We start from the raw sequence: 144,179 nt of genomic DNA on the forward strand, positions 1-144,179 counted from the left end.
TAGACCACATCATGGCATAATTATAAACTGTGTGGTTCGAGCCCTGAATGCTGATTGGCTGAAAACCGTGTTCCACGGGTATGACAACATTTATTTTTACTGTTCTAACTGTGTTGATAACCATTTTATAATGGCAATAAGACACCTCAGGAATGTGTAGTATATGGCCAATATACCACGGCTAAGGGCTGTTCTTAAGCACGACGCAACGCAGTTGTTTTTCAATGTTAGTTTGAGTTTGCTGCAACCGTCTGCTGCTAAGACATTGTAATCAGAGATTATTTTCATCACAGACAAGCGAGTTCCCAAGCAACCATGGTAATGGCCCGTCCCACGGTAATGGCCGGCACCACTGCGTCAATTTAAGTAACAAAAAATAATCCCCATCAAAATCCGTAAATTTGCTAGGGATACTTTTGGTGATGTAGTGTATGTGGACACCCTTTTAAATTAGTGGATTTGTCTGTCCCAGGTTGCAACACTCACTACCGAGTTCCAGACTGCCTCTGAAATAGCTCTAGCTCTGCTACCTTCCACTGCAGATGCAGAAGGCCGATATCGGGGGATGTGGTGAATTGAGACACAGCCCACATGCAAAAACAAGCATATCTCTAGCTTAAACTGACGGATTTTGATGGGGATATTTTTATTGTGTTACTTAGATTGACGCACGGGTGAATCAATAGACTCTTAAGGATTAATAGCCTACTGATTCTGTGAGCTCCAAGCCTCACACAACCACGGTATGTTGGATAAAGCAATTTAACAAAATAAATACTGTCATTTGTGTCTTAATAATTTCATAAAACAGTGCGCTTAAAGCATCAGCTCAGTGCAAATAGTTGATTTTATTAAAACACATAGGTTGTGTCTTTATATGGGAAAAAATACAATCAAGAATTTAATTCCCACGAGTGTAGAGAGTTAAGGTCAGCGGCATCATGAACTCTACCAAGTATCAGGTCATGTTAGCCAAAAACCTGGTTGCCTCTCCCAAGAGGCTGAAATTAGTGTAAGGGGTGAACAATAGTTATTATGTAATGTGATTCACAAAAAAAACATTTTGAAAAGTTCCATTAAATAAGTAAAACTATACAGGATTTCAATCTGAGCCTGAATATATTACTTTATTTGATGTCTTCTACAGCTCATTTACTTTCAGAGAGAGAAGAGACATGGTTCGGTGAGTATGTCTTGATTACTTTATGGTCAGAAAGATTCTGAGAATTCACAGGGAAAGCCAACAAATGCACAGAAATCCAGATCATATTTCATTATTCTGTCATAATTAATAAACATGTCAAAGTGTACCATGTAACAAACAGATTATTGTTGGATAAGTTAGTCAAAGCAGACCCCAACTTGGTACATGGCGATGGAAACAGATCATGCTACAAAATGGGAATTAGAAAAATATGTATACGGAACAAAAATATAAAGAAGTGTTGATCCCGTGTTTCATGATCTGAAAAAAAAGATCCAGACATGTATTTCTCTCAGTTTGTGCACAAATTTGTTAACATTCTTGTTAGTGAGCATTTCACCTTTGCCAAGACAATCCATCCACCTGACAGGTGTGGCATATCAAGAAGCTGATTAAACAGCATGATCATTACACAGGAGCACCTTGTGCTGGGGACAATAAAAGGCCACTCTATAATGTGCAGTTTTGTCACACAACACAACGTCACAGATGTCACAAGTGGAGGGAGTGTGCAATTGGCATGCTGACTTCAGAAATGTCCACCAGAGCTGTTGCCAGAGAATTAAATGTTAATGTCTCTACAATAAGCCCCCTCTGTTGTTCTAGAGAATTTGGTAGTACGTCCAATCGGCCTCTCAACCGCAGACCACGTGTATGGCATTGTGTGGGAAAGTGGTTTGCTGATGTCCATTGTTGTGACATTCATCCGCCTCCATCACCTCATATGACCTCATCACCTCACAACTGACAATTGCTGTTGTCTTTACCGCTACCTGGGTTCAGACCCAGGCCAGAGTTTAATGATAAGCTTGGAGGGTACTATGGTGTTGAAGGATGCACTATAGTCAATGAACAGCATTCTTACATAGTGGCAATAAAAAGTATGTGAACCCTTTTGTCTGTTGTTGTGACTTAGATGAAGATCAGATCTAATTTTCTGACCAATTAATGCAGAAATCAAGGTAATTCCAAAGGGTTCACATACCTTTTCTTGCCACTATGTAAGAATGCTGTTCATTGACTATAGCTCATCCTTCAACACCATAGTACCCTCCAAGCTTATCATTAAACTCTGGCCTGGGTCTGAACCCCGCCCTGTGCAACTGGGTCCCGGACTTCCTGACGGGCCGCCCCCCCCAAGTGGTGAAGGTAGGAAACAACACCTCCAATACGCTGATCCTCAATATTGGGGTCCCACAAGGGTGCGTGCTCAGCCCCCTCCTGTACTGCCCGTTCAACCATAAATGCGTGGCCACGCACGCCTCCAACTCAATGATCAAGTTTGCAGACGACAAAACAGTAGTAGGCCTGAATACCAACAATGACGAGACAGCCTAGGGAGGAGGTGAGGGCCCTGACGGAGTGGTGCCAGGAAAATAGCCTCTCCCTCAATGTAAAAAAAATGAAGGCGCTGATCCTGGACTTCAGGAGACAGCAGAGGGAGCACCCCCCCATCCACATCGACGGGACCGCAGTGGAGAAAGTCAAAAGCTTCAAGTTCCTCTGCGTACACATCACTGACAATTTGAAATGGTCCACCCACACAGACAACAGCGCCTCTTCAACTTCAGGAGGCTGAAGAAATTCGGCTTGGCCCCTAAGGACACCTATGGCAACTGTACCATCCGCATCTACAGGGCTCTCCAGTAGGTAGTGCGGTCTGCCCAAAGCATCACCAGGGGCACACTGCCTGCCCTCCAGGACACCTACAGCACCCGATGTCAAAATTAAGGACATCAACCACATGAGCCACTGCCTGTTCACCCCGCTATCATACAGAAGGTGAGGTCAGTACAGGTGCATCAAAGCAGGGACCGAGAGACTGAAAAACTGCTTCTATCTCAAAGCCATCAGACTGTTAAATGACCTTCTACCGACTCAGAAACCCGGATCCGGGAGCACCCCCACCTCCCCCACCAGTAAAAAAGCTGAATAGCATAGCTAGCATAGCGTCACAATTAAATAGTAGCATCTAAATATCATTCAATCACAAGTTCAAGACACCAAATGAAAGATACAGATCTTGTGATTCAAGCCATCATCTCTGATTTATAAAATGTTTTACAAGGAAGACACAATATGTAAATCTATTAGCTAACCACGTTAGCAAAAGTCACAATTTTTCTTTGTCCACCATTTTTTCTCAACACCAGTAGCTATCACCAATTCGGCCAAATAAAGATATTGATAGCCACTAACCAAGAAAAAACCTCATCAGATGACAGTCTGATAACATATTCATGGTATAGGATAGGTTTTGTTAGAAAAATGTGCATATTTCAGGTATAAATCATAGTTTACAATTGCACCCACCATCACAACTCGACTAGAAAAAATACAGAGAGCAACGTGTATTACCTAATTACTAATCATAAAACATTTCTTAAAAATACACAGCGTACACTAATTGAAAGACACAGATCCTGTGAATCCAGACAATATTTCAGATTTTCTAAGTGTCTTACAGCGAAAACACAATAAATCGTTATATTACCATAGCACATGTGCAAACATTACCCCAGCATTGATTCACGGCAAAAAGAGCGATAGCATTATCACCACCAAAATGTATTAATTTTTTCACTAACCTTCTCAGAATTCTTCAGATGACACTCCTGTAACATCATATTACAACATACATATAGAGTTTGTTCGAAAATGTGCATATTTAGCCACCAAAATCGTGGTTAGACAATGAGAAAAGTAGCCAAGCTGGTCAGAAAATGTCGGGCGCCATATTGGACAGTGATCTAGTCTTATACATAAATACTCATAAACTTGACTAAAAAATACAGGGTGGACAGCGATTGATAGACAATTTAATTCTTAATACAATCGCTGAATTACATTTTTTAAATTATCCTTACTTTTCAATACAGGTTGCGCCAAGCGAAGCTATACCAAACAAAATGGCGGCATAAGCGTTTAACATTTTTCGACAGAAACACGATTTATCATCATAAATTGTTCTTACTATGAGCTGTTCTTCCATCAGAATCTTGGGCAATGAATCCTTTCTCCGGTCTAATCGTCTTTTGGTCGAAAGATCTCCTCTTGTCCGGTCGAAATGGTCACTAACGTTCACCATGCACTCGAAAAGTGCCCAGCGCTTCAAAGTGCATTACACAGAAATGCCATAAAATCGCCCTAAACGGATATAAATTGCTATAAAACGGTTCAAATTAACTACCTTATGATGTTTTTAACACCTATAACGAGTAAAAACATGACCGGAGAAATATTACTGGCTAAACAACAGCTTGGAAGGAGGCAAGTCCGATGTCCATCGTGCGTCAGGCGCAGAGACGAAAATAAATGTACTTCCGGTCTTTGGTGTTTTATACAGGCCCTGATTGCGCAATCGACTCCATTCAAAGCGTCACCACGTACTGACATCCAGAGGAAGACGTAGGCAGTGTTTGTTTCTCCATAGCATTTACAGGGACATTACAACTGACCTGGGAACAGGGGCCAAGATTTCTGAAATCTCACTCCCTGTCATGAAAAGTGCTGTAGTAGGAGTTCTGTTTCACTCAGAGACAAAATTCCAACGGCAATAGAAACAAGAGAGTGTTTTCTATCCAATAATAATAATAATATGCATATTGTACGAGCAAGAATTTAGTAGGAAGCCGTTTAATCTGGAGACCGATTTATGCTAAGTCGAAACAGCACCCCCTATATTCGCAAGAAGTTAAATGGCCATCCCTAGCCGGCAACCACTTGGTAACTTAACCATGCATCTTAGAGGCTGCTGCACTATATACATAGACATGGAAACACTGGCCACTTTAATAATAGCACACTAGTCACTTTAATCATGTTTACGTACTGCTTTACTCATTTCATATGTATATACTGGATTTTAGTCAATGCCGCTCCAACATTGCTCGTCCTTGCTACGCTACTCCCTTTCCCCCTCTCCTGTACTCAACGTCGCCGGTCTACTAACCACTGATCCTGGCAACCATCATTACACACACCTGCTCCTTATCATTACACACCTACTCCTCTTCATTACACACCTGCTCCCCATCATTACACACCTGCTCCTTATCATTACACACCTGCTCCTTATCATTACACACCTGCTCCTCATCATTACACACCTGCTCCTTATCATTACACACCTGCTCCTCATCATTACACACCTGCTCCTCATCATTACACACCTGCTCCTCATCATTACACACCTGCTCCTCATCATTACACACCTGCACCCCATCATTACACACCTGCTCCTCATTACACACCTGCTCCCCATCATTACACACCTGCTCCCCATCATTACACACCTTCTCCCCATCATTACACACCTTCTCCCCATCATTACACACCTGCTCCTCATCATTACACACCTGCACCCCATCATTACACACCTGCTCCTCATTACACACCTGCTCCCCATCATTACACACCTGCTCCCCATCATTACACACCTTCTCCCCATCATTACACACCTTCTCCCCATCATTACACACCTTCTTCACATCATTACACACCTGCTCCCCATAATTACACACCTTCTCCCCATCATCACACACCTTCTCCCCATCATTAAACACAACTGCTCCCCATCATTACACACCTACTCCCCGTCATTAAACACATCTGCTCCCAATCATTAAACACACCTACTCCCCATCATTACACACCTACTCCCCATCATTACACACCTACTCCCCATCATTACACACCTTCTCCCCATCATTACACATCTGCTCCCCACCATTACACACACCTGCTCCCCATCATTACACATCTGCTCCCCATCATTACACACCTGCTCCCCATCATTACACATCTGCTCCCCATCATTACACACCTTCTCCCCATCATTGCACACCTTCTCCCCATCATTACACACCTTCTCCACATCATTACACACCTGCTCCCCATCATTACACACCTTCTCCCCATCATCACACACCTTCTCCCCATCATTAAACACAACTGCTCCCCATCATTACACACCTACTCCCCGTCATTAAACACATCTGCTCCCAATCATTAAACACACCTACTCCCCATCATTACACACCTACTCCCCATCATTGCACACCTACTCCCCATCATTACACACCTTCTCCCCATCATTACACATCTGCTCCCCACCATTACACACACCTGCTCCCCATCATTACACATCTGCTCCCCATCATTACACACCTGCTCCCCATCATTACACACCTTCTCCCCATCATTACACACCTTCTCCCCATCATTACACACCTTCTCCACATCATTACAAACCTGCTCCCCATCATTACACACCTTCTCCCCATCATTACACACCTTCACCCCATCATTAAACACAACTGCTCCCCATCATTACACACCTTCTCCCCACCATTACACACACCTGCTCCCCATCATTACACACCTTCTCCCCATCATTACACACCTGCTCCCCATCATTACACACCTTCTCCCCATCATTACACACCTGCTCCCCATCATTACACATCTGCTCCCTATCATTACACACCTGCTCCCCATCATTACCCACCTACTCCCCATCATTAAACACACCTGCTCCCCGTCATTACACACCTTCTCCCCATCATTACACACCTGCTCCCCATCATTACACACCTGCTCCCTATCATTACATACCTACTCCCCATCATTACACACCTGCTCCCCATCATTACACACCCCTGCACCCCATCATTACACACCTGCCCCCCATCGTTACACACCTACTCCCCATCATTACACACATTATCTCCATCATTACACACCTTCTCCCCATCATTACACTTCTGCTCCCCATCATGACACACCTACTCCCCATCATTAAACACATCTGCTCCCAATCATTAAACACACCTACTCCCCATCATTACACACCTGCTCCCCATCATTAAACACACCTGCTCCCCATCATTAAAAAGACCTGCTCCCCATCATTACACATCTGCTCCCCATCATTAAACAAACCCGCTCCCCATCATTAAACACACCTGCTCCCCATCAATACACACCTGTTCCCCATCATTAAACACACCTGCTCCCCATCATTAAATACACCTGCTCCCCACCATTACACCCCTGCTCCCCATCAATGCACACCTCCTTCCCATCATTACACACCTGCTCCCCATCATTACACAACTTCTCCCCATCATTAAACACAACTGCTCCCCATCATTACACACCTACTCCCCGTCATTAAACACATCTGCTCCCAATCATTAAACACACCTACTCCCCATCATTACACACCTACTCCCCATCATTACACACCTTCTCCCCATCATTACACATCTGCTCCCCACCATTACACACATCTGCTCCCCATCATTACACATCTGCTCCCCATCATTACACACCTGCTCCCCATCATTACACATCTGCTCCCCATCATTACACACCTTCTCCCCATCATTACACACCTTCTCCCCATCATTACACACCTTCTCCACATCATTACACACCTGCTCCCCATCATTACACACCTTCTCCCCATCATCACACACCTTCTCCCCATCATTCAACACAACTGCTCCCCATCATTACACACCTACTCCCCGTCATTAAACACATCTGCTCCCAATCATTAAACACACCTACTCCCCATCATTACACACCTACTCCCCATCATTGCACACCTACTCCCCATCATTACACACCTTCTCCCCATCATTACACATCTGCTCCCCACCATTACACACACCTGCTCCCCATCATTACACATCTGCTCCCCATCATTACACACCTGCTCCCCATCATTACACATCTGCTCCCCATCATTACACACCTTCTCCCCATCATTACACACCTTCTCCCCATCATTACACACCTTCTCCACATCATTACAAACCTCCTCCCCATCATTACACACCTTCTCCCCATCATTACACACCTTCACCCCATCATTAAACACAACTGCTCCCCATCATTACACACCTTCTCCCCACCATTACACACACCTGCTCCCCATCATTACACACCTTCTCCCCATCATTACACACCTGCTCCCCATCATTACACACCTTCTCCCCATCATTACACACCTGCTCCCCATCATTACACATCTGCTCCCTATCATTACACACCTGCTCCCCATCATTACCCACCTGCTCCCCATCATTAAACACACCTACTCCCCATCATTACACACCTTCTCCCCATCATTACACACCTGCTCCCCATCATTACGCACCTGCTCCCTATCATTACATACCTACTCCCCATCATTACACACCTGCTCCCCATCATTACACACCCCTGCACCCCATCATTACACACCTGCCCCCCATCGTTACACACCTACTCCCCATCATTACACACCTGCCCCCGATCACTACACACCTGCTCCCTATCATTACACACACCTGCTCCCCATCAGTACACACCTGCTCCCCATCATTACACATCTGCTCCCTATCATTACACACCTGCTCCCCATCATTACACACCTGCTCCCCGTCATTACGCACACCTGCACCCCATCATTACACACCTGCCCCCGATCATAACACACCTACTCCCCATCATTTAACACCTACTCCCCATCATTACACACACCTGTTCCCCATCATTACACACCTGCTCCCCATCATTACACACCTGCTCCCCATCATTACACACCTTCTCCCCATCATTTAACACCTTCTCCCCATCATTAAACACTTCTGCTCCTCATCATTACACACCTGCTCCCCATCATTAAACAAACCTGCTCCCCATCATTAAACACACAACACATCTGCTCCCCATCAATACACACCTCCTTCCCATCATTACACACCTGTTCCCCATCATTACACACCTGCTCCCCATCATTAAACACCTGCTCCCCATCATTACACACCAGCTCCCCATCATTAAACACACCTACTCCCAATCATTAAACACACCTACTCCCAATCATTAAAAACACCTTCTCCCCATCATTAAACACACCTGCTCCCCATCATTACACACCTGCTCCCCATCATTAAACAAACCTACTCCCCATCATTAAACACACAACACACCTGCTCCCCATCAATACACACCTCCTTCCCATCATTACACACCTACTCCCCATCATTACACAACCGCTCCCCATCATTACACACCTGCTCCCCATCATTAAACACAACTGCTCCCAATCATTAAACACACCTGCTCCCCATCATTAAACACACCTGCTCCTCATCATTACACACCTGCTCCCCATCATTACACACCTTCTCCCCATCATTACACACCTTCTCCACATCATTACACACCTGCTCCCCATCATTACACACCTTCTCCCCATCATTACACACCTTCTCCCCATCATTAAACACACCTGCTCCCCATCATTACACACCTACTCCCCGTCATTAAACACATCTGCTCCCAATCATTAAACACACCTGCTCCCCATCATTAAATACACCTGCTCCCCACCATTACACCCCTGCTCCCCATCAATGCACACCTCCTTCCCATCATTACACACCTGCTCCCCATCATTACACAACTTCTCCCCATCATTAAACACAACTGCTCCCCATCATTACACACCTACTCCCCGTCATTAAACACATCTGCTCCCAATCATTAAACACACCTACTCCCCATCATTACACACCTACTCCCCATCATTACACACCTTCTCCCCATCATTACACATCTGCTCCCCACCATTACACACACCTGCTCCCCATCATTACACATCTGCTCCCCATCATTACACACCTGCTCCCCATCATTACACATCTGCTCCCCATCATTACACACCTTCTCCCCATCATTACACACCTTCTCCCCATCATTACACACCTTCTCCACATCATTACACACCTGCTCCCCATCATTACACACCTTCTCCCCATCATCACACACCTTCTCCCCATCATTCAACACAACTGCTCCCCATCATTACACACCTACTCCCCGTCATTAAACACATCTGCTCCCAATCATTAAACACACCTACTCCCCATCATTACACACCTACTCCCCATCATTGCACACCTACTCCCCATCATTACACACCTTCTCCCCATCATTACACATCTGCTCCCCACCATTACACACACCTGCTCCCCATCATTACACATCTGCTCCCCATCATTACACACCTGCTCCCCATCATTACACATCTGCTCCCCATCATTACACACCTTCTCCCCATCATTACACACCTTCTCCCCATCATTACACACCTTCTCCACATCATTACAAACCTCCTCCCCATCATTACACACCTTCTCCCCATCATTACACACCTTCACCCCATCATTAAACACAACTGCTCCCATTCATTACACACCTTCTCCCCACCATTACACACACCTGCTCCCCATCATTACACACCTTCTCCCCATCATTACACACCTGCTCCCCATCATTACACACCTTCTCCCCATCATTACACACCTGCTCCCCATCATTACACATCTGCTCCCTATCATTACACACCTGCTCCCCATCATTACCCACCTGCTCCCCATCATTAAACACACCTACTCCCCATCATTACACACCTTCTCCCCATCATTACACACCTGCTCCCCATCATTACGCACCTGCTCCCTATCATTACATACCTGCTCCCCATCATTACACACCTGCTCCCCATCATTACACACCCCTGCACCCCATCATTACACACCTGCCCCCCATCGTTACACACCTACTCCCCATCATTACACACCTGCCCCCGATCACTACACACCTGCTCCCTATCATTACACACACCTGCTCCCCATCAGTACACACCTGCTCCCCATCATTACACATCTGCTCCCTATCATTACACACCTGCTCCCCATCATTACACACCTGCTCCCCGTCATTACGCACACCTGCACCCCATCATTACACACCTGCCCCCGATCATAACACACCTACTCCCCATCATTTAACACCTGCTCCCCATCATTACACACACCTGTTCCCCATCATTACACACCTGCTCCCCATCATTACACACCTGCTCCCCATCATTACACACCTTCTCCCCATCATTTAACACCTTCTCCCCATCATTAAACACTTCTGCTCCTCATCATTACACACCTGCTCCCCATCATTAAACAAACCTGCTCCCCATCATTAAACACACAACACATCTGCTCCCCATCAATACACACCTCCTTCCCATCATTACACACCTGTTCCCCATCATTACACACCTGCTCCCCATCATTAAACACCTGCTCCCCATCATTACACACCAGCTCCCCATCATTAAACACACCTACTCCCAATCATTAAACACACCTACTCCCAATCATTAAAAACACCTTCTCCCCATCATTAAACACACCTGCTCCCCATCATTACACACCTGCTCCCCATCATTAAACAAACCTACTCCCCATCATTAAACACACAACACACCTGCTCCCCATCAATACACACCTCCTTCCCATCATTACACACCTACTCCCCATCATTACACAACCGCTCCCCATCATTACACACCTGCTCCCCATCATTAAACACAACTGCTCCCAATCATTAAACACACCTGCTCCCCATCATTAAACACACCTGCTCCTCATCATTACACACCTGCTCCCCATCATTACACACCTTCTCCCCATCATTACACACCTTCTCCACATCATTACACACCTGCTCCCCATCATTACACACCTTCTCCCCATCATTACACACCTTCTCCCCATCATTAAACACACCTGCTCCCCATCATTACACACCTACTCCCCGTCATTAAACACATCTGCTCCCAATCATTAAACACACCTACTCCCCATCATTACACACCTACTCCCCATCATTAAACACCTACTCCCCATCATTACACACCTTCTCCCAATCATTACACACCTTCTCCCCACCATTACACAAACCTGCTCCCCATCATTACACACCTGCTCCCCATCATTACACACCTTCTCCCCATCATTACACACCTTCTCCCCATCATTACACAACTTCTCCCCATCATTACACACCTGCTCCCCATCATTAAACACCTTCTCCCCATCATTACACACCTTCTCCCCATCATTAAACACACCTGCTCCCCATCATTACACACCTTCTCCCCACCATTACACACACCTGCTCCCCATCATTACACACCTTCTCCCCATCATTACACACCTGCTCCCCATCATTACACACCTTCTCCCCATCATTACACACCTGCTCCCCATCATTACACAACTGCTCCCCATCATTACACACCTGCTCCCCATCATTACACACACCTGCTCCCCATCAGTACACACCTGCTCCCCATCATTACACACCTGCTCCCTATCATTACACACCTGCTCCCCATCATTACACACCTGCTCCCCATCATTACGCACACCTGCACCCCATCATTACACACCTTCTCCCCATCATTACACAACTGCTCCCCATCATTACACACCTGCTCCCCATCATTACACACCTTCTCCCCATCATTACACACCTTCTCCCCATCATTAAACACTTCTGCTCCTCATCATTACACACCTGCTCCCCATCATTAAACAAACCTGCTCCCCATCATTAAACACACAACATATCTGCTCCCCATCATTACACAACTTCTCCCCATCATTACACACCAGCTCCCCATCATTAAACACACCTACTCCCAATCATTAAACACACCTACTCCCAATCATTAAACACACCTTCTCCCCATCATTAAACACACCTGCTCCCCATCATTACACACCTGCTCCCCATCATTAAACAAACCTGCTCCCCATCATTAAACACACAACACACCTGCTCCCCATCATTAAACACCTCCTTTCCATCATTACACACCTACTCCCCATCATTACACAACTTCTCCCCATCATTACACACCTGCTCCCCATCATTAAACACATCTGCTCCCAATCATTAAACACACCTGCTCCCCATCATTAAACACACCTGCTCCTCATCATTACACACCTGCTCCCCATCATTACACACCTGCTTCCCATCATTACAAACCTGCACCCCATCATTACACACCCGCTCCCCATCATTACACTTCTGCTCCCCATCATTACACACCTGCTCCTTATCATTAAAAACACCTTCTCCCCATCATTAAACACACCTGCTCCCCATCATTACACACCTGCTCCCCATCATTAAACAAACCTACTCCCCATCATTAAACACACAACACACCTGCTCCCCATCAATACACACCTCCTTCCCATCATTACACACCTACTCCCCATCATTACACAACCGCTCCCCATCATTACACACCTGCTCCCCATCATTAAACACAACTGCTCCCAATCATTAAACACACCTGCTCCCCATCATTAAACACACCTGCTCCTCATCATTACACACCTGCTCCGCATCATTACACACCTTCTCCCCATCATTACACACCTTCTCCACATCATTACACACCTGCTCCCCATCATTACACACCTTCTCCCCATCATTACACACCTTCTCCCCATCATTACACACCTACTCCTCGTCATTAAACACATCTGCTCCCAATCATTAAACACACCTACTCCCCATCATTACACACCTACTCCCCGTCATTAAACACCTACTCCCCATCATTACACACCTTCTCCCAATCATTACACACCTTCTCCCCACCATTACACAAACGTGCTCCCCATCATTACACACCTGCTCCCCATCATTACACATCTGCTCCCCATCATTACACACCTTCTCCCCATCATTACACACCTTCTCCCCATCATTACACAACTTCTCCCCATCATTACACATCTGCTCCCCATCATTACACACCTTCTCCCCATCATTACACACCTTCTCCCCATCATTAAACACACCTGCTCCCCATCATTACACACCTTCTCCCCATCATTACACACCTGCTCCCCATCATTACACATCTGCTCCCTATCATTACACACCTGCTCCCCATCATTACCCACCTACTCCCCATCATTAAACACACCTACTCCCCGTCATTACACACCTTCTCCCCATCATTACACACCTGCTCCCCATCATTAAACAAACCTGCTCCCCATCATTAAACACACAACACACCTGCTCCCCATCATTAAACACCTCCTTTCCATCATTACACACCTACTCCCCATCATTACACAACTTCTCCCCATCATTACACACCTGCTCCCCATCATTAAACACATCTGCTCCCAATCATTAAACACACCTGCTCCCCATCATTAAACACACCTGCTCCTCATCATTACACACCTGCTCCCCATCATTACACACCTGCTTCCCATCATTACAAACCTGCACCCCATCATTACACACCCGCTCCCCATCATTACACTTCTGCTCCCCATCATTACACACCTGCTCCTTATCATTAAAAACACCTTCTCCCCATCATTAAACACACCTGCTCCCCATCATTACACACCTGCTCCCCATCATTAAACAAACCTACTCCCCATCATTAAACACACAACACACCTGCTCCCCATCAATACACACCTCCTTCCCATCATTACACACCTACTCCCCATCATTACACAACCGCTCCCCATCATTACACACCTGCTCCCCATCATTAAACACAACTGCTCCCAATCATTAAACACACCTGCTCCCCATCATTAAACACACCTGCTCCTCATCATTACACACCTGCTCCGCATCATTACACACCTTCTCCCCATCATTACACACCTTCTCCACATCATTACACACCTGCTCCCCATCATTACACACCTTCTCCCCATCATTACACACCTTCTCCCCATCATTACACACCTACTCCTCGTCATTAAACACATCTGCTCCCAATCATTAAACACACCTACTCCCCATCATTACACACCTACTCCCCGTCATTAAACACCTACTCCCCATCATTACACACCTTCTCCCAATCATTACACACCTTCTCCCCACCATTACACAAACGTGCTCCCCATCATTACACACCTGCTCCCCATCATTACACATCTGCTCCCCATCATTACACACCTTCTCCCCATCATTACACACCTTCTCCCCATCATTACACAACTTCTCCCCATCATTACACATCTGCTCCCCATCATTACACACCTTCTCCCCATCATTACACACCTTCTCCCCATCATTAAACACACCTGCTCCCCATCATTACACACCTTCTCCCCATCATTACACACCTGCTCCCCATCATTACACATCTGCTCCCTATCATTACACACCTGCTCCCCATCATTACCCACCTACTCCCCATCATTAAACACACCTACTCCCCGTCATTACACACCTTCTCCCCATCATTACACACCTGCTCCCCATCATTACACACCTGCTCCCTATCATTACATACCTACTCCCCATCATTACACACCTGCTCCCCATCATTACACACCCCTGCACCCCATCATTACACACCTGCCCCCCATCGTTACACACCTACTCCCCATCATTACACACATTATCTCCATCATTACACACCTTCTCCCCATCATTACACTTCTGCTCCCCATCATGACACACCTACTCCCCATCATTAAACACATCTGCTCCCAATCATTAAACACACCTACTCCCCATCATTACACACCTGCTCCCCATCATTAAACACACCTGCTCCCCATCATTAAAAAGACCTGCTCCCCATCATTACACATCTGCTCCCCATCATTAAACAAACCCGCTCCCCATCATTAAACACACCTGCTCCCCATCAATACACACCTGTTCCCCATCATTAAACACAACTGCTCCCCATCATTAAATACACCTGCTCCCCACCATTACACCCCTGCTCCCCATCAATGCACACCTCCTTCCCATCATTACACACCTGCTCCCCATCATTACACAACTTCTCCCCATCATTACACACCTACTCCCCATCATTACACACCTGCTCCCCATCATTACACACCAGCTCCCCATCATTAAACACACCTACTCCACATCATTAAACACACCTACTCCCAATCATTAAACACACCTTCTCCCCATCATTAAACACACCTGCTCCCCATCATTACACACCTGCTCCCCATCATTAAACAAACCTGCTCCCCATCATTAAACACACAACACACCTGCTCCCCATCATTAAACACCTCCTTCCCATCATTACACACCTACTCCCCATCATTACACACCTTCTCCACATCATTACACACTTGCTCCCCATCATTAAACACCTTCTCCCCATCATTACACACCTACTCCCCATCATTACACAACCGCTCCCCATCATTACACACCTGCTCCCCATCATTAAACACATCTGCTCCCAATCATTAAACACACCTGCTCCCCATCATTAAACACACAACACACCTGCTCCCCATCATTAAACACCTCCTTCCCATCCTTACACACCTACTCCCCATCATTACACACCTTCTCCACATCATTACACACTTGCTCCCCATCATTAAACACCTTCTCCCCATCATTACACACCTACTCCCCATCATTACACAACCGCTCCCCATCATTAGACACCTGCTCCCCATCATTAAACACATCTGCTCCCAATCATTAAACACACCTGCTCCCCATCATTAAACACACCTGCTCCTCATCATTACACACCTGATCCCCATCATTACACACCTGCTCCCCATCATTACACACCTGCTTCCCATCATTACAAACCTGCACCCCATCATTACACACCTGCTCCCCATCATTACACTTCTGCTCCCCATCATTACACACCTACTCCCCATCATTACACACCTTATCTCCATCATTACACACCTTCTCCCCATCATTACACTTCTGCTCCCCATCATGACACACCTACTCCCCATCATTAAACACATCTGCTCCCAATCATTAAACACACCTACTCCCCATCATTACACACCTGCTCCCCATCATTAAACACACCTGCTCCCCATCATTAAAAACACATGCTCCCCATCATTACACATCTGCTCCCCATCATTAAACAAACCCACTCCCCATCATTAAACACACCTGCTCGCCATCAATACACACCTGTTCCCCATCATTAAACACACCTACTCCCCATCATTAAATACACCTGCTCCCCACCATTACACCCTGCTCCCCATCAATGCACACCTCCTTCCCATCATTACACACCTGCTCCCCATCATTACACAACTTCTCCCCATCATTACACACCTACTCCCCATCATTACACACCTGCTCCCCATCATTACACACCAGCTCCCCATCATTAAACACACCTACTCCACATCATTAAACACACCTACTCCCAATCATTAAACACACCTTCTCCCCATCATTAAACACACCTGCTCCCCATCATTACACACCTGCTCCCCATCATTAAACAAACCTGCTCCCCATCATTAAACACACAACACACCTGCTCCCCATCATTAAACACCTCCTTCCCATCATTACACACCTACTCCCCATCATTACACACCTTCTCCACATCATTACACACTTGCTCCCCATCATTAAACACCTTCTCCCCATCATTACACACCTTCTCCACCTCATTAAACACACCTGCTCCCCATCATTACACACCTACTCCCCGTCATTAAACACATCTGCTCCCAATCATTAAACACACCTTCTCCCAATCATTACACACCTTCTCCCCACCATTACACAAACCTGCTCCCCATCATTACACACCTGCTCCCCATCATTACACATCTGCTCCCCATCATTACACACCTTCTCCCCATCATTACACACCTTCTCCCCATCATTACACAACTTCTCCACATCATTACACACCTGCTCCCCATCATTACACACCTTCTCCCCATCATTACACACCTTCTCCCCATCATTAAACACACCTGCTCCCCATCATTACACACCTTCTCCCCACCATTACACACAACTGCTCCCCATCATTTCACACCTGCTCCCCATCATTACACACCTGCTCCCCATCATTACACACCTGCTCCCCATCATTACACACATGCACCCCATCATTACACACCTGCTCCTCATCATTACACAACTGCTCCCCATCATTACACATCTGCTCCCTATCATTACACACCTACTCCCCATCATTACACACCCCTGCACCCCATCATTACACACCTGCCCCCCATCGTTACACACCTACTCCCCATCATTAAACAAACCTACTCACCATCATTAAATGCACAACACACCTGCTCCCCATCAATACACACCTCCTTCCCATCATTACACACCTGCTCCCCATCATTACACAACTTCTCCCCATCATTACACACCTGCTCCCCGTCATTACACACCTGCTCCCCATCATTACACACACCTGCTCCCCATCAGTACACACCTGCTCCCCATCATTACACACCTGCTCCCTATCATTACACACCTGCTCCCCATCATTACACACCTGCTCCCCATCTTTACACACCTGCTCCCCATCATTACACACCAGCTCCCAATCATTAAACACACCTGCTCCCCATCATTACACACCTGCTCCCCATCATTACACACCTTCTCCCCATCATTACACACCTTCTCCCCATCATTAAACACTTCTGCTCCTCATCATTACACACCTGCTCCCCATCATTAAACAAACCTGCTCCCCATCATTAAACACACAACACACCTGCTCCCCATCAATACACACCTCCTTCCCATCATTACACACCTGCTCCCCATCATTACACAACTTCTCCCCATCATTACACACCTGCTCCCCATCATTACACACCTGCTCCCCATCATTACACACCAGCTCCCCATCATTAAACACACCTACTCCCAATCATTAAACACACCTACTCCCAATCATTAAACACACCTTCTCCCCATCATTAAACACACCTGCTCCCCATCATTACACACTTGCTCCCCATCATTAAACAAACCTGCTCCCCATCATTAAACACACAACACACCTGCTCCCCATCATTAAACACCTCCTTTCCATCATTACACACCTGCTCCCCATCATTACACACCTGCTCCCCATCATTACACACCAATTCCCCATCATTAAACACACCTACTCCCAATCATTAAACACACCTACTCCCAATCATTAAACACACCTTCTCCCCATCATTACACACCTGCTCCCCACCATTACACCCCTGCTCCCCATCAATGCACACCTCCTTCCCATCATTACACACCTGCTCCCCATCATTACACAACTTCTCCCCATCATTACACACCTACTCCCCATCATTACACACCTGCTCCCCATCATTACACACCAGCTCCCCATCATTAAACACACCTACTCCAAATCATTAAACACACCTACTCCCAATCATTAAACACACCTTCTCCCCATCATTAAACACACCTGCTCCCCATCATTACACACCTGCTCCCCATCATTAAACAAACCTGCTCCCCATCATTAAACACACAACACACCTGCTCCCCATCATTAAACACCTCCTTCCCATCATTACACACCTTCTCCACATCATTACACACTTGCTCCCCATCATTAAACACCTTCTCCCCATCATTACACACCTTCTCCCCATCATTAAACACACCTGCTCCCCATCATTACACACCTACTCCCCGTCATTAAACACATCTGCTCCCAATCATTAAACACACCTACTCCCCATCATTACACACCTACTCCCCATCATTAAACACCTACTCCCCATCATTACACACCTTCTCCCAATCATTACACACCTTCTCCCCACCATTACACAAACCTGCTCCCCATCATTACACACCTACTCCCCATCATTACACATCTGCTCCCCATCATTACACACCTTCTCCCCATCATTACACACCTTCTCCCCATCATTACACAACTTCTCCACATCATTACACACCTGCTCCCCATCATTACACACCTTCTCCCCATCATTACACACCTTCTCCCCATCATTAAACACACCTGCTCCCCATCATTACACACCTTCTCCCCACCATTACACACACCTGCTCCCCATCATTACACACCTTCTCCCCATCATTACACACCTGCTCCCCATCATTACACTCCTTCTCCCCATCATTACACACCTTCTCCCCATCATTACACAACTGCTCCCCATCATTTCACACCTGCTCCCCATCATTACACACCTGCTCCCCATCATTACACACCTGCTCCCCATCATTACACACATGCACCCCATCATTACACACCTGCTCCTCATCATTACACACCTGCTCCCAATCATTACACATCTGCTCCCTATCATTACACACCTGCTCCCCATCATTACACACCCCTGCACCCCATCATTACACACCTGCCCCCCATCGTTACACACCTACTCCCCATCATTACACACCTGCCCCCGATCATTACAAACCTGCTCCCCATCATTACACACACCTGCTCCCCATCAGTACACACCTGCTCCCCATCATTACACACCTGCTCCCTATCATTACACACCTGCTCCCCATCATTACACACCTGCTCCCCATCATTACGCACACCTGCACCCCATCATTACACACCTGCTCCCCATCATTACGCACACCTGCACCCCATCGTTACACACCTACTCCCCATCATTACACACCTACTCCGCATCATTACACACCTGTTCCCCATCATTACACACCTGCTACCCATCATTACACACCTGCTCCCCATCATTACACACCTGCTCCCCATCATTACACACCTTCTCCCCATCATTACACACCTTCTCCCCATCATTAAAACTTCTTGCAACTATAGGGGGTGCTGTTCCGCATTAGCATATTTGGGTCTCCAAATTAAACTGCCTCGTGCTAAATTCTTGATCGTACAATATGCATATTATTGTTATTATTGGATAGAAAACAGTCTATAGTTTCTATAGGAGTTGAAATTTTGTCTCTGAGTGGTACAGAACAATTTTTACAGCACTTTTCATGACAGGGTTCAGATTTCAGAAATTTTTACCTCTGATCTGGGGTCTGTTTATAAGGCCACAGTGAATGCTATGAAGAAACCGACACTACCTACGTCTTCCTCTGGGTGTCTGTACGTCATCACGTTTTCAATGAACTCGATGGGATATTCCCAGCCATTATAAAAGCCCAAAATGTACAGAGACCCCCCTTTCTCAACGTGCGCCTCAAGCGTGAAGGCCATCGGACCTGCCTCGTTCCAAATCGTTTTCTAACCAGCTATATTTCTCCGGTCATGTTTTCAGTCGTTATAGTTGTTAAAAACATCATAATGTAGTTAATTTTAATCGTTTTATAGCAATTTATATCCGTTTAGTGCGATTCTGAGGAATTTATTTGTCGTGCACTTTCTAGCTTTGGGAACGTTTCGCGGTCTCGGTCGTTGTTAGTGGACATTTCGAAGGACAGAGGACATCTATCGACCAAAAGACGTTTATAACATAGAAAGGATACATTGCCCAAGAATATGATGGAAGATCAGCTCAAAGTAAGCAATATTTAATATGATAAACCGTGTTTCTGTCGAAATATTTTAAACGCATACATCGCCATTTTGTTTGGTGTAGCTTCACTTGGCCAACCCTGTATTGAAAAGTAAGGATAATTTTAAAAATGTAAATCAGCGGTTGCATTAAGAACTAATTTGTCTTTCGATTCCTGTCAACCCTGTATTTTTTAGTCAAGTATATGATTAGCTTTTAATTAAACTAGATCACTCTGATAGATGACGTCAGACATATTGAGGCTTGATTTCCTAGTATTTTTATTGTGTAACCACGGTTTTGTATGGCTAAATATGCACCTTTTCGAACAAACTGTATATGTATGTTGTAAAATGATGTTACAGGAGTGTCATCGGAAGAATTCTGAGAAGGTTAGTGAAAAAATTAATATCTTTTGGCGGTGATTACGTTATAGCGCTCTTTGGCTGGAATCGATGCTCTGGTAACGTTTTCACATGTAGTATGCTAACTTATCGATTTATTGTGTTTTCGCTGTAAAACGCTTAGAAAATCTGAAATATTGTCTGGAATCACAAGATCTGGGTCTTTCCATTGCTATGCTTTGTCTATTCTTATGAAATGTTTTATGATGAGTAAATTGGTCATACACGTTGCTCTATCTAGTAATTCTAGTGGATTTGTGATGGTCGGTGCAATTGTAAACTGTGATTTCTACCTGAAATATGCACTTTTTTCTAACAAAAACTATCCTATACCATGAATATGTTATCAGACTGTCATCTGATGGTTTTTTTTATAGGTTATTGGCTATCAATATCTTAGTTGAGCCGAATTGGTGATAGCACCTGAAGGAGTAAGAAACTGATGGAGTTAGAATAGTGGTGTATTTTGCTAACGTGTTTAGCTAATAGATTTACATATTTTGTCTTCCCTGTAAAACATTTTAAAAATCTGAAATGGTGGCTTTATTCACAAGATCTGTATCTTTCATCTGGTGTCTTGGACTTGTGATTTAATGATATTTAGATGCTACTATCTACTTCTGAAGCTATGCTATCTATGCTAATCAGTGTGTGGGGGGTGGGGGGTGCTCCCGGATCCGGGGTTGAGGTTCGGTAAAGGTTAAACACTTCTGCTCCTCATCATTACACACCTGCTCCCCATCATTAAACAAACCTGCTCCCCATCATTAAACACACAACACACCTGCTCCCCATCAATACACACCTCCTTCCCATCATTACACACCTGCTCCCCATCATTACACAACTTCTCCCCATCATTACACACCTGCTCCCCATCATTACACACCTGCTCCCCATCATTACACACCAGCTCCCCATCATTAAACACACCTACTCCCACTCATTAAACACACCTACTCCCAATCATTAAACACACCTTCTCCCCATCATTAAACACACCTGCTCCCCATCATTACACACCTGCTCCCCATCATTAAACAAACCTGCTCCCCATCATTAAACACACAACACACCTACTCCCCATCATTAAACACCTCCTTTCCATCATTACACACCTACTCCCCATCATTACACAACCGCTCCCCATCATTACACACCTGCTCCCCATCATTAAACACATCTGCTCCCAATCATTAAACACACCTGCTCCCCATCATTAAACACACCTGCTCCTCATCATTACACACCTGCTCCCCATCATTACACACCTGCTCCCCATCATTACACACCTGCTCCCCATCATTACAAACCTGCACCCCATCATTACACACCTGCTCCCCATCATTACACTTCTGCTCCCCATCATTACACACCTACTCCCCATCATTACACGCCTGCTCCCCATCATTACACACCTTCTCCCCATCATTACACACCTTATCTCCATCATTACACACCTTCTCCCCATCATTACACACCTACTCCCCATCAGTACACACCTTCTCCCCATCATTACACACCTTCTCCCCATCATTAAACACACCTGCTCCCCATCATTACACACCTACTCCCCATCATTAAACACATCTGCTCCCAATCATTAAACACACCTACTCCCCATCATTACACACCTGCTCCCCATCATTAAACACACCTGCTCCCCATCATTAAACACACCTGCTCCCCATCATTACACATCTGCTCCCCATCATTAAACAAACCCGCTCCCCATCATTAAACACACCTGCTCCTCATCAATACACACCTGTTCCCCATCATTAAACACACCTACTCCCCATCATTAAATACACCTGCTCCCCATCATTACACACCTGCTCCCCATCATTACACACCTTTTCCCCATCATTACACACCTGCTCCCCATCATTACACACCTGCTCCCCATCATTACACACCTGCTCCCCATCATTAAACACTTCTGCTCCTCATCATTACACACCTGCTCCCCATCATTAAACAAATCTGCTCCCCATCATTAAACACACAACACACCTGCTCCCCATCAATACACACCTCCTTCCCATCATTACACACCTGCTCCCCATCATTACACAACTTCTCCCCATCATTACACACCTGCTCCCCATCATTACACACCTGCTCCCCATCATTACACACCAGCTCCCCATCATTAAACACACCTGCTCCCAATCATTAAACACACCTACTCCCAATCATTAAACACACCTTCTCCCCATCATTAAACACACCTTCTCCCCATCATTAAACACACCTGCTCCCCATCATTACACACCTGCTCCCCATCATTAAACAAACCTGCTCCCCATCATTAAACACACAACACACCTACTCCCCATCATTAAACACCTCCTTTCCATCATTACACACCTACTCCCCATCATTACACAACCGCTCCCCATCATTACACACCTGCTCCCCATCATTAAACACATCTGCTCCCAATCATTAAACACACCTGCTCCCCATCATTACACACCTTCTCCCCATCATTACACACCTTATCTCCATCATTACACACCTTCTCCCCATCATGACACACCTGCTCCCCATCATTACACACCTACTCCCCATCATTAAACACATCTGCTCCCAATCATTAAACACACCTACTCCCCATCATTACACACCTGCTCCCCATCATTAAACACATCTGCTCCCAATCATTAAACACACCTACTCCCCATCATTACACACCTGCTCCCCATCATTAAACACACCTGCTCCCCATCATTAAACACACCTGCTCCCCATCATTACACATCTGCTCCCCATCATTAAACAAACCCGCTCCCCATCATTAAACACACCTGCTCCCCATCAATACACACCTGTTCCCCATCATTAAACACACCTACTCCCCATCATTAAATACACCTGCTCCCCATCATTACACACCTGCTCCCCATCATTACAAACCTTCTCCCCATCATTACACACCTTCTCCCCATCATTACACACCTTCTCCCCATCATTACACACCTTCTCCCCATCATTACACACCTTCTCCCCATCATTAAACACTTCTGCTCCTCATCATTACACACCTGCTCCCCATCATTAAACAAACCTGCTCCCCATCATTAAACACACAACACACCTGCTCCCCATCAATACACACCTCCTTCCCATCATTACACACCTGCTCCCCATCATTACACAACTTCTCCCCATCATTACACACCTGCTCCCCATCATTACACATCTGCTCCCCATCATTACACACCAGCTCCCCATCATTAAACACACCTGCTCCCAATCATTAAACACACCTACTCCCAATCATTAAACACACCTTCTCCCCATCATTAAACACACCTTCTCCCCATCATTAAACACACCCGCTCCCCATCATTACACACCTGCTCCCCATCATTAAACAAACCTGCTCCCCATCATTAAACACACAACACACCTACTCCCCATCATTAAACACCTCCTTTCCATCATTACACACCTACTCCCCATCATTACACAACCGCTCCCCATCATTACACACCTGCTCCCCATCATTAAACACATCTGCTCCCAATCATTAAACACACCTGCTCCCCATCATTACACACCTTCTCCCCATCATTACACACCTTATCTCCATCATTACACACCTTCTCCCCATCATGACACACCTACTCCCCATCAGTACACACCTTCTCCCCATCATTACACACCTTCTCCCCATCATTAAACACACCTGCTCCCCATCATTACACACCTACTCCCCATCATTAAACACATCTGCTCCCAATCATTAAACACACCTACTCCCCATCATTACACACCTGCTCCCCATCATTAAACACACCTGCTCCCCATCATTACACATCTGCTCCCCATCATTAAACAAACCCACTCCCCATCATTAAACACACCTGCTCCCCACCATTAAATACACCTGCTCCCCACCATTACACACCTGCTCCCCATCAATACACACCTCCTTCCCATCATTACACACCTGCTCCCCATCATTACACAACTTCTCCCCATCATTACACACGTGCTCCCCACCATTACACACCTGCTCCCCATCATTACACACCAGCTCCCCATCATTAAACACACCTACTCCAAATCATTAAACACACCTACTCCCAATCATTAAACACACCTTCTCCCCATCATTAAACACACCTGCTCCCCATCATTACACACCTGCTCCCCATCATTAAACAAACCTGCTCCCCATCATTAAACACACAACACACCTGCTCCCCATCATTAAACACCTCCTTCCCATCATTACACACCTGCTCCCCATCATTAAACACATCTGCTCCCAATGATTAAACACACCTGCTCCCCATCATTAAACACACCTGCTCCCCATCATTAAACACACCTGCTCCTCATCATTACACACCTGCTCCCCATCATTACACACCTGCTCCCCATCATTACACACCTGCTCCCCATCATTACAAACCTGCACCCCATCATTACACACCTGCTCCCCATCATTACACTTCTGCTCCCCATCATTACACACCTTCTCCCCATTATTACACACCTTATCTCCATCATTACACACCTTCTCCCCATCATGACACACCTACTCCCCATCAGTACACACCTTCTCCCCATCATTACACACCTTCTCCCCATGATTAAACACACCTGCTCCCCATCATTACACACCTACTCCCCATCATTAAACACATCTGCTCCCAATCATTAAACACACCTACTCCCCATCATTACACACCTGCTCCCCATCATTAAACACACCTGCTCCCCATCATTAAACACACCTGCTCCCCATCATTACACACCTGCTCCCCATCATTAAACAAACCCGCTCCCCATCATTAAACACACCTGCTCCCCATCATTAAACCCACCTGCTCCACATCACTAAACACACCTGCTTCCCATCATTACACACCTGCTCCCCATCATTAAACAAACCTGGATTTCATCATCACCTTGATTACCTTCCCTTTATGTATCCCTCAGTAGCCTCAGTCATCAGGCAATATTGGTTTGTTTTCATGTTCAGTACGCGACTCCGGTTTTGTTCATCTGCCTTGTATGATTTGTGGCATACAGCAGGTCAGCCACCTGGGGGAGACTCGTCGAGGCCTGGTAACAGATGGAGTATACATCACGAGATGATGGCTCCATCTGCTGGACGTGCCAGGTCTCCATGGGCTCTCCGCCCAGGACTAATTGGGGCTGATTGGGAGCTGGTGAGTAATCAAGGGCGGATTTCTCACCAGCTGTGCGAGGCCCATAAATCTGCCAAAAGGGCAGCACACAGGGAGAGGACTAGGGGAAGTGAGGTGACTTCCATGTGGTTGGATACGGTTACCCGAGGGAGTTGAGTTTGTGTGCAGGAAGACCCGGAGCCCAGGAGAAGGTATCCCGGAGAGAGACCTGTTCTTTTATTTTTGATTTATTTTTTAATAAACACCCTAGAAACCGAGCTAATCGTACTCTGTCCGTGTCTGATCTATGTAAACGTCTTGACCAAACCACCTGGTCTGCTACAGATTATTAAACTCTATTTCTGCACCTGCTTCCTGACTCACTGCGTATACGTCACAGTCCTAACATTCATACATTTCTTACTTCCATTATTTTGTTAGATACAACTGAATTGTTAGATACTACTGCACTGTTGGAGCTAAGAACAAAAGCATTTCACTACACCCGCGAAAACATCTGATAAATATGTGCCTGTGACCAATAACGTTTGATTTGATTTGATTTGACATTATTAGTAAATTATAATTTTATGAATTTAGTAACTGATAATGATGAAACTGCTTTACATTTTGTTTTTCCACAGGTTTAGTGCAGCCAGCTGATCTGAGGATAGTTCTGGTGGGGAAGACTGGAGCAGGGAAGAGTGCAACAGGAAACACCATCCTGGGGAAAACGGTGTTTAATTCTAAGTCAAGTTCAAATCCAGTGACTAAACAGTGTGAGAAACAAAGTGAAGTGGTGGATGGGAAGAAGATTGATGTCATTGACACTCCTGGGATCGATGACATATCATTGACAGAAACACATTTGATTGACAAAATATGTGAACCGTTTCAGAGACCAGATAAAGTAGAAATAGAGAGATGCATCAAGATGTCAGTCCCAGGACCCCATGTGTTCCTGCTGGTGATCAGACTGGATAGATACACACAGGAGCAAAGAAAAGCTGTGGAGTACATCCAGGACAACTATGGAAAAGGGGCCTCAGACTACACTATAGTATTATTCACTGGTGCAGATCAGCTGGATAACACAACAGTAGAGGAGTTTCTGAGGGAGAGCGAGAGTCTTCAGACACTGGTCAGAGTCTGTGGAGGCAGATATCATGTCTTTAACAACAGAGAGCGGAGAGACCGTACCCAGGTCAGAGAGCTGCTGAGGAAGATAGAGGAGATGGTGATGTTCAACGGACACTACACCAATGAGATGTATGAGAAGGCTCAGAAAGAGATCAGGAACAGACAGTTGTTGAAGTTGGGTGTAGGAGTTGGCTGCACAACTACAGCAGTAGGACTAGGTCTTATTGCAACCCCAGTAGAAGCTGAAGTTGTAGGGAAAGTGATAGCAGGAGGAGCAGTAACAGCTTAAGCAGGAGGGATAACTCAACTTGTAACCAAGAAGAAAATCAATAAATAACTGCAGGGTTAGTGTCTGTAAATAAGGCCTGAAGGACCAAAATTATTATTGCTTTCCCTTTGATTTATTATTTCTTTGATATGGTTTAACCTTGACCCTCACGTGGTTATGTCACTGCATACTGCATTTAACCAAATGACTAAATCATTCATTAAAGTTATTAAGCTAATTATTGTTTTACTTCACATAAATGAAGTGTGACACAGTACATTTGTACAACATGGCTTCCATACCTGATGTGTTGAAGCTGTAATCATGGTTGTAATCTAGTTTAATGTGCTGCTCACTAATCACATTTATTTATAGTCTTTTGTTAAGTACCTTTAACATGCTGTTAGGTAATGATGGGCACTGATATGGAACATCTATATCGACGTCAGTTGTATTGTTTCTAACCTACCCAACCAGTTGTATTGTTTCTAACCTACCCAACCAGTTGTATTGTTTCTAACCTACCCAACCAGTTGTATTGTTTCTAACCTTCCCAACCAGTTGTATTGTTTCTAACCTTCCCAACCAGTTGTATTGTTTCTAACCTACCCAACCAGTTGTATTGTTTCTAACCTACCCAACCAGTTGTATTGTTTCTAACCTACCCAACCAGTTGTATTGTTTCTAACCTACCCAACCAGTTGTATTGTTTCTAACCTACCCAACCAGTTGTATTGTTTCTAACCTTCCCAACCAGTTGTATTGTTTCTAACCTACCCAACCAGTTGTATTGTTTCTAACCTACCCAACCAGTTATATTGTTTCTAACCTACCCAACCAGTTGTATTGTTTCTAACCTACCCAACCAGTTGTATTGTTTCTAACCTACCCAACCAGTTGTATTGTTTCTAACCTACCCAACCAGTTGTATTGTTTCTAACCTACCCAACCAGTTGTATTGTTTCTAACCTTCCCAACCAGTTGTATTGTTTCTAACCTACCCAACCAGTTGTATTGTTTCTAACCTACCCAACCAGTTGTATTGTTTCTAACCTACCCAACCAGTTGTATTGTTTCTAACCTACCCAACCAGTTGTATTGTTTCTAACCTACCCAACCAGTTGTATTGTTTCTAACCTACCCAACCAGTTGTATTGTTTCTAACCTACCCAACCAGTTGTATTGTTTCTAACCTACCCAACCAGTTGTATTGTTTCTAACCTTCCCAACCAGTTGTATTGTTTCTAACCTACCCAACCAGTTATATTGTTTCTAACCTACCCAACCAGTTGTATTGTTTCTAACCTTCCCAACCAGTTGTATTGTTTCTAACCTTCCCAACCAGTTGTATTGTTTCTAACCTACCCAACCAGTTATATTGTTTCTAACCTACCCAACCAGTTGTATTGTTTCTAACCAACCCAACCAGTTGTATTGTTTCGAACCTTCCCAACCAGTTGTATTGTTTCTAACCTACCCAACCAGTTATATTGTTTCTAACCTACCCAACCAGTTGTATTGTTTCTAACCTACCCAACCAGTTGTATTGTTTCTAACCTACCCAACCAGTTGTATTGTTTCTAACCTACCCAACCAGTTGTATTGTTTCTAACCTACCCAACCAGTTGTATTGTTTCTAACCTTCCCAACCAGTTGTATTGTTTCTAACCTACCCAACCAGTTATATTGTTTCTAACCTACCCAACCAGTTGTATTGTTTCTAACCTTCCCAACCAGTTGTATTGTTTCTAACCTACCCAACCAGTTGTATTGTTTCTAACCTACCCAACCAGTTGTATTGTTTCTAACCTACCCAACCAGTTATATTGTTTCTAACCTTCCCAACCAGTTGTATTGTTTCTAACCTACCCAACCAGTTGTATTGTTTCTAACCTACCCAACCAGTTGTATTGTTTCTAACCTACCCAACCAGTTGTATTGTTTCTAACCTACCCAACCAGTTATATTGTTTCTAACCTACCCAACCAGTTGTATTGTTTCTAACCTACCCAACCAGTTGTATTGTTTCTAACCTTCCCAACCAGTTGTATTGTTTCTAACCTACCCAACCAGTTGTATTGTTTCTAACCTACCCAACCAGTTGTATTGTTTCTAACCTACCCAACCAGTTGTATTGTTTCTAACCTACCCAACCAGTTGTATTGTTTCTAACCTACCCAACCAGTTGTATTGTTTCTAACCTACCCAACCAGTTGTATTGTTTCTAACCTACCCAACCAGTTGTATTGTTTCTAACCTTCCCAACCAGTTGTATTGTTTCTAACCTTCCCAACCAGTTGTATTGTTTCTAACCTACCCAACCAGTTGTATTGTTTCTAACCTTCCCAACCAGTTGTATTGTTTCTAACCTACCCAACCAGTTGTATTGTTTCTAACCTACCCAACCAGTTGTATTGTTTCTAACCTACCCAACCAGTTGTATTGTTTCTAACCTTCCCAACCAGTTGTATTGTTTCTAACCTACCCAACCAGTTGTATTGTTTCTAACCTTCCCAACCAGTTGTATTGTTTCTAACCTACCCAACCAGTTGTATTGTTTCTAACCTTCCCAACCAGTTGTATTGTTTCTAACCTACCCAACCAGTTGTATTGTTTCTAACCTACCCAACCAGTTGTATTGTTTCTAACCTTCCCAACCAGTTGTATTGTTTCTAACCTACCCAACCAGTTGTATTGTTTCTAACCTACCCAACCAGTTGTATTGTTTCTAACCTACCCAACCAGTTGTATTGTTTCTAACCTACCCAACCAGTTGTATTGTTTCTAACCTTCCCAACCAGTTGTATTGTTTCTAACCTACCCAACCAGTTGTATTGTTTCTAACCTACCCAACCAGTTGTATTGTTTCTAACCTTCCCAACCAGTTGTATTGTTTCTAACCTACCCAACCAGTTGTATTGTTTCTAACCTACCCAACCAGTTGTATTGTTTCTAACCTTCCCAACCAGTTGTATTGTTTCTAACCTACCCAACCAGTTGTATTGTTTCTAACCTACCCAACCAGTTGTATTGTTTCTAACCTACCCAACCAGTTGTATTGTTTCTAACCTACCCAACCAGTTGTATTGTTTCTAACCTACCCAACCAGTTGTATTGTTTCTAACCTTCCCAACCAGTTGTATTGTTTCTAACCTTCCCAACCAGTTGTATTGTTTCTAACCTACCCAACCAGTTGTATTGTTTCTAACCTTCCCAACCAGTTGTATTGTTTCTAACCTACCCAACCAGTTGTATTGTTTCTAACCTACCCAACCAGTTGTATTGTTTCTAACCTACCCAACCAGTTGTATTGTTTCTAACCTTCCCAACCAGTTGTATTGTTTCTAACCTACCCAACCAGTTGTATTGTTTCTAACCTACCCAACCAGTTGTATTGTTTCTAACCTACCCAACCAGTTGTATTGTTTCTAACCTACCCAACCAGTTGTATTGTTTCTAACCTTCCCAACCAGTTGTATTGTTTCTAACCTTCCCAACCAGTTGTATTGTTTCTAACCTACCCAACCAGTTGTATTGTTTCTAACCTTCCCAACCAGTTGTATTGTTTCTAACCTACCCAACCAGTTGTATTGTTTCTAACCTACCCAACCAGTTGTATTGTTTCTAACCTACCCAACCAGTTGTATTGTTTCTAACCTACCCAACCAGTTGTATTGTTTCTAACCTACCCAACCAGTTGTATTGTTTCTAACCTACCCAACCAGTTGTATTGTTTCTAACCTACCCAACCAGTTGTATTGTTTCTAACCTTCCCAACCAGTTGTATTGTTTCTAACCTACCCAACCAGTTGTATTGTTTCTAACCTACCCAACCAGTTGTATTGTTTCTAACCTTCCCAACCAGTTGTATTGTTTCTAACCTACCCAACCAGTTGTATTGTTTCTAACCTACCCAACCAGTTGTATTGTTTCTAACCTACCCAACCAGTTGTATTGTTTCTAACCTACCCAACCAGTTGTATTGTTTCTAACCTTCCCAACCAGTTGTATTGTTTCTAACCTTCCCAACCAGTTGTATTGTTTCTAACCTACCCAACCAGTTGTATTGTTTCTAACCTTCCCAACCAGTTGTATTGTTTCTAACCTACCCAACCAGTTGTATTGTTTCTAACCTACCCAACCAGTTGTATTGTTTCTAACCTACCCAACCAGTTGTATTGTTTCTAACCTTCCCAACCAGTTGTATTGTTTCTAACCTACCCAACCAGTTGTATTGTTTCTAACCTACCCAACCAGTTGTATTGTTTCTAACCTACCCAACCAGTTGTATTGTTTCTAACCTACCCAACCAGTTGTATTGTTTCTAACCTTCCCAACCAGTTGTATTGTTTCTAACCTTCCCAACCAGTTGTATTGTTTCTAACCTACCCAACCAGTTGTATTGTTTCTAACCTTCCCAACCAGTTGTATTGTTTCTAACCTACCCAACCAGTTGTATTGTTTCTAACCTACCCAACCAGTTGTATTGTTTCTAACCTACCCAACCAGTTGTATTGTTTCTAACCTACCCAACCAGTTGTATTGTTTCTAACCTACCCAACCAGTTATATTGTTTCTAACCTACCCAACCAGTTGTATTGTTTCTAACCTACCCAACCAGTTGTATTGTTTCTAACCTACCCAACCAGTTGTATTGTTTCTAACCTACCCAACCAGTTGTATTGTTTCTAACCTACCCAACCAGTTGTATTGTTTCTAACCTACCCAACCAGTTGTATTGTTTCTAACCTACCCAACCAGTTGTATTGTTTCTAACCTACCCAACCAGTTGTATTGTTTCTAACCTTCCCAACCAGTTGTATTGTTTCTAACCTTCCCAACCAGTTGTATTGTTTCTAACCTACCCAACCAGTTGTATTGTTTCTAACCTACCCAACCAGTTGTATTGTTTCTAACCTACCCAACCAGTTGTATTGTTTCTAACCTACCCAACCAGTTGTATTGTTTCTAACCTACCCAACCAGTTGTATTGTTTCTAACCTACCCAACCAGTTGTATTGTTTCTAACCTACCCAACCAGTTGTATTGTTTCTAACCTACCCAACCAGTTGTATTGTTTCTAACCTACCCAACCAGTTGTATTGTTTCTAACCTACCCAACCAGTTGTATTGTTTCTAACCTTCCCAACCAGTTGTATTGTTTCTAACCTTCCCAACCAGTTGTATTGTTTCTAACCTTCCCAACCAGTTGCATTGTTTCTAACCTACCCAACCAGTTGTATTGTTTCTAACCTACCCAACCAGTTGTATTGTTTCTAACCTTCCCAACCAGTTGTATTGTTTCTAACCTTCCCAACCAGTTGTATTGTTTCTAACCTACCCAACCAGTTGTATTGTTTCTAACCTACCCAACCAGTTGTATTGTTTCTAACCTTCCCAACCAGTTGTATTGTTTCTAACCTACCCAACCAGTTGTATTGTTTCTAACCTACCCAACCAGTTGTATTGTTTCTAACCTACCCAACCAGTTGTATTGTTTCTAACCTACCCAACCAGTTGTATTGTTTCTAACCTTCCCAACCAGTTGTATTGTTTCTAACCTTCCCAACCAGTTGTATTGTTTCTAACCTACCCAACCAGTTGTATTGTTTCTAACCTTCCCAACCAGTTGTATTGTTTCTAACCTACCCAACCAGTTGTATTGTTTCTAACCTACCCAACCAGTTGTATTGTTTCTAACCTACCCAACCAGTTGTATTGTTTCTAACCTTCCCAACCAGTTGTATTGTTTCTAACCTACCCAACCAGTTGTATTGTTTCTAACCTACCCAACCAGTTGTATTGTTTCTAACCTACCCAACCAGTTGTATTGTTTCTAACCTACCCAACCAGTTGTATTGTTTCTAACCTTCCCAACCAGTTGTATTGTTTCTAACCTTCCCAACCAGTTGTATTGTTTCTAACCTACCCAACCAGTTGTATTGTTTCTAACCTTCCCAACCAGTTGTATTGTTTCTAACCTACCCAACCAGTTGTATTGTTTCTAACCTACCCAACCAGTTGTATTGTTTCTAACCTACCCAACCAGTTGTATTGTTTCTAACCTACCCAACCAGTTGTATTGTTTCTAACCTACCCAACCAGTTATATTGTTTCTAACCTACCCAACCAGTTGTATTGTTTCTAACCTACCCAACCAGTTGTATTGTTTCTAACCTACCCAACCAGTTGTATTGTTTCTAACCTACCCAACCAGTTGTATTGTTTCTAACCTACCCAACCAGTTGTATTGTTTCTAACCTACCCAACCAGTTGTATTGTTTCTAACCTACCCAACCAGTTGTATTGTTTCTAACCTACCCAACCAGTTGTATTGTTTCTAACCTTCCCAACCAGTTGTATTGTTTCTAACCTTCCCAACCAGTTGTATTGTTTCTAACCTACCCAACCAGTTGTATTGTTTCTAACCTACCCAACCAGTTGTATTGTTTCTAACCTACCCAACCAGTTGTATTGTTTCTAACCTACCCAACCAGTTGTATTGTTTCTAACCTACCCAACCAGTTGTATTGTTTCTAACCTACCCAACCAGTTGTATTGTTTCTAACCTACCCAACCAGTTGTATTGTTTCTAACCTACCCAACCAGTTGTATTGTTTCTAACCTACCCAACCAGTTGTATTGTTTCTAACCTACCCAACCAGTTGTATTGTTTCTAACCTACCCAACCAGTTGTATTGTTTCTAACCTTCCCAACCAGTTGTATTGTTTCTAACCTTCCCAACCAGTTGTATTGTTTCTAACCTTCCCAACCAGTTGCATTGTTTCTAACCTACCCAACCAGTTGTATTGTTTCTAACCTACCCAACCAGTTGTATTGTTTCTAACCTTCCCAACCAGTTGTATTGTTTCTAACCTTCCCAACCAGTTGTATTGTTTCTAACCTACCCAACCAGTTGTATTGTTTCTAACCTACCCAACCAGTTGTATTGTTTCTAACCTTCCCAACCAGTTGTATTGTTTCTAACCTACCCAACCAGTTGTATTGTTTCTAACCTACCCAACCAGTTATATTGTTTCTAACCTTCCCAACCAGTTGTATCACAATATGAAGCTTGTTGATGGCCATCAGCAGGCAGCAGTAAGCTAAGTTGAGAGCCTGTGAGAAGGTATTGTGCCTGTAGGAACAGTCATGTATGATATGTTGAGAGCCTGTGAGAAGGTATTGTGCCTGTAGGTACAGTCATGTACGATATGTTGAGAGCCTGTGAGAAGGTATTGTGCCTGTAGGAACAGTCATGTATGATATGTTGAGAGCCTGTGAGACGGTATTGTGCCTGTAGGAACAGTCATGTATGCTCTTTAACATACAGGAAGGTTAACAGCAAGGATAAGGCTATATCAAGATATGCCTTGCTCATATTGATATCAAATGATATCATATTGAATTATCAATATTGATGCCCATCTTTACTGTCTTTCATTACATAATAATATATTTATTTAAACTTTGTAATACTTTTAGATTATTTACAAAATAGAGAAATGTAAGATTTTGTTGATTGATTGAAACCTTGATGTTGACTTGTATTTAATGATAAAACATGCCCAGGTTAAAGGGGAAATGTGTTGACCTGTATTTAATGATAAAACATGCCCAGGTTAAAGGGGAAGTGTGTTGACCTGTATTTAATGATAAAACATGCCCAGGTTAAAGGGGAAATGTGTTGACCTGTATTTAATGATAAAACATGCCCAGGTTAAAAGGGGAAGTGTGTTGACCTGTATTTAATGATAAAACATGCCCAGGTTAAAGGGGAAGTGTGTTGACCTGTATTTAATGGTAAAACATGCCCAGGTTAAAGGGGAAATGTGCAGCTGCCTCATCCATTTTAAGACTTAGAAATTAATTAAACGTACCCATTTGTTCTTGAAGAATTGAACTTACAAATGTCTCAGGAGCTTAGTTCAACTGTCATACCCCATCAAATAACCAAAAATATAATCTTGTTTTAATCTAATGTTTGTGATCAAAGTAAATGTAAACACACACTAGCCCTTAAAACATCAAAACTATAATGTTGATATCATGGATGGTCAGTACTTGTATCCAGAGCTCTGTCTATGAATGGGATAGTGGTTACATTTCTCCAGCTCCATCCCTCAGGTTTTTACTGAAACAGAGGCGGGGAGCCAACTTTATTGTTTTAACTGCTGATTGCCGCTTTAAGATACATCGATTATTATATATTTGTTTGTTTCATGCTTGTGCTGCATATGATGTTTCATGATTTGCCAACTTTTTGGATGTTTAAAGGAGATTTAATCATTGCAAGTGTGTGCTTAGATGCCAACCTTGGATGCTTAAAGGATATTTAGTCATTGTTAGAGTATAATTTACCCAGATTTCAACAATATATAATAAAGTGAAATCAAGAAAATTATCATTTCATATTTTGTTCAAAAAACATTATGCATACAACAGCCCAGGTGGTTTATTTAAAAAATTTTAAGTATCTTCTCCCGCTCTCGCTCTCTCTCACACATTGGGGTTGTCGTGGTAATGTATTTCCTATGCACACCTTTCCTATGCACGACTTTCCTACGCACTTCTCAGTAGTTGGTATTCAGACATTCCTTAATAACGTGCATAACGAGTTTCAGGACTCACTGAATAGATTTAATTAAACTGCTGAAAACTTTCCCACTTGCTGGCCAACATATTTTGTCATGGAGTTTCATTTTATAGGGTTTTTAATACATTTATCTTAAGCCATCCCTTTAAATACAGTGTACCTTTAATAATAATATTGTCAACATACTCAATAGAATACATAAAGAGAACGTGTTCAGAATACAGGGATCAATGAAAGAAGTATATGCATATTGTCTCAGTTTCAGCAACAATTGGCTGAAAAAAATACTCTAATCCTGTAGATTATTTAGGTACATTTTTGGATAAGAAAGTATATACACTACCGGTCCAAAGTTTTAGAACGTCTACTCATTCAAGGGTTTTTCTATATTTTTACTATTTTCTACATTGTAGAATAATAGTCAAAACATCAAAACTATGAAATAACACATATGGAATTATGTAGCAACCAAAAAAAGTGTTTAACAAATCAAAATATATTTTACAGATTAGATTCTTCAAATAGCCTACCTTTGCCTAGATGACAGCTTTACACACTCTTGGCATTCTCTCAACCAGTTTCACCTGGAATGCTTTTCCAACAGTCTTTAAGCAGTGCCCACATATGCTGAGCACTTGTTGTCTGCTTTTCCTTCACACTGCAGTCCAAATCATCCCAAACCATCTCAATTTGGTTGAGGTCGGTGATTGTGAAGGCCAGGTCATCTGATGCAGCACTCCATCATTCTCCTTCTTGGTCAAATAGCCCTGGAGGTGTGTTGGGTCATTGTCCTGTTGAAAAACAAATGATAGTCCCACTAAACATAAACCTGATGGGAAGGCGTATCGCTGTAGAATGCTGTTGAAGCCATGCTGGTTAAGTGTGCCTCGAATTCTAAATAAATCACTGACAGTGTCACCAGTAAAGCACCCCCACACCATCACACCTCCTCCTCCATGCTTCACGGTGGGAACCACACATGCAGAAATCCACCATTCACATAATCTACATCTCAAAAAGACACAGCGGTTGGAACCAAAATACTCAAATTTTGACTCATCAGACCAAAGGACTGATTTCCACCGGTCTAATGTCCATTGCTCGTGTTTCTTGACCCAAGCAAGTCTCTTCTTGTTATTGGTGTCCTTTAGTAGGGGTTTCTTTGCAGCAATTCGACCATGAAGGCCTGATCCACGCAGTCTCCTCTGAACAGTTGATGTGTCTGTTACTTGAACTCTGTGAAGCATTTATTTGGGCTGCAATTTCTGAGGCTGGTGACTCTACTGAACTTATCCTCTGCAGCAGAGGTAACTCTGGGTCTTCCATTCCTGTAGTGGTCTTCATGAGAGACAGTTTCACCACAGCACTTGATGTTTTTTGTGACTGCACATGAAGTAACTTTCAAAGTTCTTGAAATGTTCCGTGTTGACTGACCTTCATGTCTTAAAGTAATGATGGATTGTCATTTCTCGTTGCTTATTTGAGCTGTTCTTTCCATAATATGGACTTTTACCAAATAGGGCTATATTCTGTGTATCACCCCTACCATGTCACAACACAACTGATTGGTTCAAACGCATTAAGAAGCAAATAAATTCCACTAATTAACTTTTAACAAGGCATACCTGTTAATTGAAATGCATTCCAGGCAAGTACCTCATGAAGCTGGTTGAGAGAATGCCAAGAATGTGCAAAGCTGTCATCAAGGCAAAGGGTAGCTACTTTGTTTAACACTTTTCTGGTTACTACATGATTGTCCTTTCATAGTTTTGATGTCTTCACTTTTATTCTACAATGTAGAAAATAGTAAAGAATTACTAGGTGTGTTCAAACTTTTGACTGGTACTGTAAATGATGTAAGACTTTTGACTTTAGGATTTCCAAAAGCCTGTTATCAGTAGAGATGAAGCTTGCTGAGTTATAAGAGTTGACTGGTGCCCCCTGCTGTATGTTGATGGGATTACATGATCTTTGAACCAGTCCCCAACCTTCCTTTAATTCAACTATTATCATCTTCAAATCAAATTCAAGTCTTCAAAAGCCAAATGTGTTTTACCCGATCACGTAGTTCTTGTCCTCAAACCTATTGTGTTTATATTAATGTATATGAAATGTCATTTACTATCTACATGATCTTAAGGCAAACAAAACTTTGATTGAAATCATTATGAGTTATTAACTCATGATATTAAAGGCATTCGCAAGGTGTAATCTTGGATTCAAATGATAAAAAAAGCTCTTACTCTGCCACGTTTTTGTTGAACAGCTGAGGAATGGGTCTGGAGATATCTGTCACACATTCATAAACAGGGCTATGGGTGTAAGGACTGACCATGACATGACAATTATAGTTTTAACCATGTTATGCTATTTTTAAACAAACAAGCTATAGTGTTTGTTCACAATTATTATTTTAACTAAGCTCATGAGGGAAAATTTAGACCAGAGTTGTGCGTGTGTAAATTGAACTTCATTCCCTTGTTATGCACGTTTCTCTCTATGCACATTCTGTCACGATCGTTGCTTAAATAACTGGACCAAGGTGCAGCGTGAGTAGAGTTCCACATTTTATTTCTCGTGAAACTTAAAAACAACAACAAAGATATAACGATCATGCAAAACGTAGCACACAAAGGCACTCACACAAAACAATATACCACATCGCAGCTGGGAAATAGAACACACTAAGTATGATCCCCAATTAGAGGTAACGATTATCAGCTGCCTCTAATTGGGAACCACACACATACACCAACATAGAAATAAACTAACATGAAATCCCCCTATTCACGCCCTGACCTCTTACACCATAGAAAACCCTGAGTGCTCTTTATGGTCAGAACGTGACACATTCTGACCTTAAACTTGAGTATGGGTTAGGGTTAGTGTGTATATAAATTGATAAGAACTATTGATAAGACCTAGCAAGAAGTAAGAGAATGTATGCACTCACTGCTGTAAATCATTCTGGATAAGAGTGTCTGCTAAATGACTAAAATGTTAAAAAATATATAAATAGATGTAAAATGTCAGCTAGGTAAATGAGTAGGTTCTAATCTGTTTGGAGAAGGGGATTAAATACAAACAGATTGTTTTAGATGAATGTGAAAACATCAATGGAAGAAAACTGAACATTCAAGGCTACCAACAAGTGCCCCTTTTCCACTGTAAAGTATGGAATGCTGTGACCTTATGAAATGGTGTGACCTTAATGTCCAATGGGACATTAAAAACTGTAATATATTACGTTTCACCGAGTTGTGGCTTAACGATGACATTAAGAACATACAGCTGGCGTGTTATATACTCTATCGGCAGGACAGAACAGCATCCTCTGGTAAGACATGGTGTGTGCCTATGTACTTATTGTGGAAGGACCACCAGAGGGCAGGCTTGGATCATGGATAGTAGTCCAACCAGGCATGTGAGTCAACGTGACCAGAGGCAATTAAGCACAGCTGGCGGTACTAATGACTTACTCTCTTTTCCCTACAAGAGGGAGGAGGGAACCAGCGAAAAGGAGAGAAGAAGAAGATAAACTATATCTGGAGGATGGCCACCAAGAGACGGGAGCTATCCACGAAATCCCTCAGTAGAGAACTGTGTTCAATCAAAAAAAACTACTCCTGACTCGTTTATTCCACATTTCCGCTTTAGAGTGACACCAAATTACTTGGTCCGCTCACATTATGTAAAAAACAGCTATGGCACGATATCTAAGGAAGTCTCAAGTTTTTGCCCGCCTGAGGTAGAGTATCTCATGATAAGCTGTAGACCACACTATCTACTTAGACTCTTTTCATCTGTACTTTTCGTAGCTGTCTATAAACCACCACAGACCGATGCTGGCACTAAAAAAGCACTCAGTGAAATGTATACCGCCATAAGCAAACAGGAAAATGCTCATCCAGAGGCGGTGCTCCTAGTGGTTGGGGACGTTAATGCAGGAACACTTAAATCAGTTTTACCTCATTTCTATCAGCATGTTAAATGTGCAACCAGAGGGAAAAAAACTCTAGACCAACTCTACTCCACACACAGAGACGCGTACAAAGCTCTCCCTCCCCCTCCATTTGTCAAAGCTCACCATAATTCTATCCTCCTGATTCCTGCTTACAAGCAGAAATTAAAGCAGGAAGCACCAGTGACTCGGTCTACAAAAAAGTGGTCAGATGAAGCAGATGCAAAACTACAGGACTGTTTTGCTAGCACTGAGTGGAATATGTTCCGAGATTCTTCTGATGGCATTGAGGAGTACACCACATCAGTCACTGCCTTTATCAATAAGTGCATCAAAAACGTTGTCCCCACAGTGACAGAGTGATCATGCTCTCCGCAGCCGATGTGAGTAAGACCTTTAAAACCTGTCTAGGACTGGGGTGCCGCTAGCGGCAAATATTTTTTTTTTAAATATTTAACTTTCACACATTAAAGTCCAATACAGCTAATGAAAGACACAGATCGTGTGAATCCAGCCAACATGTCCGATTTTTAAAATGTTTTACAGGGAAGACACTATGTAAATATGTAAATCTATTAGCTAAACACATTAGCATAAGACACCATCTTTTCTTTGTCCACTTTCTCTCCACCAGTAGCTATCACCAATTCGGCTAAACTAAGATATTGATAGCCACTAACCAAGAAAAAAACTCATCAGATGACAGTCTGATAACATATTTATGGTATAGGATAGGTTTTGTTAGAAAAATGTGCATATTTCAGGTACATATCATAGTTTACAATTGCACCCACCATCACAAATGGACTAGAATAAATACATCGAGCAACGTGTTTACCTAATTACTAATCATCAAACATTTCGTAAAAATACACAGCATACACTAATCGAAAGACACAGATCCTGTGAATACAGACAATATTTCAGGTTTTCTAAGTGTCTTACAGCGAAAACACAATAAATCGTTATATTAGCATACCACATATGCAAACGTTACCAGAGCATTGATTCTAGCCAAAGAGAGCGATAACGTAAACATCGCCAAAATATATTAATTTTTTCACTAACCTTCTCAGAATTCTTCAGATGACACTCCTGTAACATCACATTACAACATACATATACAGTTTGTTCGAAAATGTGCATATTTAGCCACCAAAATCATGGTTAGACAATGACAAAAGTTGCCCAGCTGGTCAGACAATGTCGTGCGCCATATTAGACAGTGATCTAGTCGTATACATAAATACTCATAAACGTGACTAAAAAATATAGGGTGGACAGCGATTGATAGACAATTTAATTCTTAATACAATCGCTGATTTATATTTTTTTAATTATCCTTACTTTTCAATACAGTTTGCGCCAAGCGAAGCTACGTCTAACAAGATGGCGTCCTAAGCGATTAACATTTTTCGACAGAAACACGATTTATCATAATAAATTGTTCCTACTTTGAGCTGTTCTTCCATCAGAATCTTGGGCAAAGAATCCTTTCTTGGGTCTAATCGTCTTTTGGTCGAAAGCTGTCCTCTTGCCATGTAGAAATGCCCATTGCGTTCGGCATGAACTGGAACCGTGCCCAGAGATTCACAGTGTCTCAGAAATAAATGTCCCAAAATCGCACTAAACGGATATAAATTGCTATAAAACGGTTTAAATTAACAACCTTATGATGTTTTTAACTCCTATAACGAGTAGAAACATGACCGGAGAAATATAACTGGCTACACTAATGCTTGGAAAAAGTGCAGGTCGGTGGCCACCGTGCGCCCGACGCATCTGGAAAAGAGTTCCTACCTACACGTGTTTTTGTTTTATAGTGGCTGTGATTGCGCAATCGAAGCCATTCAAAGCGTCATCACGTAAAGACATCCAGGGGAAGACGTAAGCAGTGTCCGTATACTCATAGCAATAACAGTGGCCTTTAAACTGACTCCAGATCAGGGGCCAAAATGTGTGAAATCTGACTCCATGTCAGGGAAATTGCTGTTGAATGAGTTCTGTTCCACTCAGAGACAAAATTTCAACGGCTATAGAAACTAGAGACTGTTTTCTATCCAATAATAATAATAATATGCATATTGTACGATAAAGAATTTAGTAGGAAGCCGTTTAAAAATTACACGATTTCCAGAAATAGTGACAACAGCACCCCCTAGCCTTAACAGGTTTTAATAAACAGGTCTACATTCACAAGGCCGCAGGGCCAGACGGATTACCAAGACGTATACTGCCAGCATGCGCTGACCAACTGGCAAGTGTCTTCACTGACATGTTCAACCTCTTCCTGTCTGACTCTGTAATACCAACATGTTTCAAGCAGACCACCATAGTCCCTGTGCCCAAGAACACTAAGGTAACCTGCCTAAATGACTACCGACCTGTAGCACTCATGTCTGTAGCAGTGAAGTGCTTTGAAAGGCGGGTCATGGCTCACATCAACACCATTATCCCAGAAACCCTAGACCCACTCCAATTTGCATACCTCACAAACAGATCCACAGATCTCTATTGCACTCCACACTGCCCTTTCACACCTGGACAAAAGGAACACCTATGTGAGAATTCTATTCATTGACTACAACTCAGCTTTCACACCATAGTGCCCTCAAGCTCATCACTAAGCTAAGGACCCTGGGACTAAACACCTCCCTCTGCAACTGGATCCTGGACTTCCTGACGGCCTGCCGCCAGGTGGTAAGGGTAGGCAACAACACATCCGCCACGCTGGTCCTCAAAACGTGGGCCCTCAGTCCCCTCCTGTACTCCCTGTTCACTCATGACTGCATGGCCAAGCATGACACCAACACCATCATTAAGTTTGCTGATGACACAACAGCGGTAGGCTTGATCACCGACAACGATGAGACAGCCTATAGGGAGGAGGTCAGAGACCTGACCGTGTGGTGCAAGGACAACAACCTCTCCCTCAACGTGACCAAGACAAAGGAGATGATTGTGGACTACAGGAAAAGGAGGACCGAGCACGCCCCCATTCTCATCGACAGGCTGTAGTGGAGCAAGTTGAGAGCTTCAAGTTCCTTGGCGTCCACATCACCAGCAAGCTAACATGGTCCAAGCACACCAAGACAGTCATGAAGAGGGCACGACAGAACCTATTCCCCCTCAGGAGACTGAAGAGATTTGGCATGGGCCCTCAGATCCTCAAAGGGTTTTACAGCCGCACCATCGAGAGCATCCTGACGGGTTGCATCACTGCCTGGTATGGCAACTGCTCGGCCTCCGACCGCAAGGCACTCCAGAGGGTAGTGCGTATGGCCCAGTACATCACAAGGGCCAAGCTTCCTGCCATCCAGGACCTCTATACCAGGCGGTGTCAGAGGAAGGCCCTAAAAATGCTGTGACCTTATGGAATGCTGTGACCTTATGGAATGCTGTGACCTACTGCAGCCTGGAGCATGTGGCCACTGGTTGAATATACGTTGTTTCCATGTCATTGCAAGTAAAAAAATATATGTGATGACCTTTATTCAACGTGGATGACCGATTTGATTTGCAAAACGTAAGGGCATTTCGTCGTTTTTTTCACCCAACCTCTAACTTAAATTGAATGACATGATGGCATTTGTTTTTTGATTTCACGCCAAATTCACAGTTAGTTGACAACTCGATCCAACGTAAATCAAAACTAGACGTTGAACTGAAGTACGTCTGTGCCCAGTGGGTGATGACGATGCAAAGCACTGCCCAATGACAGTTGTACCAAATGTAACCTTTGGGCACTCATAAAATGTTTCAATTACATACCTTTCTCTGTGTTCTACTATTTCCACCATACACTAATCTTCCAACATCACTACGGGTTGAAGAACCGAATGTGTCACTTGTTTTGATGGCTACCTTTCATCGGTCTCCATTCTGAATGCATTCTCCATAGACTACATTCTAATATTGTGTTGTTTTGAAGGTTACACTCTAATATTGTGTTGTTTTGATGGCTACACTCTAATATTGTGTTGTTTTGATGGCTACATTCTAATATTGTGTTGTTTTGATGGCTACATTCTAATATTGTGTTGTTTTGATGGCTACATTCTAACATTGTGTTGTTTTTATGGCTACATTCTAACATTGTGTTGTTTTGATGGCTACATTCTAATATTGTGTTGTTTTGATGGTTACATTCTAATATTGTGTTGTTTTGATGGCTACATTCTAATATTGTGTTGTTTTGATGGCTACATTCTAATATCGTGTTGTTCTGATGGCTATATTCTAATATTGTGTTGTTCTGATGGCTACATTCTAATATTGTGTTGTTTTGATGGCTACATTCTAATATCGTGTTGTTTGATGGCTACCTTTCATTGGTCTCCATTCTGAATATATTCTCCATAGACTACATTCTAATATTTTGCCGTATCAAATTCTAATTAATAACTTCTTAGGGCTAGGCCCCTTTTTTCTCCACTTCCTGCCTGAATGATGTGCCCAAAGTAAACTGCCTGTAGCTCAGGCCCTGAAGCCGGGATATGCATATAATTGGTACCATTGGAGAGAATACACTTTGAAGTTTGTAGAAATGTTAAAATAATGTAGGAGAATATAACACAATAGATTTGGTAGGAGAAAATCCTCTTAGAAATGCAAGAGAAAGGTAATGTTGTAAAATAGCTCCCTATGGCTTCTACAGGGTGTCAGCAGTCTATGTTCAAGGTTTCAGTCTTGTAACTTCATAAATGAATAAGAAATATCAATTTTAGTAGAGGGGCACGGTCTTGGAAATTCGTGTTTACGCACGTCATGAAGACATTACGCACGCCATGAAGACAAGACGCACCTGCTAAAATCGGTTTCCTATTGGACATACTTCTTCCCGAAAGAAACAGCAAAGGACCATGTGAAGAAGCTGGAGGAAACAGTTACAAAAGTATCTATATCCACAGTAAAACGAGTCCTATATTGACATAACCTGAAAGGCCGCCCAGCAAGGAAGAAGCCACTGCTTTGCAACTGCACATGGGGACAAAGATCGTTGAAGAAATGTCCTCTGGTCTGAATGCGGAAGTGGCAACACTTCCGCATTCAACAACCCGGTCGCATTCCGCTTCGCTCCACAGGTAGTATCACATTTCACTTTATTTCATTACAGTACAACGGTTTGATTTGTTTGATCTTAGCTAGCTACATAGCCGTCTTTGTATCAAAGATAATTGTGTAGTTTAGAGCGATTTTCTAGGTTAGCTAGCCAGCTATTTTCGTCCTTTTAACGTAACGTAACGTAATCAACACTGCCAGCTAGCCAGCTAGCCACCGAATAGCAGCACTGTAGAATCTATTACATTCAACGGAACAACGGAACGACTTGATTAGTGTAGTGTTAGCTAGCTACATAGTTGTCTTTGCTGTCCTTGTATCTAAGATAACTGGAGTCTAGAGTAATTTTCGGTTAGCTAGCCAGCTATTTTCGTACGGCGCGCTGCCGTTCTCCTACCTAGTCAATACTGCTAGTCAACACTGCTAACACTGCTAACACTGCTAGCTAGCCAACTTCTACCGAATAGCAGCACTGTAGAAACTATTACATTACAACGGAACGATTTGAATAGTGTAGTGTTAGCTAGCTAGTGTTAGCTAGCTACATAGTTGTCTTTGCTGTCCTTGTATCTAAGACAATTGTGTAGTTTTAGACTAATTATCTGGCCAGTTACCGAGGTTGCCTAGCCAGCTATCGAGGTTACCTAGCCAGCTACACATTCAAACAAAGCCAACAACGCAGCCACTGCTAGCCAGCCTACTTCAGCAGTACTGTATCATTTTAGTCAATAAGATTTTTGCAACGTAAGCTTAACTTTCTGAACATTCGAGACGTGTAGTTCACTTGTCATTCCAATCTCCTTTGCATTAGCGTAGCCTCTTCTGTAGCCTGTCAACTATGTGTCTGTCTATCCCTGTTCTCTCCTCTCTGCACAGACCATACAAACGCTTCACACCGCGTGGCCGCGGCCACCCTAACCTGGTGGTCCCAGCGCGCACGACCCACGTGGAGTTCCAGGTCTCCGGTAGCCTCTGGAACTGCCGATCTGCGGCCAACAAGGCAGAGTTCATCTCAGCCTATGCTTCCCTCCAGTCCCTCGACTTCTTGGCACTGACGGAAACATGGATCACCACAGATAACACTGCTACTCCTACTGCTCTCTCTTCGTCTGCCCACGTGTTCTCGCACACCCCGAGAGCTTCTGGTCAGCGGGGTGGTGGCACCGGGATCCTCATCTCTCCCAAGTGGTCATTCTCTCTTTCTCCCCTTACCCATCTGTCTATCGCCTCCTTTGAATTCCATGCTGTCACAGTTACCAGCCCTTTCAAGCTTAACATCCTTATCATTTATCGCCCTCCAGGTTCCCTCGGAGAGTTCATCAATGAGCTTGATGCCTTGATAAGCTCCTTTCCTGAGGACGGCTCACCTCTCACAGTTCTGGGTGACTTTAACCTCCCCACGTCTACCTTTGACTCATTCCTCTCTGCCTCCTTCTTTCCACTCCTCTCCTCTTTTGACCTCACCCTCTCACCTTCCCCCCCTACTCACAAGGCAGGCAATACGCTTGACCTCATCTTTACTAGATGCTGTTCTTCCACTAACCTCACTGCAACTCCCCTCCAAGTCTCCGACCACTACCTTGTATCCTTTTCCCTCTCGCTCTCATCCAACACTTCCCACACTGCCCCTACTCGGATGGTATCGCGCCGTCCCAACCTTCGCTCTCTCTCCCCCGCTACTCTCTCCTCTTCCATCCTATCATCTCTTCCCTCTGCTCAAACCTTCTCCAACCTATCTCCTGATTCTGCCTCCTCAACCCTCCTCTCCTCCCTTTCTGCATCCTTTGACTCTCTATGTCCCCTATCCTCCAGGCCGGCTCGGTCCTCCCCTCCCGCTCCGTGGCTCGACGACTCATTGCGAGCTCACAGAACAGGGCTCCGGGCAGCCGAGCGGAAATGGAGGAAAACTCGCCTCCCTGCGGACCTGGCATCCTTTCACTCCCTCCTCTCTACATTTTCCTCTTCTGTCTCTGCTGCTAAAGCCACTTTCTACCACTCTAAATTCCAAGCATCTGCCTCTAACCCTAGGAAGCTCTTTGCCACCTTCTCCTCCCTCCTGAATCCTCCTCCCCCTCCCCCCTCCTCCCTCTCTGCAGATGACTTCGTCAACCATTTTGAAAAGAAGGTCGACGACATCCGATCCTCGTTTGCTAAGTCAAACGACACCGCTGGTTCTGCTCACACTGCCCTACCCTGTGCTCTGACCTCTTTCTCCCCTCTCTCTCCAGATGAAATCTCGCGTCTTGTGATGGCCGGCCGCCCAACAACCTGCCCGCTTGACCCTATCCCCTCCTCTCTTCTCCAGACCATTTCCGGAGACCTTCTCCCTTACCTCACCTCGCTCATCAACTCATCCTTGACCGCTGGCTACGTCCCTTCCGTCTTCAAGAGAGCGAGAGTTGCACCCCTCCTGAAAAAACCTACACTCGATCCCTCCGATGTCAACAACTACAGACCAGTATCCCTTCTTTCTTTTCTCTCCAAAACTCTTGAACGTGCCGTCCTTGGCCAGCTCTCCTGCTATCTCTCTCAGAATGACCTTCTTGATCCAAATCAGTCAGGTTTCAAGACTAGTCATTCAACTGAGACCGCTCTTCTCTGTATCACGGAGGCGCTCCTCACTGCTAAAGCTAACTCTCTCTCCTCTGCTCTCATTCTTCTAGACCTATCGGCTGCCTTCGATACTGTGAACCATCAGATCCTCCTCTCCACCCTGTCCGAGTTGGGCATCTCCGGCGCGGCCCACGCTTGGATTGCGTCCTACCTGACAGGTCGCTCCTACCAGGTGGCGTGGCGAGAATCTGTCTCCTCACCACGCGCTCTCACCACTGGTGTCCCCCAGGGCTCTGTTCTAGGCCCTCTCCTGTTCTCGCTTTACACCAAGTCACTTGGCTCTGTCATAACCTCACATGGTCTCTCCTATCATTGCTATGCAGACGACACACAATTAATCTTCTCCTTTCCCCCTTCTGATGACCAGGTGGCGAATCGCATCTCTGCATGTCTGGCAGACATATCAGTGTGGATGACGGATCACCACCTCAAGCTGAACCTCGGCAAGATGGAGCTGCTCTTCCTCCCGGGCAAGGACTCCCCGTTCCATGATCTCGCCATCACGGTTGACAACTCCATTGTGTCCTCCTCCCAGAGCGCTAAGAACCTTGGCGTGATCCTGGACAACACCCTGTCGTTCTCAACTAACATCAAGGCGGTGGCCCGTTCCTGTAGGTTCATGCTCTACAACATCCGCAGAGTACGACCCTGCCTCACACAGGAAGCGGCGCAGGTCCTAATCCAGGCACTTGTCATCTCCCGTCTGGATTACTGCAACTCGCTGTTGGCTGGGCTCCCTGCCTGTGCCATTAAACCCCTACAACTCATCCAGAACGCCGCAGCCCGTCTGGTGTTCAACCTTCCCAAGTTCTCTCACGTCACCCCGCTCCTCCGCTCTCTCCACTGGCTTCCAGTTGAAGCTCGCATCCGCTACAAGACCATGGTGCTTGCCTACGGAGCTGTGAGGGGAACGGCACCTCAGTACCTTCAGGCTCTGATCAGGCCCTACACCCAAACAAGGGCACTGCGTTCATCCACCTCTGGCCTGCTCGCCTCCCTACCACTGAGGAAGTACAGGTCCCGCTCAGCCCAGTCAAAACTGTTCGCTGCTCTGGCACCCCAATGGTGGAACAAACTCCCTCACGACGCCAGGACAGCGGAGTCAATCACCACCTTCCGGAGACACCTGAAACCCCACCTCTTTAAGGAATACCTAGGATAGGATAAAGCAATCCTTCTGACCCCCCCCTCCCTTAAAAGATTCAGATGCACTATTGTAAAGTGGCTGTTCCACTGGATGTCATAAGGTGAATGCACCAATTTGTAAGTCGCTCTGGATAAGAGCGTCTGCTAAATGACTTAAATGTAAATGTAATGTAATGTCTGACGATTTTTTTTTTGAACTGTTTGGCCATAATGACCATTGTCATGTTTGGAGGAAAAAGGGGGAGGCTTGCAAGCCGAAGAACCCCATCTCAACCGTGAATTACGAGGGTGGCTGCATCATGTTGTGGGGGTGCTTTGCTGCAGGAGGGACTGGTGCACTTCACAAAATAGATGGCATCATGAGGATGGAAAATGATGTGGACATATTGAAGCAACATCTCAAGACATCAGTCAGGAAGTTAAAGCTTGGTCGCAAATGGGTCTTCCAAATGGACAATGACCCCAAGCATACTTCCAAAGTTGTGGAAAAATGGACAACAAAGTCAAGGTATTGGAGTGGCCATCACAAAGCCCTGACCTCAATCCTATAGAAAATTTGTGTGCAGAACTGAAAATGTGTGTGCGAGCAAGGAGACCTACTAACCTGACTCAGTTACATGAGCTCTGAGGAATGGGCCAAAAATCACCCAACTTATTGTGGGAAGCTTGTGGAAGGCTACCCAAAACGTTTGACACAAGTTAAACAATTTAAAGGCAATGCTACCAAATACTAATTGAGTGGATGTAAACTTCTGACCCACTGGAATTGTGATACAGTGAATTATAAGTGAAATAATCCGTCTGTAAACAATTGTTGGAATAATTACTTGTGTCATGCACAAAGTAGATGTTCTAACCGACTTGCCAAAACTATAGTTTGTTAACAAGAAACTTGTGGAGTGGTTGAAAAACAAGTTTTAAATCACTCCCACCTAAGTGTATGTAAACTTCCGACTTCAACTGTAAGTCTGAATACCAAATACTTAGAAGTGCTTGAACCAAAACGCGTAAAAAAGGGATACATTTACTAAGTCTGAATCGGCACCATGATGCAATTAGGAATTTGACTATTCAAGAATAAATTGATATATTGCTAATATTTTGTTGTTGTTGATGTACCAACCCCAGACTGCCCCTTTAACCCGAGATTAACACTAAAGTCACCACAAAGCACAGATGATTCATCAGGGCCATCACTGCTGTGTGCTGACTTCACCCAATTAGACACTGGCATGGCAGGAATGTATGTAAGCCTGTACTCTGCCCTTCTTCAGGTACAGGTCGCTATAGTTACAGGAAAAACACCTAATCTGCATAACTCCTCCTCTTCTTTTCTAGTCTGTGATTTCCAGGAATCGCTGTTGTGCTGTCATAGAGAGAGAGAGATGTGAGATGCCAAGCAGCAACACCTTTGTGTATTGTGTATAATACATTTGTTACCTCAGCAGTCCAAGACTGGCAATAATCAGATTCTACAGCGGAACTTGCTGGACTTTTTTCAGCTATTCTCATCTGACCACAAGACAAGATGCCGGCAACATGCAGCAAAGGTACGTGTTAGTTTGTAGTTCACTTAAGTGTTGCCTTTGAATAAACAAAAAAAACTATATTGAGGTTATGTTTTCCAATTGACCTGTTCATACCTGTCACATGGACCTGTTCATACCTGTCACATTGACCTGTTCATACCTGTCACATTGACGTGTTCATACCTGTCACATTGACCTGTTCATACCTGTCACATGGACCTGTTCATACCTGTCACATTGACCTGTTCATACCTGTCACATTGACCTGTTCATACCTGTCACATGGACCTGTTCATACCTGTCACATTGACCTGTTCATACCTGTCACATGGACCTGTTCATACCTGTCACATTGACCTGTTCATACCTGTCACATTGACCTGTTCATACCTGTCACATTGACCTGTTCATACCTGTCACATGGACCTGTTCATACCTGTCACATGGACCTGTTTATACCTGTCACATTGACGTGTTCATACCTGTCACATTGACCTGTTCATACCTGTCACATTGACCTGTTTATACCTGTCACATTGACCTGTTCATACCTGTCACATTGACCTGTTCATACCTGTCACATTGACCTGTTCATACCTGTCACATTGACCTGTTCATACCTGTCACATTGACCTGTTCATACCTGTCACATTGACCTGTTTATACCTGTCACATTGACCTGTTCATACCTGTCACATTGACCTGTTCATACCTGTCACATTGACCTGTTCATACCTGTCACATTGACCTGTTTATACCTGTCACATTGACCTGTTCATACCTGTCACATTGACGTGTTCATACCTGTCACATTGACCTGTTCATACCTGTCACATTGACCTGTTTATACCTGTCACATGGACCTGTTCATACCTGTCACATTGACCTGTTCATACCTGTCACATTGACCTGTTCATACCTGTCACATTGACCTGTTTATACCTGTCACATTGACCTGTTCATACCTGTCACATTGACGTGTTCATACCTGTCACATTGACCTGTTCATACCTGTCACATTGACCTGTTCATACCTGTCACATTGACCTGTTCATACCTGTCACATTGACCTGTTTATACCTGTCACATTGACCTGTTTATACCTGTCACATTGACCTGTTCATACCTGTCACATTGACCTGTTCATACCTGTCACATTGACCTGTTCATACCTGTCACATTGACCTGTTTATACCTGTCACATTGACCTGTTTATACCTGTCACATTGACCTGTTCATACCTGTCACATTGACCTGTTCATACCTGTCACATTGACCTGTTCATACCTGTCACATGGACCTGTTCATACCTGTCACATGGACCTGTTCATACCTGTCACATGGACCTGTTTATACCTGTCACATTGACCTATTCATTCGTTTATGTCCTTTCATAAACTGGTCCCACAACAGATTCCACCAACATGAGGATTGTTCTGCTGGGTACGCCTGGATCAGGGAAGAGTGCAACAGGAAACACCATCCTGGGGAGAGAGGTGTTTAGAGAAGAGACTGGATCAGGGAGGAGTGTGTTGGGGAAGAGAGAGGTGGAGGGGAGGAGCATCACTGTGATTGACACTCCTGGTATTTACAGCACAACACTGACTGAAGAACAACTGAATGAGGAAATGAGAAGGTGCATCTCTCTCACTTCTCCGGGCCCCCATGTGTTCCTTCTGGTTATCAGACTGGAGAGATTCACACAGGAAGACAGGAATACTTTGTCATGGATCCAGAAAAACTTTGGCGAGGAGGCCTTGAGTTACACCATGGTGTTATTCACCGGAAGAGAAAAACTAACCAGGAACCAATGGGAGGACTTTGAGAGGACTGAAACAACTAAACAACCAATCAGTGTGTGTGGGGGAGGGCATATTGTCCTCAACAGTAAGCCAGAGGTCCACACCACTCAGGTCACAGAGCTGCTGAGGAAGATAGAAGAGATGGTGGGGAGGAATGGAGGTCACTACCTCGAGGAGAGGTACCACGAGGCTCAGAGAAAGATCAGAGAGGAGCAGGAGAGGGAGAAGAGAAAGGAGGAGATAAATGAGAGGAAGGGGAAATTAGAGAGGAGAGAAGAAGAGGTGAGGAGGATGGAGGAGGAGTTGAGGAAGTCACTGGAGGGGGTAAAGAGGATAGAAGAAGATTTGAAGGAGAGACAGAAAGAGTTACAAGAAAAGAGAGAGGAGTTTAAGAAAGTGGAGAAGAGAACAAGACAAGAGGAGGAAGATAAATTGATAGAAAAGGAGCAGCAGAAGAGAGAAGAGAATCTTCAAAAGGTAAAGGAAGAGGCAAGGAAGCAAGAGAACAAAGTAAAGGAAATAGAGGAAGACTTGAAGCTAGCACAGGAACATGTGAGGAAGATGGCAGGAGAGGTGAATAAGATAGAGGAAGTGATGAAGAGAGACGAGCAGAGGAGGAGTGAGCAGAGTACACAGGAGAAGAAGAAAATAGTGGAATTGATGAAGAGAGAGATATACAAAAGGAAGAGAGAGGAGCAGAAGAGAGAGGAGGATAAGAAAATAGAGGAGAAGAAGAGAGAGGAGAGGAAGAGAGAGGAGAGGAAGAGAGAGGAGGAGAAGAAAATAGAGGAGCAGAAGAGAGAGGAGGATAAGAAAATAGAGGAGCAGAATAGAGAGGAGCAGAAGAGAGAGGAGGAGAAGAGAGAGGAGGAGAAGAGAGAGGAGCAGAAGAGAGAGGAGCAGAAGAGAGAGGAGGAGAAGAGAGAGGAGCAGAAGAGAGAGGAGGAGAAGAAAATAGAGGAGAGGAAGAGAGAGGAGCAGAAGAGAGAGGAGAAGAAGCAAATAGAGGAGAGGAAGAGAGAGGAGCAGAAGAGAGAGGAGAAGAAGAAAATAGAAGAGAGGAAGAGAGAGGAGCAGAAGGAACTCTTGATTTTAACAACTGTTACAGGTGGGTTAGCATTACTAGCTGCAGCGTGTTTTTCGGCCAAACAATAGAAGATTGAATAAGGTGTTTGATTGAATGCTGAATGCTGATTCAATGTTTCATCTCTCCTTACCACAGAAGTTATTTAAGGTATTGTGATATGAGGGTGAAATGTAGCCTAGCTGTTAAGAGCGTTGGGCCAGTAACCAAAAGGTTGCTGGTTGGAATCCCTGAGTCGACTAGGTGAAAAATCTGTCTATGTGCCTTTGATCAAGGCACTTAACCCTAAATGCTCCTGTAAGTTGCTCTGGAAAAGATGATCTGCTAAATGACTCAAATGTAGTATGATATGAATTTATGTCAGATTAACGGTTTCATGTTCTACCAACACTTTTGTGTTTGACACACGACACAACGTGCATTTCTTCAGTAGACAATACGTAGTACTGCATCTCCTTAGTCATTGATATTGGATATCGTGTCAAATAAAATAGGCATATTTGTTTTGTAATTTTAACAAAATCAGCCCAGAAACATCTGACACGTTGGTAGCAAACTTAAAGGCAACACAAATGAGTACGTGACAAATGTATTGGTTTGTTACTCTTGAAATGCTGCTGTCATACCTAACAATGACTCTACAGGTAGATACCACAAGATTATTAATAAGGCAGAGCTAGGGGGTTTTCCTAAACTCTGTGGGCATTTGCATTTGTATTTGTATTTGTATTTGTATTTGTGTGTGCGCGTGCGCGTGCGCGCGCGCGCGCGTGTGTGTGTGTGTGTGTGTGTGTGTGTGTGTGTGTGTGTGTGTGTGTGTGTGTGTGTGTGTGTGTGTGTGTGTGTGTGTGTGTGTGTGTGTGTGTGTGTGTGTGTGTGTGTGTGTGTGTGTGTGTGTCAAGCCGTCAGCTCCAAAACTGGAGAGTTGTTCGCCACGTCTGATATGTCGTCACCATAAAACCAGTTCCTCCAGCAACATGCAAACCACACCTCTATAGTTCCTCCTGTTCTTTGCTGATCTCTGATTTCCCAGAATCATTAACATATTCTAATACAGAGGACAGTGGTTTTTATTAAACTAGTCTACTATTTGAAACATGGTTTACTTTAAGAATTTAACTATGCACAGATATTGGATCTTAATAGTATCACTCTTTATTGCTGAGAATTTTCCTGCAATGCAGAAAATGCAAACTTGTAGTGTTTTTTTAAATACAGCTTTAAAAAGGCTTTTAAAGTTTGTTATTTCCGACTTCAGACTTTCTCTTTCTTCCATTTTATTTTGATCTTCTCTTAACTTCTTCTCCTCTTCCTGTTCAGAAAGTATTCCACATTTTGTTGTATTAAAAACTGAATTGAAAATTGTATCATCAGTGAAAACTTGTTTTTAGAGATTTTTGCAAATATATTAAAAACGAAATGCAGAAATATTACACTTACATAAGTTTTCAGCTCCCTGAGTCAATATGTTTTAGAATCATCTTTGGCAGCGATTACAGCTGTAGTCTTTCTGGGTAAGTCTTTAAGAGCTTTACACACCTGGATTGTATACTATTTGCACACATGATTCGTTTTTTTAATTCTTCAAGCTCTGTCAAGTTGGTTGATGTAGACAGCCATTTTCAAGTCTTGCTATAGATTTTCCAGCCTGTTTAAGTCAAAACTGGAACTAGGCCACTGAGGAACATTTAATGTTGACTTGGTGAGCAGCTCCAGGGTATATTTGGCCTTTTGTTTTAGGTTGTTGTCCTGCTGAAAGGTGAATTCAAATACAAGCATACTCATAACATGATGCAGCCATCACCATGCTTGAAAATATTAAGAGTGGTACTCAGGGATGTGTTGTGTTGGATTTAGAAAAGACATTGGCACATGTAGCATGAGTCATAAATGGCACCATATTCCCTTAATACTGCACTACTTTCTACCAGGACCCTAGTGCACTACTTTCTACCAGGACCCTAGTGCACTACTTTCTACCAGGACCCTAGTGCACTACTTTCTACCAGAACCCTAGTGCACTACTTTCTACCAGGACCCTAGTGCACTACTTTCTACCTGGACCCTAGTTCACTACTTTCTACCAGGACCCTAGTGCACTATAAAGGGAATAGGGTGCCTTTTGGGAAGAAACCCACATGTACCTCCACAACACAAACATCCTTCTGAAAGTCAACTTCACCTGGGTATCTGTTAGGCAGACAAAAGAGCTGAAGCAGGCTGGGTTTTAATCTGTGTCATTGCCAAACACACTAGCCTTTCAGTAACCTTCACATATGAACATTCTATCATTAATGAGCTGGAAGAGATCAGAGGATTTGATCCTGATTCAATAACCCTCATCGATGCCCTTAAATCACAAGGGTTATGCAAATATTGGAACATTTACCTTATTTTTGTGTTGGTGTCCGGTTGCTAAGCAAATGTTTTGTAAGCTAAACTGACTTTTACACAGGTACAGTGCATTCGGAAAGTATTCAGACCCCTTGACTTTTCCACATTTTGTTACGTTACAGACTTATTCTAAAATGGATTAAATAAAAACATGTCCTCAGCAATCTACACACAATACCCCATGATGACATCACAATACCCCATAATGACATCACAATACCCCATAATGACATCACAATACCCCATAATGACAAAGCGAAAACAGGTCTTAAATGGAAAAAGTTTGGAAACACCAAGACTCTTCCTAGAGCTGGCAGCCAGACCAAAATGAGCAATCAGGGGAAAAGGGCCTTGGTCAAGGAGGTGACCAAGTATCCAATGGTCACTCTGACAGAGCTCTAGAGCTCTTCTGTAGAGATGGGAGAACCTTCCAGAAGGACAACCATCTCTATAGTACTCCACCAATCAGGCCTTTATGGTAGAGTGGCCAGACGGAAGCCACTCCTCAGTAAAAGGCACATGACAGACCAATTGGAGTTTACCAAAAGACCCCTTAAGACTCTCAGACCATGAGAAACAAGATTCTCTGGCCTGATTGCCAAGCCTCACAACTGGAGGAAACCTGGCACCATCCCTACGGTGAAGCATGGGAAAATGGGGCTCTGCAGTGACAAATGGGATAAACTCCCCAAATACAGGTGTGCCAAGCTTGTAGAAGACTCAAGATAGAAGACTCAAGGCTGTAATTGGTGAATTCTTATGTAAATGTGATATTTCAGTTTTTTATTATCAATAAATTAGCAAAAAAAATCTAAAAACCTGTGTTTGCTTTTTCATTATGGGTATTGTGTGTAGATTCATGAGGGAAAAAACAATTCAATCAATTTTAGAATAAGTCTGTAACCTAACAAAATGTGGAAAAGGTCAAGGGGTCTGAATCCTTTCCCAAGGCATTGTATATGATGCCATCTGCTGTAGTTGATGAAAGATGGATCATCTTTCAAACCAGTCCTCAACCTTCCTTGTATGTTTATTTTCTTTGTTTCATTTACAACTTTTCAAGTATATTTCTGTTTCCTGAAACAAATAACCTAGTGTGTGTGCTAACAAATCATCAACTATGAGTTTGTCTTGTCAGAATAATGCAACGTGTGTTTATTGTGTTTAAACTATGATTTAACATGATACTGTTATACTTGTGTTTGTGTTTTTAGAATTGAAATGCTTTTTTTACTACATCTCTTTAGTCACTGGGTTGAAGTTTAAAGGTCAATATCTAAAATAATAGACCGCGTTAGTTAAAATCTGCTTTATTTGTTTCAATGAGCCCTGGAGATACTGACATGTTGATGACCAGAAACAAATGAGTTGAAGAGAAACATGCATTCAACTGAGTGGTTAGAAAACATATTAAGTCTATGTCCAACTGATCTATAAGGCACTTACAACTATAAATCACACATAGTGACAAAGTACAAGAAAAGTACGAGTACACAGATGGCCAGAGATGGAAAGGGATCTTCTTCACATTAAAATGGGATGACAAATACAACCTTAGACAAATACATCTAGCCAACTATGAATCACTTTTTCCAAATGTTGTTTACAGTTCAGTCATTTAGCAGATGTTCTTATCCAGAGCGACTTGCAGGAGGAATTAGGTGCCCTGCTCAAGGGCACATCGGCAGATCTTTCACCTAGTCGGGTTGGGGATTCAAACCAGCAACCTTTCAGTTACTGGCCCAACAATCTCAACAGCTAGGATATCTGCAGCCCCTTTTTCATCAACAATGGACACATGCATTTTTGGAAAAGTATTTTATTGCTATGTATAACAAATGTACATAACAACGTACAAATCAGTCATTCATTCAATAGTTTTGTGTGACTGACTGAGAAGTGTTTGCTAATTGTAGGAGCCATGCTTCAGTATCCCTCTAAACTTCCTGTTTCTTCAAGTTCAGAAGCACCATGATAGAAACAACAATAAAAACAGTGACAAAGGCAATGAGCTTCCATTTATGTTGCTGAATGAACTGGTCTGTGGCCTCCTTCAGTTTCACTCCAACAACGATTCCAATGATCAACGTCAACAATCCAACAGTAATCACCATCGGCCCACAATCTGGCTTATCAGGAGCTGTGACACACATACACACCGAGTATTAATCATTTAGAATCTGCTGCATTTTACAGTATACAGCAGATCTGTCATTTAATGATACTTGAAAGAATAAAAACAAAACAAGTGGTTATCTTTTCTTTTGGCATCTCTGTCAGTTCTACGTTCCCCATTCTGTTACACTACAATAGTACAGCATCACTACTGAACTGTCCTCTCCTATATGACAGGGAAGCTGTTACACTACAATAGTACAGCATCACTACTGAACTGTCCTCTCCTATAGGATAGGGAAGATGTTACACTGCAATAGTACAGCATCACTACTGAACTGTCCTCTCCTATAGGATAGGGAAGCTGTTACACTACAATAGTACAGCATCACTACTGAACTGTCCTCTCCTATAGGATAGGGAAGATGTTACACTGCAATAGTACAGCATCACTACTGAACTGTCCTCTCCTATAGGATAGGGAAGCTGTTACACTACAATAGTACAGCATCACTACTGAACTGTCCTCTCCTATATGATAGGGAAGCTGTTACACTACAATAGTACAGCATCACTACTGAACTGTCCTCTCCTATAGGATAGGGTTTCTGTTACACTGCAATAGTACAGCATCACTACTGAACTGTCCTCTCCTATAGGATAGGGTTTCTGTTACACTGCAATAGTACAGCATCACTACTGAACTGTCCTCTCCTATAGGATAGGGTTTCTGTTACACTGCAATAGTACAGCATCACTACTGAACTGTCCTCTCCTATAGGATAGGGTTTCTGTTACACTGCAATAGTACAGCATCACTACTGAACTGTCCTCTCCTATAGGATAGGGAAGCTGTTACACTACAATAGTACAGCATCACTACTGAACTGTCCTCTCCTATAGGATAGGGAAGCTGTTACACTACAATAGTACAGCATCACTACTGAACTGTCCTCTCCTATAGGATAGGGAAGCTGTTACACTACAATAGTACAGCATCACTACTGAACTGTCCTCTCCTATAGGATATGGAAGCTGTTACACTGCACTAGTACAGCATCACTACTGAACTGTCCTCTCTTATAGGATAGGGAAGCTGTTACACTACAATAGTACAGCATCACTACTGAACTGTCCTCTCCTATAGGATAGGGAAGCTGTTACACTACAATAGTACAGCATCAATACTGAACTGTCCTCTCCTATAGGATAGGGAAGCTGTTACACTACAATAGTACAGCATCAATACTGAACTGTCCTCTCCTATAGGATAGGGAAGCTGTTACACTACAATAGTACAGCATCACTACTGAACTGTCCTCTCCTATAGGATAGGGAAGCTGTTACACTACAATAGTACAGCATCACTACTGAACTGTCCTCTCTTATAGGATAGGGAAGCTGTTACACTACAATAGTACAGCATCACTACTGAACTGTCCTCTCTTATAGGATAGGGAAGCTGTTACACTACAATAGTACAGCATCACTACTGAACTGTCCTCTCCTATATGACAGGGAAGCTGTTACACTACAATAGTACAGCATCACTACTGAACTGTCCTCTCCTATAGGATAGGGAAGCTGTTACACTGCAATAGTACAGCATCACTACTGAACTGTCCTCTCCTATAGGATAGGGAAACTGTTACACTACAATAGTACAGCATCACTACTGAACTGTCCTCTCCTATAGGATAGGGAAGCTGTTGCACTACAATAGTACAGCATCACTACTGAACTGTCCTCTCCTATAGGATAGGGAAGCTGTTACACTACAATAGTACAGCATCACTACTGAACTGTCCTCTCCTATAGGATAGGGAAGCTGTTACACTACAATAGTACAGCATCACTACTGAACTGTCCTCTCCTATAGGGAAGCTGTTACACTACAATAGTACAGCATCACTACTGAACTGTCCTCTCCTATAGGATAGGGAAGTTTGGGTTTTAATCACGGTAAAGCACTCACCTGAAGTCGTCATGTTGTTGTACTTTTCCTCTGTTGTTGATCCTGAACTCAATTCAACTCAATGAAGAGGGTGTCTACAATAAAGCACAGAAATTAGACAACGAAGTGAGGTTGTTTGCTAGTTAAACAATGAACATAGAACAGAGTAAACATAGAAAATAGAACAGAATAAACATAAAACATAGAACAAAATAAACATAGATCAGAGAAGAATACACATAGAACATAGAACATAATAAACATAGATCAGAGAAGAATACACATAGAACATAGAACATAATAAACATAGATCAGAGAAGAATACACATAGAACATAGAACATAATAAACACAGAAAATAGAACAGAATAAACATAGATCATAGAGAAGAATAAACATAGAACATAATAAACACAGAACATAATTAACATAGAACAGAATAAACACAGGACAGAAGATAATAAATATAGAACAGAATAAACATAGAACACAATAACAGATTTAAACAGAACAGACTGTTTCACAATAAACAACGAGTCTATTGATTCATCCTTGCTTCAATCAAAGTAAAAATAATTAAAAAATCCCCATTAAAATCCTTCAGTTTAAGTTAAAGATACTGTGTGTGTTGTTTTGCATGGGCTGCTTCTCAAACTCAAAACGGAAGAACATACGCACGTCCAAGCACTTTCCGCAGGCGCTGGAGTTGTAGGCAAACTCATGGAAAAGTGTGCAGCGTTTTCCTTTCTGTTTTCCACTGCTTCTCAATCTACCAAATCCGCCTATATCGGATATCTGCATCTGCGGAGGAAGAAGGTGGCCGAGATATAGCGGTGTCTGTTACTTTGTTCCGTCTGTCTCTGCTGCCTTAGTTGATGATATTGTCATGGTGAGGATTTAAGTTTCATTTTCCCTGAACTGAAACCAAGATGAGAGGCACCACCCCCATTCATAGTTCACTACTGCTAAGTGACAGATACAAACCATTATTAACACAGGATAATAACACCTATTCTGATGTGTATAGATGGAAGGGCTTTGGTGATGGATCATGTTTCTTGATGCGATTATCAAACTTTAATTATGAATCATTTGGAAGTGAATAAAATCCCAATAAAGAGAGAAAAGAAACAGAGAATATATTGATTATTTTAAAGAGAGATGAAACTCTCATATTCATCACCAGTGCTAACCTACTTCTGTGAAGTCAGTCCTGATATGGGTCTGAACCTGTTAGTCATGAAGGGATTAAAACATCCGGATGAGATTCATCCAGAAATATCTTTCCCTGATTTTCATCTGACCAAGTATTCAGATATTGTGTGACGAGAGTTACAGGCCAGGCCACTGAATTAAAGGCCTTTATCCTACCCTGTAAAGTCCTTAAAAATAACATTAACCAGAATTTATGACTAGTTCACCAAAAACACATGATCAGATAATCCTGATTCAACCCATGGTTGCATCAACGTTGTTTCCACGTCATTTCAAGCAAACAACGATTGGTTTTGTAAAAAGTGGATGACGTGAAAGGCATTTCGTTGTGTTTTCACCCGACCTTTAACTTAAATTCAATTATTTAAAGTATTCAGATATTGTGTGACAGGAGTTATGGCCAGGCCAATGATAAGCCTCTATCCTACCCTGTAAAACCATCACAGTGTACAATAACAACAACAATAACAACAACATGACCAGTGTTTAAGTTGTACATCGGGTGGTGCCAGAACAGAACATGACCAGTGTTTAAGTTGTACATCGGGTGGTGCCAGAACAGAACAGGACCAGTGTTTAAGTTGTACATCGGGTGGTGCCAGAACAGAACATGACCAGTGTTTAAGTTGTACATCGGGTGGTACCAGAACAGAACATGACCAGTGTTTAAGTTGTACATCGGGTGGTACCAGAACAGAACATGACCAGTGTTTAAGTTGTACATCGGGTGGTGCCAGAACAGAACAGGACCAGTGTTTAAGTTGTACATCGGGTGGTACCAGAACAGAACATGACCAGTGTTTAAGTTGTACATCGGGTGGTGCCAGAACAGAACAGGACCAGTGTTTAAGTTGTACATCGGGTGGTGCCAGAACAGAACATGACCAGTGTTTAAGTTGTACATCGGGTGGTGCCAGAACAGAACAGGACCAGTGTTTAAGTTGTACATCGGGTGGTGCCAGAACAGAACATGACCCGTGTTTAAGTTGTACATCGGGTGGTACCAGAACAGAACATGACCAGTGTTTAAGTTGTACATCGGGTGGTGCCAGAACAGAACATGACCAGTGTTTAAGTTGTACATCGGGTGGTACCAGAACAGAACATGACCAGTGTTTAAGTTGTACATCGGGTGGTACCAGAACAGAACATGACCAGTGTTTAAGTTGTACATCGGGTGGTGCCAGAACAGAACAGGACCTGAGGGGCTCTGAGGTAACGGAACAGATGAAAAACAATATTTCCTTCATAATAAAGCATTGCACATCATAGCATTTGCATCGTAAAGTAGAGATACACTTACAGAAGTTGCGCTCATGGCGTTTTTAAATTTTTACTTGGGTCCGGGAAGAAATGCCTTTTGCATTTTATGAACACATTTCATGCAATTCTAACTCATTTTATATGGCTGGAGACTGGCAGAATAATTTTTTATTCCGCACAAATTATCTAAATTACATTTAAGTCATTTAGCAGACGCTCTTATCCAGAGCAACTTACAAATTGGAAAGTTCATACATATTCATCCTGGTCCCCCGTGGGGAATGAACCCACAACCCTGGCGTTGCAAGCGCCATGCTCTACCAACTGAGCCACACGGGACTACGACAGGCTACTTTGACACTGGCAAACTGAGATCAATAAAGTAAACTTGTCTTGGATCCATCAGTAGTCTAGGTGTGACATATTGTACAATATGAGGAGGAAATGATAGTCCTAGAAAACAGTGGAGGCTGCTGAGGGGAGGACGGCTCATAATAATGTCAGGAACGGAGCAAATGGAATGGCAACAAACACCTGGAAACCATGGAAACCATGTGTTTGATACCATTCCACTGATTCCGCTCCAGCCATTAACACAAACCCGTCCTCCCTAATTTAAGGTGCCACCAACCTCCTGAGCTAGAAAAGCTTTCCACTTTCACTGACTCACCCAATGATGCACAGCTCACTCATTGGCGATGGCCAATAGTCTCTTGTCAAAAGCCTCTTCTCTTTTGTATTACTTTGTAAAACAATGTTTGCTCATTAGGCCTACTTGGAAGTTTATACAATATTTTGTTAGCCTACAGTCAGAGTAGAGTCTTCTGTTTTAAGCAGGAGACATTTGCTTTCCAACCTGTGTTTTCCTGCGATTGTAGCCTATTTGAAATATTGGTAAAGGTTTGTTCTGGCTGCATGCTGTTCACTGACAGATTTGCCGCGCGTTCCTGGGTTAGGTCTATATGCCTTATGATTGGGCTACACAAACACAATCCACAGCTAGGATATTGTTTAAAGAAGCTATTGTTCCTCTGTGGCTAAATTATAGACCTACTCCTGGTGTAGTATTCAGAATAATTGAATTTCTTTCTGAACAGACAGCAGTAATTTTATAACTTCGGTAAATGTATTTAAATGGATCAGGGGTGCTGCAGCTCCTCCAGCACCTTGCCGCGGTATGATTCTATAAGTGTATAAATTATGAAGTACAACCGTTAGCAGCAACGGCTACGCGTTGGTCTCAAAAACATAGTCTATAATATTGCGCAAACCATAAAACCGGGCCGGACCAACAGGAATGAATTCTAAGAATATCAGGCTCGGGCTGAAAATCTACGTTTTACAATTACGTATTTTTTTAGGGGGCAGGATAATTAGGTAATGAGGGGACAACTCAAATGAACTCTGGTTGCTTTTATTATAATCTTTTACATTACAAACAGGGATTTTCTTTCTCATGTAGATGTACCGGATCCGGCTCAAATTAAGCACTGTGCATGTCTAGATCAACCAAATATACACGATCAAAGAATAATTTATGTACACAAAAATAGTGAGCCCCAACTGGGGAACGAACCCAGGGACTGTCCACCCAACAGCTAAAGGCTAATATCAGGTCACTACAAATCTCAACAATGTTATTGTTGTTGCCTTTATGTGTAACAGAATCAGTAAATCCTACAATAATTATATTTCACCAGAAATGACGTGATAGAAAATGGCATAAGAGTGGAAATCCCCACTACTCCCAGACACAGAGCAGCCAGACTCTTTTCCAATAAACTATCAGCGAGTAATTCACGTTTCGCTAAACTGAAGCAGTGCCAGTGATAGGGGTAGGAGCAGCAACAGCTATAGGAGCAACTATAGGAGGAGGGATAACACATGAAAAATGTGTTCTCCCTCTACCCTCCCTCCCTGGTCTGTGTTCTCCCTCTACCCTCCCTCTACCCTCCCTCCCTGGTCTGTGTTCTCCCTCTACTCTCCCTCCCTGGTCTGTGTTCTTCCTCTACCCTCCCTCCCTGGTCTGTGTTCTCCCTCTACCCTCCCTCTACCCTCCCTCCCTGGTCTGTGTTCTTCCTCTACCCTCCCTCCCTGGTCTGTGTTCTCACTTTACCCTCCCTCTATCCTCCCTCCCTTGTCTGTGTTCTCCCTCTACCCTCCCTCCCTGGTCTGTGTTCTCCCTCTACCCTCCCTCCCTGGTCTGTGTACTCTCTCCACCCATCCTCCCTGGTCTGTGTTCTCCCTCTGTCCTCCCTCCCTGTTCTGTGTTCTCCCTCTACCCTCCCTCCCTGGTCTGTGTTCTTCCTCTGTCCTCCCTCCCTGGTCTGTGTTCTCCCTCTGTCCTCCCTCCCTGGTCTGTGTTCTCCCTCTACCCTCCCTCCCTGGTCTGTGTTCTCCCTCTGTTCTCCCTCCCTGGTCTGTGTTCTCCCTCTGTTCTCCCTCCCTGGTCTGTGTTCTCCCTCTGTCCTCCCTCCCTGGTCTGTGTTCTCCCTCTGTCCTCCCTCCCTGGTCTTTGTGCTCTCTCTATCCTCCCTCCCTATTCTGTGTTCTCTCTCTATCCTCCCTCTGTCCTCCCTCCCTGGTCTGTGTTCTCCCTCTGTTCTCCCTCCCTGGTCTGTTTTCTCTCTGTATCCTCCCTCTGTCCTTCCTCCCTGGTCTGTGTTCTCCCTCTACCCTCCCTCTGTCCTCCCTCCCTGGTCTGTGTTCTCCCTCTGTTCTCCCTCCCTGGTCTGTTTTCTCTCTGTATCCTCCCTCTACCCTCCCTCCCTGGTCTGTGTTCTCCCTCTACCCTCCCTCCCTGGTCTGTGTTCTCCCTCTAGTGTCAGACTTTGTGTAAAACACCATGATTAACACAGTGAGGAATGTTGTAAAATACTGTACTGTACTTCATTACTGTATTTCTAATGTACCTCATTACTATATTTCTACTGTACGTCAATATTGTATTTCTACAGTACTTCAATATTGTATTTCTACTGTACTTCATTACTGTATTTCTACTGTACTTCATTACTGTATTTCTACTGTACTTCATTACTGTATTTCTACTGTACTTCATTATTGTATTTCTACTGTACTTCATTACTGTATTTCTACTGTAATTCATAATCCAGGGGAAGGGATGAGGGCTCAGAACTGTAGGACAATTATTACTAAAACAATTAAATTAGAGGAACATTAGATTAACTTCTATGTTTATTACTTTAACAATTACAATAGAGGGATTTAAATATTGTTTACTTACAAAGAGGTATTTTGTATTGTATACCTACTAAAAGGGATTTAGAGGGATTTTGTATTGAATACCTTCTGAAAGGAATTTAGAGGGATTTTGTATTGTATACCAACTGAAAGGGATTAACTTCTTGGAACTATAGGGGGTGCTGTTCCGCATTAGCATATTTGTGTCTCCAAATTAAACTGCCTCGTGCTAAATTCTTGATCGTACAATATGCATATTATTGTTATTATTGGATAGAAAACAGTCTATAGTTTCTATAGGAGTTGAAATTTCGTCTCTGAGTGGTACAGAACAATTTCTACAGCACTTTTCATGACAGGGTTCAGATTTCAGAAATTTTTACCTCTGATCTGGGGTCTGTTTATAAGGCCACAGTGAATGCTATGAAGAAACCGACACTACCTACGTCTTCCTCTGGGTGTCTGTACGTCATCACGTTTTCAATGAAGTCTATGGGACGTTCACAGCCATTATAAATGACAAAAATGTACAGAGACCCCTCTTTCTCAACGTGCGCCTCAAGCGTGAAGGCCATCGGACCTGCCTCGTTCCAAATCGTTTTCTAACCAGCAGTATTTCTCCGGTCATGTTTTCAGTCGTTATAGTTGTTAAAAACATCATAATGTAGTGAATTTTAACCGTTTTATATCAATTTATATCCGTTTAGTGCGATTTTGAGGAATTTCTTTGTCGTGCACTCTGAAAGTTTGGACACGCTTTAGGGTGTCGGTCGTTGGTGATGGACATTTCGAAGGACAGAGGACATCTATCGACCAAAAGACGTTTATAACATAGAAAGGATACATTGCCCAAGAATATGATGGAAGATCAGCTCAAAGTAAGCAATATTTAATATGATAAACCGTGTTTCTGTCGAAATATTTTAAACGCATACATCGCCATTTTGTTTGGTATAGCTTCACTTGGCCAACCCTGTATTGAAAAGTAAGGATAATTTTAAAAATGTAAATCAGCGGTTGCATTAAGAACTAATTTGTCTTTCGATTCCTGTCAACCCTGTATTTTTTAGTCAAGTATATGATTAGCTTTTAATTAAACTAGATCACTCTGATAGATGACGTCAGACATATTGAGGCTTGATTTCCTAGTATTTTTATTGTGTAACCACGGTTTTGTATGGCTAAATATGCACCTTTTCGAACAAACTGTATATGTATGTTGTAAAATGATGTTACAGGAGTGTCATCGGAAGAATTCTGAGAAGGTTAGTGAAAAAATTAATATCTTTTGGCGGTGATTACGTTATAGCGCTCTTTGGCTGGAATCGATGCTCTGGTAACGTTTTCACATGTAGTATGCTAACTTATCGATTTATTGTGTTTTCGCTGTAAAACGCTTAGAAAATCTGAAATATTGTCTGGAATCACAAGATCTGGGTCTTTCCATTGCTATGCTTTGTCTATTCTTATGAAATGTTTTATGATGAGTAAATTGGTCATACACGTTGCTCTATCTAGTAATTCTAGTGGATTTGTGATGGTCGGTGCAATTGTAAACTGTGATTTCTACCTGAAATATGCACTTTTTTCTAACAAAAACTATCCTATACCATGAATATGTTATCAGACTGTCATCTGATGGTTTTTTTTATAGGTTATTGGCTATCAATATCTTAGTTGAGCCGAATTGGTGATAGCACCTGAAGGAGTAAGAAACTGATGGAGTTAGAATAGTGGTGTATTTTGCTAACGTGTTTAGCTAATAGATTTACATATTTTGTCTTCCCTGTAAAACATTTTAAAAATCTGAAATGGTGGCTTTATTCACAAGATCTGTATCTTTCATCTGGTGTCTTGGACTTGTGATTTAATGATATTTAGATGCTACTATCTACTTCTGAAGCTATGCTATCTATGCTAATCAGTGTGTGGGGGGTGGGGGGTGATCCCGGATACGGGGTTGAGGTTCGGTAAAGGTTTTAAGAGGGATTTTGTATTGTTTACTTACAAAGAGGGATTTTGTATTGTATACCTGCTGAAAGGGATTTAGAGGGACTTTGTATTGTATACCTGCTGAAAGGGATTTAGAGGGATTGTGTATTGTATACCTGCTGAAAGGGATTTAGAGGGATTTTGTATTGTATACCTGCTGAAAGGGATTTAGAGGGATTTTGTATTGTATACCTGCTGAAAGGGATTTAGAGGGATTTTGTATTGTATACCTGCTGAAAGGGATTTAGAGGGATTTTGTATTGTATACCTGCTGAAAGGGATTTAGAGGGATTTTGTATTGTATACCTGCTGAAAGGGATTTAGAGGGATTTTGTATTGTATACCTGCTGAAAGGGATTTAGAGGGATTTCTATATTGTTTACTTACATTTATGTATGTCTATTACTATTCGCTCATGGCAATTTGAAAATTTGTCTGAGCTGTTTGTAAATTGACAGATAATCAATTAATAATATTTGTTGTTTCATGGTTGTGCTTTATGATGTTTCATGATTTGTTAACATTTAATGAACATTTGATGGACAACCTTTGAGGACATTTAGTCAGTGGTAGTGTGTGCTTAGTGTTGCATGTATGATTTCCCCAGAATTCAACAATAAATAATCAAATGAAATCCACAAAATCCTCTCCTCATGTTCTGTTCAAACACCACTATGATTACAACAGGATTTTGGTTTGTTTTGGACGAAACATTTATAGAAAACAGGCAGTGATCTATTACACTCAGTTAACTATCATTGGAAACTGACAGATCTACACTCAGTGGTGACCTGCCATTCAGGGCAGGTGGGACAGAACATTTTTAGCACAAAAATAAAATTAATATATATTTTTTTGGGGGGGCCTTGACAGTTTTGCGTGCTATTTTGGCATTAATACGTGTCACATACCAGTTTGCAAAAAATGTACAAAAAATGATATGTATAATTGAGTTAATAAAGCCACATACAAACATGGTCTCTTTTTTGCTTTCTTGAATGAGGCAGCTCCAGAATGCAGGTGTTTCAGTGCTTTCTGTGGTGGGGCGAGACAGCAGAAAATAGGAGAATTGTGCCGTGATTGGCTCAGTGTTCTGTCACTCATGGGGACACTACATCATCGCCAAGTTTAAGTCCAAAATTTCAGCCCTTTGGGTCCTGCCATAGAGTTATATTACAAGTGACCTTCCAAGAAGACTCAAGGTCATTGGCCACAGATAAAATGATGTCAAATAACGTTGTACAGTAGCTGTGATTGGACTGATCATGTGAACATCTTACTTTCAAAGTCTTAGCTAGCAGTCATCATAATGAATCAAGTCAACAATCTACTGGCAAATCCTTTTAAATCCTTGCCAAATGAAGAAAAATAATGAAGAGAAATTATAGATAAAACGTATCGGTGCTCATCGGCCATTGGACAATAACATTACACAACAAGTGGGAAATCGCAAATTCAACAATGATTGGTTTGGAAGGAATCGTGACATTGACTAACCACAAGCATTGCAACTTGAAAGTCGGGGATAAATTAGATCAGACTGGTAAAGCACGATTTGAACGGTCATGCAACTCGGAGTTGTAAATCTTTCTCTTTCTTTGATGACAAAATTTGCCCACGAAGGACCTCCGCGCCACCTTCCTGTTCAAGTGACAACATCACAACAAGGTGAGTCCAAAAATGTCTTATATGCTGCTGCATAAATTATCTAATTAATTATTGGATAAGTATACTGTAGCTAAGAAAGTAACACTAAGTGTATGTTGAGTAGTAAACTGTTAGTAGCCCATTTGCCTCACCCTAATAATTTGGTCTATTTCCACCTTTTAAAACTTCTTTGAGCGCATGAACCGCTAGCGGGACACCTACGACAACATCCGGTGAAATTGAAGAGCACGAAGTTCAAAATACAAAAATAAAAATATTAAACATTCATGAAAATACAAGTGTCATACATAATCCAACCACGTTGTCAGATGTCAAAAAGGCTTTACGGCGAAAGCATACCATGCGATTATCTGAGGACAGCGCCCCACAACAAAATACGTTTTAAACCAGCACAGGCATCACAAATAGCGATTAAGTAAATCATTTACCTTTGAAGATCTTCCTCTGTTGGCAATTCCAAGGGTCCCAGCTACACAATGAATGGCCGTTTTGTTCGATAAAGTCCTTCTTTATATCCCAAAAATGTCAGTTTAGTTGGCGCGCTTGATTCAGTAATCCACTCCTTCAACATGCATACAAACAAATCCAAAAAGTTGCTGGTAAAGTTCATCCAAACAAGTCAAACGATGTTTCTAATTAATCCTACGGTATTCTAATATCTAAATAAACGATAATATTTAAATGTATTTGGCTAAGGTGTATGTAAACTTCCGACTTCAACTGTACATTAAACCACAGGTTTTGTTCTTGAGACTTTGGAATGGGGTGGGGTTTAGGGGTAGGTGGAGTGTATCTGAGGGAATAGTGTCATCCCATATCTCTGACCCACCTGTCTCTGATCCTCATGTCTCTAATCCTCATGTCTCTGAACCTCATGTCTCTGATCCTAATTTCTCATGTCTCTGATCCTCATTTCTCATGTCTCTGATCCTCATTTCTCATGTCTCTGATCCTCATTTCTTAGGTCTCTGATCCTCATGTCTCTGATCCTCATGTCTCAGATCCTCATGTCTCATGTCTCTGATCCTCATTTCTCATGTCTCTGATCCTCATTTCTCATGTCTCTGATCCTCATTTCTTAGGTCTCTGATCCTCATGTCTCTGATCCTCATGTCTCAGATCCTCATGTCTCAGATCCTCATGTCTCATGTCTCTGATCCTCATTTCTCATGTCTCTGATCCTCATTTCTCATGTCTCTGATCCTCATTTCTTAGGTCTCTGATCCTCATGTCTCTGATCCTCATGTCTCAGATCCTCATGTCTCATGTCTCTGATCCTCATGTCTCATGTCTCTGATCCTCATGTTTCTGATCCTCATGCATTTGATCCTCATGTCTCTGACCCTCATGCCTCTGACCCTCATGCCTCTGACCCTCATGCCTCTGACCCTCATGCCTCTGACCCTCATGCCTCTGATCCTCATGTCTCTGACCCTCATGTCTCTGACCCTCATGCCTCTGACCCTCATGCCTCTGACCCTCATGCCTCTGATCCTCATGTCTCTGATCCTCATGTCTCTGACCCTCATGTCTCTGACCCTCATGCCTCTGATCCTCATGTCTCTGACCCTCATGCCTCTGACCCTCATGCCTCTGATCCTCATGTCTCTGACCCTCATGTCTCTGACCCTCATGTCTCTGATCCTCATTTCTCATGTTTCTGATCATTATGTCTCTGATCCTCATGTCTCATGTCTCTGATCCTCATTTCTCATGTCTCTGATCCTCATGCCTCTGACCCTCATGTCTCTGACCCTCATGCCTCTGACCCTCATGCCTCTGATCCTCATGTCTCTGACCCTCATGCCTCTGACCCTCATGCCTCTGATCCTCATGCCTCTGACCCTCATGCCTCTGACCCTCATGCCTCTGACCCTCATGTCTCTGACCCTCATGCCTCTGATCCTGACCACGTAGAGGGAACCTAACCCTGATCTGGGACATAGCCCTTTCTTTGTCTGCGTGTGTGTGTGTGAGTCTGTCAGTATGTGTAAGTGTGTTTGTATGCATTTGAGTGTATGTTACTCAACATTCCAATCAGCCTGTGGTTCACAGCGGCATGGAAGAGAATAGAACTGAGATAAGGACAGGTATGCACACCTGCATAATTGCATGTACACACCCACATGTTTCTCTGAAACATCTCTGTTCTAGTAAAAGATCAGTTGAGAGTACCACATCCTGTTGTTTGAGACTGTGACTACGCTGAAAGCCATAACCAGCATACACACACACACACCTGTTTCTCGGAAACGTCACTGTTCAGGTAAAACAGCAGTAGAGGGTGTAGTCACTAGTTTGAAGCACCATTAAAAGATGACTGAATAGTTGGGATCTGAGATCATTGTTTGTCTTCACCTCCAACTAACCAGAGTTTCATTGAGAACTGGAGTTGATGAACACCTTCATAATTGCACGTACACACACACCTGTTTCTCGGAAACGTCTCTGTTCAGGTAAAACAGCAGTAGAGGGTGTAGTCACTAGTTTGAAGCAACATTAAAAGACTGAAGAGTTGGATATGAGATCATTGTTTGTCTTCTTCTCCAACTAACCAGAGTTACATTGAGAAGTGGAGCTGATGAACTACAGAACAGCTTTTCTAAGAACATCCAGGAAGAAGAGAAGATGATGTCAGATGAGAACGGTAAGAACGTTTATTCACAAATTTATTCACAAATCTTTCTAAACTAAAATATGAACACATTTATAGCAGCAACACCATAAAGATGTAACAGCAACGTTTCTTTAGTTAACAGGCAAGTCAGTTACGAACTAATTCTTATTTTCAGTGACAGCCTAGGAACAGTGGATTAACTGCCTTGTTCCGGGGCAGAACGACAGATTTTTATCTTGTCAGCTCAGAGATTCGATCTAGCAACCTTTCTGTTGCTGGCCCAACGCTCTAACCACTAGGCTACCAATGGCACTGAAATAATAAGTGGTTCAAGGGAATTTGCAACAACACATAACTTTCACTGTTGAACGGCAAAAAAAGAAAAGAAGATTAGACAACGTGTTTTTACTGAGTTGAAATGTCTAGACCACATCATGGCATAATTATAAACTGTGTGGTTCGAGCTCTGAATGCTGATTGGCTGAAAACCGTGTTCCATGGGTAGAACATTTATTTTTACTGTTCTAACTGTGTTGATAACCATTTTATAATGGCAATAAGACACCTCAGGAATGTGTAGTATATGGCCAATATACCTCGGCTAAGGGCTGTTCTTATGCACGACGCAACACGGTTGTTTTTTAATGTTAGTTTGAGTTTGCTGCAACCGTCTGCTGCTAAGACATTGGAGTCAGAGATTATTTTCATCACAGACATGCGTGTGCCCAAGCAACCATGGTAATGGCCTGTCCCACAGTAATGGCCGGCACCACTGCGTCAATTTAAGTAACATAAAATAAACCCTTTTGTCTGTTGTTGTGACTTAGATGAAGATCAGATCTAATTTTATGACCAATTAATGCAGAAATCAAGGTAATTCCAAAGGGTTCACATATCTTTTCTTGCCACTGTATGTAAGAATGCTGTTCATTGACTATAGCTCATCCTTCAACACCATAGTACCCTCCAAGCTTATCATTAAACTCTGGCCTGGGTCTGAACCCCGCCCTGTGCAACTGGGTCCTGGACTTCCTGACGGGCCGCCCCCCAAGTGGTGAAGGTAGGAAACAACACCTCCAATACGCTGATCCTCAATATTGGGGTCCCACAAGGGTGCGTGCTCAGCCCCCTCCTGAACTGCCTGTTCAACCATAACTGCGTGGCCACGCACGCCTCCAACTCAATGATCAAGTTTGCAGACGACACAACAGTAGTAGGCCTGAATACCAACAATGACGAGACAGCCTACAGGGAGGAGGTGAGGGCCTTGACGGAGTGGTGCCAGGAAAATAGCCTCTCCCTCAATGTCAAAAAAATGAAGGAGCTGATCCTGGACATCAGGAGACAGCAGAGGGAGCACCCCCCTATCCATATCGACGGGACCGCAGTGGAGAAGGTCAAAAGCTTCAAGTTCCTCTGCGTACACATCACTGACAATCTGAAATGGTCCACCCACACAGACAACAGCGCCTCTTCAACTTCAGGAGGCTGAAGAAATTCGGCTTGGCCCCTAAGGACACCTATGGCAACTGTACCATCCGCATCTACAGGGTTCTCCAGTGGGTAGTGCGGTCTGCCCAAAGCATCACCAGGGGCACACTGCCTGCCCTCCAGGACACCTACAGCACCCGATGTCAAAATTAAGGACATCAACCACATGAGCCACTGCCTGTTCACCCCGCTATCATCCAGAAGGTGAGGTCAGTACAGGTGCATCAAAGCAGGGACCGAGAGACTGAAAAACTGCTTCTATCTCAAAGCCATCAGACTGTTAAATGGCCATCCCTAGCCGGCTACCACTTGGTAACTCAACCATGCATCTTAGAGGCTGCTGCACTATATAAATAGACATGGAAACACTGGCCACTTTAATAATAGAACACGAGTCACTTTAATCATGTTTACGTACTGCTTTACTCATTTCATATGTATATACTGGATTTTAGTCAATGCCACTCCAACATTGCTCATCCTTGCTACACTTACTCCCTTTCCCCCTCTCCTGTACTCAACGTCGCCGGTCTACTAACCACTGATCCTGGCAACCACCATTACACACACCTGCTCCTCAACATTACACACCTGCTCTTCATCATTACACACCTGCTCCCCATCATTACATTCCTACTCCCCATCATTACACACCTACTCCCCATCATTACACACCTGCTCCTCATCATTACACACCTACTCCCCATCATTACACACCTGCTCCCCATCATTACACACACTTATTCCCCATCATTACACACCTGCTCCCCATCATTAAACACCTTCTCCCCACCATTACACACACCTTCTCCCCACCATTACACACACCTGCTCCACATCATTACACACCTGCTCCCCATCATTACACACCTTCTCCCCATCATTACACACCTGCTCTCCATCATTACACACTTGCTCCCCATCATTAAACACACCTACTCCCCATCATTACATACCTTCTCCCCATCATTACACACCTGCTCCCCATCATTAAACACACCTGCTCCCCATCATTACACACCTTCTCCCCATCATTACACACCTGTTCCCCATCATTACACACCTGCACCCCATCATTACACACCTGCACCCCATCATTACACATCTGCTCCCCATCATTACACACCTGCTCCCCATCATTACATACCTGCTCCCCATCATTACACACCTTCTCCCCATCATTACACAAATTCTCCCCATCATTAAACACACCTGCTCCCCGTCATTAAACACACCTGCTCCCCATCATTACACACCTGCTCCCCGTCATTAAACACATCTGCTCCCAATCATTAAACACACCTACTCCCCATCATTAAACACCTGCTCCCCATAATTACACACCATCTCCCCATCATTACACACCTGCTCCCCATCATTACAAACACCTATTCCCCATCATTACACACCTGCTCCCCATCATTAAACACCTGCTCCCCATCATTACACACCTTCTCCCCACCATTACACACACCTGCTCCACATCATTACACACCTGCTCCCCATCATTACACACCTGCTCCCCATCATTACACACCTTCTTCCCATCAATACACACCTTCTCCCCACCATTACACACAACTGCTCCCCATCATTAAACACACCTGCTCCCCATCATTACACACCTTCTCCCCATCATTACACACCTGCTCCCCATCATTACACACTTGCTCCCCATCATTAAACACACCTACTCCCCATCATTACATACCTTCTCCCCATCATTACACACCTGCTCCCCATCATTAAACACACCTGCTCCCCATCATTACACACCTTCTCCCCATCATTACACACCTGCTCCCCATCATTACACACCTGCTCCCCTTCATTACACACCTGCACCCCATCATTACACAACAGCTCCCCATCATTACACACCTGCTCCCCATCATTACACACCTGCTCCCCATCATTACACACCTTCTCCCCATCATTACACACCTTCTCCCCATCATTACACACCTGCTCCCCATCATTAAACACACCTGCTCCCCATCATTACACACCTTCTCCCCATCATTACACACCTGTTCCCCATCATTACACACCTGCACCCCCATCATTACACACCTGCACCCCATCATTACACATCTGCTCCCCATCATTACACACCTGCTCCCCATCATTACATACCTGCTCCCCATCATTACACACCTTCTCCCCATCATTACACAAATTCTCCCCATCATTAAACACACCTGCTCCCCGTCATTAAACACACCTGCTCCCCATCATTACACACCTGCTCCCCGTCATTAAACACATCTGCTCCCAATCATTAAACACCTGCTCCCCATAATTACACACCATCTCCCCATCATTACACACCTGCTCCCCATCATTACAAACACCTATTCCCCATCATTACACACCTGCTCCCCATCATTAAACACCTGCTCCCCATCATTACACACCTTCTCCCCACCATTACACACACCTGCTCCACATCATTACACACCTGCTCCCCATCATTACACACCTGCTCCCCATCATTACACACCTTCTCCCCATCAATACACACCTTCTCCCCACCATTACACACAACTGCTCCCCATCATTAAACACACCTGCTCCCCATCATTACACACCTTCTCCCCATCATTACACACCTGCTCCCCATCATTACACACTTGCTCCCCATCATTAAACACACCTACTCCCCATCATTACATACCTTCTCCCCATCATTACACACCTGCTCCCCATCATTAAACACACCTGCTCCCCATCATTACACACCTTCTCCCCATCATTACACACCTGCTCCCCATCATTACACACCTGCTCCCCTTCATTACACACCTGCACCCCATCATTACACAACAGCTCCCCATCATTACACACCTGCTCCCCATCATTACACACCTGCTCCCCATCATTACACACCTTCTCCCCATCATTACACACCTTCTCCCCATCATTACACACCTGCTCCCCATCATTACACACCTTCTCCCCATCATTACACACCTTCTCCCCATCATTACACACCTGCTCCCCATCATTACACACCTGCACCCCATCATTACACAACAGCTCCCCATCATTACACACCTGCTCCCCATCATTACACACCTGCTCCCCATCATTACACACCTTCTCTCCATCATTACACACCTTCTCCCCATCATTACACACCTGCTCCCCATCATTACACACCTTCTCCCCATCATTACACACCTTCTCCCCACCATTACACACACCTGCTCCCCATCATTACACACCTTCTCCCCATCATTACACACCTGCTCCCCATCATTACACACCTTCTTCCCATCATTACACACCTACTCCCCATCATTACACACCTACTCCCCATCTTTACACACCTGCTCCCCATCATTACACACCTACTCCCCATCATTACACACCTGCTCCCCATCATTACACACCTGCTCCCTGTCAATACACACACCTACTCCCCATCATTACACACCTGCTTCCCATCATTAAACCCACCTGCTCCACATCACTAAACACACCTGCTCCCCATCATTAAACACACCTGCTCCCCATCATTAAATACACCTAATCCCCATCATTAAACACACCTGCTCCCCATCATTACACACCTTCTCCCCATCATTACACATCTGCTCCCCATCATTACACACTTGCTCCCCATCATTAAACACACCTACTCCCCATCATTACATACCTTCTCCCCATCATTACACACCTGCTCCCCATCATTAAACACACCTTCTCCCCATCATTACACACCTTCTCCCCATCATTACACACCTGCTCCCCATCATTACACACCTGCACCCCATCAGTACACACCTGCACCCCATCATTACACATCTGCTCCCCATCATTACACACCTGCTCCCCATCATTACACACCTGCTCCCCATCATTACACACCTTCTCCCCATCATTACACACCTTCTCCCCATCATTAAACACACCTGCTCCCCGTCATTAAACACACCTGCTCCCCATCATTACACACCTGCTCCCCGTCATTAAACACATCTGCTCCCAATCATTAAACACACCTACTCCCCATCATTAAACACCTGCTCCCCATAATTACACACCATCTCCCCATCATTACACACCTGCTCCCCATCATTACACACACCTATTCCCCATCATTACACACCTGCTCCCCATCATTAAACACCTGCTCCCCATCATTACACACCTTCTCCCCACCATTACACACACCTGCTCCACATCATTACACACCTGCTCCCCATCATTACACACCTGCTCCCCATCATTACACACCTTCTTCCCATCAATACACACCTTCTCCCCACCATTACACACAACTGCTCCCCATCATTAAACACACCTGCTCCCCATCATTACACACCTTCTCCCCATCATTACACACCTGCTCCCCATCATTACACACTTGCTCCCCATCATTAAACACACCTACTCCCCATCATTACATACCTTCTCCCCATCATTACACACCTGCTCCCCATCATTAAACACACCTGCTCCCCATCATTACACACATTCTCCCCATCATTACACACCTGCTCCCCATCATTACACACCTGCACCCCATCATTACACACCTGCTCCCCATCATTACACACCTGCTCCCCATCATTACACACCTTCTCCCCATCATTACACACCTTCTCCCCATCATTAAACACACCTGCTCCCCATCATTAAACACACCTGCTCCCCATCATTACACACCTGCTCCCCGTCATTAAACACATCTGCTCCAAATCATTAAACACACCTACTCCCCATCATTAAACACCTGCTCCCCATCATTACACACCTGCTCCCCATCATTACACACCTTCTCCCCATCATTACAAACCTTCTCCCCACCATTACACACACCTGCTCCCCATCAATACACACCTTCTCCCCATCATTACACACCTGCTCCCCATCATTACACACCTTCTCCCCATCATTACACACCTGCTCCCCATCATTACACACCTGCACCCCATCATTACACAACAGCTCCCCATCATTACACACCTGCTCCCCATCATTACACACCTGCTCCCCATCATTACACACCTTCTCCCCATCATTACACACCTTCTCCCCATCATTACACACCTGCTCCCCATCATTACACATCTTCTCCCCATCATTACACACCTTCTCCCCATCATTACACACCTGCTCCCCATCATTACACACCTGCACCCCATCATTACACACCTGCACCCCATCATTACACAACAGCTCCCCATCATTACACACCTGCTCCCCATCATTACACACCTGCTCCCCATCATTACACACCTTCTCCCCATCATTACACACCTGCTCCCCATCATTACACACCTTCTCCCCATCATTACACACCTTCTCCCCACCATTACACACACCTGCTCCCCATCATTACACACCTTCTCCCCATCATTACACACCTGCTCCCCATCATTACACACCTTCTCCCCATCATTACACACCTGCTTCCCATCATTACACACCTGCTCCCCATCATTACACACCTACTCCCCATCTTTACACACCTGCTCCCCATCATTACACACCTACTCCCCATCATTACACACCTGCTCCCCATCATTACACACCTGCTCCCTGTCAATACACACACCTACTCCCCATCATTACACACCTGCTTCCCATCATTAAACCCACCTGCTCCACATCACTAAACACACCTGCTCCCCATCATTAAACACACCTGCTCCCCATCATTAAATACACCTAATCCCCATCATTAAACCCACCTGCTCCCCATCATTAAACACACCTGCTTCCTATCATTACACACCTGCTTCCCATCATTAAACACACCTGCTCCCCATCATTAAACAAACCTGGATTTCATCATCGCCTTGATTACCTTCCCTTTATTTATCCCTCAGTAGCCTCAGTCATCAGGCAATATTGGTTTGTTTTCATGTTCAGTACGCGACTCCTGTTTTGTTCATCTGCCTTGTATGATTTGTGGCGTACAGCAGGTCAGCCACCTGGGGGAGTCTCGTCGAGGCCTGGTAACAGATGGAGTATACATCACGAGATGATGGCTCCATCTGCTGGACGTGCCAGGTCTCGATGGGCTCTCCGCCCAGGACTAATTGGGGCTGATTGGGAGCTGGTGAGTAATCAAGGGTGGATTTCTCACCAGCTGTGCGAGGCCCATAAATCTGCCAGAAGGGCAGCACACATGGGGGAAGTGAGGTGACTTCCATGTGGTTGGATACGGTTACCCGAGGGAGTTGAGTTTGTGTGCAGGAAGACCCGGAGCCCAGGAGAAGGTATCCCGGAGAGGGTCTCATGGGGGAGACCTGTTCTTTTCTTTTTGATTTATTTTTTAATAAACACCCTTGAAACCGAGCTAATCGTGCTCTGTCCGTGTCTGATCTATGTTAACGTCTTGACCAAACCACCTGGTCTGCTACAGATTATTAAACTCTCTTTCTGCACCTGCTTCCTGACTCACTGCGTATACTTCACAGTCCTAATATTCATACATTTCTTACTTCCAGTATTTTCTTAGATACAACTGAATTGTTAGATACTACTGCACTGTTGGAGCTAGGAACAAAAGCATTTCACTACACCCGCAATAACATCTGATAAATATGTGTATGTGACCAATAACATTTGATTTGATTTGATTTGACATTATTAGTAAATGATAATGATGTGTATTTGAGTCTAATTTAATGAATTTAGTAGCTGATAATGATGTCACTAAATCTAATTTAATTAATTTAGTAGCTGATAATGATGTCACTAAATCTAATTTAATTAATTTAGTAGCTGATAATGATGTCACTAAATCTAATTTAATTAATTTAGTAGCTGATAATGATGTCACTAAATCTAATTTAATTAATTTAGTAACTGATAATGATGTCACTAAATCTAATTTTATGAAATTAGTAACTGATAATGATGTCACTAAATCTAATTTAATTAATTTAGTAACTGATAATGATGTCACTAAATCTAATTTTATGAAATTAGTAACTGATAATGATGAAACTGCATTACATTTGTTTTTCCACAGGTTTAGTGCAGCCAGCTGATCTGAGGATAGTTCTGGTGGGGAAGACTGGAGCAGGGAAAAGTGCAACAGGAAACACCATCCTGGGGAGAGATGGGTTTCATTCTAAATTAAGTCCAAATCCAGTGACTGAACAGTGTGAGAAACAAAGTGTAGTGGCATATGGGAAGAAGATTGATGTCATCGACACTTCTGGGATTGGTGACATATTATTGACAGAAACATATTTGATTCAGAAAATATGGAAACAGTTTTCTGGAAAAGATAAAGTAGACATAGAGAAATGCATTGAGATGTCAGTCCCAGGACCCCATGTGTTCCTGCTGGTGATCAGACTGGATAGATACACAGAGGAGCAAAGAAAAGCAGTGAAGTACATCCAGGACAACTTTGGAAAAGGGGCCTCACACTTCACTATAGTATTATTCACTGGTGCAGATCAGCTGGATAACACACCAGTAGAGGAGTTTCTGAAGGAGAGTCAGGAGCTTCAGACACTGGTCAACAGCTGTGGAAGGAGATATCATGTCTTTAACAACAAAGAGAAGAGAGACCGTACCCAGGTCAGAGAGCTGCTGAGGAAGATAGACAATATGGTGAAGTTCAACGGACACTACACCAATGAGATGTATGTGAAGGCTCAGAAAGAGATCAGGAACAGACTGTTGTTGGAGTTGGGTAAACAAGCAGCTATAGGAGCTATAGGAATTGGCTGCACAACTACAGGAGTAGGAATAGGTCTTATCGCAGCCCCAATAAAAGCTGTAGTTGGAGGGAAAGTGATAGCAGGAGGAGCAGCAACAGCTATAGCAGGAGGGATAACACAACTTGTAATCAAGAAGAAAAGCAATAAATAACTGCAGGGTTAGTGTCTGTAAATAAGGCCTGAAAGACCAAAATTATTATTGCTTTTCCTTTGATTTAATATTTCTTTGATATGGTTTAACCTTGACCCTCATGTGGTTATGTCACTGCATACTGCATTTAACCAAATGACTAAATCATTCATTAAAGTTATTAAGTTAATTATTGTTTTACTTCACATAAATGAAGAAGTGTGACACAGTACATTTGTACAACATGGCTTCCATACCTGATGTGTTGAAGCTGTAATCATGGTTGTAATCTAGTTTAATGTGCTGCTCACTAATCACATTTATTTATAGTCTTTTGTTATGTACTTTTAACATGCTGTTAGGTAGTGATGGGCACTGATATGGAACATTTATATCAACGTCAGTTGTTTTGTTTCTAACCTACCCAACCAGTTGTATCACAATATGAAGCTTGTTGATGGCCATCAGCAGGCATCAGTAAGCTAAGTTGAGAGCCTGTGAGAAGGTATTGTGCCTGTGGGAACAGTCATGTATGCTCTTTTACATACAGTAAGGTTAATTAACAGCAAGGATAAGGCCATATCAAGATATGCCTTGCTCATATTGATATTAAATGATATCATATTGATTTATCGATATTGATGCCCATCTTTACTGTCTTTCATTGCATAATAATATATTTATTTTAAAACTTTGTAATACTTTTTGATTATTTACAAAATAGAGAAATGTAAGATGTTGTTGATCAATTGAAACCTTGATGTTGACTTGTATTTAATGATAAAACATGCCCAGGTTAAAGGGGAAGTGTGTTGACCTGTATTTAATGATAAAACATGCCCAGGTTAAAGGGGAAGTGTGTTGACCTGTATTTAATGATAAAACATGCCCAGGTTAAAGGGGAAGTGTGTTGACCTGTATTTAATGATAAAACATGCCCAGGTTAAAGGGGAAGTGTGTTGACCTGTATTTAATGATAAAACATGCCCAGGTTAAAGGGGAAGTGTGTTGACCTGTATTTAATGATAAAACATGTCCAGGTTAAAGGGGAAGTGTGTTGACCTGTATTTGATGATAAAACATGCCCAGGTTAAAGGGGAAATGTGTTGACCTGTATTTAATGATAAAACATGCCCAGGTTAAAGGGGAAGTGTGTTGACCTGTATTTAATGATAAAACATGCCCAGGTTAAAGGGGAAATGTGTTGACCTGTATTTAATGATAAAACATGCCCAGGTTAAAGGGGAAGTGTGTTGACCTGTATTTAATGATAAAACATGCCCAGGTTAAAGGGGAAGTGTGTTGACCTGTTTTTAATGATAAAACATGCCCAGGTTAAAGGGGAAGTGTGTTGACCTGTATTTAATGATAAAACATGCCCAGGTTAAAGGGGAAGTGTGTTGACCTGTATTTGATGATAAAACATGCCCAGGTTAAAGGGGAAGTGTGTTGACCTGTATTTAATGATAAAACATGCCCAGGTTAAAGGGGAAGTGTGTTGACCTGTATTTAATGATAAAACATGGCCAGGTTAAAGGGGAAGTGTGTGGACCTGTATTTAATGATAAAACATGCCCAGGTTAAAGGGGAAGTGTGTTGACCTGTATTTAATGATAAAACATGCCCAGGTTAAAGGGGAGGTGTGTTGACCTGTATTTAATGATAAAACATGCCCAGGTTAAAGGGGAAGTGTGTTGACCTGTATTTAATGATAAAACATGCCCAGGTTAAAGGGGAAGTGTGTTGACCTGTATTTAATGATAAAACATGCCCAGGTTAAAGGGGAAGTGTGTTGACCTGTATTTAATGATAAAACATGTCCAGGTTAAAGGGGAAGTGTGTTGACCTGTATTTGATGATAAAACATGCCCAGGTTAAAGGGGAAATGTGTTGACCTGTATTTAATGATAAAACATGCCCAGGTTAAAGGGGAAGTGTGTTGACCTGTATTTAATGATAAAACATGCCCAGGTTAAAGGGGAAATGTGTTGACCTGTATTTAATGATAAAACATGCCCAGGTTAAAGGGGAAGTGTGTTGACCTGTATTTAATGATAAAACATGCCCAGGTTAAAGGGGAAGTGTGTTGACCTGTTTTTAATGATAAAACATGCCCAGGTTAAAGGGGAAGTGTGTTGACCTGTATTTAATGATAAAACATACCCAGGTTAAAGGGGAAGTGTGTTGACCTGTATTTGATGATAAAACATGCCCAGGTTAAAGGGGAAGTGTGTTGACCTGTATTTAATGATAAAACATGCCCAGGTTAAAGGGGAAGTGTGTTGACCTGTATTTAATGATAAAACATGCCCAGGTTAAAGGGGAAGTGTGTGGACCTGTATTTAATGATAAAACATGCCCAGGTTAAAGGGGAAGTGTGTTGACCTGTATTTAATGATAAAACATGCCCAGGTTAAAGGGGAAGTGTGTTGACCTGTATTTAATGATAAAACATGCCCAGGTTAAAGGGGAAGTGTGTTGACCTGTATTTAATGATAAAACATGCCCAGGTTAAAGGGGAAATGTTGCTACATCCATTTTAAGACTTATAAATTAATTAAACGTACCCATTTGTTCTTGAAGAATTTAACTTACAAATGTCTCAGGAGCTTAGTTCAACTGTCATACCCATCAAATAATAATAGCAGCTTGTTTTAATCTAATGTTTGTGATCAAAGTAAATGTAAACACACACTAGCCCTTAAAACATCAAAACTATAATGTTGACATCATGGATGGTCAGTCCTTGTATCCAGAGCTCTGTCTATGAATGGGATAGTGGTTACATTTCTCCAGCTCCATCCCTCAGGTTTTTACCGAAACAGAGGCGGGGAGTCAACTTTATTGTTTTAACTGCTGATTGCCGCTTTAAGTTGCATCGATTATTATATTTTTGATTGTTTCATGCTTCTGCTTCATATGATGTTTCATGATTTGCCAACTTTTTGGATGTTTAAAGGAGATTTAATCATTGTTAGAGTATAATTTACCCAGATTTCAACAATATATAATAAAGTGAAATCAAGAAAATTATAATTTCATATTTTGTTCAAAAAACACTATGCATACAACAGGCCAGGTGGTTTACTTAATTTTTCTAAGTATCTACTTTCTCTCACTCTCTCTCTCACTCTCTCTCTCTCTCCCTCTCTCTCATTGGGGTTGTCGTGGTAATGTATTTCCTATGTACACGTTTCCTACGCACTTCTCAGTAGTTGGTATTCAGACATTCCTTAATAACGTGCATAACGAGTTTCAGGTGTGGTTCACTTGGACTCACTGAATAGATTTAATTAAACTGCTGAAAACCCTCCCACTTGCTGGCCAACAGATTTTGTCAAGGAGTTTCATTTAATAGGGTTTTCAATAAATTTATCTTAAGCCATCCCTTTAAATACAGTGTACCTTTAATAATAAAAAAAATTGTCAACAGACTCAATAGAATACATAAAGAGAACGTGTTCAGAATACAGGGATCAATGAAAGAAATATATGCATATTGTCTCAGTTTCAGCACCAATTGGCTGAAAAAAATACTCTAATCCTGTAGATTATTTAGGCACATTTTTGGATAAGAAAGTATATACACTACCGGTCAAAAGTTTTAGAACGCCTACTCATTCAAGGGTTTTTCTTTCTTTTTACTATTTTCTACATTGTAGAATAATAGCCAAAACATCAAAACTATGAAATAACACATATGGAATTATGTAGCAACCAAAAAAAGTGTTTAACAAATCAAAATATATTTTACAGATTAGATTCTTCAAATAGCCAACCTTTGCCTAGATGACAGCTTTACACACTCTTGGCATTCTCTCAACCAGCTTCACCTGGAATGCTTTTCCAACAGTCTTGAAGCAGTGCCCACATATGCTGAGCACTTGTTGTCTGCTTTTCCTTCACACTGCAGTCCAAATCATCCCAAACCATCTCAATTTGGTTGAGGTCGGTGATTGTGGAGTCCAGGTCATCTGATGCAGCACTCCATCATTCTCCTTCTTGGTCAAATAGCCCTGGAGGTGTGTTGGGTCATTGTCCTGTTGAAAAACAAATGATAGTCCCACTAAGCATAAACCAGATGGGATGGCGTATCGCTGTAGAATGCTGTTGAAGCCATGCTGGTTAAGTGTGCCTTGAATTCTAAATAAATCACTCACAGTGTCACCAGCAAAGCACCCCCACACCATTGCACCTCCTCCTCCGTGCTTCACGGTGGGAACCACACATGCAGAAATCCACCATTCACCTACTCTGCGTCTCACAAAGATACAGCGGTTGGAACCAAAAATCTCAAATTTTGACTCATCAGACCAAAGGACTGATTTCCACCGGTCTAATGTCCATTGCTCGTGTTTCTTGACCCAAGCAAGTCTCTTCTTCTTATTGGTGTCCTTTAGTAAGGGTTTCTTTGCAGCAATTGAACCACGAAGGCCTGATCCACGCAGTCTCCTTTGAACAGTTGATGTGTCTGTTACTTGAACTGTGTGAAGCATTTATTTGGGCAGCAATTTCTGAGGCTGGTAACTCTCCTGAATTTATCCTCTGCAGCAGAGGTAACTCTGGGTCTTCCATTCCTGTGGTGGTCCTCATGAGAGCCAGTTTCATCACAGCGCTTGATGGTTTTTGCGACTGCACTTAAAGAAACTTTCAAAGTTCTTGAAATGTTCCGTGTTGACTGACCTTCATGTCTTAAAGCAATGATGGATTGTCATTTCTCGTTGCTTATTTGAGCTGTTCTTTCCATAATATGGACTTTTACCAAATAGGGCTATCTTCTGTGTACCACCCATACTGTGTCACAACACAACTGATTGGTTAAAATGCATTAAAAAGCAAATAAATGCCACTAATTAACTTTTAACAAGGCATACCTGTTAATTGAAATGCATTCCATGCAAGTGCATCCTCATGAAGCTGGTTGAGAGAATGCCAAGAATGTGCAAAGCTGTCATCAAGGCAAAGGGTGGCTACTTTGTTTAACACTTTTCTGGTTACTACATGATTGTCGTTTCATAGTTTTGATGTCTTCACTAGTATTCTACAATGTAGAAAATAGTAAAGAATTACTAGGTGTGTTAAAATGTTTGACTGGTACTGTAAATGATGTATGACTTTTGACTTTAGGATTTCCAAAAGCCTGTTATCAGTAGTGATGAAGCTTGTTGAGTTATAAGAGTTGACTGGTGCCCCCTGCTGTATGTTGATGGGATTACATGAACTTTGAACCAGTCCCCAACCTTCCTTCTATTCAACTATTTTGCTTTATCACCAGTGTTATTTCAGGATTATTTCCACCACTATAATCATCCACTATAATCATCTTCAAATCAAATTCAAGTCTTCAAAAGCCAAATGTGTTTTACCCGATCACGTAGTTCTTGTCCTCAAACCTATTGTGTTTATATTAATGTATATGAAATGTCATTTACTATCTACATGATTTTAAGGCAAATAAAACTTGATTGAAATCCTTATTTTGAGTTATTTTCTCATGATATTAAAGGCATTCTCAAGGTGTAATCTTGGATTTGAATGATAAAAAAAGCTCTTACTCAGCCACGTTTTTGTTGAACAGCTGAGGAATGGGTCTGGAGATATCTGTCACATAAACATAAACAGGGCTATGGGTTTAAGGACTGACCATGACATGACAATTATAGTTTTAACCATGTTATGCTATTTTTAAACAAACAAGCTATAGTGTTTGTTCACAATTATTATTTTAACTAAGCTCATGAGGGAAAATTTAGACCAGAGTTGTGCGTGTGTAAATTGAACTTCATTCCCTTGTTATGCACGTTTCTCTCTATGCACAATCTGTCACAATCGTTGCTTAAATAACTGGACCAAGGTGCAGCGTGAGTAGAGTTCCACATTTTATTTCTCGTGAAACTTCAAAAAAACAACAAAGATATAACGATCATGCCAAACGTAGCATACAAAGGCACTCACACAAAACAATATACCACATCGCAGCTGGGAAATAGAACACACTAAGTATGATCCCCAATTAGAGGTAACGATTATCAGCTGCCTCTAATTGGGAACCACACACATACACCAACATAGAAATAAACTAACCTGAAATCCCCCTAGTCACGGCCTGACCTCTTACACCATAGAGAACCCTGAGTGCTCTCTATGGTCAGAACGTGACACATTCTGACCTTAAACTTGAGTATGGGTTAGGGTTAGTGTGTATATAAATTGATAAGAACTATTGATAAGACCTAGCAAGAAGTAAGAGAATGTATGCACTCACTGCTGTAAATCATTCTGGATAAGAGTGTCTGCTAAATGACTAAAATGTTAAAAAATATATAAATAGATGTAAAATGTCAGCTAGGTAAATGAGTAGGTTCTAATCTGTTTGGAGAAGGGGATTAAATACAAACAGATTGTTTTAGATGAATGTGAAAACATCAATGGAAGAAAACTGAAAATTCAAGGCTACCAACAAGTGCCCCTTTTCCACTGTAAAGTATGGAATGCTGTGACCTTATGAAATGGTGTGACCTTAATGTCCAATGGGACATTAAAAACTGTAATATATTACGTTTCACCGAGTCGTGGCTTAACGATGACATTAAGAACATACAGCTGGCGTGTTATATACTCTATCGGCAGGACAGAACAGCATCCTCTGGTAAGACATGGTGTGTGCCTATGTATTTATTGTGGAAGGACCACCAGATGGCAGGCTTGGATCATGGATAGTAGTCCAACCAGGCATGTGAATCAACGTGACCAGAGGCAATTAAGCACAGCTGACGGTACTAATGACTTACTCTCTTTTCCCTACAAGAGGGAGGAGGGAACCAGCGAAAAGGAGAGAAGAAGAAGATAAACTATATCTGGAGGATGGCCACCAAGAGACGGGAGCTATCCACGAAATCCCTCAGTAGAGAACTGTGTTCAATCAAAAAAAACTACGCCTGACTCGTTTATTCCACATTTCCGCTTTAGAGTGACACCAAATTACTTGGTCCGCTCACATTATGTAGAAAACAGCTATGGCACGATATCTAAGGAAGTCTCAAGTTTTTGCCCGCCTGAGGTAGAGTATCTCATGATAAGCTGTAGACCACACTATCTACTTAGACACTTTTCATCTGTACTTTTCGTAGCTGTCTATAAACCACCACAGACCGATGCTGGCACTAAAAAAGCACTCAGTGAAATGTATACCGCCATAAGCAAACAGGAAAATGCTCATCCAGAGGCAGTGCTCCTAGTGGTCGGGGACTTTAATGCAGGAACACTTAAATCAGTTTTACCTCATTTCTATCAGCATGTAAATGTGCAACCAGAGGGAAAAAAACTCTAGACCAACTCTACTCCACACACAGAGACGCGTACAAAGCTCTCCCTCGCCCTCCATTTGTCAAAGCTCACCATAATTCTATCCTCCTGATTCCTGCTTACAAGCAAAAATTAAAGCAGGAAGCACCAGTGACTCGGTCTACAAAAAAGTGGTCAGATGAAGCAGATGCAAAACTACAGGACTGTTTTGCTAGCACTGAGTGGAATATGTTCCGAGATTCTTCTGATGGCATTGAGGAGTACACCACATCAGTCACTGCCTTTATCAATAAGTGCATCGAGAACGTTGTCCCCACAGTGACAGAGTGATCATGCTCTCCGCAGCCGATGTGAGTAAGACCTTTAATAAACAGGTCTACATTCACAAGGCCGCAGGGCCAGACGGATTACCAAGACGTATACTGCCAGCATGCGCTGACCAACTGGCAAGTGTCTTCACTGACATGTTCAACCTCTTCCTGTCTGACTCTGTAATATCAACATGTTTCAAGCAGACCACCAGAGTCCCTGTGCCCAAGAACACTAAGGTAACCTGCCTAAATGACTACCGACCTGTAGCACTCATGTCTGTAGCCATGAAGTGCTTTGAAAGGCGGGTCATGGCTCACATCAACACCATTATCCCAGAAACCCTAGACCCACTCCAATTTGCATACCTCACAAACAGATCCACAGATCTCTATTGCACTCCACACTGCCCTTTCACACCTGGACAAAAGGAACACCTATGTGAGAATTCTATTCATTGACTACAACTCAGCTTTCACACCATAGTGCCCTCAAAGCTCATCACTAAGCTAAGGACCCTGGGACTAAACACCTCCCTCTGCAACTGGATCCTGGACTTCCTGACGGCCTGCCGCCAGGTGGTAAGGGTAGGCAACAACACATCCGCCACGCTGGTCCTCAAAACGTGGGCCCTCAGTCCCCTCCTGTACTCCCTGTTCACTCATGACTGCATGGCCAAGCATGACACCAACACCATCATTAAGTTTGCTGATGACACAACAGCGGTAGGCTTGATCACCGACAACGATGAGACAGCCTATAGGGAGGAGGTCAGAGACCTGACCGTGTGGTGCAAGGACAACAACCTCTCCCTCAACGTGATCAAGACAAAGGAGATGATTGTGGACTACAGGAAAAGGAGGACCGAGCACGCCCCCATTCTCCTCGACAGGCTGTAGTGGAGCAAGTTGAGAGCTTCAAGTTCCTTGGCGTCCACATCACCAGCAAGCTAACATGGTCCAAGCACACCAAGACAGTCATGAAGAGGGCACGACAGAACCTATTCCCCCTCAGGAGACTGAAGAGATTTGGCATGGGCCCTCAGATCCTCAAAGGGTTTTACAGCCGCACCACCGAGAGCATCCTGACGGGTTGCATCACTGCCTGGTATGGCAACTGCTCGGCCTCCGACCGCAAGGCACTCCAGAGGGTAGTGCGTATGGCCCAGTACATCACAAGGGCCAAGCTTCCTGCCATCCAGGACCTCTATACCAGGCGGTGTCAGAGGAAGGCCCTAAAAATGCTGTGACCTTATGGAATGCTGTGACCTTATGGAATGCTGTGACCTACTGCAGCCTGGAGCATGTGGCCACTGGTTGAATATACGTTGTTTCCATGTCATTGCAAGTAAAAAAATATATGTGATGACCTTTATTCAACGTGGATGACCGATTTGATTTGCAAAACGTAAGGGCATTTCGTCGTTTTTTTCACCCAACTTCTAACTTAAATTGAATGACATGATGGCATTTGTTTTTTGATTTCACGCCAAATTCACAGTTAGTTGACAACTCGATCCAACGTAAATGAAAACTAGACGTTGAACTGAAGTACGTCTGTGCCCAGTGGGTGATGACGATGCAAAGCACTGCCCAATGACAGTTGTACCAAATGTAACCTTTGGGCACTCATAAAATGTTTCAATTACATAACTTTCTCTGTGTTCTACTATTTCCACCATACACTAATCTTCCAACATCACTATGGGTTGAAGAACCGAATGTGTCACTTGTTTTGATGGCTACCTTTCATCGGTCTCCATTCTGAATGCATTCTCCATAGACTACATTCTAATATTGTGTTGTTTTGAAGGTTACACTCTAATATTGTGTTGTTTTGATGGCTACACTCTAATATTGTGTTGTTTTGATGGCTACATTCTAATATTGTGTTGTTTTGATGGCTACATTCTAACATTGTGTTGTTTTGATGGCTACATTCTAATATTGTGTTGTTTTGATGGTTACATTCTAATATTGTGTTGTTTTGATGGTTACATTCTAATATTGTGTTGTTTTGATGGCTACATTCTAATATTGTGTTGTTTTGATGGCTACATTCTAATATCGTGTTGTTTTGATGGCTACATTCTAATATCGTGTTGTTTTGATGGCTACATTCTAATATTGTGTTGTTTTGATGGCTACATTCTAATATTGTGTTGTTTTGATGGCTACATTCTAATATTGTGTTGTTTTGATGGCTACATTCTAATATTGTGTTGTTTTGATAGCTACATCCTAATATTGTGTTGTTCTGATGGCTACATTCTAATATTGTGTTGTTCTGATGGCTACATTCTAATATTGTGTTGTTCTGATGGCTACATTCTAATATTGTGTTGTTCTGATGGCTACATTCTAATATTGTGTTGTTTTGATGGCTACATTCTAATATTGTGTTGTTTTGATGGCTACATTCTAATATCGTGTTGTTTGATGGCTACCTTTCATTGGTCTCCATTCTGAATATATTCTCCATAGACTACATTCTAATATTTTGCCGTATCAAATTCTAATTAATAACTTCTTAGGGCTAGGCCCCTTTTTTCTCCACTTCCTGCCTGAATGACGTGCCCAAAGTAAACTGCCTGTAGCTCAGGCCCTAAAGCCGGGATATGCATATAATTGGTACCATTGGAGAGAATACACTTTGAAGTTTGTAGAAATGTTAAAATAATGTAGGAGAATATAACACAATAGATATGGTAGGAGAAAATCCTCTTAGAAATGCAAGAGAAAGGTAATGTTGTAAAATAGCTCCCTATGGCTAAGTGTTTGGTGTTAGTGTGCAGTTCACTTCAGTGTTGCCTGTGAATAAACAAAAAAATATATATATTGAGGTTATGATTTCCAATTGACCTGTTCATACCTATCACATGGACCTGTTCATACCTGTCACATTGACCTGTTTATACCTGTCACATTTACCTGTTCATACCTGTCACATGGACCTGTTCATACCTGTCACATTGACCTGTTCATACCTGTCACATTGACCTGTTCATACCTGTCACATTGACCTGTTCATACCTGTCACATTGACCTGTTCATACCTGTCACATTGACCTGTTCATACCTGTCACATTGACCTGTTCATACCTGTCACATTGACCTGTTCATACCTGTCACATTGACCTGTTCATACCTGTCACATTGACATGTTCATACCTGTCACATTGACGTGTTCATACCTGTCACATTGACCTGTTCATACCTGTCACATTGACCTGTTCATACCTGTCACATTGACCTGTTCATACCTGTCACATTGACCTGTTCATACCTGTCACATTGACCTGTTCATACCTGTCACATGGACCTGTTCATACCTGTCACATTGACCTGTTCATACCTGTCACATTGACGTGTTCATACCTGTCACATGGACCTGTTCATACCTGTCACATTGACCTGTTCATACCTGTCACATTGACCTGTTTATACCTGTCACATTGACCTATTCATTCGTTTATGTCCTTTCATAAACTGGTCCCACAACAGATTCCACCAACATGAGGATTGTTCTGCTGGGTACGCCTGGATCAGGGAAGAGTGCAACAGGAAACACCATCCTGGGGAGAGAGGTGTTTAGAGAGGAAACTGGATCAGGGAAGAGTGTGTTGGGGGAAAGAGAGGTGGAGGGGAGGAGCATCACTGTGATTGACACTCCTGGTATTTACAGCACAACACTGACTGAAGAACAACTGAATGAGGAAATGAAAAGGTGCATCTCTCTCTCTTTTCCGGGCCCCCATGTGTTCCTTCTGGTTATCAGGCTGGAGAGATTCACACAGGAAGACAGGAATACTTTGTCATGGATCCAGAAAAACTTTGGCGAGGAGGCCTTGAGTTACACCATGGTGTTATTCACCGGAAGAGAAAAACTAACCAGGAAGCAATGGGAGGACTTTGAGAGGACTGAAACAACTAAACAACCAATCAGTGTGTGTGGGGGAGGGCATATTGTCCTCAACAGTAAGCGGAAGATGAGGAAGATAGAAGGAAGATAGAAGAGATGGTGGAGAGGAATGGAGGAGGTCACTACCTCGAGGAGAGGTACCAGGAGGCTCAGAGAAAGATCAGAGAGGAGCAGGAGAGGGAGAAGAGAAAGGAGGAGATAAATGAGAGGAAGGGGAAATTAGAGAGGAGAGAAGAAGAGGTGAGGAGGATGGAGGAGGAGTTGAGGAAGTCACTGGAGGGGGTAAAGAGGATAGAAGAAGATTTGAAGGAGAGACAGAAAGAGTTAAAAGAAAAGAGAGAGGAGTTTAAGAAAGTGGAGAAGAGAACAAGACAAGAGGAGGAGGATAAATTGATAGAAAAGGAGCAGCAGAAGAGAGAAGAGAATCTTCAAAAGGTAAAGGAAGAGGCAAGGAAGCAAGAGAACAAAGTAAAGGAAATAGAGGAAGACTTGAAGCTAGCACAGGAACATGTGAGGAAGATGGCAGGAGAGGTGAATAAGATAGAGGAAGTGATGAAGAGAGACGAGCAGAGAAGGAGTGAGCAGAGTACACAGGAGAAGAAGAAAATAGTGGAATTGATGAAGAGAGAGATATACAAAAGGAAGAGAGAGGAGCAGAAGAGAGAGGAGGATAAGAAAATAGAGGAGCAGAAGAGAGAGGAGGATAAGAAAATAGAGGAGCAGAATAGAGAGGAGCAGAAGAGAGAGGAGCAGAAGAGAGAGGAGCAGAAGAGAGAGGAGCAGAAGAGAGAGGAGGAGAAGAGAGAGGAGCAGAAGAGAGAGGAGGAGAAGAAAATAGAGGAGAGGAAGAGAGAGGAGCAGAAGAGAGAGGAGAAGAAGCAAATATAGGAGAGGAAGAGAGAGGAGCAGAAGAGAGAGGAGAAGAAGAAAATAGAAGAGAGGAAGAGAGAGGAGCAGAAGGAACTCTTGATTTTAACAACTGTTACAGGTGGGTTAGCATTACTAGCTGCAGCGTGTTTTTCGGCCAAACAATAGAAGATTGAATAAGGTGTTTGATTGAATGCTGAATGCTGATTCAATGTTTCATCTCTCCTTACCACAGAAGTTATTTAAGGTATTGTGATATGAGGGTGAAATGTAGCCTAGCTGTTAAGAGCGTTGGGCCAGTAACCAAAAGGTTGCTGGTTGGAATCCCTGAGTCGACTAGGTGAAAAATCTGTCTATGTGCCTTTGATCAAGGCACTTAACCCTAAATGCTCCTGTAAGTTGCTCTGGAAAAGATGATCTGCTAAATACTTCAAATGTAGTATGATATGAATTTATGTCAGATTAACGGTTTCATGTTCTACCAACACTTTTGTGTTTGACACACGACACAACGTGCATTTCTTCAGTAGAGAATATGTAGTACTGCATCTCCTTAGTCATTGATATTGGATATCGTGTCAAATAAAATAGGCATATTTGTTTTGTAATTTTAACAAAATCAGCCCAGAAACATCTGACACGTTGGTAGCAAACTTAAAGGCAACACAAATGAGTGACAAATGTTTTGGTTTGTTTCTCTTGAAATGCTGCTGTCATACCTAACAATGACTCTACAGGTAGATACCACAAGATTATTAATAAGGCAGAGCTAGGGGTTTTCCTAAACTCTGTGGGCATTTGTATTTGTATTTGTGTGTGCGTGTGCGTGTGTGCGTGTGCGTGTGTGCGTGTGTGTGTGTGTGTGTGTCAAGCCGGCAGCTCCAAAACTGGAGTGTTGTTCGCCACGTCTGATATGTCGTCACCATAAAACCAGTTCCTCCAGCAACATGCAAACCACACCTCTATAGTTCCTCCTGTTCTTTGCTGATCTCTGATTTCCCAGAATCATTAACATATTCTAATACAGAGGACAGTGGTTTTTATTAAACTAGTCTACTATTTGAAACATGGTTTACTTTAAGAATTTAACTATGCACAGATATTGGATCTTAATATTATCACTCTTTATTGCTGAGAATTTTCCTGCAATGCAGAAAATGCAAACTTGTAGTGTTTTTTTAAATACAGCTTTAAAAAGGCTTTTAAAGTTTGTTATTTCCGACTTCAGACTTTCTCTTTCTTCCATTTTATTTTGATCTTCTCTTAACTTCTTCTCCTCTTCCTGTTCAGAAAGTATTCCACATTTTGTTGTATTAAAAACTGAATTGAAAATTGTATCACCCATCTACACACTTACCCCACAATGACAAAGTGAAAACTTGTTTTTAGAGATTTTTGCAAATGTATTAAAAACAAAATGCAGAAATATTACACATACATACGTTTTCAGCTCCCTGAGTAAATATATTTTCGAATCATCTTTGGCAGCGATTACAGCTGTAGTCTATCTGGGTAAGTCTTTAAGAGCTTTACACACCTGGATTGTATACTATTTGCACACATGATTCGTTTTTTTTATTCTTCAAGCTCTGTCAAGTTGGTTGATGTAGACAGCCATTTTCAAGTCTTGCTATAGATTTTCCAGCCTGTTTAAGTCAAAACTGGAACTAGGCCACTGAGGAACATTTAATGTTGACTTGGTGAGCAGCTCCAGGGTATATTTGGCCTTTTGTTTTAGGTTGTTGTCCTGCTGAAAGGTGAATTCAAATACAAGCATACTCATAACATGATGCAGCCATCACCATGCTTGAAAATATTAAGAGTGGTACTCAGGGATGTGTTGTGTTGGATTTAGAAAAGACATCGGCACATGTAGCATGAGTCATAAATGGCACCATATTCCCTTAATACTGCACTACTTTCTACCAGGACCCTAGTGCACTACTTTCTACCAGGACCCTAGTGCACTACTTTCTACCAGGACCCTAGTGCACTACTTTCTACCAGAACCCTAGTGCACTACTTTCTACCAGGACCCTAGTGCACTACTTTCTACCTGGACCCTAGTTCACTACTTTCTACCAGGACCCTAGTGCACTACTTTCTACCAGGACCCTAGTTCACTACTTTCTACCAGGACCCTAGTGCACTATAAAGGGAATAGGGTGCCTTTTGGGAAGAAACCCACATGTACCTCCACAACACAAACATCCTTCTGAAAGTCTACTTCACCTGGGTATCTGTGAGGCAGACAAGAGAGCTGAAGGAGGCCGGCTTATAATCCGTGTCATTGCCAAACATACTGGCCTCTCAGTAACCTTCACATATGAACATTCTATCATTAATGAGCTGGAAGAGATCAGAGGATTTGATCTTGATTCAATAACCCTCATCGATGCCCTTAAATCACAAGGGTTATGCAAATATTGGAACATTTACCTTATTTTTGTGTTGGTGTCCGGTTGCTAAGCAAGTGTTTTGTAAGCTAAACTGACTTTTACACAGGTACAGTGCATTCGGAAAGTATTCAGACCCCTTGACTTTTCCACATTTTGTTACGTTACAGACTTATTCTAAAATGGATTAAATAAAAACATGTCCTCAGCAATCTACACACAATACCCCACGATGACATCACAATACCCCATAATGACATCACAATACCCCACGATGACATCACAATACCCCATAAAGACAAAGCGAAAACAGGTCTTAAATGGAAAATGTTTGGAAACACCAAGACTCTTCCTAGAGCTGGCAGCCAGACCAAAATGAGCAATCAGGGGAAAAGGGCCTTGGTCAAGGAGGTGACCAAGAATCCAATGGTCACTCTGACAGAGCTCTAGAGCTCTTCTGTAGAGATAGGAGAACCTTCCAGAAGGACAACCATCTCTATAGTACTCCACCAATCAGGCCTTTATGGTAGAGTGACCACTTGGAGTTTACCAAAAGACCCCTTAAGACTCTCAGACCATGAGAAACAAGATTCTCTGGCCTGATTGCCAAGCCTCACTTCTGGAGGAAAACTGGCACCATCCCTACGGTGAAGCATGGGAAAATGGGGATCTGCAGAGAAAAATGGGATAAACTCCCCAAATACAGGTGTGCCAAGCTTGTAGTGTCATACTATAGAAGACTCAAGGCTGTAATTGGTGAATTCTTATGTAAAGGTGATATTTCCGTTTTTTATTATCAATAAATTAGCAAAAAATAATTGTGTGTAGATTCATGAGATTAGATTCATGAGGGATGTGTAGATTCATGAGGGAAAAAACAATTCAATCAATTTTAGAATAAGTCTGTAACCTAACAAAATGTGGAGAAGGTCAAGGGGTCTGAATCCTTTCCCAAGGCATTGTATATGATGCCATCTGCTGTAGTTGATGAAAGATGGATCATCTTTCAAACCAGTCCTCAACCTTCCTTGTATGTTTATTTTCTTTGTTTCATTTACAACTTTTCAAGTATATTTCTGTTTCCTGAAACAAATAACCTAGTGTGTGTGCTAACAAATCATCAACTATGAGTTTGTCTTGTCAGAATAATGCAACGTGTGTTTATTGTGTTTAAACTATGATACACACTCTACATGATACTGTTATACTTGTATTTGTGTTTTTAGAATTGAAATGCTTTTTTTTACTACATCTCTTTAGTCACTGGGTTGAAGTTTAAAGGTCAATATCTAAAATAATAGACCGCGTTAGTTAAAATCTGCTTTATTTGTTTCAATGAGCCCTGGAGATACTGACATGTTGATGACCAGAAACAAATTAGTTGAAGAGAAACATGCATTCAACTGAGTGGTTAGAAAACATACTAAGTCTATGTTCAACTGATCTACAAGGCACTTACAACTATAAATCACACATAGTGACAAAGTACAAGAAAAGTACGAGTACACAGATGGCCAGAGATGGAAAGGGATCTTCTTCACATTAAAATGGGATGACAAATACAATCTTAGACAAATACATCTAGCCAACTATGAATCACTTTTTCCAAATGTTGTTTACAGTTCAGTCATTTAGCAGATGTTCTTATCCAGAGCGACTTGCAGGAGGAATTAGGTGCATTGCTCAAGGGCACATCGGCAGATTTTTCACCTAGTCGGGTTGGGGATTCAAACCAGCGACCTTTCAGTTACTGGCCCAACAATCTCAACAGCTAGGTTACCTGCCGCCACCTTTTCATCAACAATGGACACATGCATTTTTGGAAAAGTATTTTACTGCTATGTGTAACAAATGTACATAACAACGTACAAATCAGTCATTCATTCAATACTTGTGTGTGACTGACTGAGAAGTGTTTGCTAATTGTAGGAGCCATGCTTCAGTATCCCTCTATACTTCCTGTTTCTTCAAGTTCAGAAGCACCATGACAGAAAGAAGCAGCATGATAGAAGCAAAAAATAAAACAGGGACAAAGGCAATGAGCTTCCATTTATGTTGCTGAATGAACTGGTCTGTGGCCTCCTTCAGTTTCACTCCAACGGCGATTCCAATGACCAACGTCAACAATCCAACAGTAATCACCATCGGCCCACAATCTGGCTTATCAGGAGCTGTGACACACATACACACCGAGTATTAATCATTTAGAATCTGCTGCATTTTACAGTATTCAGCAGATCTGTCATTTAATGATTCTTGAAAGAATAAAAACAAAACAAGTGGTTATCTTTTCCTTTGGCATCTCTGTCAGTTCTATGTTCCCCATTCTGTTACACTACAATAGTACAGCATCACTACTGAACTGTCCTCTCCTATATGATAGGGAAGCTGTTACACTACAATAGTACAGCATCACTACTGAACTGTCCTCTCCTATATGATAGGGAAGCTGTTACACTACAATAGTACAGCATCACTACTGAACTGTCCTCTCCTATATGATAGGGAAGCTGTTACACTACAATAGTACAGCATCACTACTGAACTGTCCTCTCCTATAGGATAGGGAAGCTGTTACACTACAATAGTACAGCATCACTACTGAACTGTCCTCTCCTATATGATAGGGAAGCTGTTACACTACAATAGTACAGCATCACTACTGAACTGTCCTCTCCTATATGATAGGGAAGCTGTTACACTACAATAGTACAGCATCACTACTGAACTGTCCTCTCCTATAGGATAGGGAAGCTGTTACACTACAATAGTACAGCATCACTACTGAACTGTCCTCTCCTATATGATAGGGAAGCTGTTACACTGCAATAGTACAGCATCACTACTGAACTGTCCTCTCCTATATGATAGGGAAGCTGTTACACTGCAATAGTACAGCATCACTACTGAACTGTCCTCTCCTATATGATAGGGAAGCTGTTACACTGCAATAGTACAGCATCACTACTGAACTGTCCTCTCCTATAGGATAGGGAAGCTGTTACACTGCAATAGTACAGCATCACTACTGAACTGTCCTCTCCTATATGATAGGGAAGCTGTTACACTGCAATAGTACAGCATCACTACTGAACTGTCCTCTCCTATAGGATAGGGAAGCTGTTACACTACAATAGTACAGCATCACTACTGAACTGTCCTCTCCTATAGGATAGGGAAGCTGTTACACTACAATAGTACACTATCACTACTGAACTGTCCTCTCCTATATGATAGGGAAGCTGTTACACTACAATAGTACAGCATCACTACTGAACTGCCCTCTCCTATAGGATAGGGAAGCTGTTACACTACAATAGTACAGCATCACTACTGAACTGTCCTCTCCTATATGACAGGGAACCTGTTACACTACAATAGTACAGCATCACTACTGAACTGTCCTCTCCTATAGGATAGGGAAGCTGTTACACTACAATAGTACAGCATCACTACTGAACTGTCCTCTCCTATATGATAGGGAAGCTGTTACACTACAATAGTACAGCATCACTACTGAACTGTCCTCTCCTATAGGACAGGGAAGCTGTTACACTACAATAGTACAGCATCACTACTGAACTGTCCTCTCCTATAGGATAGGGACGTTTGGGTTTTAATCACGGTAAAGCACTCACCTGAAGTCGTCATGTTGTTGTACTTTTCCTCTGTTGTTGATCCTGAACTCAATTCAACTCAATGAAGAGGGTGTCTACAATAAAGCACAGAAATTAGACAACGAAGTGAGGTTGTTTACTAGTTAAACAATGAACATAGAACAGAGTAAACATAGAAAATAGAACAGAATAAACATAAAACATAGAACAAAATAAACATAGATCACAGAGAAGAATACACATAGAACATAATAAACATAGAAAATAGAACAGAATAAACATAGATCACAGAGAAGAATACACATAGAACATAGAACATAATAAACACAGAAAATAGAACAGAATAAACACAGAACATAATTAACATAGAACAGAATAAACACAGGACAGAAGATAATAAATATAGAACAGAATAAACATAGAACACAATAACAGATTTAAACAGAACAGACTGTTTCACAATAAACAACGAGTCTATTGATTCATCCTTGCTTCAATCAAAGTAAAAATAATTAAAAAATCCCCATTAAAATCCTTCAGTTTAAGTTAAAGATACTGTGTGTGTTGTTTTGCATGGGCTGCTTCTCAAACTCAGAACGGAAGAACATACGCACGTCCAAGCACTTTCCGCAGGCGCTGGAGTTGTAGGCAAACTCCTGGAAAAGTGTGCAGCGCTTTCCTTTCTGTTTTCCACTGCTTCTCAATCTACCAAATCCGCCTATATCGGATATCTGCATCTGCGGAGGAAGAAGGTGGCCGAGATATAGCGGTGTCTGTTACTTTGTTCCGTCTGTCTCTGCTGCCTTAGTTGATGATATTGTCATGGTGAGGATTTAAGTTTCATTTTCCCTGAACTGAAACCAAGATGAGAGGCACCACCCCCATTCATAGTTCACTACTGCTAAGTGACAGATACAAACCATTATTAACACAGGATAATAACACCTATTCTGATGTGTATAGATGGAAGGGCTTTGGTGATGGATCATGTTTCTTGATGCGATTATCAAACTTTAATTATGAATCATTTGGAAGTGAATAAAATCCCAATAAAGAGAGAAAAGAAACAGAGAATATATTGATTATTTTAAAGAGAGATGAAACTCTCATATTCATCACCAGTGCTAACCTACTTCTGTGAAGTCAGTCCTGATATGGGTCTGAACCTGTTAGTCATGAAGGGATTAAAACAGAGATTCATCCAGAAATATCGTTCCCTGATTTTCATCTGACCAAGTATTCAGATATTGTGTGACGAGAGTTACAGGCCAGGCCACTGAATTAAAGGCCTTTATCCTACGATGTAAAATCCTTAAAAATAACATTAACCAGAATTTATGACTAGTTCACCAAAAACACATGATCAGATAATCCTGATTCAACCCACTGGTTGCATCAACGTTGTTTCTACGTCATTTCAAGCAAACAACGATTGGTTTTGTAAAAAGTGGATGACGTGAAAGGCATTTCGTTGTGTTTTCACCCGACCTTTAACTTAAATTCAATTATTTAAAGTATTCAGATATTGTGTGACAGGAGTTATGGCCAGGCCAATGATAAGCCTCTATCCTACCCTGTAAAACCATCACAGTGTACAATAACAACAACAATAACAACAACATGACCAGTGTTTAAGTTGTACATCGGGTGGTGCCAGAACAGAACATGACCAGTGTTTAAGTTGTACATCGGGTGGTGCCAGAACAGAACAGGACCAGTGTTTAAGTTGTACATCGGGTGGTGCCAGAACAGAAAATGACCAGTGTTTAAGTTGTACATCGGGTGGTGCCAGAACAGAACAGGACCAGTGTTTAAGTTGTACATCGGGTGGTGCCAGAACAGAACAGGACCAGTGTTTAAGTTGTACATCGGGTGGTGCCAGAACAGAACATGACCCGTGTTTAAGTTGTACATCGGGTGGTGCCAGAACAGAACATGACCAGTGTTTAAGTTGTACATCGGGTGGTGCCAGAACAGAACATGACCCGTGTTTAAGTTGTACATCGGGTGGTGCCAGAACAGAACAGGACCAGTGTTTAAGTTGTACATCGGGTGGTGCCAGAACAGAACATGACCAGTGTTTAAGTTGTACATCGGGTGGTGCCAGAACAGAACAGGACCAGTGTTTAAGTTGTACATCGGGTGGTGCCAGAACAGAACATGACCAGTGTTTAAGTTGTACATCGGGTGGTGCCAGAACAGAACAGGACCAGTGTTTAAGTTGTACATCGGGTGGTGCCAGAACAGAACATGACCAGTGTTTAAGTTGTACATCGGGTGGTGCCAGAACAGAACAGGACCAGTGTTTAAGTTGTACATCGGGTGGTACCAGAACAGAACATGACCAGTGTTTAAGTTGTACATCGGGTGGTGCCAGAACAGAACAGGACCAGTGTTTAAGTTGTACATCGGGTGGTGCCAGAACAGAACATGACCCGTGTTTAAGTTGTACATCGGGTGGTGCCAGAACAGAAAAGGACCTGAGGGGCTCTGAGGTAACGGAACAGATGAAAAACAATATTTCCTTCATAATAAAGCATTGCACATCATAGCATTTGCATCGTGGCATTAAAGTAGAGATACACTTACAGAAGTTGCGCTCATGGCGTTTATACATGTTACTTGGGTCCGGGAAGAAATGCCTTTTGCCTTTTATGAACACATTTCATGCAATTCTAACTCATTTTATATGGCTGGAGACTGGCAGAATAATTTTTTATTCCGCACAAATTATCTAAATTACATTTAAGTCATTTAGCAGACGCTCTTATCCAGAGCAACTTACAAATTGGAAAGTTCATACATATTCATCCTGGTCCCCCGTGGGGAATGAACCCACAACCCTGGCGTTGCAAGCGCCATGCTCTACCAACTGAGCCACACGGGACTACGACAGGCTACTTTGACACTGGCAAACTGAGATCAATAAAGTAAACTTGTCTTGGATCCATCAGTAGTCTAGGTGTGACATATTGTACAATATGAGGAGGAAATGATAGTCCTAGAAAACAGTGGAGGCTGCTGAGGGGAGGACGGCTCATAATAATGTCAGGAACGGAGCAAATGGAATGGCAACAAACACCTGGAAACCATGGAAACCATGTGTTTGATACCATTCCACTGATTCCGCTCCAGCCATTAACACAAACCCGTCCTCCCTAATTTAAGGTGCCACCAACCTCCTGAGCTAGAAAAGCTTTCCACTTTCACTGACTCACCCAATGATGCACAGCTCACTCATTGGCGATGGCCAATAGTCTCTTGTCAAAAGCCTCTTCTCTTTTGTATTACTTTGTAAAACAATGTTTGCTCATTAGGCCTACTTGGAAGTTTATACAATATTTTGTTAGCCTACAGTCAGAGTAGAGTCTTCTGTTTTAAGCAGGAGACATTTGCTTTCCAACCTGTGTTTTCCTGCGATTGTAGCCTATTTGAAATATTGGTAAAGGTTTGTTCTGGCTGCATGCTGTTCACTGACAGATTTGCCGCGCGTTCCTGGGTTAGGTCTATATGCCTTATGATTGGGCTACACAAACACAATCCACAGCTAGTCTATTGTTTAAAGAAGCTATTGTTCCTCTGTGGCTAAATTATAGACCTACTCCTGGTGTAGTATTCAGAATAATTGAATTTCTTTCTGAACAGACAGCAGTAATTTTATAACTTCGGTAAATGTAAACCTTTTTGCCACAGCTCGCATTGATGTGCCATCCTGGATGAACTGCACTACCTGAGCCACTTGTGTGGGTTGTAGACTCCGTCTCATGCTACCACTAGAGTGAAAGCACCGCCAGCATTCAAAAGTGACCAAAACATCAACCAGGAAGCATAGGAACTGAGAAGTGGTCTGTGGTCACCACCTGCAGAACCATTCCTTTTTTGGGGGTGTCTTACTAATTGCCTATAATTTCCACCTTTTGTCTATTCCATTTGCACAACAGCATGTGAAATTTATTGTCAATCAGTGTTGCTTCCTAAGTGGACAGTTTGATTTCACAGAAGTGTGATTGACTTGGAGTTACATTGTGTTGTTTAAGTGTTCCCTTTATTTTTTTGAGCAGTGTATATATATGTTTTTATATCTTAATTAAGAGGTCTTAAAATTCTAAATCAAATAGATAAATGATCCATGGTATGATCATCTTAAAACAATTCCAAATGTCAGCTTAGAACCCCCTCCCCCTGGTTTAGACAGGGGTTAGACTCTAGAGGGTTTTAAAAAAGTGGTTAAAAATGTGTAAAAAAAAGCTTTTTATATATCTCAGATATAGTAAAGATACTTAAAAACAAACCTCTTTAGATAGTAAAAAATATACGTTTTTCCATATATGCATTTCTGTGGGATAAAAGCATTAAGGCCCAAAAATAATCCCTGGTCTGTGTTCTCCCTCTACCCTCCCTCTCTGGTCTGTGTTCTCCCTCTAGCCTCCCTCCCTGGTCTGTGTTCTCCCTCTACCCTCCCTCCCTGGTCTGTGTTCTCCCTCTACCCTCCCTCTCTGGTCTGTGTTCTCCCTCTACCCTCCCTCCCTGGTCTGTGTTCTCCCTCTACCCTCCCTCTCTGGTCTGTGTTCTCCCTCTACCCTCCCTCTCTGGTCGGTGTTCTCCCTCTACCCTCCCTCTCTGGTCTGTGTTCTCCCTCTACCCTCCCTCTCTGGTCTGTGTTCTCCCTCTACCCTCCCTCTCTGGTCTGTGTTCTCCCTCTACCCTCCCTCTTCTCTCCCTCCCTGGTCTGTGTTCTCCCTCCCTGGTCTGTGTTCTCCCTCTACCCTCCCTCTCTGGTCTGTGTTCTCCCTCTACCCTCCCTCTTCTCTCCCTCCCTGGTCTGTGTTCTCCCTCTACCCTCCCTCCCTGGTCTGTGTTCTCCCTCTTCTCTCCCTCCATGGTCTGTGTTCTCCCTCTACCGTCCCTCTACCCTCCCTCCCTGGTCTGTGTTCTCCCTCTACCCTCCCTCCCTGGTCTGTGTTCTTCCTCTACCCTCCATCTTCCCTCCCTCCCTGGTCTGTGTTCTCCCTCTACCCTCCCTCTACCCTCCCTCCCTGGTCTGTGTTCTCCCTCTACCCTCCCTCTACCCTCCCTCCCTCGTCTGTGTTCTCCCTCTGCCCTCCCTCCCTGCTCTGTGTTCTCCCTCTACCCTGCCTCTACCCTCCCTCTACCCTCCCTGGTCTGTGTTCTCCCTCTACCCTCCCTCCCTGGTCTGTGTTCTCCCTCTACCCTCCCTCTACCCTCCCTCCCTGGTCTGTGTTCTCCCTCTACTCTCCCTCCCTGGTCTGTGTTCTTCCTCTACCCTCCCTCCCTGGTCTGTGTTCTCCCTCTACCCTCCCTCTACCCTCCCTCCCTGGTCTGTGTTCTTCCTCTACCCTCCCTCCCTGGTCTGTGTTCTCACTCTACCCTCCCTCTATCCTCCCTCCCTTGTCTGTGTTCTCCCTCTACCTTCCCTCCCTGGTCTGTGTTCTCCCTCTACCCTCCCTCCCTGGTCTGTGTTCTCCCTCTACCCTCCCTCCCTGGTCTGTGTGCTCCCTCTGTCCTCCCTCCCTGGTCTGTGCACTCTCTCCACCCTTCCTCCCTGGTCTGTGTTCTCCCTCTGTCCTCCCTCCCTGTTCTGTGTTCTCCCTCTACCCTCCCTCCCTGGTCTGTGTTCTTCCTCTGTCCTCCCTCCCTGGTCTGTGTTCTCCCTCTGTCCTCCCTCCCTGGTCTGTGTTCTCCCTCTACCCTCCCTCCCTGGTCTGTGTTCTCCCTCTGTTTTCCCTCCCTGGTCTGTGTTCTCCCTCTGTTCTCCCTCCCTGGTCTGTGTTCTCCCTCTGTCCTCCCTCCCTGGTCTGTGTTCTCCCTCTGTCCTCCCTCCCTGGTCTGTGTTCTCCCTCTGTCCTCCCTCCCTGGTCTTTGTGCTCTCTCTATCCTCCCTCCCTATTCTGTGTTCTCTCTCTATCTTCCCTCTGTCCTCCCTCCCTGGTCTGTGTTCTCCCTCTGTTCTCCCTCCCTGGTCTGTTTTCTCTCTGTATCCTCCCTCTGTCCTTCCTCCCTGGTCTGTGTTCTCCCTCTACCCTCCCTCTGTCCTCCCTCCCTGGTCTGTGTTCTCCCTCTGTTCTCCCTCCCTGGTCTGTTTTCTCTCTGTATCCTCCCTCTACCCTCCCTCCCTGGTCTGTGTTCTCCCTCTAGTGTCAGACTTTGTGTAAAACACCATGATTAACACAGTGAGGAATGTTGTAAAATACTGTACTGTACTTCATTACTGTATTTCTAATGTACCTCATTACTATATTTCTACTGTACGTCAATATTGTATTTCTACAGTACTTCAATATTGTATTTCTACTGTACTTCATTACTGTATTTCTACTGTACTTCATTATTGTATTTCTACTGTACTTCATTACTGTATTTCTACTGTAATTCATAATCCAGGGGAAGGGATGAGGGCTCAGAACTGTAGGACAATTATTACTAAAACAATTAAATTAGAGGAACATTTTATATTAGATTAACTTCTATGTTTATTACTTTAACAATTACAATAGAGGGATTTAAATATTGTTTACTTACAAAGAGGTATTTTGTATTGTATACCTACTAAAAGGGATTTAGAGGGATTTTGTATTGAATACCTTCTGAAAGGAATTTAGAGGGATTTTGTATTGTATACCAACTGAAAGGGATTAAGAGGGATTTTGTATTGTATACCTGCTGAAAGGGATTTAGAGGGATTGTGTATTGTATACCTGCTGAAAGGGATTTAGAGGGATTTTGTATTGTATACCTGCTGAAAGGGATTTAGAGGGATTTTGTATTGTATACCTGCTGAAAGGGATTTAGAGGGATTTTGTATTGTATACCTGCTGAAAGGGATTTAGAGGGATTTTGTATTGTATACCTGCTGAAAGGGATTTAGAGGGATTTTGTATTGTATACCTGCTGAAAGGGATTTAGAGGGATTTCTATATTGTTTACTTACATTTATGTATGTCTATTACTATTCGCTCATGGCAATTTGAAAATTTGTCTGAGCTGTTTGTAAATTGACAGATAATCAATTAATAATATTTGTTGTTTCATGGTTGTGCTTTATGATGTTTCATGATTTGTTAACATTTAATGAACATTTGATGGACAACCTTTGAGGACATTTAGTCAGTGGTAGTGTGTGCTTAGTGTTGCATGTATGATTTCCCCAGAATTCAACAATAAATAATCAAACGAAATCCACAAAATCCTCTCCTCATGTTCTGTTCAAACACCACTATGATTACAACAAGATTCTGGTTTGTTTTTGCCAAAACATTTATAGAAAACAGGCAGTGATCTATTACACTCAGTTAACTATCATTGGAAACTGACAGATCTACACTCAGTGGTGACCCGCCATTCAGGGCAGGTGGGACAGAACATTTTTAGCACAAAAATAAAATTAATATATATTTTTTTGGGGGGGGCCTTGACAGTTTTGCGTGCTATTTTGGCATTAATACGTGTCACATACCAGTTTGCAAAAAATGTACAAAAAATGATATGTATAATTGAGTTAATAAAGCCACATACAAACATGGTCTCTTTTTTGCTTTCTTGAATGAGGCAGCTCCAGAATGCAGGTGTTTCAGTGCTTTCTGTGGTGGGGCGAGACAGCAGAAAATAGGAGAATTGTGCCGTGATTGGCTCAGTGTTCTGTCACTCATGGGGACACTACATCATCGCCAAGTTTAAGTCCAAAATTTCAGCCCTTTAGGTCCTGCCATAGAGTTATATTACAAGTGACCTTCCAAGAAGACTCAAGGTCATTGGCCACAGATAAAATGATGTCAAATAACGTTGTACAGTAGCTGTGATTGGACTGATCATGTGAACATCTTACTTTCAAAGTCTTAGCTAGCAGTCATCATAATGAATCAAGTCAACAATCTACTGGCAAATCCTTTTAAATCCTTGCCAAATGAAGAAAAATAATGAAGAGAAATTATAGATAAAACGTATCGGTGCTCATCGGCCATTGGACAATAACATTACACAACAAGTGGGAAATCGCAAATTCAACAATGATTGGTTTGGAAGGAATCGTGACATTGACTAACCACAAGCATTGCAACTTGAAAGTCGGGGATAAATTAGATCAGACTGGTAAAGCACGATTTGAACGGTCATGCAACTCGGAGTTGTAAATCTTTCTCTTTCTTTGATGACAAAATTTGCCCACGAAGGACCTCCGCGCCACCTTCCTGTTCAAGTGACAACATCACAACAAGGTGAGTCCAAAAATGTCTTATATGCTGCTGCATAAATTATCTAATTAATTATTGGATAAGTATACTGTAGCTAAGAAAGTAACACTAAGTGTATGTTGAGTAGTAAACTGTTAGTAGCCCATTTGCCTCACCCTAATAATTTGGTCTATTTCCACCTTTTAAAACTTCTTTGAGCGCATGAACCGCTAGCGGGACACCTACGACAACATCCGGTGAAATTGAAGAGCACGAAGTTCAAAATACAAAAATAAAAATATTAAACATTCATGAAAATACAAGTGTCATACATAATCCAACCACGTTGTCAGATGTCAAAAAGGCTTTACGGCGAAAGCATACCATGCGATTATCTGAGGACAGCGCCCCACAACAAAATACGTTTTAAACCAGCACAGGCATCACAAATAGCGATTAAGTAAATCATTTACCTTTGAAGATCTTCCTCTGTTGGCAATTCCAAGGGTCCCAGCTACACAATGAATGGCCGTTTTGTTCGATAAAGTCCTTCTTTATATCCCAAAAATGTCAGTTTAGTTGGCGCGCTTGATTCAGTAATCCACTCCTTCAACATGCATACAAACAAATCCAAAAAGTTGCTGGTAAAGTTCATCCAAACAAGTCAAACGATGTTTCTAATTAATCCTACGGTATTCTAATATCTAAATAAACGATAATATTTAAATGTATTTGGCTAAGGTGTATGTAAACTTCCGACTTCAACTGTACATTAAACCACAGGTTTTGTTCTTGAGACTTTGGAATGGGGTGGGGTTTAGGGGTAGGTGGAGTGTATCTGAGGGAATAGTGTCATCCCATATCTCTGACCCACCTGTCTCTGATCCTCATGTCTCTAATCCTCATGTCTCTGAACCTCATGTCTCTGATCCTAATTTCTCATGTCTCTGATCCTCATTTCTCATGTCTCTGATCCTCATTTCTCATGTCTCTGATCCTCATTTCTTAGGTCTCTGATCCTCATGTCTCTGATCCTCATGTCTCAGATCCTCATGTCTCATGTCTCTGATCCTCATTTCTCATGTCTCTGATCCTCATTTCTCATGTCTCTGATCCTCATTTCTTAGGTCTCTGATCCTCATGTCTCTGATCCTCATGTCTCAGATCCTCATGTCTCAGATCCTCATGTCTCATGTCTCTGATCCTCATTTCTCATGTCTCTGATCCTCATTTCTCATGTCTCTGATCCTCATTTCTTAGGTCTCTGATCCTCATGTCTCTGATCCTCATGTCTCAGATCCTCATGTCTCATGTCTCTGATCCTCATGTCTCATGTCTCTGATCCTCATGTTTCTGATCCTCATGCATTTGATCCTCATGTCTCTGACCCTCATGCCTCTGACCCTCATGCCTCTGACCCTCATGCCTCTGACCCTCATGCCTCTGACCCTCATGCCTCTGATCCTCATGTCTCTGACCCTCATGTCTCTGACCCTCATGCCTCTGACCCTCATGCCTCTGACCCTCATGCCTCTGATCCTCATGTCTCTGATCCTCATGTCTCTGACCCTCATGTCTCTGACCCTCATGCCTCTGATCCTCATGTCTCTGACCCTCATGCCTCTGACCCTCATGCCTCTGATCCTCATGTCTCTGACCCTCATGTCTCTGACCCTCATGTCTCTGATCCTCATTTCTCATGTTTCTGATCATTATGTCTCTGATCCTCATGTCTCATGTCTCTGATCCTCATTTCTCATGTCTCTGATCCTCATGCCTCTGACCCTCATGTCTCTGACCCTCATGCCTCTGACCCTCATGCCTCTGATCCTCATGTCTCTGACCCTCATGCCTCTGACCCTCATGCCTCTGACCCTCATGCCTCTGACCCTCATGCCTCTGACCCTCATGCCTCTGACCCTCATGCCTCTGACCCTCATGTCTCTGACCCTCATGCCTCTGATCCTGACCACGTAGAGGGAACCTAACCCTGATCTGGGACATAGCCCTTTCTTTGTCTGCGTGTGTGTGTGTGAGTCTGTCAGTATGTGTAAGTGTGTTTGTATGCATTTGAGTGTATGTTACTCAACATTCCAATCAGCCTGTGGTTCACAGCGGCATGGAAGAGAATAGAACTGAGATAAGGACAGGTATGCACACCTGCATAATTGCATGTACACACCCACATGTTTCTCTGAAACATCTCTGTTCTAGTAAAAGATCAGTTGAGAGTACCACATCCTGTTGTTTGAGACTGTGACTACGCTGAAAGCCATAACCAGCATACACACACACACACCTGTTTCTCGGAAACGTCACTGTTCAGGTAAAACAGCAGTAGAGGGTGTAGTCACTAGTTTGAAGCACCATTAAAAGATGACTGAATAGTTGGGATCTGAGATCATTGTTTTGTCTTCACCTCCAACTAACCAGAGTTTCATTGAGAACTGGAGCTGATGAACACCTTCATAATTGCACGTACACACACACCTGTTTCTCGGAAACGTCTCTGTTCAGGTAAAACAGCAGTAGAGGGTGTAGTCACTAGTTTCAAGCAACATTAAAAGACTGAAGAGTTGAATCTGAGATCATTATTTGTCTTCACCTCCAACTAACCAGAGTTACATTGAGAAGTGGAGCTGATGAACTACAGAACAGCTTTTCTAAGAACATCCAGGAAGAAGAGAAGATGATGTCAGATGAGAACGGTAAGAACGTTTATTCACAAATTTATTCACAAATCTTTCTAAATTAAAATATGAACACATTTCCAGCAGCAACACCATAAAGATGTAACAGCAATGTTTCTTTATTTAACTAGGCAAGTTAAGAACAAATTCTTATTTCAATGACGGCCTAGGAACAGTGGATTAACTGCCTTGTTCAGGGGCAGAACGACAGTTGTCAGCTCGAGGATTCGTTCTAGCAACCTTTCGGTTACTAATCCAACGCTCTAACCACTTGGCTACCAATGGCACTGAAATAATAAGCGGTTCAAGGGAATTTGCAACAACACATAACTTTCACTGTTGAACGGCAAAAAAAAGAAAAGAAGATTAGACAACGTGTTTTTACTGAGTTGAAATGACTAGACCACATCATGGCATAATTATAAACTGTGTGGTTCGAGCCCTGAATGCTGATTGGCTGAAAACTGTGTTCCACGGGTATGACAACATTTATTTTTACTGTTCTAACTGTGTTGATAACCACTTTATAATGGCAATAAGACACCTCAGGAATGTGTAGTATATGGCCAATATACCACGGCTAAGGGCTGGTCTTAGGCACGACGCAACGCAGTTGTTAGTTTGAGTTTGCGGCAACTGTCTGCTGCTAGGACATTGTAGTTAGAGATTATTTTCATCACAGACAAGCGAGTGCCCCAAGTTACCACGGTAATGGCCCATCCCACGGTAATGGCCGGCACCACTGCGTCAATTTAAGTAACATAAAATAATCCCCATCAAAATCCGTAAATTTTCTAGGGATACACTACATCACCAAAAGTATGTGGACACCCTTTTAAATTAGTGGATTTGTCTGTCCCAGGTTGCAACACTCACTACCGAGTTCCAGACTGCCTCTGAAATAGCTCTAGCTCTGCTACCTTCCACTGCAGATGCAGAAGGCCGATATCGGGGGATGTGGTGAATTGAGACACAGCCCACATGCAAAAAAAATCATATCTCTAGCTTAAACTGACGGATTTTGATAGGGATATTTTTATTGTGTTACTTAGATTGACGCACGGGTGAATCAATAGACTCTTAAGGATTAATAGCCTAATGATTCTGTGAGCTCCAAGCCTCACACAACCACAGTATGTTGGATAAAGCAATTTCACAAAATAAATACTGTCATTTGTGTCTTAATAATTTCATAAAACAGTGCGCTTAAAGCATCAGCTCAGTGCAAATAGTTGATTTTATTAAAACACATAGGTTGTGTCTTTATATGGAAAAAATACAATCAAGAATTCAATTCCCACGAGTGTAGAGCGTTAAGGTCAGCGGCATCATGAACTCTACCAAGTATCAGGTCATATTAGCCAGAAACCTGAAATTAGTGTAAGGGGTGAACAATAGTTATTAGGTAATGTGATTCACAAAAAAACATTTGGAAAAGTTCCATTAAATATGTAAAACTATACAGGATTTCAATCTGAGCCTGAATATATTACAGACATTTTCCATGCGCACAATTTTTTTTATTTCTCTCAGTTTGTGCACAAATTTGTTAACATTCTTGTTAGTGAGCATTTCACCTTTGCCAAGACAATCCATCCACCTGACAGGTGTGGCATATCAAGAAGCTGATTAAACAGCATGATCATTACAAAGGAGCACCTTGTGCTGGGGACAATAAAAGGCCACTCTATAATGTGCAGTTTTGTCACACAACACAACGTCACAGATGTCTCAAGAGGAGGGAGTGTGCAATTGGCATGCTGAATGCAGGAATGTCCACCAGAGCTGTTGCCAGAGAATTAAATGTTAATTTCTCTACAATAAGCCCTCTCTGTTGTTCTAGAGAATTTGACAGTACGTCCAATCGGCCTCTCAACCACAGACCACGTGAATGGCATTGTGTGGGAAAGTGGTTTGCTGATGTCCATTGTTGTGACATTCATCCGCCACCATCACCTCATATGACCTCATAACTGACAATTGTTGTTGTCTTTACCTTCCTTCCCTTTGTGCTTCCTTCCCTTTGTGCTTCCTTCCTGCCCTTTTATTTTTATTCACCAAATGACCCTGCAACAATTCAATAAAACCCAACCTTTAAAAACTTCTTGATGCACCCATCCCGTTAGCGGGATCATTTTCGTCAACCACCGCTGAATTGCAGAGTGCCAAATTCAAATTAAATCACAAAAAATATTCAATTTTCATGAAATCACAAGTGCAATATAGTAAAACACAGCTTAGCTTGTTGTTAATCCACCTGGCGTGTCAGATTTCAATAAAGCTTTTCGGCGAAAGCTATCCAAGCATTTATGTAAGCACATCTCTCTCAGGATACAAAATATTACAAACAGCTAGCAGCCAACTAGATTGGTCACAAAAGTCAGAAAAGCAATAAATTAAATCGCTTACCTTTGATGATCTTCGGATGTTTGCACTCACGAGACTCCCAGTTACACAATAAATGTTCTTTTTGATCCATAAAAATTATTTTTATATCCAAAATCGGTCACGACATTGCAGACGAAAATTTCAAATAGTATCCGTAATGATCGAGGAAACATGTCAAACGTTTTTTATAATCAATCCTCAGGTTGTTTTTACAATATATAATCGATAATATATCAACCGGGAATGTTGCTTCTTCAGAGAGAGAGAGAGAGAAAATGGATGCTCCATTCTGTTGCGCATTCAAAACGCTGCTGGAACCCAGCCATACAATGACGCGATGTGATCTTTCTCGCTCATTTTTCAAAATAAAAGCCTAAAACTATGTCTAAAGACTGTTCACACCATGGGGAAGTCGTAGGAAAAGGAATCTGGTTGATATCCCTTTAAATGGAGCGAAGGCAGGCTATGGAACATGGAGCTTTCAAAATAGAAGCCACTTCCTGGTTTGATTTTCCTCAGGTTTTCGCCTGCAATATCAGTTATGTTATACTCACAGACAATATTTTGACAGTTTTGGAAACTTTAGAGTGTTTTCTATCCTAATCTGACAATTATTTGCATATTCTAGATTCTGGGCCTGAGAAATAGGCAGTTAAATTTGGGTACGTTTTTCATCCAACAGTCAAAATATTGCCCCCTACACTCAAGAGCTTTTAAGGTGGCAGCTTGGAGTCCAGCAGCTGCCTCTCTCTGATCTCTCTTGCGCCCAGAGAACACCATATAATCTTATTTTAAAGGGAAGGGCAGAGCTGTGCTCAATCACCATGTTAACCTGCAAGCAGTGAGACAAACATAATGGATCACCTATCACATTCATCACAGAGTGGTGTAACAGTATAGCTTCCATCCCTCTCCTCGCCCCACCTGGGCTCGAACCAGGGACCCTCTGCACACATCGACAACATTCACCCTCGAAGCACCGTTACCCATCACTCCACAAAAGCCGCAGCCTTTGCAGAGCAAGGGGAACAACTACTTCAAGGTCTCAGAGCAGGTGACGTCACCAATTGAAGCGCTATTAGCGCGCACCCCTCTAACTTGGGGAGCGGCCCGTCAGGTAGTCCAGGACCCAGTTGCACAGGGCGGGGTTCAGACCCAGGCCAGAGTTTAATGATAAGCTTGGAGGGTACTATGGTGTTGAAGGATGAGCTATAGTCAATGACCAGCATTCTTACATACAGTGGCAATAAAAAGTATGTGAACCCTTTTGTCTGTTGTTGTGACTTAGATGAAGATCAGATCAAATTTTATGACCAATTAATGCAGAAATCAAGGTAATTCCAAAGGGTTCACATACATTTTCTTGCCACTATGTAAGAATGCTGTTCATTGACTATAGCTCATCCTTCAACACCATAGTACCCTCCAGCACCCGATGTCAAAATCAACCACATGAGCCACTGCCTGTTCACCCCGCTATCATCCAGAAGGTGAGGTCAGTACAGGTGCATCAAAGCAGGGACCGAGAGACTGAAAAACTGCTTCTATCTCAAAGCCATCAGACTGTTAAATGGCCATCCCTAGCCGGCTACCACTTGGTAACTCAACCATGCATCTTAGAGGCTGCTGCACTATATAAATAGACATGGAAACACTGGCCACTTTAATAATAGAACACTAGTCACTTTAATCATGTTTACGTACTGCTTTACTCATTTCATATGTATATACTGGATTTTAGTCGATGCCGCTCCAACATTGCTCGTCCTTGCTACACTTACTCCCTTTCCCCCTCTCCTGTACTCAACGTCGCCGGTCTACTAACCACTGATCCTGGCAACCATCATTACACACACCTGCTCCCCATCATTAAACACACCTGCTCCCCATCATTAAACACACCTGCTCCTCATCATTACACACCTACTCCCCATCATTAAACACACCTGCTCCCCATCATTACACACCTTCTCCCCATCATTAAACACACCTGCTCCCCATCATTAAACACACCTGCTCCCCATCATTAAACACACCTGCTCCTCATCATTACACACCTACTCCCCATCATTACACACCTGCTCCCCATCATTACACACCTTCTCCCCATCATTAAACACACCTGCTCCCCATCATTACACACCTGCTCCCCATCATTAAACACATCTGCTCCCAATCATTAAACACACCTACTCCCCATCATTACACACCTGCTCCCCATCATTAAACACACCTGCTCCCCATCATTAAACAAAGCCACTCCCCATCATTAAACCCACCTGCTCCCCATCAATACACACCTGTTCCCCATCATTAAACACACCTGCTCCCCATCATTAAATACACCTGCTCCCCATCATTACACACCTGCACCCAATCATTACACATCTGCTCCCCATCATTAAACACATCTGCTCCCCATCTCTACACACATCTACTCCCCATCATTACACACACCTGCTCCCCATCATTAAACACACCTGATCCACATCACTAAACACACCTGCTCCCCATCATTAAACACACCTGCTCCCCATCATTAAACACACCTGCTCCCCATCATTAAACATCTGCTTCCCATCATTAAACACACCTGCTTCCCATCATTAAACACACATGCTCCCCATCATTAAACACCTGCTCCCCATCATTAAACACACCTGCTCCCCATCATTAAACACACCTGCTCCCCATCATTAAACACACCTGCTCCCCATCATTAAACACACCTGCTCCCCATCATTAAACACACCTGCTTCCCATCATTAAACACACCTGCTCCCCATCATTAAACCAACCTGCTCCACATCACTAAACACACCTGCTCCCCATCATTAAACACACCTCCTCCCCCATCATTAAACACACCTGCTCCCCATCATTAAATACACCTGCTTCCCATCATTAAACACACCTGCTCCCATCATTAAACACACCTGCTCCCCATCATTAAACCCACCTGCTCCACATCACTAAACACACCTGCTCCCCCATCATTAAACCCACCTACTCCCCATCATTAAACACACATGCTTCCCATCATTAAACACACCTGCTCCCCATTATTAAACCCACCTGCTCCCCATCATTAAACACACCTGCTTCCTATCATTACACACCTGCTTCCCATCATTAAACACACCTGCTTCCTATCATTACACACCTGCTTCCCATCATTACACACCTGCTCCCCATCATTAAACACACCTGCTTCCTATCATTACACACCTGCTCCCCATCATTAAACACACCTGCTTCCTATCATTACACACCTGCTTCCCATCATTACACACCTGCTCCCCATCATTAAACAAACCTGGATTTCATCATCACCTTGATTACCTTCCCTTTATTTATCCCTCAGTAGCCTCAGTCATCAGGCAATATTGGTTTGTTTTCATGTTCAGTACGCGACTCCTGTTTTGTTTATCTGCCTTGTATGATTTGTGGCGTACAGCAGGTCAGCCACATGGGGGAGACTCGTCGAGGCCTGGTAACAGATGGAGTATACATCACGAGATGATGGCTCCATCTGCTGGACGTGCCAGGTCTCCATGGGCTCTCCGCCCAGGACTAATTGAGGCTGATTGGGAGCTGGTGAGTAATCAAGGGCGGATTTCTCACCAGCTGTGCGAGGCCCATAAATCTGCCAGAAGGGCAGCACACAGGGAGAGGACTAGGGGAAGTGAGGTGACTTCCATGTGGTTGGATACGGTTACCCGAGGGAGTTGAGTTTGTGTGCAGGAAGACCCGGAGCCCAGGAGAAGGTATCCTGGAGAGGGTCTCATGGGGGAGACCTGTTCTTTTCTTTTTGATTTATTTTTTAATAAACACCCTTGAAACCGAGCTAATCGTACTCTGTCCGTGTCTGATCTATGTAAACGTCTTGACCAAACCACCTGGTCTGCTACAGATTATTAAACTCTCTTTCTGCACCTGCTTCCTGACTCACTGCGAATACGTCACAGTCCTAATATTCATACATTTCTTACTTCCATTATTTTGTTAGATACAACTGAATAGTTAGATACTACTGCACTGTTGGAGCTAGGAACAAAAGCATTTCACTACACCCGCAATAACATCTGATAAATATGTGCATGTGACCAATAACATTTGATTTGATTTGAGATTATTAGTAAATGATAATGATTCTAATTTTATGAATTTAGTAACTGATAATGATGAAACTGCTTTACATTTTGTTTTTCCACAGGTTTAGTGCAGCCAGCTGATCTGAGGATAGTTTTGGTGGGGAAGACTGGATCAGGGAATAGTTCAACAGGAAACACCATCCTGGGGGAAACGGTGTTTAATTCTAAGTCAAGTCCAAATCCAGTGACTAAACAGTGTGAGAAACAAAGTGTAGTGGTGGATGGGAAGAGGATTGATGTCATTGACACTCCTGGGAACGATGACATATCATTGACAGAAACACATTTGATTGACAAAATATGTGAACCGTTCCAGAGACCAGATAAAGTAGAAATAGAGAGATGCATCAAGATGTCAGTCCCAGGACCCCATGTGTTCTTGCTGGTGATCAGACTGGATAAATACACAGAGGAGCAAAGAAAAGCAGTGAAGTACATCCAGGAACACTTTGGAAAAGGGGCCTCAGACTACACTATGGTATTATTCACTGGTGCAGATCAGCTGGATAACACAACAGTAGAGGAGTTTCTGAAGGAGAGTGAGAGTCTTCACACACTGGTCAACAGCTGTGGAGGCAGATATCATGTCTTTAACAACAGAGAGAAGAGAGACCGTACCCAGGTCAGAGAGCTGCTGAGGAAGATAGACAATATGGTGAAGTTCAACGGACACTACACCAATGAGATGTATGTGAAGGCTCAGGAAGAGATCAGGAACAGACAGTTGTTGGAGTTGGGTAAACAAGCAGCAAAAGCAGCTATAGTAGTTGGCTGCGCAACTACAGTAGTAGGACTATGTCTTATCGCAGCCCCAATAAAAGCTGTAGTTGTAGGGAAAGTGATAGCAGGAGGAGCAGCAACAGCTATAGCAGGAGGGATAACACAACTTGTAATCAAGAAGAAAAGCAATAATTAACTGCAGGGTTAGTGTCTGTAAATAAGGCCTGAAGGACCAAAATGATTATTGTCTGATTTATTATTTCTTTGATATGGTTTAACCTTGACCCTCATGTGGTTATGTCACTGCATTCTGCATTTAACCAAATTACTAAATCATTCATTAAAGTTATTAAGTTAATTGTAAGAGTTTTACTTTGCATAAAGGAAGAGACAGTACATTTGTACAACATGGCTTCCATACCTGATGTGTTGAAGCTGTAATCATGGTTGTAATCTAGTTTAATGTGCTGCTCACTAATCACATTTATTTATAGTCTTTTGTTATGTACTTTTAACATGCTGTTAGGTAGTGATGGGCACTGATATGGAACATCTATATCGACGGCAGTTGTATTGTTTCTAACTTACCCAACCAGTTGTATTACAATATGAAGCTTGTTGATGGCCATCAGCAGACAGTTTAGTAAGCTAAGTTGACATGCCCAGGTTAAAGGGGAAGTGTGTTGACCTGTATTTAATGATAAAACATGCCCAGGTTAAAGGGGAAGTGTGTTGACCTGTATTTAATGATAAAACATGCCCAGGTTAAAGGGGAAATGTGTTGACCTGTATTTAATGATAAAACATGCCCAGGTTAAAGGGGAAGTGTGTTGACCTGTATTTAATGATAAAACATGCCCATGTTAAAGGGGAAGTGTGTTGACCTGTATTTAATGATAAAACATGCCCATGTTAAAGGGGAAGTGTGTTGACCTGTATTTAATGATAAAACATGCCCAGGTTAAAGGGGAAGTGTGTTGACCTGTATTTAATGATAAAACATGCCCAGGTTAAAGGGGAAATGTGTTGACCTGTATTTAATTATAAAACATGCCCAGGTTAAAGGGGAAGTGTGTTGACCTGTATTTAATGATAAAACATGCCCAGGTTAAAGGGGAAATGTGCAGTTGCTACATCCATTTTAAGACTTATAAATTAATTAAATGTACCCATTTGTTCTTGAAGAATTTAACTTACAAATGTCTCAGGAGCTTAGTTCAACTGTCATACCCCATCAAAGAACCCAAATATAAGCTTGTTTTACTCCAATGTTTGTGAACAAAGTAAATGTAAACACACACTAGCCCTTAAAACATCAACACTATAATGTTGACATCATGGATGGTCAGTCCTTGTATCCAGAGCTCTGTCTATGAATGGGATAGTGGTTACATTTCTCCAGCTCCATCCCTCAGGTTTTTACCGAAACAGAGGCGGGGAGTCAACTTTATTGTTTTAACTGCTGATTGCCGCTTTAAGTTGCATTGATTATTATATTTTTGATTGTTTCATGCTTCTGCTTCATATGATGTTTCATGATTTGCCAACTTTTTGGATGTTTAAAGGAGATTTAATCATTGTTAGAGTATAATTTACCCAGATTTCAACAATATATAATAAAGTGAAATCAAGAAAATTATAATTTCATATTTTGTTCAAAAAACACTATGCATACAACAGGCCAGGTGGTTTACTTAATTTTTCTAAGTATCTACTTTCTCTCACTCTCTCTCTCACTCTCTCTCTCTCTCTCCCTCTCTCTCATTGGGGTTGTCGTGGTAATGTATTTCCTATGTACACGTTTCCTACGCACTTCTCAGTAGTTGGTATTCAGACATTCCTTAATAACGTGCATAACGAGTTTCAGGTGTGGTTCACTTGGACTCACTGAATAGATTTAATTAAACTGCTGAAAACCCTCCCACTTGCTGGCCAACAGATTTTGTCAAGGAGTTTCATTTAATAGGGTTTTCAATAAATTTATCTTAAGCCATCCCTTTAAATACAGTGTACCTTTAATAAAAAAAATTGTCAACAGACTCAATAGAATACATAAAGAGAACGTGTTCAGAATACAGGGATCAATGAAAGAAATATATGCATATTGTCTCAGTTTCAGCACCAATTGGCTGAAAAAAATACTCTAATCCTGTAGATTATTTAGGCACATTTTTGGATAAGAAAGTATATACACTACCGGTCTAAAGTTTTAGAACGCCTACTCATTCAAGGGTTTTTCTTTCTTTTTACTATTTTCTACATTGTAGAATAATAGCCAAAACATAAAAACTATGAAATAACACATATGGAATTATGTAGCAACCAAAAAAAGTGTTTAACAAATCAAAATATATTTTACAGATTAGATTCTTCAAATAGCCAACCTTTGCCTAGATGACAGCTTTACACACTCTTGGCATTCTCTCAACCAGCTTCACCTGGAATGCTTTTCCAACAGTCTTGAAGCAGTGCCCACATATGCTGAGCACTTGTTGTCTGCTTTTCCTTCACACTGCAGTCCAAATCATCCCAAACCATCTCAATTTGGTTGAGGTCGGTGATTGTGGAGTCCAGGTCATCTGATGCAGCACTCCATCATTCTCCTTCTTGGTCAAATAGCCCTGGAGGTGTGTTGGGTCATTGTCCTGTTGAAAAACAAATGATAGTCCCACTAAGCATAAACCAGATGGGATGGCGTATCGCTGTAGAATGCTGTTGAAGCCATGCTGGTTAAGTGTGCCTTGAATTCTAAATAAATCACTCACAGTGTCACCAGCAAAGCACCCCCACACCATTGCACCTCCTCCTCCGTGCTTCACGGTGGGAACCACACATGCAGAAATCCACCATTCACCTACTCTGCGTCTCACAAAGATACAGCGGTTGGAACCAAAAATCTCAAATTTTGACTCATCAGACCAAAGGACTGATTTCCACCGGTCTAATGTCCATTGCTCGTGTTTCTTGACCCAAGCAAGTCTCTTCTTATTATTGGTGTCCTTTAGTAAGGGTTTCTTTGCAGCAATTGAACCACGAAGGCCTGATCCACGCAGTCTCCTTTGAACAGTTGATGTGTCTGTTACTTGAACTGTGTGAAGCATTTATTTGGGCAGCAATTTCTGAGGCTGGTAACTCTCCTGAATTTATCCTCTGCAGCAGAGGTAACTCTGGGTCTTCCATTCCTGTGGTGGTCCTCATGAGAGCCAGTTTCATCACAGCGCTTGATGGTTTTTGCGACTGCACTTAAAGAAACTTTCAAAGTTCTTGAAATGTTGACGTGTTGACTGACCTTCATGTCTTAAAGTAATGATGGATTGTCATTTCTCGTTGCTTATTTGAGCTGTTCTTTCCATAATATGGACTTTTACCAAATAGGGCTATCTTCTGTGTACCACCCATACTGTGTCACAACACAACTGATTGGTTAAAATGCATTAAAAAGCAAATAAATGCCACTAATTAACTTTTAACAAGGCATACCTGTTAATTGAAATGCATTCCATGCAAGTGCATCCTCATGAAGCTGGTTGAGAGAATGCCAAGAATGTGCAAAGCTGTCATCAAGGCAAAGGGTGGCTACTTTGTTTAACACTTTTCTGGTTACTACATGATTGTCGTTTCATAGTTTTGATGTCTTCACTAGTATTCTACAATGTAGAAAATAGTAAAGAATTACTAGGTGTGTTAAAATTTTTGACTGGTACTGTAAATGATGTATGACTTTTGACTTTAGGATTTCCAAAAGCCTGTTATCAGTAGTGATGAAGCTTGTTGAGTTATAAGAGTTGACTGGTGCCCCCTGCTGTATGTTGATGGGATTACATGAACTTTGAACCAGTCCCCAACCTTCCTTCTATTCAACTATTTTGCTTTATCACCAGTGTTATTTCAGGATTATTTCCACCACTATAATCATCCACTATAATCATCTTCAAATCAAATTCAAGTCTTCAAAAGCCAAATGTGTTTTACCCGATCACGTAGTTCTTGTCCTCAAACCTATTGTGTTTATATTAATGTATATGAAATGTCATTTACTATCTACATGATTTTAAGGCAAATAAAACTTGATTGAAATCATTATTTTGAGTTATTTTCTCATGATATTAAAGGCATTCTCAAGGTGTAATCTTGGACTTGAATGATAAAAAAAAGCTCTTACTCTGCCACGTTTTTGTTGAACAGCTGAGGAATGGGTCTGGAGATATCTGTCACATAAACATAAACAGGGTTATGGGTTTAAGGACTGACCATGACATGACAATTATAGTTTTAACCATGTTATGCTATTTTTAAACAAACAAGCTATAGTGTTTGTTCACAATTATTATTTTAACTAAGCTCATGAGGGAAAATTTAGACCAGAGTTGTGCGTGTGTAAATTGAACTTCATTCCCTTGTTATGCACGTTTCTCTCTATGCACAATCTGTCACAATCGTTGCTTAAATAACTGGACCAAGGTGCAGCGTGAGTAGAGTTCCACATTTTATTTCTCGTGAAACTTCAAAAAAAAAAACAAAGATATAACGATCATGCAAAACGTAGCACACAAAGGCACTCACACAAAACAATATCCCACATCGCAGCTGGGAAATAGAACACACTAAGTATGATCCCCAATTAGAGGTAACGATTATCAGCTGCCTCTAATTGGGAACCACACACATACACCAACATAGAAATAAACTAACCTGAAATCCCCCTAGTCACGCCCTGACCTCTTACACCATAGAAAACCCTGAGTGCTCTCTATGGTCAGAACGTGACACATTCTGACCTTAAACTTGAGTATGGGTTAGGGTTAGTGTGTATATAAATTGATAAGAACTATTGATAAGACCTAGCAAGAAGTAAGAGAATGTATGCACACACTGCTGTAAATCATTCTGGATAAGAGTGTCTGCTAAATGACTAAAATGTTAAAAAATATATAAATAGATGTAAAATGTCAGCTAGGTAAATGAGTAGGTTCTAATCTGTTTGGAGAAGGGGATTGTAAATACAAACAGATTGTTTAGATAATTTTTTGTTCCGTTTGCTGCAGACAAATGTGAAACCAGTGGAAGAAAACTGAAAACTCAAGGCTACCAACAAGTGCCCCTTTTCCACTGTAAAGTATGGAATGCTGTGACCTTATGAAATGTTGTGACCTTATGGAATGCTGTGACCTTATGAAATGTTGTGACCTTAATGTCCAATGGGACATTAAAAACTGTAATATATTACGTTTCACCGAGTCGTGGCTTAATGATGACATTAAGAACATACAGCTGGCATGTTATATACTCTATCGGCAGGACAGAACAGCATCCTCTGGTAAGACACGGGGCGTGGGCCTATCTATTTATTGTGGAAGGACCACCAGAGGGCAGGCTTGGATCATTGATAGTAGTCCAACCAGGCATGTGAGTCAACGTGACCAGAGGCAATTAAGCACAGCTGACGGTACTAATGACTTACTCTCTTTTCCCTACAAGAGGGAGGAGGGATCCAGCGAAAAGGAGAGAAGAAGAAGATAAACTATATCTGGAGGAGGGCCACCAAGAGACGGGAGCTGTCCACGAAATCCCTCAGTAGAGAACTGTGTTCAATCAAAAAAAACTACGCCTGACTCGTTTATTCCACATTTCCGCTTTAGAGTGACACCAAATTACTTGGTCCGCTCACATTATGTAAAAAACAGCTATGGCACGATATCTAAGGAAGTCTCAAGTTTTTGCCCGCCTGAGGTAGAGTATCTCATGATAAGCTGTAGACCACACTATCTACTTAGACACTTTTCATCTGTACTTTTCGTAGCTGTCTATAAACCACCACAGACCGATGCTGGCACTAAAAAAGCACTCAGTGAAATGTATACCGCCATAAGCAAACAGGAAAATGCTCATCCAGAGGCGGTGCTCCTAGTGGTCGGGGACTTTAATGCAGGAACACTTAAATCAGTTTTACCTCGTTTCTATCAGCATGTTAAATGTGCAACCAGAGGGAAAAAAACTCTGGACCACCTTTACTCCACACACAGAGGTGCATACAAAGCTCTCCCTCGCCCTCCATTTGTCAAAGCTCACCATAATTCTATCCTCCTGATTCCTGCATACAAGCAAAAATTAAAGCAGGAAGCACCAGTGACTCGGTCTATAAAAAAAGTGGTCAGGTGAAGCAGATGCTAAACTACAGGACCGTTTTGCTAGCACTGAGTGGAATATGTTCCGAGATTCTTCTGATGGCATTGAGGAGTACACCACATCAGTCACTGCCTTTATCAATAAGTGCATCGAGAACGTTGTCCCCACAGTGACAGAGTGATCATGCTCTCCGCAGCCGATGTGAGTAAGACCTTTAATAAACAGGTCTACATTCACAAGGCCGCAGGGCCAGACGGATTACCAAGACGTATACTGCCAGCATGCGCTGACCAACTGGCAAGTGTCTTCACTGACATGTTCAACCTCTCCCTGTCTGACTCTGTAATACCAACATGTTTCAAGCAGACCACCATAGTCCCTGTGCCCAAGAACACTAAGGTAACCTGCCTAAATGACTACCGACCTGTAGCACTGAAGTGCTTTGAAAGGCGGGTCATGGCTCACATCAACACCATTATCCCAGAAACCCTAGACCCACTCCAATTTGCATACCTCACAAACAGATCCACAGATCTCTATTGCACTCCACACTGCCCTTTCACACCTGGACAAAAGGAACACCTATGTGAGAATTCTATTCATTGACTACAGCTCAGCATTCAACACCATAGTGCCCTCAAAGCTCATCACTAAGCTAAGGACCCTGGGACTAAACACCTCCCTCTGCAACTGGATCCTGGACTTCCTGACGGCCTGCCGCCAGGTGGTAAGGGTAGGCAACAACACATCCGCCACGCTGGTCCTCAAAACGTGGGCCCTCAGTCCCCTCCTGTACTCCCTGTTCACTCATGACTGCATGGCCAAGCATGACACCAACACCATCATTAAGTTTGCTGATGACACAACAGCGGTAGGCCTGATCACCGACAACGATGAGACAGCCTATAGGGAGGAGGTCAGAGACCTGACCGTGTGGTGCAAGGACAACAACCTCTCCCTCAACGTGATCAAGACAAAGGAGATGATTGTGGACTACAGGAAAAGGAGGACCGAGCACGCCCGCATTCTCCTCGACAGGCTGTAGTGGAGCAGGTTGAGAGCTTCAAGTTCCTTGGCGTCCACATCACCAGCAAGCTAACATGGTCCAAGCACACCAAGACAGTCATGAAGAGGGCACGACAGAACCTATTCCCCCTCAGGAGACTGAAGAGATTTGGCATGGGCCCTCAGATCCTCAAAGGGTTTTACAGCCGCACCATCGAGAGCATCCTGACGGGTTGCATCACTGCCTGGTATGGCAACTGCTCGGCCTCCGACCGCAAGGCACTAGAGAGGGTTGTGCGTATGGCCCAGTACATCACAAGGGCCAAGCTTCCTGCCATCCAGGACCTCTATACCAGGCGGTGTCAGAGGAAGGCCCTAAAAATGCTGTGACCTTATGGAATGCTGTGACCTTATGGAATGCTGTGACCTACTGCAGCCTGGAGCATGTGGCCACTGGTTGAATATACGTTGTTTCCATGTCATTGCAAGTAAAAAAATATATGTGATGACCTTTATTCAACGTGGATGACCGATTTGATTTGCAAAACGTAAGGGCATTTCGTCGTTTTTTTCACCCAACTTCTAACTTAAATTGAATGACATGATGGCATTTGTTTTTTGATTTCACGCCAAATTCACAGTTAGTTGACAACTCGATCCAACGTAAATGAAAACTAGACGTTGAACTGAAGTACGTCTGTGCCCAGTGGGTGATGACGATGCAAAGCACTGCCCAATGACAGTTGTACCAAATGTAACCTTTGGGCACTCATAAAATGTTTCAATTACATACCTTTCTCTGTGTTCTACTATTTCCACCATACACTAATCTTCCAACATCACTATGGGTTGAAGAACCGAATGTGTCACTTGTTTTGATGGCTACCTTTCATCGGTCTCCATTCTGAATGCATTCTCCATAGACTACATTCTAATATTGTGTTGTTTTGAAGGTTACACTCTAATATTGTGTTGTTTTGATGGCTACACTCTAATATTGTGTTGTTTTGATGGCTACATTCTAATATTGTGTTGTTTTGATGGCTACATTCTAACATTGTGTTGTTTTTATGGCTACATTCTAACATTGTGTTGTTTTGATGGCTACATTCTAATATTGTGTTGTTTTGATGGTTACATTCTAATATTGTGTTGTTTTGATGGTTACATTCTAATATTGTGTTGTTTTGATGGCTACATTCTAATATTGTGTTGTTTTGATGGCTACATTCTAATATCGTGTTGTTTTGATGGCTACATTCTAATATCGTGTTGTTTTGATGGCTACATTCTAATATTGTGTTGTTTTGATGGCTACATTCTAATATTGTGTTGTTTTGATGGCTACATTCTAATATTGTGTTGTTTTGATGGCTACATTCTAATATTGTGTTGTTTTGATAGCTACATCCTAATATTGTGTTGTTCTGATGGCTACATTCTAATATTGTGTTGTTCTGATGGCTACATTCTAATATTGTGTTGTTCTGATGGCTACATTCTAATATTGTGTTGTTCTGATGGCTACATTCTAATATTGTGTTGTTTTGATGGCTACATTCTAATATTGTGTTGTTTTGATGGCTACATTCTAATATCGTGTTGTTTGATGGCTACCTTTCATTGGTCTCCATTCTGAATATATTCTCCATAGACTACATTCTAATATTTTGCCGTATCAAATTCTAATTAATAACTTCTTAGGGCTAGGCCCCTTTTTTCTCCACTTCCTGCCTGAATGACGTGCCCAAAGTAAACTGCCTGTAGCTCAGGCCCTGAAGCCGGGATATGCATATAATTGGCACCATTGGAGAGAATACACTTTGAAGTTTGTAGAAATGTTAAAATAATGTAGGAGAATATAACACAATAGATATGGTAGGAGAAAATCCTCTTAGAAATGCAAGAGAAAGGTAATGTTGTAAAATAGCTCCCTATGGCTAAGTGTTTGGTGTTAGTGTGCAGTTCACTTCAGTGTTGCCTGTGAATAAACAAAAAAATATATATATTGAGGTTATGATTTCCAATTGACCTGTTCATACCTGTCACATGGACCTGTTCATACCTGTCACATTGACCTGTTTATACCTGTCACATTTACCTGTTCATACCTGTCACATGGACCTGTTCATACCTGTCACATTGACCTGTTCATACCTGTCACATGGACCTGTTTATACCTGTCACATTGACCTGTTCATACCTGTCACATTGACCTGTTCATACCTGTCACATTGACCTGTTCATACCTGTCACATTGACCTGTTCATACCTGTCACATTGACCTGTTCATACCTGTCACATTGACCTGTTCATACCTGTCACATTGACCTGTTCATACCTGTCACATTGACCTGTTCATACCTGTCACATTGACGTGTTCATACCTGTCACATTGACGTGTTCATACCTGTCACATTGACCTGTTCATACCTGTCACATTGACCTGTTCATACCTGTCACATTGACCTGTTCATACCTGTCACATTGACCTGTTCATACCTGTCACATTGACCTGTTCATACCTGTCACATGGACCTGTTCATACCTGTCACATTGACCTGTTCATACCTGTCACATTGACGTGTTCATACCTGTCACATGGACCTGTTCATACCTGTCACATTGACCTGTTCATACCTGTCACATTGACCTGTTTATACCTGTCACATTGACCTATTCATTCGTTTATGTCCTTTCATAAACTGGTCCCACAACAGATTCCACCAACATGAGGATTGTTCTGCTGGGTACGCCTGGATCAGGGAAGAGTGCAACAGGAAACACCATCCTGGGGAGAGAGGTGTTTAGAGAGGAAACTGGATCAGGGAAGAGTGTGTTGGGGGAAAGAGAGGTGGAGGGGAGGAGCATCACTGTGATTGACACTCCTGGTATTTACAGCACAACACTGACTGAAGAACAACTGAATGAGGAAATGAAAAGGTGCATCTCTCTCTCTTTTCCGGGCCCCCATGTGTTCCTTCTGGTTATCAGGCTGGAGAGATTCACACAGGAAGACAGGAATACTTTGTCATGGATCCAGAAAAACTTTGGCGAGGAGGCCTTGAGTTACACCATGGTGTTATTCACCGGAAGAGAAAAACTAACCAGGAAGCAATGGGAGGACTTTGAGAGGACTGAAACAACTAAACAACCAATCAGTGTGTGTGGGGGAGGGCATATTGTCCTCAACAGTAAGCGGAAGATGAGGAAGATAGAAGGAAGATAGAAGAGATGGTGGAGAGGAATGGAGGAGGTCACTACCTCGAGGAGAGGTACCAGGAGGCTCAGAGAAAGATCAGAGAGGAGCAGGAGAGGGAGAAGAGAAAGGAGGAGATAAATGAGAGGAAGGGGAAATTAGAGAGGAGAGAAGAAGAGGTGAGGAGGATGGAGGAGGAGTTGAGGAAGTCACTGGAGGGGGTAAAGAGGATAGAAGAAAATTTGAAGGAGAGACAGAAAGAGTTAAAAGAAAAGAGAGAGGAGTTTAAGAAAGTGGAGAAGAGAACAAGACAAGAGGAGGAGGATAAATTGATAGAAAAGGAGCAGCAGAAGAGAGAAGAGAATCTTCAAAAGGTAAAGGAAGAGGCAAGGAAGCAAGAGAACAAAGTAAAGGAAATAGAGGAAGACTTGAAGCTAGCACAGGAACATGTGAGGAAGATGGCAGGAGAGGTGAATAAGATAGAGGAAGTGATGAAGAGAGACGAGCAGAGAAGGAGTGAGCAGAGTACACAGGAGAAGAAGAAAATAGTGGAATTGATGAAGAGAGAGATATACAAAAGGAAGAGAGAGGAGCAGAAGAGAGAGGAGGATAAGAAAATAGAGGAGCAGAATAGAGAGGAGCAGAAGAGAGAGGAGCAGAAGAGAGAGGAGCAGAAGAGATAGGAGCAGAAGAGAGAGGAGGAGAAGAGAGAGGAGCAGAAGAGAGAGGAGGAGAAGAAAATAGAGGAGAGGAAGAGAGAGGAGCAGAAGAGAGAGGAGAAGAAGCAAATAGAGGAGAGGAAGAGAGAGGAGCAGAAGAGAGAGGAGAAGAAGAAAATAGAAGAGAGGAAGAGAGAGGAGCAGAAGGAACTCTTGATTTTAACAACTGTTACAGGTGGGTTAGCATTACTAGCTGCAGCGTGTTTTTCGGCCAAACAATAGAAGATTGAATAAGGTGTTTGATTGAATGCTGAATGCTGATTCAATGTTTCATCTCTCCTTACCACAGAAGTTATTTAAGGTATTGTGATATGAGGGTGAAATGTAGCCTAGCTGTTAAGAGCGTTGGGCCAGTAACCAAAAGGTTGCTGGTTGGAATCCCTGAGTCGACTAGGTGAAAAATCTGTCTATGTGCCTTTGATCAAGGCACTTAACCCTAAATGCTCCTGTAAGTTGCTCTGGAAAAGATGATCTGCTAAATGTAGTATGATATGAATTTATGTCAGATTAACGGTTTCATGTTCTACCAACACTTTTGTGTTTGACACACGACACAACATGCATTTCTTCAGTAGAGAATATGTAGTACTGCATCTCCTTAGTCATTGATATTGGATATCATGTCAAATAAAATAGGCATATTTGTTTTGTAATTTTAACAAAATCAGCCCAGAAACATCTGACACGTTGGTAGCAAACATAAAGGCAACACAAATGACAAATGTTTTGGTTTGTTTCTCTTGAAATGCTGCTGTCATACCTAACAATGACTCTACAGGTAGATACCACAAGATTATTAATAAGGCAGAGCTAGGGGTTTTCCTAAACTCTGTGGGCATTTGTATTTGTATTTGTGTGTGCGTGTGCGTGTGTGCGTGTGCGTGTGTGCGTGTGTGTGTGTGTGTGTGTCAAGCCGGCAGCTCCAAAACTGGAGTGTTGTTCGCCACGTCTGATATGTCGTCACCATAAAACCAGTTCCTCCAGCAACATGCAAACCACACCTCTATAGTTCCTCCTGTTCTTTGCTGATCTCTGATTTCCCAGAATCATTAACATATTCTAATACAGAGGACAGTGGTTTTTATTAAACTAGTCTACTATTTGAAACATGGTTTACTTTAAGAATTTAACTATGCACAGATATTGGATCTTAATATTATCACTCTTTATTGCTGAGAATTTTCCTGCAATGCAGAAAATGCAAACTTGTAGTGTTTTTTTAAATACAGCTTTAAAAAGGCTTTTAAAGTTTGTTATTTCCGACTTCAGACTTTCTCTTTCTTCCATTTTATTTTGATCTTCTCTTAACTTCTTCTCCTCTTCCTGTTCAGAAAGTATTCCACATTTTGTTGTATTAAAAACTGAATTGAAAATTGTATCACCCATCTACACACTTACCCCACAATGACAAAGTGAAAACTTGTTTTTAGAGATTTTTGCAAATGTATTAAAAACAAAATGCAGAAATATTACACATACATACGTTTTCAGCTCCCTGAGTAAATATATTTTCGAATCATCTTTGGCAGCGATTACAGCTGTAGTCTATCTGGGTAAGTCTTTAAGAGCTTTACACACCTGGATTGTATACTATTTGCACACATGATTCGTTTTTTTAATTCTTCAAGCTCTGTCAAGTTGGTTGATGTAGACAGCCATTTTCAAGTCTTGCTATAGATTTTCCAGCCTGTTTAAGTCAAAACTGGAACTAGGCCACTGAGGAACATTTAATGTTGACTTGGTGAGCAGCTCCAGGGTATATTTGGCCTTTTGTTTTAGGTTGTTGTCCTGCTGAGAGGTGAATTCAAATACAAGCATACTCATAACATGATGCAGCCATCACCATGCTTGAAAATATTAAGAGTGGTACTCAGGGATGTGTTGTGTTGGATTTAGAAAAGACATCGGCACATGTAGCATGAGTCATAAATGGCACCATATTCCCTTAATACTGCACTACTTTCTACCAGGACCCTAGTGCACTACTTTCTACCAGGACCCTAGTGCACTACTTTCTACCAGGACCCTAGTGCACTACTTTCTACCAGAACCCTAGTGCACTACTTTCTACCAGGACCCTAGTGCACTACTTTCTACCTGGACCCTAGTTCACTACTTTCTACCAGGACCCTAGTGCACTACTTTCTACCAGGACCCTAGTTCACTACTTTCTACCAGGACCCTAGTGCACTATAAAGGGAATAGGGTGCCTTTTGGGAAGAAACCCACATGTACCTCCACAACACAAACATCCTTCTGAAAGTCTACTTCACCTGGGTATCTGTGAGGCAGACAAGAGAGCTGAAGGAGGCCGGCTTATAATCCGTGTCATTGCCAAACATACTGGCCTCTCAGTAACCTTCACATATGAACATTCTATCATTAATGAGCTGGAAGAGATCAGAGGATTTGATCATTACACACCTGCTCCCCATCATTACACACCTTCTCCCCATCATTAAACACACCTGCTCCCCATCATTACACACCTGCTCCCCATCATTAAACACATCTGCTCCCAATCATTAAACACACCTACTCCCCATCATTACACACCTGCTCCCCATCATTAAACACACCTGCTCCCCATCATTAAACAAAGCCACTCCCCATCATTAAACCCACCTGCTCCCCATCAATACACACCTGTTCCCCATCATTAAACACACCTGCTCCCCATCATTAAATACACCTGCTCCCCATCATTACACACCTGCACCCAATCATTACACATCTGCTCCCCATCATTAAACACATCTGCTCCCCATCACTACACACATCTACTCCCCATCATTACACACACCTGCTCCCCATCATTAAACACACCTGATCCACATCACTAAACACACCTGCTCCCCATCATTAAACACACCTGCTCCCCATCATTAAACACACCTGCTCCCCATCATTAAACATCTGCTTCCCATCATTAAACACACCTGCTTCCCATCATTAAACACACATGCTCCCCATCATTAAACACCTGCTCCCCATCATTAAACACACCTGCTCCCCATCATTAAACACACCTGCTCCCCATCATTAAACACACCTGCTCCCCATCATTAAACACACCTGCTCCCCATCATTAAACACACCTGCTTCCCATCATTAAACACACCTGCTCCCCATCATTAAACCAACCTGCTCCACATCACTAAACACACCTGCTCCCCATCATTAAACACACCTCCTCCCCCATCATTAAACACACCTGCTCCCCATCATTAAATACACCTGCTTCCCATCATTAAACACACCTGCTCCCATCATTAAACACACCTGCTCCCCATCATTAAACCCACCTGCTCCACATCACTAAACACACCTGCTCCCCCATCATTAAACCCACCTACTCCCCATCATTAAACACACATGCTTCCCATCATTAAACACACCTGCTCCCCATTATTAAACCCACCTGCTCCCCATCATTAAACACACCTGCTTCCTATCATTACACACCTGCTTCCCATCATTAAACACACCTGCTTCCTATCATTACACACCTGCTTCCCATCATTACACACCTGCTCCCCATCATTAAACACACCTGCTTCCTATCATTACACACCTGCTCCCCATCATTAAACACACCTGCTTCCTATCATTACACACCTGCTTCCCATCATTACACACCTGCTCCCCATCATTAAACAAACCTGGATTTCATCATCACCTTGATTACCTTCCCTTTATTTATCCCTCAGTAGCCTCAGTCATCAGGCAATATTGGTTTGTTTTCATGTTCAGTACGCGACTCCTGTTTTGTTTATCTGCCTTGTATGATTTGTGGCGTACAGCAGGTCAGCCACATGGGGGAGACTCGTCGAGGCCTGGTAACAGATGGAGTATACATCACGAGATGATGGCTCCATCTGCTGGACGTGCCAGGTCTCCATGGGCTCTCCGCCCAGGACTAATTGAGGCTGATTGGGAGCTGGTGAGTAATCAAGGGCGGATTTCTCACCAGCTGTGCGAGGCCCATAAATCTGCCAGAAGGGCAGCACACAGGGAGAGGACTAGGGGAAGTGAGGTGACTTCCATGTGGTTGGATACGGTTACCCGAGGGAGTTGAGTTTGTGTGCAGGAAGACCCGGAGCCCAGGAGAAGGTATCCTGGAGAGGGTCTCATGGGGGAGACCTGTTCTTTTCTTTTTGATTTATTTTTTAATAAACACCCTTGAAACCGAGCTAATCGTACTCTGTCCGTGTCTGATCTATGTAAACGTCTTGACCAAACCACCTGGTCTGCTACAGATTATTAAACTCTCTTTCTGCACCTGCTTCCTGACTCACTGCGAATACGTCACAGTCCTAATATTCATACATTTCTTACTTCCATTATTTTGTTAGATACAACTGAATAGTTAGATACTACTGCACTGTTGGAGCTAGGAACAAAAGCATTTCACTACACCCGCAATAACATCTGATAAATATGTGCATGTGACCAATAACATTTGATTTGATTTGAGATTATTAGTAAATGATAATGATTCTAATTTTATGAATTTAGTAACTGATAATGATGAAACTGCTTTACATTTTGTTTTTCCACAGGTTTAGTGCAGCCAGCTGATCTGAGGATAGTTTTGGTGGGGAAGACTGGATCAGGGAATAGTTCAACAGGAAACACCATCCTGGGGGAAACGGTGTTTAATTCTAAGTCAAGTCCAAATCCAGTGACTAAACAGTGTGAGAAACAAAGTGTAGTGGTGGATGGGAAGAGGATTGATGTCATTGACACTCCTGGGAACGATGACATATCATTGACAGAAACACATTTGATTGACAAAATATGTGAACCGTTCCAGAGACCAGATAAAGTAGAAATAGAGAGATGCATCAAGATGTCAGTCCCAGGACCCCATGTGTTCTTGCTGGTGATCAGACTGGATAAATACACAGAGGAGCAAAGAAAAGCAGTGAAGTACATCCAGGAACACTTTGGAAAAGGGGCCTCAGACTACACTATGGTATTATTCACTGGTGCAGATCAGCTGGATAACACAACAGTAGAGGAGTTTCTGAAGGAGAGTGAGAGTCTTCACACACTGGTCAACAGCTGTGGAGGCAGATATCATGTCTTTAACAACAGAGAGAAGAGAGACCGTACCCAGGTCAGAGAGCTGCTGAGGAAGATAGACAATATGGTGAAGTTCAACGGACACTACACCAATGAGATGTATGTGAAGGCTCAGGAAGAGATCAGGAACAGACAGTTGTTGGAGTTGGGTAAACAAGCAGCAAAAGCAGCTATAGTAGTTGGCTGCGCAACTACAGTAGTAGGACTATGTCTTATCGCAGCCCCAATAAAAGCTGTAGTTGTAGGGAAAGTGATAGCAGGAGGAGCAGCAACAGCTATAGCAGGAGGGATAACACAACTTGTAATCAAGAAGAAAAGCAATAATTAACTGCAGGGTTAGTGTCTGTAAATAAGGCCTGAAGGACCAAAATGATTATTGTCTGATTTATTATTTCTTTGATATGGTTTAACCTTGACCCTCATGTGGTTATGTCACTGCATTCTGCATTTAACCAAATTACTAAATCATTCATTAAAGTTATTAAGTTAATTGTAAGAGTTTTACTTTGCATAAAGGAAGAGACAGTACATTTGTACAACATGGCTTCCATACCTGATGTGTTGAAGCTGTAATCATGGTTGTAATCTAGTTTAATGTGCTGCTCACTAATCACATTTATTTATAGTCTTTTGTTATGTACTTTTAACATGCTGTTAGGTAGTGATGGGCACTGATATGGAACATCTATATCGACGGCAGTTGTATTGTTTCTAACTTACCCAACCAGTTGTATTACAATATGAAGCTTGTTGATGGCCATCAGCAGACAGTTTAGTAAGCTAAGTTGACATGCCCAGGTTAAAGGGGAAGTGTGTTGACCTGTATTTAATGATAAAACATGCCCAGGTTAAAGGGGAAGTGTGTTGACCTGTATTTAATGATAAAACATGCCCAGGTTAAAGGGGAAATGTGTTGACCTGTATTTAATGATAAAACATGCCCAGGTTAAAGGGGAAGTGTGTTGACCTGTATTTAATGATAAAACATGCCCATGTTAAAGGGGAAGTGTGTTGACCTGTATTTAATGATAAAACATGCCCATGTTAAAGGGGAAGTGTGTTGACCTGTATTTAATGATAAAACATGCCCAGGTTAAAGGGGAAGTGTGTTGACCTGTATTTAATGATAAAACATGCCCAGGTTAAAGGGGAAATGTGTTGACCTGTATTTAATTATAAAACATGCCCAGGTTAAAGGGGAAGTGTGTTGACCTGTATTTAATGATAAAACATGCCCAGGTTAAAGGGGAAATGTGCAGTTGCTACATCCATTTTAAGACTTATAAATTAATTAAATGTACCCATTTGTTCTTGAAGAATTTAACTTACAAATGTCTCAGGAGCTTAGTTCAACTGTCATACCCCATCAAAGAACCCAAATATAAGCTTGTTTTACTCCAATGTTTGTGAACAAAGTAAATGTAAACACACACTAGCCCTTAAAACATCAACACTATAATGTTGACATCATGGATGGTCAGTCCTTGTATCCAGAGCTCTGTCTATGAATGGGATAGTGGTTACATTTCTCCAGCTCCATCCCTCAGGTTTTTACCGAAACAGAGGCGGGGAGTCAACTTTATTGTTTTAACTGCTGATTGCCGCTTTAAGTTGCATTGATTATTATATTTTTGATTGTTTCATGCTTCTGCTTCATATGATGTTTCATGATTTGCCAACTTTTTGGATGTTTAAAGGAGATTTAATCATTGTTAGAGTATAATTTACCCAGATTTCAACAATATATAATAAAGTGAAATCAAGAAAATTATAATTTCATATTTTGTTCAAAAAACACTATGCATACAACAGGCCAGGTGGTTTACTTAATTTTTCTAAGTATCTACTTTCTCTCACTCTCTCTCTCACTCTCTCTCTCTCTCTCCCTCTCTCTCATTGGGGTTGTCGTGGTAATGTATTTCCTATGTACACGTTTCCTACGCACTTCTCAGTAGTTGGTATTCAGACATTCCTTAATAACGTGCATAACGAGTTTCAGGTGTGGTTCACTTGGACTCACTGAATAGATTTAATTAAACTGCTGAAAACCCTCCCACTTGCTGGCCAACAGATTTTGTCAAGGAGTTTCATTTAATAGGGTTTTCAATAAATTTATCTTAAGCCATCCCTTTAAATACAGTGTACCTTTAATAAAAAAAATTGTCAACAGACTCAATAGAATACATAAAGAGAACGTGTTCAGAATACAGGGATCAATGAAAGAAATATATGCATATTGTCTCAGTTTCAGCACCAATTGGCTGAAAAAAATACTCTAATCCTGTAGATTATTTAGGCACATTTTTGGATAAGAAAGTATATACACTACCGGTCTAAAGTTTTAGAACGCCTACTCATTCAAGGGTTTTTCTTTCTTTTTACTATTTTCTACATTGTAGAATAATAGCCAAAACATAAAAACTATGAAATAACACATATGGAATTATGTAGCAACCAAAAAAAGTGTTTAACAAATCAAAATATATTTTACAGATTAGATTCTTCAAATAGCCAACCTTTGCCTAGATGACAGCTTTACACACTCTTGGCATTCTCTCAACCAGCTTCACCTGGAATGCTTTTCCAACAGTCTTGAAGCAGTGCCCACATATGCTGAGCACTTGTTGTCTGCTTTTCCTTCACACTGCAGTCCAAATCATCCCAAACCATCTCAATTTGGTTGAGGTCGGTGATTGTGGAGTCCAGGTCATCTGATGCAGCACTCCATCATTCTCCTTCTTGGTCAAATAGCCCTGGAGGTGTGTTGGGTCATTGTCCTGTTGAAAAACAAATGATAGTCCCACTAAGCATAAACCAGATGGGATGGCGTATCGCTGTAGAATGCTGTTGAAGCCATGCTGGTTAAGTGTGCCTTGAATTCTAAATAAATCACTCACAGTGTCACCAGCAAAGCACCCCCACACCATTGCACCTCCTCCTCCGTGCTTCACGGTGGGAACCACACATGCAGAAATCCACCATTCACCTACTCTGCGTCTCACAAAGATACAGCGGTTGGAACCAAAAATCTCAAATTTTGACTCATCAGACCAAAGGACTGATTTCCACCGGTCTAATGTCCATTGCTCGTGTTTCTTGACCCAAGCAAGTCTCTTCTTATTATTGGTGTCCTTTAGTAAGGGTTTCTTTGCAGCAATTGAACCACGAAGGCCTGATCCACGCAGTCTCCTTTGAACAGTTGATGTGTCTGTTACTTGAACTGTGTGAAGCATTTATTTGGGCAGCAATTTCTGAGGCTGGTAACTCTCCTGAATTTATCCTCTGCAGCAGAGGTAACTCTGGGTCTTCCATTCCTGTGGTGGTCCTCATGAGAGCCAGTTTCATCACAGCGCTTGATGGTTTTTGCGACTGCACTTAAAGAAACTTTCAAAGTTCTTGAAATGTTGACGTGTTGACTGACCTTCATGTCTTAAAGTAATGATGGATTGTCATTTCTCGTTGCTTATTTGAGCTGTTCTTTCCATAATATGGACTTTTACCAAATAGGGCTATCTTCTGTGTACCACCCATACTGTGTCACAACACAACTGATTGGTTAAAATGCATTAAAAAGCAAATAAATGCCACTAATTAACTTTTAACAAGGCATACCTGTTAATTGAAATGCATTCCATGCAAGTGCATCCTCATGAAGCTGGTTGAGAGAATGCCAAGAATGTGCAAAGCTGTCATCAAGGCAAAGGGTGGCTACTTTGTTTAACACTTTTCTGGTTACTACATGATTGTCGTTTCATAGTTTTGATGTCTTCACTAGTATTCTACAATGTAGAAAATAGTAAAGAATTACTAGGTGTGTTAAAATTTTTGACTGGTACTGTAAATGATGTATGACTTTTGACTTTAGGATTTCCAAAAGCCTGTTATCAGTAGTGATGAAGCTTGTTGAGTTATAAGAGTTGACTGGTGCCCCCTGCTGTATGTTGATGGGATTACATGAACTTTGAACCAGTCCCCAACCTTCCTTCTATTCAACTATTTTGCTTTATCACCAGTGTTATTTCAGGATTATTTCCACCACTATAATCATCCACTATAATCATCTTCAAATCAAATTCAAGTCTTCAAAAGCCAAATGTGTTTTACCCGATCACGTAGTTCTTGTCCTCAAACCTATTGTGTTTATATTAATGTATATGAAATGTCATTTACTATCTACATGATTTTAAGGCAAATAAAACTTGATTGAAATCATTATTTTGAGTTATTTTCTCATGATATTAAAGGCATTCTCAAGGTGTAATCTTGGACTTGAATGATAAAAAAAAGCTCTTACTCTGCCACGTTTTTGTTGAACAGCTGAGGAATGGGTCTGGAGATATCTGTCACATAAACATAAACAGGGTTATGGGTTTAAGGACTGACCATGACATGACAATTATAGTTTTAACCATGTTATGCTATTTTTAAACAAACAAGCTATAGTGTTTGTTCACAATTATTATTTTAACTAAGCTCATGAGGGAAAATTTAGACCAGAGTTGTGCGTGTGTAAATTGAACTTCATTCCCTTGTTATGCACGTTTCTCTCTATGCACAATCTGTCACAATCGTTGCTTAAATAACTGGACCAAGGTGCAGCGTGAGTAGAGTTCCACATTTTATTTCTCGTGAAACTTCAAAAAAAAAAAACAAAGATATAACGATCATGCAAAACGTAGCACACAAAGGCACTCACACAAAACAATATCCCACATCGCAGCTGGGAAATAGAACACACTAAGTATGATCCCCAATTAGAGGTAACGATTATCAGCTGCCTCTAATTGGGAACCACACACATACACCAACATAGAAATAAACTAACCTGAAATCCCCCTAGTCACGCCCTGACCTCTTACACCATAGAAAACCCTGAGTGCTCTCTATGGTCAGAACGTGACACATTCTGACCTTAAACTTGAGTATGGGTTAGGGTTAGTGTGTATATAAATTGATAAGAACTATTGATAAGACCTAGCAAGAAGTAAGAGAATGTATGCACACACTGCTGTAAATCATTCTGGATAAGAGTGTCTGCTAAATGACTAAAATGTTAAAAAATATATAAATAGATGTAAAATGTCAGCTAGGTAAATGAGTAGGTTCTAATCTGTTTGGAGAAGGGGATTGTAAATACAAACAGATTGTTTAGATAATTTTTTGTTCCGTTTGCTGCAGACAAATGTGAAACCAGTGGAAGAAAACTGAAAACTCAAGGCTACCAACAAGTGCCCCTTTTCCACTGTAAAGTATGGAATGCTGTGACCTTATGAAATGTTGTGACCTTATGGAATGCTGTGACCTTATGAAATGTTGTGACCTTAATGTCCAATGGGACATTAAAAACTGTAATATATTACGTTTCACCGAGTCGTGGCTTAATGATGACATTAAGAACATACAGCTGGCATGTTATATACTCTATCGGCAGGACAGAACAGCATCCTCTGGTAAGACACGGGGCGTGGGCCTATCTATTTATTGTGGAAGGACCACCAGAGGGCAGGCTTGGATCATTGATAGTAGTCCAACCAGGCATGTGAGTCAACGTGACCAGAGGCAATTAAGCACAGCTGACGGTACTAATGACTTACTCTCTTTTCCCTACAAGAGGGAGGAGGGATCCAGCGAAAAGGAGAGAAGAAGAAGATAAACTATATCTGGAGGAGGGCCACCAAGAGACGGGAGCTGTCCACGAAATCCCTCAGTAGAGAACTGTGTTCAATCAAAAAAAACTACGCCTGACTCGTTTATTCCACATTTCCGCTTTAGAGTGACACCAAATTACTTGGTCCGCTCACATTATGTAAAAAACAGCTATGGCACGATATCTAAGGAAGTCTCAAGTTTTTGCCCGCCTGAGGTAGAGTATCTCATGATAAGCTGTAGACCACACTATCTACTTAGACACTTTTCATCTGTACTTTTCGTAGCTGTCTATAAACCACCACAGACCGATGCTGGCACTAAAAAAGCACTCAGTGAAATGTATACCGCCATAAGCAAACAGGAAAATGCTCATCCAGAGGCGGTGCTCCTAGTGGTCGGGGACTTTAATGCAGGAACACTTAAATCAGTTTTACCTCGTTTCTATCAGCATGTTAAATGTGCAACCAGAGGGAAAAAAACTCTGGACCACCTTTACTCCACACACAGAGGTGCATACAAAGCTCTCCCTCGCCCTCCATTTGTCAAAGCTCACCATAATTCTATCCTCCTGATTCCTGCATACAAGCAAAAATTAAAGCAGGAAGCACCAGTGACTCGGTCTATAAAAAAAGTGGTCAGGTGAAGCAGATGCTAAACTACAGGACCGTTTTGCTAGCACTGAGTGGAATATGTTCCGAGATTCTTCTGATGGCATTGAGGAGTACACCACATCAGTCACTGCCTTTATCAATAAGTGCATCGAGAACGTTGTCCCCACAGTGACAGAGTGATCATGCTCTCCGCAGCCGATGTGAGTAAGACCTTTAATAAACAGGTCTACATTCACAAGGCCGCAGGGCCAGACGGATTACCAAGACGTATACTGCCAGCATGCGCTGACCAACTGGCAAGTGTCTTCACTGACATGTTCAACCTCTCCCTGTCTGACTCTGTAATACCAACATGTTTCAAGCAGACCACCATAGTCCCTGTGCCCAAGAACACTAAGGTAACCTGCCTAAATGACTACCGACCTGTAGCACTGAAGTGCTTTGAAAGGCGGGTCATGGCTCACATCAACACCATTATCCCAGAAACCCTAGACCCACTCCAATTTGCATACCTCACAAACAGATCCACAGATCTCTATTGCACTCCACACTGCCCTTTCACACCTGGACAAAAGGAACACCTATGTGAGAATTCTATTCATTGACTACAGCTCAGCATTCAACACCATAGTGCCCTCAAAGCTCATCACTAAGCTAAGGACCCTGGGACTAAACACCTCCCTCTGCAACTGGATCCTGGACTTCCTGACGGCCTGCCGCCAGGTGGTAAGGGTAGGCAACAACACATCCGCCACGCTGGTCCTCAAAACGTGGGCCCTCAGTCCCCTCCTGTACTCCCTGTTCACTCATGACTGCATGGCCAAGCATGACACCAACACCATCATTAAGTTTGCTGATGACACAACAGCGGTAGGCCTGATCACCGACAACGATGAGACAGCCTATAGGGAGGAGGTCAGAGACCTGACCGTGTGGTGCAAGGACAACAACCTCTCCCTCAACGTGATCAAGACAAAGGAGATGATTGTGGACTACAGGAAAAGGAGGACCGAGCACGCCCGCATTCTCCTCGACAGGCTGTAGTGGAGCAGGTTGAGAGCTTCAAGTTCCTTGGCGTCCACATCACCAGCAAGCTAACATGGTCCAAGCACACCAAGACAGTCATGAAGAGGGCACGACAGAACCTATTCCCCCTCAGGAGACTGAAGAGATTTGGCATGGGCCCTCAGATCCTCAAAGGGTTTTACAGCCGCACCATCGAGAGCATCCTGACGGGTTGCATCACTGCCTGGTATGGCAACTGCTCGGCCTCCGACCGCAAGGCACTAGAGAGGGTTGTGCGTATGGCCCAGTACATCACAAGGGCCAAGCTTCCTGCCATCCAGGACCTCTATACCAGGCGGTGTCAGAGGAAGGCCCTAAAAATGCTGTGACCTTATGGAATGCTGTGACCTTATGGAATGCTGTGACCTACTGCAGCCTGGAGCATGTGGCCACTGGTTGAATATACGTTGTTTCCATGTCATTGCAAGTAAAAAAATATATGTGATGACCTTTATTCAACGTGGATGACCGATTTGATTTGCAAAACGTAAGGGCATTTCGTCGTTTTTTTCACCCAACTTCTAACTTAAATTGAATGACATGATGGCATTTGTTTTTTGATTTCACGCCAAATTCACAGTTAGTTGACAACTCGATCCAACGTAAATGAAAACTAGACGTTGAACTGAAGTACGTCTGTGCCCAGTGGGTGATGACGATGCAAAGCACTGCCCAATGACAGTTGTACCAAATGTAACCTTTGGGCACTCATAAAATGTTTCAATTACATACCTTTCTCTGTGTTCTACTATTTCCACCATACACTAATCTTCCAACATCACTATGGGTTGAAGAACCGAATGTGTCACTTGTTTTGATGGCTACCTTTCATCGGTCTCCATTCTGAATGCATTCTCCATAGACTACATTCTAATATTGTGTTGTTTTGAAGGTTACACTCTAATATTGTGTTGTTTTGATGGCTACACTCTAATATTGTGTTGTTTTGATGGCTACATTCTAATATTGTGTTGTTTTGATGGCTACATTCTAACATTGTGTTGTTTTTATGGCTACATTCTAACATTGTGTTGTTTTGATGGCTACATTCTAATATTGTGTTGTTTTGATGGTTACATTCTAATATTGTGTTGTTTTGATGGTTACATTCTAATATTGTGTTGTTTTGATGGCTACATTCTAATATTGTGTTGTTTTGATGGCTACATTCTAATATCGTGTTGTTTTGATGGCTACATTCTAATATCGTGTTGTTTTGATGGCTACATTCTAATATTGTGTTGTTTTGATGGCTACATTCTAATATTGTGTTGTTTTGATGGCTACATTCTAATATTGTGTTGTTTTGATGGCTACATTCTAATATTGTGTTGTTTTGATAGCTACATCCTAATATTGTGTTGTTCTGATGGCTACATTCTAATATTGTGTTGTTCTGATGGCTACATTCTAATATTGTGTTGTTTTGATGGTTACATTCTAATATTGTGTTGTTTTGATGGCTACATTCTAATATTGTGTTGTTTTGATGGCTACATTCTAATATCGTGTTGTTTTGATGGCTACATTCTAATATCGTGTTGTTTTGATGGCTACATTCTAATATTGTGTTGTTTTGATGGCTACATTCTAATATTGTGTTGTTTTGATGGCTACATTCTAATATTGTGTTGTTTTGATGGCTACATTCTAATATTGTGTTGTTTTGATAGCTACATCCTAATATTGTGTTGTTCTGATGGCTACATTCTAATATTGTGTTGTTCTGATGGCTACATTCAAATATTGTGTTGTTCTGATGGCTACATTCTAATATTGTGTTGTTCTGATGGCTACATTCTAATATTGTGTTGTTTTGATGGCTACATTCTAATATTGTGTTGTTTTGATGGCTACATTCTAATATCGTGTTGTTTGATGGCTACCTTTCATTGGTCTCCATTCTGAATATATTCTCCATAGACTACATTCTAATATTTTGCCGTATCAAATTCTAATTAATAACTTCTTAGGGCTAGGCCCCTTTTTTCTCCACTTCCTGCCTGAATGACGTGCCCAAAGTAAACTGCCTGTAGCTCAGGCCCTGAAGCCGGGATATGCATATAATTGGCACCATTGGAGAGAATACACTTTGAAGTTTGTAGAAATGTTAAAATAATGTAGGAGAATATAACACAATAGATATGGTAGGAGAAAATCCTCTTAGAAATGCAAGAGAAAGGTAATGTTGTAAAATAGCTCCCTATGGCTAAGTGTTTGGTGTTAGTGTGCAGTTCACTTCAGTGTTGCCTGTGAATAAACAAAAAAATATAT

General features: G+C 42.4%; 2 protein-coding genes and 2 long non-coding RNA genes across 4 annotated transcripts; 2 read left to right on the forward strand and 2 right to left on the reverse strand.

The window, feature by feature from the left end:
- Positions 1 to 57,842: 57,842 nt before the first annotated feature.
- On the reverse strand, positions 57,843 to 61,527 carry LOC139568260 (uncharacterized). Its single transcript, XR_011673558.1, has 3 exons — positions 61,295 to 61,527; positions 60,639 to 60,712; positions 57,843 to 58,688 (listed from the first exon to the last, which is right to left on the reverse strand). It is a non-coding gene; the product is annotated as an uncharacterized lncRNA (long non-coding RNA).
- A 10,264-nt stretch (positions 61,528 to 71,791) lies between these two features.
- LOC139541681 (GTPase IMAP family member 8-like) lies at positions 71,792 to 119,110 on the forward strand. The gene is made up of 8 exons (XM_071346612.1): positions 71,792 to 71,871; positions 74,036 to 74,208; positions 81,058 to 81,732; positions 93,008 to 93,513; positions 93,561 to 94,204; positions 109,619 to 109,678; positions 111,111 to 111,199; positions 117,786 to 119,110. The coding sequence occupies exons 1-8, from the start codon at positions 71,792 to 71,794 to the stop codon at positions 118,637 to 118,639; spliced, it is 3,081 nt and encodes a 1,026-aa protein (XP_071202713.1). The 3' UTR covers positions 118,640 to 119,110.
- On the reverse strand, positions 97,996 to 101,149 carry LOC139568262 (uncharacterized). The gene is made up of 3 exons (XR_011673560.1): positions 100,920 to 101,149; positions 100,327 to 100,400; positions 97,996 to 98,859 (listed from the first exon to the last, which is right to left on the reverse strand). It is a non-coding gene; the product is annotated as an uncharacterized lncRNA (long non-coding RNA).
- Positions 119,111 to 133,360: 14,250 nt separating the features above from the next.
- On the forward strand, positions 133,361 to 135,379 carry LOC139541687 (GTPase IMAP family member 9-like). Its single transcript, XM_071346624.1, has 2 exons — positions 133,361 to 133,523; positions 134,055 to 135,379. Exons 1-2 carry the CDS (start codon positions 133,361 to 133,363, stop codon positions 134,906 to 134,908), a joined length of 1,017 nt encoding a protein of 338 aa, XP_071202725.1. The 3' UTR covers positions 134,909 to 135,379.
- The last annotated feature ends 8,800 nt before the right edge of the window (positions 135,380 to 144,179 follow it).

Source organism: Salvelinus alpinus, chromosome 2 (genome assembly GCF_045679555.1).
Source record: "Salvelinus alpinus chromosome 2, SLU_Salpinus.1, whole genome shotgun sequence".
Taxonomy (NCBI): domain Eukaryota; kingdom Metazoa; phylum Chordata; class Actinopteri; order Salmoniformes; family Salmonidae; genus Salvelinus; species Salvelinus alpinus.

Bases quoted from the DNA above. Each gene is read 5' to 3' on its own strand.
- LOC139541681 (XM_071346612.1), top strand. From the start codon at position 71,792: ATGCCTCTGACCCTCATGCCTCTGACCCTCATGCCTCTGACCCTCATG. The intron at 71,872-74,035 runs GTAGAGGGAACC...CCACCCACACAG, and splicing joins ATGCCTCTGATCCTGACCAC to ACAACAGCGCCTCTTCAACT. The intron at 111,200-117,785 runs GTAAGAACGTTT...GTTTTTCCACAG, and splicing joins GATGATGTCAGATGAGAACG to GTTTAGTGCAGCCAGCTGAT.
- LOC139541687 (XM_071346624.1), top strand. From the start codon at position 133,361: ATGGCTCCATCTGCTGGACGTGCCAGGTCTCCATGGGCTCTCCGCCCA. The intron at 133,524-134,054 runs GTGAGGTGACTT...GTTTTTCCACAG, and splicing joins CAGGGAGAGGACTAGGGGAA to GTTTAGTGCAGCCAGCTGAT.